The 108885-nt window shown below is 36.2% G+C and overlaps 15 protein-coding genes across 19 annotated transcripts in view; 1 reads left to right on the top strand and 14 right to left on the bottom strand.

Moving 5' to 3' along the window:
- Positions 1–14146: 14146 nt before the first annotated feature.
- On the bottom strand, positions 14147–15622 carry LOC113776974 (protein ALP1-like). The gene is made up of 3 exons (XM_027322026.1): positions 15086–15622; positions 14763–14994; positions 14147–14595 (listed from the first exon to the last, which is right to left on the bottom strand). The coding sequence occupies exons 1-3, from the start codon at positions 15620–15622 to the stop codon at positions 14147–14149; spliced, it is 1218 nt and encodes a 405-aa protein (XP_027177827.1).
- Positions 15623–17170: 1548 nt separating this feature from the next.
- LOC113776973 lies at positions 17171–18386 on the bottom strand. The gene is made up of 2 exons (XM_027322025.1): positions 18108–18386; positions 17171–17872 (listed from the first exon to the last, which is right to left on the bottom strand). Exons 1-2 carry the CDS (start codon positions 18384–18386, stop codon positions 17171–17173), a joined length of 981 nt encoding a protein of 326 aa, XP_027177826.1.
- Positions 18387–21002: 2616 nt separating this feature from the next.
- LOC113776972 (protein ALP1-like) lies at positions 21003–22478 on the bottom strand. The gene is made up of 3 exons (XM_027322024.1): positions 21942–22478; positions 21619–21850; positions 21003–21451 (listed from the first exon to the last, which is right to left on the bottom strand). Exons 1-3 carry the CDS (start codon positions 22476–22478, stop codon positions 21003–21005), a joined length of 1218 nt encoding a protein of 405 aa, XP_027177825.1.
- Positions 22479–24026: 1548 nt separating this feature from the next.
- Positions 24027–25242, bottom strand: LOC113776971. Its single transcript, XM_027322023.1, has 2 exons — positions 24964–25242; positions 24027–24728 (listed from the first exon to the last, which is right to left on the bottom strand). The coding sequence occupies exons 1-2, from the start codon at positions 25240–25242 to the stop codon at positions 24027–24029; spliced, it is 981 nt and encodes a 326-aa protein (XP_027177824.1).
- Positions 25243–27858: 2616 nt separating this feature from the next.
- Positions 27859–29334, bottom strand: LOC113776970 (protein ALP1-like). The gene is made up of 3 exons (XM_027322022.1): positions 28798–29334; positions 28475–28706; positions 27859–28307 (listed from the first exon to the last, which is right to left on the bottom strand). Exons 1-3 carry the CDS (start codon positions 29332–29334, stop codon positions 27859–27861), a joined length of 1218 nt encoding a protein of 405 aa, XP_027177823.1.
- Positions 29335–30881: 1547 nt separating this feature from the next.
- LOC113776969 lies at positions 30882–32097 on the bottom strand. The gene is made up of 2 exons (XM_027322020.1): positions 31819–32097; positions 30882–31583 (listed from the first exon to the last, which is right to left on the bottom strand). Exons 1-2 carry the CDS (start codon positions 32095–32097, stop codon positions 30882–30884), a joined length of 981 nt encoding a protein of 326 aa, XP_027177821.1.
- Positions 32098–34713: 2616 nt separating this feature from the next.
- On the bottom strand, positions 34714–36189 carry LOC113776968 (protein ALP1-like). Its single transcript, XM_027322019.1, has 3 exons — positions 35653–36189; positions 35330–35561; positions 34714–35162 (listed from the first exon to the last, which is right to left on the bottom strand). The coding sequence occupies exons 1-3, from the start codon at positions 36187–36189 to the stop codon at positions 34714–34716; spliced, it is 1218 nt and encodes a 405-aa protein (XP_027177820.1).
- Positions 36190–37734: 1545 nt separating this feature from the next.
- On the bottom strand, positions 37735–38947 carry LOC113776967. Its single transcript, XM_027322018.1, has 2 exons — positions 38669–38947; positions 37735–38433 (listed from the first exon to the last, which is right to left on the bottom strand). The coding sequence occupies exons 1-2, from the start codon at positions 38945–38947 to the stop codon at positions 37735–37737; spliced, it is 978 nt and encodes a 325-aa protein (XP_027177819.1).
- Positions 38948–41563: 2616 nt separating this feature from the next.
- Positions 41564–43039, bottom strand: LOC113776966 (protein ALP1-like). The gene is made up of 3 exons (XM_027322017.1): positions 42503–43039; positions 42180–42411; positions 41564–42012 (listed from the first exon to the last, which is right to left on the bottom strand). The coding sequence occupies exons 1-3, from the start codon at positions 43037–43039 to the stop codon at positions 41564–41566; spliced, it is 1218 nt and encodes a 405-aa protein (XP_027177818.1).
- A 5365-nt stretch (positions 43040–48404) lies between these two features.
- Positions 48405–49880, bottom strand: LOC113776965 (protein ALP1-like). The gene is made up of 3 exons (XM_027322016.1): positions 49344–49880; positions 49021–49252; positions 48405–48853 (listed from the first exon to the last, which is right to left on the bottom strand). The coding sequence occupies exons 1-3, from the start codon at positions 49878–49880 to the stop codon at positions 48405–48407; spliced, it is 1218 nt and encodes a 405-aa protein (XP_027177817.1).
- A 1547-nt stretch (positions 49881–51427) lies between these two features.
- Positions 51428–52643, bottom strand: LOC113776964. Its single transcript, XM_027322015.1, has 2 exons — positions 52365–52643; positions 51428–52129 (listed from the first exon to the last, which is right to left on the bottom strand). Exons 1-2 carry the CDS (start codon positions 52641–52643, stop codon positions 51428–51430), a joined length of 981 nt encoding a protein of 326 aa, XP_027177816.1.
- Positions 52644–55820: 3177 nt separating this feature from the next.
- Positions 55821–64662, top strand: LOC113778865 (2-oxoisovalerate dehydrogenase subunit alpha 2, mitochondrial-like). The gene is made up of 9 exons (XM_027324387.1): positions 55821–56127; positions 57864–57998; positions 58134–58316; positions 61556–61713; positions 61811–61910; positions 62708–62819; positions 62898–63037; positions 63113–63298; positions 64298–64662. The coding sequence occupies exons 1-9, from the start codon at positions 55876–55878 to the stop codon at positions 64463–64465; spliced, it is 1434 nt and encodes a 477-aa protein (XP_027180188.1). The 5' UTR covers positions 55821–55875; the 3' UTR covers positions 64466–64662.
- A 1947-nt stretch (positions 64663–66609) lies between these two features.
- LOC113777683 (SAL1 phosphatase-like) lies at positions 66610–75205 on the bottom strand. Its single transcript, XM_027322845.1, has 8 exons — positions 74911–75205; positions 73043–73118; positions 72052–72125; positions 71045–71244; positions 69293–69503; positions 69088–69186; positions 68827–68980; positions 66610–66939 (listed from the first exon to the last, which is right to left on the bottom strand). Exons 1-8 carry the CDS (start codon positions 75145–75147, stop codon positions 66776–66778), a joined length of 1215 nt encoding a protein of 404 aa, XP_027178646.1. The 5' UTR covers positions 75148–75205; the 3' UTR covers positions 66610–66775.
- A 3801-nt stretch (positions 75206–79006) lies between these two features.
- Positions 79007–84479, bottom strand: LOC113777735 (WAT1-related protein At5g40240-like). 5 transcript variants are annotated; one of them, XM_027322919.1, is made up of 9 exons: positions 84145–84479; positions 83710–83753; positions 81820–82063; positions 81645–81710; positions 81368–81481; positions 80832–81087; positions 80113–80274; positions 79795–79946; positions 79007–79450 (listed from the first exon to the last, which is right to left on the bottom strand). In XM_027322919.1, the coding sequence occupies exons 3-9, from the start codon at positions 82017–82019 to the stop codon at positions 79267–79269; spliced, it is 1134 nt and encodes a 377-aa protein (XP_027178720.1). In that variant the 5' UTR covers positions 82020–82063; positions 83710–83753; positions 84145–84479; the 3' UTR covers positions 79007–79266. The 5 variants fall into 5 exon arrangements, with proteins under 5 accessions (XP_027178720.1, XP_027178721.1, XP_027178719.1 ...); XM_027322920.1 differs by having other exon boundaries at positions 81820–82035; XM_027322918.1 differs by lacking the exon at positions 83710–83753.
- A 19867-nt stretch (positions 84480–104346) lies between these two features.
- The window catches only part of LOC113777727 (WAT1-related protein At5g40240-like), a 5881-nt gene continuing 1342 nt past the window's right edge, over positions 104347–108885 (bottom strand). Inside the window, exons 2-8 of the mRNA XM_027322909.1 lie at positions 107909–108126; positions 107729–107794; positions 107502–107615; positions 106431–106689; positions 105348–105509; positions 105077–105228; positions 104347–104752 (exon numbers count right to left, since the gene is read on the bottom strand). Coding sequence (XP_027178710.1) covers positions 104581–104752; positions 105077–105228; positions 105348–105509; positions 106431–106689; positions 107502–107615; positions 107729–107794; positions 107909–108108 — 1125 coding nt within the window. The 5' untranslated portion in view covers positions 108109–108126 and the 3' untranslated portion in view covers positions 104347–104580. The remainder of the gene's footprint in view (positions 104753–105076; positions 105229–105347; positions 105510–106430; positions 106690–107501; positions 107616–107728; positions 107795–107908; positions 108127–108885) is intronic.

Below are 108885 nucleotides of genomic sequence, written 5' to 3'. Positions count from 1 at the left end.
CTATACGGTGTCATCACCCGAACTTTGTGCTTTTGTACCCAGACCACCGGCAAGGTAGGGCATTTTTAAAAGTAGAAAATACGAATTTTTACGAAAAATAAGATATCAACCATTTTGAGACCAATTTGAGAGCAAAAAGAGCTACGAGAGAATAGAGTAGAGGTGGTAATTTGTCCCAAGTCCCAATGGGTTACCCATGCCCATGGGGACTTTGGACGGGATGGGTATTGAAATTTGATATTGGGTTTAAAAGGGGACAAATCCCAATTGTACCCATTAATTGATGGGAAATCTTGGGAAATACTTGGGTACCCATTGGGCTCAAATAGCAAGGCTCCGTTTGGATTAGTTATTTTTGGGGGGTGTTTTTGAAATATTTTATTGTAGTAGTGTATATGAAAAATTTTTACTATAAATTTTTTTTTTGAAATATTTGATATACTAATATGGATGGGATATTTTTTGAGTTATTGTATATTACTGTAATATTGTATTTGAAAAACTTATTTTTTGAAAAAATAGCCAATCCAAACTGAGTCTTAGATTCAAAAATTATCTTTAACAATTTTTATAGTCATACCAACGAATATAATCTAGTAGTCTTCCTAGTCATTATCCACAAGAATTTCCAGCATTTCAGTCAGTTTAGACCTGTCATCCTTGAACAATGATGAGGATAAATATTCAACACCCTAAGTACCTTGACCATCTTGATATATGTTGGAATATGATTGTATATCTATTTTTTCCTTTATTTGTTAATCCAATTTTTGGTGGGAATTCTGATTATAAAGCACTTGCATGTTTATTTAATAAAACTAAAAGAAATTTAATAAATCAAAAATATTAAATTTATATAAAAAATAAAAAATGAATTAAAGGAAAAAAAATATGTAGAAAATAGATTTGGGTATTGGGCGGAATCAATCTAAACCCATCCCAAAGTGATCCTGCCCAAGTTAGTCCCAAAACACATATGGGTAAGATTGGGCCCAAACCCATATGACTCGGTTCCATCTCAAACCCAATCAAATCCCGCCCATCCCGCCCATTTTGCCATCTCTAGAATAGAGGAAGAAATTAAGGTTCTTCCATCTATTCCCAATTTTAGGTTTCAACTAAAATATCTTCAAGTTCATCCTTTGAAATGCATAACAAATGGAGAATTTTGGGTTCATGTTCATCAAGCTCAACTACAAATCGATCTTCAAGGAAGGAGACATATGGAAGTTCATATGTTGAAGGATTTAGCAGAGGAAAAGCTGAATACTACAATGGAGAAGAAATTGTGAAATGCCATTGCCAAGAATCCTGCAAAATAGTGTATTCTTGGACTGCAGCAAATCCATCAAGAAGGTTCCATGGGTGTAGAAATTATGGTGTAATAGGACTAGCCAAATGCTTAAATTTTAATAATTTTTGTAATGGTTGGGCTGTATTTATTTATTTATAATTACTAATGGTGGATTAATTTTGAATGCAAGCATCTCATTCTTGTAACTTTTTTTATGGTATGATCGGCCCTTACTGGAGTATATGAAGAACACGATTGCTAAATTGTTAAGAGAACTAAGGAAAGCTGAGGGAGACAATAGGAAAATGAGATAGAAATTCAAAAATTGAACAAAAAAACCAAGATGTTGATATTGGCACTGGTAAGAGGCTACATCTTATTAATGGCATTGTCGTTTCACAATGCAAGAAGAAGGCCTGTGGAAGTAGGACTCAAAATGCTGCATTAAAATAGTCAAGTTGTTGGAAAAAATAGCGTTTAGTAGATTTAAGCTGATTAGGCTGTTTGTTGGAAAGTTGTGTACGTGCAAACATGTGTAAAGGCAGGTTAGTGTGCAATGGAATGTTCTTGTTTGTATAGATGCATCTATTTATTATTGGTCTTGGACATGATAATTTATATGCTATTTCATGTAACTTTATATTGTGTTAAAATTTGGAAAATTTCGATAGAGTTTCGACAAAGCATATGTATATCCTCTAAAATCTTTCTTTACCACTTATATCATCAACCATTGTCTCCATATGCACAGTTGAGCCAGGATTGCAAGCCAGCAGCTCTTCACAGTAGTCCCACATCTTTGTGTATCGATGTTTGTAGTTGCTTAGGAAACCTGAATTGGCTTGCTTGTGGTAAAAAGTCCTACCACAATTGCAAGGTCGTCCCATGGTTCTAATAACAAAGGCATCACTGTCAACTTCCTTTGAAGCATAAATGAACCAACTACAATTTGTACTATTTTATTTAAGCCTGTATTCTACCAATATCATTCTTACCCTATCTAAAACCTTCACCCCCATTTGACTCTATAATAATCAACAGCTCATTTAAATATCTGTTTATCATCAAACAATAGTCCAACAAAGAATTTTGGATTCACCATATCATGCTCAGGTCTAAACTTCACGTATCTTGGCTTCCTCCTCTTTGAACTATCATCATCCGAGGCTTTACTGTTGCTATTTAGACCTTCGGAATTGATTGACTCTGATTCTTCATGCATTGGAATATTTTTTCCATCGTATAATTTGAAGTCGCCAGTTTTATCATCCCTATTTTGTTGCCCAAATGCTTTTCCAGCAGCTAGCTTTTTTTTGTTCATTTTTCTGCATTCATTCTGGCTTTCAGCAGCAATTGTTTCTGCCATTTTCTTCCCTGTTTCAAGCTCTTTATTAGCACCAACAATAGATTTCTTGAGAATGACATCATCACTGAATACATAATCAGTATCAGCCAAACTTTCATCTTCTGTAGAATCTGATTGTGCATCTTCTTCAATCCCACAACTATCTTCTTTCTCAACTAATTCAACTAACACACTTGGTTTCTTTGAATGTGGTGGAGTCATCAAACATGATATCAACATAAAAAGCATCTTCATTTGATACATCAACTCTCCAACATCCACATTAAAGTTGCCCAATTTACTATCAATAAATCTAACGTGAAATTTCTACACCAAGTACACCTCAACCTCACTAGTTTATTTCCCAATAGGGGCCATGTCTATAGCATCATCTTCACCTTCTATATTACAAAGTTTGAAGACACAATCTCCACATGGAACTCTATAAAGCAATTTCACATTTTCTTGGTATTTGACTAAAGTACAGAAGCAATGAATATGTGACATGTTATCCATATTCGCAATAACACCTTCAAAGGATTCCATATTAACCCCCACATACTTTTCATGTGGTGATCCAAAATATACCCCATCATAATATATTTTTAGTATAAAATAGTCCAGCTCATGTCCTATGTTTTCTTTTTCACAAAAGACAAAAAAAAAAATTAATTAGGCATTCACATGCTCAGTCACTATCCTATAACCCAACTAAGCAGCATGAAAACAACAATATAGTGTATTTTTTACAGCAAAGGGACCACCGAAACTAAAGTAAGAAGGAAGGCTACAATACATACCATGGCATACCCAATATCTCATATGTACTAAAACCCTATCATTCAAATTATAAAATTCAAATCCGACAACTGTAATTCAACAACCAACAACTTGTTTCAGACATAAACATCAACTTATTCAAAAAAAAAAATCAATTTCAAACACTTACGAGCAAGCTAAGACTCATCGAAAATATTCACTGCCATTCTACCAGAGTTTAGGACTAAATACAAGTCTCAATGAGTCAAACAGAGGTATGTTTAGGATTGATTTGAAAATTCAAAGGAATGTTTGAACTTGGCTTGTGTTTGATAATTTTTTGAAAGACATAGATCAAGTTTGGTTTGAAATTTTAGATGTAAGTTCACGAAAAGTTTGGCTTGGCTTGTCAAAGTATTAAGTTCAAACACAGACAATCAAAGTTTGGTTTGACTTGAAATTTCATGTTGTATTATATAGAGATTTTCACCCTAATTTGTTGCTTTTTCCCATAATATTTACTTTATGATATTCAAGAAATTTATTATGATGAATTAGGGATGTGATTAAAGTCAATTATGCCTATTCAAGAAATTTATTATAATGAATTAGGGATGTAATTAAAATCAATTATGCCTATTTAAGAGATAAGAGTATTATATGCTTACTATTTTATAAGATAAGTAATATATGAGAAGGAAAGAAGTGGAGTTTAGAAGGAAAACTATAGATATATTTTTATAAAATTTACTTATTTTATATGTTCCTAAACATATCGAGTCGGATAATGTGAAAATCGTGATTGATTCGTTAATATTTATGATCTTGAAATCATGTTCGGGTTTGGATTGATACCTAAACAAACAAGTTTGAACAAGTCTAGTTTAAGTCGAGTTCAAGTCGTATACCACACTGTTTGGTTTGATTTATAGCCCCTACCAGAGTTGTCATCCTCGAGCTTTTCCTTGCTTAGTTGTGCCATCTGTAAACCAGCTTCTCTATTCGGCTTTGGTTCTTTCATCCAATCCCTCTCAATTGGTGGCGATTTTAGTCAAAAAAAAAAAGCCCTAATTTTGCTTGCCTATTTCGCTTAAGGTTTCCTCCAATTTGGCCCCAAATGCTTGATGTTTGGTTTCCTATAGAAAATCGTATTTTCTGCTTTAAAAGATGCCCCTAACTCGCTGCTAGTTTGAGTATAGAAACACATGTTTGGGTGGTGACACAGTATAGGTCCTCAATTGGCACAAGAATTTTAGTTAAAGGACTTAATTGATGTGATAAAACTTTTAGAGACCAAATTGGCTTTAGTGAAAAAGTTTGGAGACTAAATTGACAATTTTCCCCGAAAAGTTCCAAAAACCTGAACTTTTTTAGTACAATAGGATAAAAAAAAATAAAATGATTACAAAGTACTGGACAAACTAAAGAGAAAATACCAGTTATGGTATTTTACTATTCCTAAGAATATTCCTCCCAATTATGGCAATACTAAACCAATCTTAGATCCCACAAGAAAGCAGACTTATTTCTTCAATATTGTCATATTCTATCAATGTTTTTCCTTTTTTTTTCATGGGGTGGGGATATAGTCAAGTATAGCAGAAACTGCATTTGCTATTTTCTTACAACTAATAAATTTTGTAAACTTCGTCGCGTTTAGCTCTCCTGCATCAGTCTTGCAAACCCTTTAAGCCAACACAATTCAGAATAACGTTACAAATGAAAAATCTAAAAGAATTCAATTGATTGAGGATCAAAATGATTTTTCAACTGTATTGAAACAACGGAAAAAGCTTACATATTTCTTTACATTTTTTCTTTTGACCCTAGAGTTTGAAGACTAAGAAGAGCCACTGTTATTAAGCTACCCACTCATTAAAATTTGCCGGCAAGGATTCATGCTTGTCTGGCTAACCATTGGTAGCAGGCGTTCCCATCTACCACACATGATTCAAAGCTTTATCCAACTAGTCGTTCCACTCAACTCGTTGTCGCCTATGTTAGTGGTGGACCACGGTGGTAATGGTAGCACGGTTTAGAAAATTAAAGAATTGAAGGAAATGGAAGAAAAATACTGGTTGGTTCCTTACATTTTGGTAAACACTAGAGTGATATGGCATTTTTACCTTTTAAAACTCGGTCACATGATATGCACATGACTAATTCCAGCAAAAATTTCAATGGAGAAGTGATTAGGGACCAAAATTGATCTTTTTTTATTTATTAGGGACTCAAATTACTCATTTTCGTTCTGAGGGACTAAATTTTCACATTAATAATATGTGAGGGATAACTGGTGCAATTTTCTCCTAAATTTTCAGTCACTTTTTAGTTTGAAATCATCATGTAACTCACATATAATAAATTTTTAGGTACAAAAGGATCAAATCCCAGTTATTTAAAGGCAAAAATGAATATAAATCTGGTCAGATCTTACTTTTTAAGAGAAAAATGAATACATAGTTAGGGTCAGATTCTACATTTTTCAGATGTAAAAATGAATATGGATTAAATCATTTGTTTAACTACAAATGGTATCTAATCTTTTTGCTCCTAAAAAATAACTATATGTGAGTCACATGATGGATTCAGGGTAAAAAGTGATGAAAAATCTAGGTTGGACTAAAATTTGCTAACTTGAATTTGTGAGAGACGTAAAATTAATAATTTAAAAGTGAAGGATGAAAAAAATTATTTGATGGAATGTAAGGAATATTTTAAATGACTTTATCTTATTTAGAACTTGTTTTTAAAGTTTGTTTTTATTATTCTATCACAGTGTGAAGCCGACAAGATCTTATTAATTGAGAGCGATGATGACAACAGTAAAGCAAATGCAGCCAAACAAATGATTAATACCACTAAAGAAAATATATGACATAAACTATTCTCTCTCTTTCGTTAGTAGCGATGTTTTATTTAAGTAATTTTTTTATTTCACATTAAAAAAATAAAGCATAGGTAGAGAAGGCCTTGGACAAATAATTAAGATTGACATCTCAAGAATTAAAAGTCCTGATTCTACTTTATGTAATCAACTTCTTTATCACATTATCGAAAAAAAAAGAAAATTCATCAGACATCAGTTAACTTCTCCACAAGGTTTGTCATCACATGACAACTAGAAAATTTCCAAAGAAAAGAATATAAGCAGGACAATAAATGAATTTAGCACAGAAAGTAAAATTGTATATAACTTTGCCGCAACAATGAAGCCATTTAACCCATGAGTTTGGGAAAGTTGGTAAGTGGGTTGTTAATGCCAACAAGAGATCGCAAGTTTGACTCCTACATGTGGCATTTTGAAAAGTTTTAAACCAGGCTTTCACCCCAAAGTAAAAGTCAGACTTTGTGGGCGTTTCTCGGGTCTCAAAGAAAAAAAAATGAAGCCATTTTGATCCTTGTCAAAAAATATCTTTGGAGCTTCTTTGATTTGCTCCTAAAATTCTGTTTTCTTCATACACATAAAATGGTAGACTTACAAATTGCTGCATGTCCATCATACCAGGAGAGATAAATAAGATTAAATGAAAGAATGTGGTTCAGGTATCTAGCTATGGACACAAGAATGTTTTATCACCAAGAAAATAAGTGTTTAGAATCGTAAAAAGATGCTTAATGAACAAGGATAAGCAACCTAATCAACCTAGCATATGATTGAAACATTCCACCACAAATATTTTAGAGTTTATTTCCAAAGTAACCCTCTTTAGAAAAAATATTCCCAATGTGATGCTCTTTCACAAATTATTACCTTTTTAATATCTTTTAAACTTCTATCTTAAATGTTGTGAGATCTGTAGCAACAAAACTTCTCCTTGTTTTGAGGGATAATTTCACAAACCTCCCCTAAAATTTATGACAATTACATTTAGCTCCCTTCATCTCTAGGAAATTATGCATACCTTTCCTAAATAGTAGTTGTGGGTTTTATTTGACTGATGTAAGGGAAAAAATCATACTAATAACTCAAATTTTGTTTAAGGACTTTTTATAGTATTTAAATCAAATTATTCAATGAATACATTCTTGTTTTTCTCCTAGTCTTAAATAGTCTCACCTCAGGCATAAATCAATTTCTCCATTTTCCTTTGGCCAAATTTACAACTTTATATTTGTGTTTGCAACTGTTTATTAAACTTTGGTCAGAGAAAAAATGAGGACAAATGAAAAGAATGAGAGATGAGTCAATTAAAAAGCATGATTAACACTGGAATTTTGAGGCATGGAGATTTGGATTATGGAAAGGACAAGAAAACTTGAATAGGGGAAACAAGGTGGATTGAAGCTATAGGAAGGAAGTAGCATGGGGGTGATACAGTATTTGGTGATAGGCAAAATTCTTGGTGATACGTTTTGCAAGTTTGACAAGCATTTCATTACTTTTTTCCCTTTTTCAAAAAATTGTCACTGGAATTTTTTGTAAAGTTTGGGAAGATTATTATATCTTAAAAAAGCATGGCAAGTACAATAATATTTGAATGTAGAGGTGTGCAACATGAAACTATCAGAAATCTTGGAAGAGGTTTTCGTAATTATCCTTTGTTGTAATACTAATAACTTTTTTCTACCTTGTTATTATTGGTTTCCACATTCGCACTCGAAATGCAAATGCAAAAAGCAAAATTAAAGGATGAAAAATAAAAAAAACCAAGGGAATAAACATAGGAAAAGACTCTATATTTGAATAACACTAAAATATTATAAAATGATTATAGTATTTCTTTTTCATTTTTTATTAGTAACACTTTTTTAAAAAAAAATAGTGGGGAAATGGTAGGATTTAATAAGCGAAAAGGGGACGGAGATCAAAATTCAGGATCTCTAATTCTTGGGAGTAACATGACAATATTATTTCTAAAAACCCAATATCGAATCCTATTGGTTTTGATATAAAGGAACTTGGATGATTGAAGAGTTTAAAATATAAAATACTTCTTAACTATAATATCTTATCATTAATCAAATGTCGAATCTTATATTTGTTACCTATTTTTGCTTTGGATTTGGTTTTTTGGTGTTTGAACTTTGAGTATGAATTGAGTAAGATTACTACAATGACAAGATTCATTTTAGTGAGGTCTTCCTCCATTTAAAATGGAAGCTTACATGGCATAAAAAAAAGATTAAAATGATAATAATTTATAAAAGAGCATCGTATTGGAAAAATTTTTTCCAAAAAAGGTTACTTCAGAAATAAACTCAAGTATTTTACTCATAAATGTAGTTATTAGTTAAGTAGCAAAATTGTTTAAACAGTTGTAACAGAGCCAACATAGATAGTCATCAAAGAAGAACAGGGAATAGAGAAAAATAATCAACCCAGATGGTCAATCAAATAAGACTAAGGTTCCGTTTGATAAAACTGAATTTGAATTCTGAAATCTGAATACTGAAACAATTAATTTGCTGAATTTTAAGCACTGAAAAGAAATATATGAATGTCTGAATTTTAATGCTAAATCTATTTATACTGTTTGATAAACATTTATAACCGAATGCTTAATAAGTTAAATTTGACAATTTTGCCATTATATATTTTCATCCAAAAAAGAAATAGAACCAATGATTTAATTAGCTAAAAATGTTAGGTATGAAAATGACAATATTTATTTTTAAATCAAATTAATATAAAAGATGAATTATATTATATGAGGAGTATGGAGAAGAAATGAAAGTCATTCAAAAGGGACAAATGAGAAATAGAAAATCATTAGATAGAGAATATTAGGTTGTTTAATTATATAAGAATTTTGAACATAATTAATAAACAATGGTAGATTTGGTAGATAAGATAAGGTAGTTGAAGTAATTCTATTGATTCTTATCAGAATTAAGCATTCACTTAGGATTCTTGTGCTAAAAAAAATACACACAAATTCAGCACTACTTAACAAGTTCAGAAAATGGATTTTCATTTATCAAACACTCAAAACATCTGAATGTCTAAAAAAATTCAGATTCAACACTTTTTTATAGGGGTGAGCAATTACGGTAATTACCGAATTACCGATTGAAATCGATTTGAATTTGGTAATTCGAAGTCCGTAATTCGGTAATTTGATCGGTAAATCGGTGATATCAAATTAATAAGAATCGAATTAGGGTCGAAAATGGTTTTGGAGTTTTTGAATTCAGATTTACCGAATTCGAATTTATTTCGGTAAAACGGTAAAATATTATCGTTTTCAAATTCGAAATTCCGAATAAAGTTTAATATAAAATAAATATATTCAGAACTTCGGATGCTTAAAGAAATGGTTTTTACTTCTATACAAACAAGCAAAATGATTGCTTGTCATGATTGTGTCCAAGTGCTAGGGCCAGGAAATAATTGCTTGTCATTATTATGCTTTTGACTAAGTTGATTACTTGAATGAGGAGTGTGAGCAAGATGATGAGAGATTTGATATCTTGTTATGGTGGAAGTTCAATAGCCTTAGATTTCCAATTCTTTCCAAAGTTGCTCGTGATGTGTTATCAGTCTCAATTTCTACCATGGCCTCCGAATTTGCTTTTAGCATCGAAGGTCGTGTTCTTTGACTCCTAGAATTGTGCAAGGTTTAATATGTGCTCAAGATTGGTTTCGGTCCTCCAAGACAGAATTAAACGTAGAAGAAAATCTGGAAGAGCTTGAAGCCTTCGAATCTGGTAAGCTATCAAAATTTTTATTGCAAATTTTGAAGTATTTCTTTGTTTCTAATAATTGCCTTTATGATACTTGATAAATTTTGTTTGTTCTTGTAGAGTTGCTGAAGACCGGAGTTGAACCAACTATAATTGACCTTTGAGAGGTCACAAATGCTGAAGTTTGCATTTTGAGAGTTGAATCAACTCTTCTTGCAAGTTGCAATTTCTGGACAATTAGCTTTCTGGATTGTGGATTGTAGTTTATCATTTCTGGACAAGTTAATTAGACTTTTATCTTTGTTGAGTTATGATTTCTAGATTGATTTATAATTTTTTAGTGTTGTTTCCTGAATTTTATTTGTGGACAAGTTAATTTCGACGAGTTAATACTTTTATGGATTATGGAGTGTAAATTTTAGTTTCATCAATTTGTAATTTGTGGATCGGTGATCCAACTATTATGTGTGTTATAAATTGTGGAATATCAGTACTCATCATTAGTTCATGTTTGTTTCATTGTTTGTGGCTCAGTTAGTGTAATAGTATTGCTATTTGCTGATAAAAAATGGTCCAAAGAATTTGTTTTCTGAAATTCGGTTAAATCGGTAAATGTCCGTTTTCCGAATTGAAATCGGATTGAATTTGAATTCGGTAATTTCTATTTCGAATGCGAATTAGGTCGAATTTTCGTAGAACCATTTATCGAAAATTACCGATTTCAAGCTACCGAATTACCGATTTCGAATTCGATGCTTACCCCTACTTTTTTATGTTATCAAACAGACCCTAAGAAACAAATCACCCATTAAAAATAGTAGAAATAAACGTGTTAATTGACCAAACATGAAATTCACTTGGCCTTTACAAGCTTTTTTATTTATGAGAAATAAAATAAAATTAATAGCACATGATAAAACATAGATTAGGCAGCCAGAAAAACATGCATTGATGCAACCAAAACATTCAAGAAGAATAGATTAATTAAGTCAAATGATAAGATACCTTAGTTAAATAAAGCTAAGACCCCATTTGATAACCCAATTTACTATTTAAATTTAATAGATCTAGATTTTAATATATTCAGACGTGTTTGATAACAAAAAATAGAACATATTAATTAATTAAGTGAGTTTGAATTGAATTGTGTAAGCAAAACCTACTTCAAAAAAAGGGGCTGCTTGGTTAGAGGGTTTTGGTATGGGGAATGACGATGATTCCAATACTTGGTGCCTGGTGTACTGTAATGGGAATTAAAATATTGGAATCATACCTAAAATTTTGGGGATTCATGATTCCTGAGTAAATTGGGAGGAATCACTCAAATCCTCCGTTTCATTTCTAACAGTATAAATAAAAGATAAAACATCTCCTCTCTTCTCTAGTAGACCCTTTCCTCTCCTCTCTCGCCATCAAATCGTCCTCCCCATCACAATCGATCTCTTATGTTCTCTTCTCTCTGTGAAGAGAAAAATTTAAAAAAATTAAGAACCAATCTGTTCCCTCGATTTTGCTCAAATTATTCACCAATAAAGTTTATCTTTTGGCCCAAAAATCAGCCTGAAAGTTGATAAAAATGGCGTCTTCATCAACAGCAGCAGCAACCCAATTTCAGATGCCATTTTTGCATTATAAAACTCCATTTTTATAAACCTCAATTCTACAGGTCTTTGAGTGTAGTGAATGAAAAGGTTGTTGGGATTGATTTGGGGACAACGAATTCAACAGTGGCTGCCATGGAAGGAGGGAAGCCTACTATAGTTACTAATGCTGAAGGGCAAAGAACGATGCCTTCTGTGGTGGCCTATACGAAAAACGGGGATAGATTGGTTGGGCAGATTGCAAAAAGGCAGGCTGTGGTGAATCTTGAAAACAAGTTTTTCTCTGTGAAAAGGTTTGTTGGGAGGAAGATGTCTGAGGTGGATGAGGAATCTAAGCAGGTTTCGTATGAAGCTGTGAGAGATGAGAACAATAATTTTTTTAAAAAAAGAAAAATTAATTTTGATGTCATTCCAACTATGCTTGTACCAAGCATCGGTCTGTGGAATGATACCAGGGTTCAAAACCCATACTGATTTTTTGTATATTATTTCATCTCCAATTCCAATTCCAGAGCATGAAACAAACACCGTGATAAGTTATTTACTTATCATTTAATGTAGAATGTGTTCAAATGTTAGTATTTTCAATATTTGCAAGTCAACGACTTAATGAATACAAATTTCAAATTTCAGATTTATCACACTCACTCTAGTTAACCTTGATTACTTAAATTCTGCACCAACGTGTGTTGAGTGTCAACACAGTAACCTTGATTACTTAGATTTTGCACTACTTAAAGTTACAAAATCTTAGCACTCATCACCGAAGAGAAAATGCGTAATCAGCCACTATTTCCTTTTCTTTTATTCCTACAAAACTTATATATATATATATATATATATAAATGATAGGGTTGTAGGCATTTGCTTGTATAATTTTAAAATCACATCACATGACAAAACACATATACCAAATGGTTAGAGGGCTAAAATTGTACAAACAGAAAAGTTCTTTGCCCTTTAATGAATCACTCTTAATTAAATGAATCAAGTTTTTATGCACTATCACTATAATTTTTTTTTTGCTAACAAATGTAGATAGTATTATATAACTTATATTTAAAAAAAATTTAAACATACATCACATGACATGTATCCAAAACCCGAAACGGTTTGAAATAACGTGGCATGTACCTTTCCAACACACAAATGAACCCTGAATCAAGTCATGGTCACCTTGTGTTGACTCATTAGTGTTTTCCTCGTCTCTTCAACCTTTAAAAGAAGGGATAATTGCAAAAACCTTCCCTGAGATTTTTGACATTTGCACTAACCTCCCCTGTGGTTTGAAAAATTACACTGACCTCCCTTGAGGTTACTAATCCTTTGCAAATTCAGTCCAAACGATTAAAATATTGTTTTAGGGAGTGAAATTAGAATTTTTTACCAAATTTGTCCTTTGTACTACATATTCAATGAATGACAAAATACTACAAATCAATTAACAATTAATAAACTTTAAGGAGTATAGTTTATAGGCAAATATGCATCACCTATTTAAAGTACCGGCTCTTTATGGGTATTTTACTTTCAAACATTTAATTTAATACAAATATTTAAGCTCAAATACATATTTGTATTTACTTTCAAATATTTAATTTTTGTTAAATACAAAACTATCAATCTCTGTTCCGTAAAAATATTAATATAACACTTTTTCAATTTTAGTTACAAACATTTGTAGGCTGCGTTTGGATTCCCTGTTTTTGGGGCTGTTTTTGAAAAACAATACTGTAGCAGTTTTTTAAAAATACGCATTGTCGTTTGGATTGTTGTTTTTGAAAAACTCTTACTTTTTGAAAAACACATGCGTTTGGATTGAGCTGTTTTTGAAAAACAGCTTCGTTTGGATTAGGTGTTTTTTTGGGATTTTTTTAAAATAAAACTTTACTGTAGCAGAGTTTTTAGAGCATATTTTGGATTGGGTGGTGGAAAATATTTTGAAATATTTAAGAATAGAAAAGTTTTTAGAAAATATTTTGAGATACATTCTTGAAAATTTTTTTAAAAAAACGGAACTAATTTTTTGATTACCTTTTATAGTACTTTTTAAAAAATTTTAATGTATTTCAAAAACTAGTTTATGTGTAACACCCCCAAAACAGGGGATCTAAGGGTCCAAATGTGTAATTGGCCAATACGTTCGCTATGTTTGCAAAATAATGGCCATTAAATTATGTCCCCTCCCGCAATTTCCTAAAGTAGTTGGCAAAGTTTAAACCAAATTTTGCACTGTAAAAAATGTGCCTAGAACTTAACTCGGTCATGACTTATTCGTACGTCACCATTCACAAACTCACGTGAACTAAACCGGCAAACTCAATACTTACTGAGGTTGTAGAGCAAAGTATGAGTCCCCAAATATAATACAAAGGTGCAAATCCCTGGACAAGCAATAACACAATTAACTGGAGCCAAATTAAAAGTAATCCCTCATTCACCAGGAACGTGAATTAAACATTTAAGTACAAATCGGAAGCTGATTTAACACACTTTTGGTCCTAGGCCAAGCACTAGAGTCTAGTTATTAGCATTCACATACATGTGCGCCGCCATTGCCCGCCGATCTTCATTCCAGTTATCTATGCCCTGCTGCGACATATCGATAGGTTGACCCATCTGCACTTGTTCCCCTGCTATGTGTGCATCTGCAAAGGCACCATTGATCGCTTCTTCATTGAAGTACTCATCATTCGGCACATAATCGCGCATAAAATTGTGAAGAGCACAACATGGAAGCACAATATTATTTTGCGTTGCTATCAGGTAGTTCTGCATTGGACCTTTGAGTATTGGAAATCGCTTCTTAAGAACTCCAAATGTACGCTCAATAATATTCCTAACTGATGCATGTCGCCTATTGAACAGCGCTTTAGTTGCTCGCTCATGAGGTGTGCCCCGTGCACCCCTAAACGGAGCCATAAACCCCGGCATATTTCTGTAGGCAGCATCTACTGCATAATATTTTCCTGTTGATTTAATGATAGGTTTCATGTTATAGCCCCTACTCATTTATTACGGAAACAAATGCTGTAAATAATCTGTCAAATACATAAGAGACTATTTCCTACTGCCTTGTATTATAAAAGTAATTCGTTACCAGACATATTCTAAAAAGGCATTTCAATTAAATTACCTTGCGGTGGCATTGGAAATCCTGAGGCCGGATCAAGCAAGGTCTCTTGGAGAATTCTGGCATCATGAGCACTACCCTCCCAGCCGACCCGAACAAAGACAAACCGCATATCATGATCGCAGGCAGCAAGTATATTCTGGGATAAGTCGCCATGCCGATTTCTGAACCTCTCTCTTACCTCTGCTCTGCACCAAGCGGATACGTGGGTCCCATCTAAAGCTCCCACACAATCCTATATAAGTGAAATAAGTTTGGCTATAAGTTTCACATGCTCGCAGAAACCTACATGAAAGTGCATGTCCAACTAAAAATGAGATACATACTCGGAACCACGGCATGAGCAAACCATTGTTCAAGATCCGAGGATGCGTGTCATCGACGTTTCTTGGCCTAACGAGATCACGACCTAGCCGAACCAAAGCTCGTAAGACACGACGAACGTGTCGATCAATCGTCTCCGTTGAGTGCTGGAACCGCTCGGCTAACACCCGGTGCCGCTCATCATGGCTCAGGCACATTAGGGTTAAAGCAACGGATTCATGTACCCCCACTCTTTGAGAAGGATATGCATGCCAGTAACCCCGATTAAGCAATAAATCGCACAACAAAAGGAATTGAGGAACATCCAAGCGCATATTCTGAATAATTCGGTCTTCATGTCCGTTAATAATCTCAAGCACATAATCTCTCCCTGACAGCGCGCTATCTCGTACTCTTCGTCTTCTTGGGACCTGCTGATGTGTATCCTGGAAAAAGAACATGAAACCCAATAATACGACGTACATAAGGATGTTGTCGAGCTCCTCATCATCTAGCTCGTCATCCAGTTGACCTCCTTGAATGTGCCCATCGTTGTCCATCTTCGCACAGCAACAACTTTGAACTCTGAAATTGGCCAAGTGATTGAAGAACATGAAACCCTATTCTAGTAGTACAAGTGAAATATTATCAACCAAGAAATAATAACCTCAATTGATGACGAGATTCCAAGAAATAATTTTAAAGAAACAAACATCCAAGCATTATATATGACTAATAACACGAAAACATTAGGTTGATATCCTCAATATAATGCAAAAACGGTGTAACTATGAATACTAAAAGAGGAAATAAGCACTTAATTCCTCGTATGTTAACTCACAACCTCATTTAAAGGTTGATATCCATGTAAACCAATTGAGTCAATTGGTGAAATCCCCAACAAATTCTACTAAATAAGTTCAACCCATTATTATAAACACTCACAAATAAATTAATAGCAATATCCTCAATATGAAGAAAAAAATAGACAAAACCCTATGCCTAAAATAACCTGAAATATTCTTAATCATAGATTAAACAAGTGAAATAATTAAACAAGTTCAACCATTTATTACAAAGTGTCAAAAGTGCAATAAGTAAATCTCCTAACAAGTTTATTTTATATATAAGTTCACTTAATAATTATAAACACTCACAGGCACATTTGGGGAACGCCAATAATATAATGGATCCAAAAAATGTCAACTATCCTTGTACACAGGTGAAATAATTAAACAAGTTCAACCATTTCATATAAAGACTCACAAGTTGAATAAGTAAATATCGTACAGTGTGTAGCAAACAAGTTCAAATATTATTTTGAAAATAACTGAATAAGGAGTTTATTTTAGCAGACATTAACCTAGCTATCTGAGAAAATAACTGTGAGTAATTAATACTAGAAAACACGAAAACCTGCCAATTTATATGCCAACTATGAGTACACAAACTATTAGCCATTGCACTTTTACGGGGCCACAATTGATATTTAGTGAACATCAGCCAATATTGCTATCCCCAGCACAAGTAAATTATGTAAACATTCCCTGAATGGCACAAGGATAAAATGATAACAGGCCCCGGTGTGAATGTGATAACAGAAAAACCCAAAGAATAGATATTAAATGATGCCAATAAAATTAATTTAGGAACATGGCTCCCTAATATATACGGCATTGCACTATTTCCTAACAACCAATACTGAGAAGCACTACTGCAACCAATATTGAGAAGCACACTCAAATTATTTAACACACGATGGTCCCTGAACATGCAGATGGTATTCAGAAATAACCGGAACCAGCTCCAAATGTTAAAAAATATACTAACAAAGATGACCATCGGCTCACAAGAAAATGTAGCGGCAACTCCTGTCACACAAAATGAAAATCCTTGCACCATTCCCAACAAATAATAGTTTGTAAACAATTCAACCAACATTTATAAACGCAACCAAATAAATTATCCGAAATTTTTGTAACCTCAACTTCATCTCACAAGAAAAAAAAAAAAAAACTAAATTGGGTCCACGGTACAGTAAAGAAATGAATAACACAGGCCAATGTCAACTCCAACTACATAAATCCGCACGAATAGATCAAATCCATTTATGGCATGGGGAAAACTAAGACGAAGGCTGCCGCAATAGTTTTGGGCTGGATTGAACGAGATGCTAAGGGGGGGGGGAGGAAGCCTCGATGTCTGACAAAGGCAAGGCGGTCCTCGTCGTCCGCGCATAAGAACCAAATGAGACGCTCATGCCGATTCCTTAGCAGATCAGCCATCTGGAAGCGCACACTTCGGTCCAAATTCAGACTGCTCAAAGTGGCCAAAGCAGCCACCAGCTCCTCGTCTTCATCAACTGGAGCCTTATTGCTCTTAGCAGGAGAAGAGACCGAACCGGAGATCCCAGAGCTCCCTTTACCGCTCAATCGTGTCTCGATGCTGTCTAAAACCCGGACGTATTTCTGGAATTGGGGGGAGGACGGCGCAAAGAATGACTCAGTTGACATGTCCCCCGATTTGCGCTTCTTAACCTTCTCTTTCCCTTTGCCCTTCGTAACCTTCTCTTTCCCTTTCCGGGTCACAGGAACGGCATCTCCTCCATCTGATGAATCGACATCCACAACCCCATTGCCCCTACCTCTGCTCGCAGCGTGTTCCATTTCCAATTCATCGCCCGAATTGAGGGGCGATACTCCAAAGCCGGCGCTAAAATCCCCAGTAGCCCCCTGATTCATGAAGACTTCTTCAAGCAAATGGAAGACCAGACAGCACCGGTTCCTAAATCTATTGTATCCCTGGTTGACCTACAAAAGAACAAAACAGGTTTTAAAAATAAGCAAAAGCCCAATTAACAATTTAACACAACAGCTGTTAGGAAGAAACAACTTTTACAAATAACTAAGGCAAATTCCACAGCTGAACAATACATACAACTAATAATGGTCAAAAAACCTACCAAAATTCTATAAACCAAGCTTATAAAAGAAAATATATAACGATAACAGCGTATAAGCTAAAGGATAGGACTAAGTATTATACCTGAAGTAGATGACTCCATCGCTCATCATCCATCATGAAGGTGAAGTTGGTTGAGTCCCAGCCCATACCAGTGCCACGCTTCTTGAACGAAATGTAAAGCCTAGTTAAGTTCTGAAGCGCATAGTACTTCGACCGAATAGTATCGCGGGAGAATGAAACCCCGAAAGTCTCAGTGAGCATCCTAGTAATCTGAGGGACAACGTGGCTCCCGATGGTCTGTGATGATATTTCCCCATTCCTATGCATGTTCAGAAGCTGTTCAGCAATGGCAGTTTCCATCTTCGGCGTGAAATTGATACGTTCCTTAGGACCTTTTGGTTTGGGCATCTTTGTTTTCTTTAGGAAAGTCAAAACCAGAAAACAGGCTTAGGGTCGCCTTAATTGAGGGGAAATTAGATACAATCTAAGCCAATATTGGGACAGCATCTACAGAAATTTTTCACCTAGTCAGTTATAACTCACCTTGAAGTAGTTTTGTTATACAATGACGCAAATCGTTTTCTCCCGTAGCCGAATATAAAGAACAACGGTTAGCACCCCTAGTCGTTTGCAAAGCTGTAAATAAGGCAAGTTAAAAAGCCGAGCACTACAGCTGTTTGTGATCAGAATTTTTAATAATTAATTGTCACAATAGTTGGGCCTTACCCTTCGAAGCACTCCGAGTCACAGGGGGCATCACAATCCTAAAAATTTGTACAAGGTACTTTTTAAAATGCTATTACCAGGCTTTACGCATAAAATGTTCACAAAATATCATCCATTTTAATGTACCAAGCAAATAAAACAGTTCCAAAATAGAAAGTGAAATTCAGGTCAGGTTATCATATTATGGGACAAAACTCTCACAGGTCCAAAACAGCTTCACATAAGAACTAGAGACTAATTTCGAATAAGGCCAGCTTATGTTGCATTCAAAACCAAATGAGTCACAGCTAAAAGGTCCTCAATTTGCAACCGCTGCGTAGGACTAATTAAAATTTCGCGAGCCCACCCAATAAAACTTCACTAATTAAGAAAGGCAGCTCAAGTACAACAACAACAGCCGCTGTAAATAATCGATATTCCACCAGCTTGGCCCAGCATATCACAGGGGCCATATAATTTCAGTAATCCAATTGCAATAACTAGTTAGAAAAATAGCAGTGGTGCTTCATATGTAAATCTCCCAACTGATCAAATTTCTTACACAAAATTAAAGTGTAGGAACAAATACCCTATTCACAGATAACAGGCATTAATATACGGATCAATTTAAGCTAACAGCTCACAAACTTATCAACTATCTAATACTTGGAAGGCAATTAGGTTGATATTCATTTAGTTAACACGATGCATATATAGCATGAGTTGCTACTAAAATATCTCCTATGCACACTAGAAATGGGCAAGTGCAGACAAGCTAAATATTTTTTTCTGGGATACGTTGGTATACGCCCCCTGTGTCCTGACTAATCTCAAGCACAAAAAGTATATGCGGGGAAGAGAATTGAAAGCAAATAAATGGTGAAGATGCCAGTGTGAATTGCAAAAATCAGTTCCAAACCGGAACTGAAGAAAATTACTCCCAAAATTACCGTAGATTTGGGGAGATTAAACGAAGCCGGTTTCAAAATAGGTATTCCATTCTGTCTACCATATACTATCAGCACAATGGTAGTTCAGAGCCCCCAAAACATGCCGGTTTCAAAATTGATTTAAGTACTGTAGCCCTATTAAGTGAACAGTTCAAAATTAATTAGGGCCCAATCAAGTGAACAGGTCAACCAACCTCAACGGCGCAACGTTCTGAGCAGCGGCGGAAACTTCACTCTCCTTCGCTGAGCAAGTAGAATCGCGATCGAAACGCCAAATCCAAGCTGATTACCAAGCTGATTACGCTAGTTCGGTACTTCTGATAGAAGTTCCTGTCGCTTCTCGTTCCTTTTTGCGTTGCGGATACTCAGCTCCTTGGTCACTGGTTTGCAAAAACAGCCTTCGATAAGCTGCTGATGTGCTCTTGGACAAGCTAGGTTCTTGCCTTTTCTAGCTGCGCGCCACCAAACATCCACGGATTAGAAGCATATGAGCTCTTAACTGGAGGTGATTTGTGTCCGAATGCGGTCCTCGGTTGTTGCTGTAGTGAAGAGGAAAGTGAAGAAGGGAATGTTGTAGGTGAGGTGATTGGAGGAACGGGACTTGTTTTAACATTTTGGGCTGCTAAACGGTACCGTATGGATTCAGCGGGACTGTAGCATTTTAAATACAACCTGTTGACCATCGTTTGTATATTGACTACAAAAACTGTTTTTGGTAAAAACAGTGGAACCAAACGCAGCCGAAATATTTAAGAATAGAAAAGTTTTTAGAAAATATTTTGAGATACATTCTTGAAAATTTTTTAAAAAAAACGGAACTAATTTTTGCTTTTACCTTTTATAGTACTTTTTAAAAATTTTTAATGTATTTCAAAAACTAGTTTATGTGTAACACCCCCAAAACAGGGGATCTAAGGGTCCAAATGTGTAATTGGCCAATACGTTCGCTATGTTTGCAAAATAATGGCCATTAAATTATGTCCCCTCCCGCAATTTCCTAAAGTAGTTGGCAAAGTTTAAACCAAATTTTGCACTGTAAAAAATGTGCCTAGAACTTAACTCGGTCATGACTTATTCGTACGTCACCATTCACAAACTCACGTGAACTAAACCGGCAAACTCAATACTTACTGAGGTTGTAGAGCAAAGTATGAGTCCCCAAATATAATACAAAGGTGCAAATCCCTGGACAAGCAATAACACAATTAACTGGAGCCAAATTAAAAGTAATCCCTCATTCACCAGGAACGTGAATTAAACATTTAAGTACAAATCGGAAGCTGATTTAACACACTTTTGGTCCTAGGCCAAGCACTAGAGTCTAGTTATTAGCATTCACATACATGTGCGCCGCCATTGCCCGCCGATCTTCATTCCAGTTATCTATGCCCTGCTGCGACATATCGATAGGTTGACCCATCTGCACTTGTTCCCCTGCTATGTGTGCATCTGCAAAGGCACCATTGATCGCTTCTTCATTGAAGTACTCATCATTCGGCACATAATCGCGCATAAAATTGTGAAGAGCACAACATGGAAGCACAATATTATTTTGCGTTGCTATCAGGTAGTTCTGCATTGGACCTTTGAGTATTGGAAATCGCTTCTTAAGAACTCCAAATGTACGCTCAATAATATTCCTAACTGATGCATGTCGCCTATTGAACAGCGCTTTAGCTGCTCGCTCATGAGGTGTGCCACGTGCACCCCTAAACGGAGCCATAAACCCCGGCATATTTCTGTAGGCAGCATCTACTGCATAATATTTTCCTGTTGATTTAATGATAGGTTTCATGTTATAGCCCCTACTCATTTATTACGGAAACAAATGCTGTAAATAATCTGTCAAATACATAAGAGACTATTTCCTACTGCCTTGTATTATAAAAGTAATTCGTTACCAGACATATTCTAAAAAGGCATTTCAATTAAATTACCTTGCGGTGGCATTGGAAATCCTGAGGCCGGATCAAGCAAGGTCTCTTGGAGAATTCTGGCATCATGAGCACTACCCTCCCAGCCGACCCGAACAAAGACAAACCGCATATCATGATCGCAGGCAGCAAGTATATTCTGGGATAAGTCGCCATGCCGATTTCTGAACCTCTCTCTTACCTCTGCTCTGCACCAAGCGGATACGTGGGTCCCATCTAAAGCTCCCACACAATCCTATATAAGTGAAATAAGTTTGGCTATAAGTTTCACATGCTCGCAGAAACCTACATGAAAGTGCATGTCCAACTAAAAATGAGATACATACTCGGAACCACGGCATGAGCAAACCATTGTTCAAGATCCGAGGATGCGTGTCATCGACGTTTCTTGGCCTAACGAGATCACGACCTAGCCGAACCAAAGCTCGTAAGACACGACGAACGTGTCGATCAATCGTCTCCGTTGAGTGCTGGAACCGCTCGGCTAACACCCGGTGCCGCTCATCATGGCTCAGGCACATTAGGGTTAAAGCAACGGATTCATGTACCCCCACTCTTTGAGAAGGATATGCATGCCAGTAACCCCGATTAAGCAATAAATCGCACAACAAAAGGAATTGAGGAACATCCAAGCGCATATTCTGAATAATTCGGTCTTCATGTCCGTTAATAATCTCAAGCACATAATCTCTCCCTGACAGCGCGCTATCTCGTACTCTTCGTCTTCTTGGGACCTGCTGATGTGTATCCTGGAAAAAGAACATGAAACCCAATAATACGACGTACATAAGGATGTTGTCGAGCTCCTCATCATCTAGCTCGTCATCCAGTTGACCTCCTTGAATGTGCCCATCGTTGTCCATCTTCGCACAGCAACAACTTTGAACTCTGAAATTGGCCAAGTGATTGAAGAACATGAAACCCTATTCTAGTAGTACAAGTGAAATATTATCAACCAAGAAATAATAACCTCAATTGATGACGAGATTCCAAGAAATAATTTTAAAGAAACAAACATCCAAGCATTATATATGACTAATAACACGAAAACATTAGGTTGATATCCTCAATATAATGCAAAAACGGTGTAACTATGAATACTAAAAGAGGAAATAAGCACTTAATTCCTCGTATGTTAACTCACAACCTCATTTAAAGGTTGATATCCATGTAAACCAATTGAGTCAATTGGTGAAATCCCCAACAAATTCTACTAAATAAGTTCAACCCATTATTATAAACACTCACAAATAAATTAATAGCAATATCCTCAATATGAAGAAAAAAATAGACAAAACCCTATGCCTAAAATAACCTGAAATATTCTTAATCATAGATTAAACAAGTGAAATAATTAAACAAGTTCAACCATTTATTACAAAGTGTCAAAAGTGCAATAAGTAAATCTCCTAACAAGTTTATTTTATATATAAGTTCACTTAATAATTATAAACACTCACAGGCACATTTGGGGAACGCCAATAATATAATGGATCCAAAAAATGTCAACTATCCTTGTACACAGGTGAAATAATTAAACAAGTTCAACCATTTCATATAAAGACTCACAAGTTGAATAAGTAAATATCGTACAGTGTGTAGCAAACAAGTTCAAATATTATTTTGAAAATAACTGAATAAGGAGTTTATTTTAGCAGACATTAACCTAGCTATCTGAGAAAATAACTGTGAGTAATTAATACTAGAAAACACGAAAACCTGCCAATTTATATGCCAACTATGAGTACACAAACTATTAGCCATTGCACTTTTACGGGGCCACAATTGATATTTAGTGAACATCAGCCAATATTGCTATCCCCAGCACAAGTAAATTATGTAAACATTCCCTGAATGGCACAAGGATAAAATGATAACAGGCCCCGGTGTGAATGTGATAACAGAAAAACCCAAAGAATAGATATTAAATGATGCCAATAAAATTAATTTAGGAACATGGCTCCCTAATATATACGGCATTGCACTATTTCCTAACAACCAATACTGAGAAGCACTACTGCAACCAATATTGAGAAGCACACTCAAATTATTTAACACACGATGGTCCCTGAACATGCAGATGGTATTCAGAAATAACCGGAACCAGCTCCAAATGTTAAAAAATATACTAACAAAGATGACCATCGGCTCACAAGAAAATGTAGCGGCAACTCCTGTCACACAAAATGAAAATCCTTGCACCATTCCCAACAAATAATAGTTTGTAAACAATTCAACCAACATTTATAAACGCAACCAAATAAATTATCCGAAATTTTTGTAACCTCAACTTCATCTCACAAGAAAAAAAAAAAAAAACTAAATTGGGTCCACGGTACAGTAAAGAAATGAATAACACAGGCCAATGTCAACTCCAACTACATAAATCCGCACGAATAGATCAAATCCATTTATGGCATGGGGAAAACTAAGACGAAGGCTGCCGCAATAGTTTTGGGCTGGATTGAACGAGATGCTAAGGGGGGGGGGAGGAAGCCTCGATGTCTGACAAAGGCAAGGCGGTCCTCGTCGTCCGCGCATAAGAACCAAATGAGACGCTCATGCCGATTCCTTAGCAGATCAGCCATCTGGAAGCGCACACTTCGGTCCAAATTCAGACTGCTCAAAGTGGCCAAAGCAGCCACCAGCTCCTCGTCTTCATCAACTGGAGCCTTATTGCTCTTAGCAGGAGAAGAGACCGAACCGGAGATCCCAGAGCTCCCTTTACCGCTCAATCGTGTCTCGATGCTGTCTAAAACCCGGACGTATTTCTGGAATTGGGGGGAGGACGGCGCAAAGAATGACTCAGTTGACATGTCCCCCGATTTGCGCTTCTTAACCTTCTCTTTCCCTTTGCCCTTCGTAACCTTCTCTTTCCCTTTCCGGGTCACAGGAACGGCATCTCCTCCATCTGATGAATCGACATCCACAACCCCATTGCCCCTACCTCTGCTCGCAGCGTGTTCCATTTCCAATTCATCGCCCGAATTGAGGGGCGATACTCCAAAGCCGGCGCTAAAATCCCCAGTAGCCCCCTGATTCATGAAGACTTCTTCAAGCAAATGGAAGACCAGACAGCACCGATTCCTAAATCTATTGTATCCCTGGTTGACCTACAAAAGAACAAAACAGGTTTTAAAAATAAGCAAAAGCCCAATTAACAATTTAACACAACAGCTGTTAGGAAGAAACAACTTTTACAAATAACTAAGGCAAATTCCACAGCTGAACAATACATACAACTAATAATGGTCAAAAAACCTACCAAAATTCTATAAACCAAGCTTATAAAAGAAAATATATAACGATAACAGCGTATAAGCTAAAGGATAGGACTAAGTATTATACCTGAAGTAGATGACTCCATCGCTCATCATCCATCATGAAGGTGAAGTTGGTTGAGTCCCAGCCCATACCAGTGCCACGCTTCTTGAACGAAATGTAAAGCCTAGTTAAGTTCTGAAGCGCATAGTACTTCGACCGAATAGTATCGCGGGAGAATGAAACCCCGAAAGTCTCAGTGAGCATCCTAGTAATCTGAGGGACAACGTGGCTCCCGATGGTCTGTGATGATATTTCCCCATTCCTATGCATGTTCAGAAGCTGTTCAGCAATGGCAGTTTCCATCTTCGGCGTGAAATTGATACGTTCCTTAGGACCTTTTGGTTTGGGCATCTTTGTTTTCTTTAGGAAAGTCAAAACCAGAAAACAGGCTTAGGGTCGCCTTAATTGAGGGGAAATTAGATACAATCTAAGCCAATATTGGGACAGCATCTACAGAAATTTTTCACCTAGTCAGTTATAACTCACCTTGAAGTAGTTTTGTTATACAATGACGCAAATCGTTTTCTCCCGTAGCCGAATATAAAGAACAACGGTTAGCACCCCTAGTCGTTTGCAAAGCTGTAAATAAGGCAAGTTAAAAAGCCGAGCACTACAGCTGTTTGTGATCAGAATTTTTAATAATTAATTGTCACAATAGTTGGGCCTTACCCTTCGAAGCACTCCGAGTCACAGGGGGCATCACAATCCTAAAAATTTGTACAAGGTACTTTTTAAAATGCTATTACCAGGCTTTACGCATAAAATGTTCACAAAATATCATCCATTTTAATGTACCAAGCAAATAAAACAGTTCCAAAATAGAAAGTGAAATTCAGGTCAGGTTATCATATTATGGGACAAAACTCTCACAGGTCCAAAACAGCTTCACATAAGAACTAGAGACTAATTTCGAATAAGGCCAGCTTATGTTGCATTCAAAACCAAATGAGTCACAGCTAAAAGGTCCTCAATTTGCAACCGCTGCGTAGGACTAATTAAAATTTCGCGAGCCCACCCAATAAAACTTCACTAATTAAGAAAGGCAGCTCAAGTACAACAACAACAGCCGCTGTAAATAATCGATATTCCACCAGCTTGGCCCAGCATATCACAGGGGCCATATAATTTCAGTAATCCAATTGCAATAACTAGTTAGAAAAATAGCAGTGGTGCTTCATATGTAAATCTCCCAACTGATCAAATTTCTTACACAAAATTAAAGTGTAGGAACAAATACCCTATTCACAGATAACAGGCATTAATATACGGATCAATTTAAGCTAACAGCTCACAAACTTATCAACTATCTAATACTTGGAAGGCAATTAGGTTGATATTCATTTAGTTAACACGATGCATATATAGCATGAGTTGCTACTAAAATATCTCCTATGCACACTAGAAATGGGCAAGTGCAGACAAGCTAAATATTTTTTTCTGGGATACGTTGGTATACGTCCCCTGTGTCCTGACTAATCTCAAGCACAAAAAGTATATGCGGGGAAGAGAATTGAAAGCAAATAAATGGTGAAGATGCCAGTGTGAATTGCAAAAATCAGTTCCAAACCGGAACTGAAGAAAATTACTCCCAAAATTACCGTAGATTTGGGGAGATTAAACGAAGCCGGTTTCAAAATAGGTATTCCATTCTGTCTACCATATACTATCAGCACAATGGTAGTTCAGAGCCCCCAAAACATGCCGGTTTCAAAATTGATTTAAGTACTGTAGCCCTATTAAGTGAACATTTCAAAATTAATTAGGGCCCAATCAAGTGAACAGGTCAACCAACCTCAACGGCGCAACGTTCTGAGCAGCGGCGGAAACTTCACTCTCCTTCGCTGAGCAAGTAGAATCGCGATCGAAACGCCAAATCCAAGCTGATTACCAAGCTGATTACGCTAGTTCGGTACTTCTGATAGAAGTTCCTGTCGCTTCTCGTTCCTTTTTGCGTTGCGGATACTCAGCTCCTTGGTCACTGGTTTGCAAAAACAGCCTTCGATAAGCTGCTGATGTGCTCTTGGACAAGCTAGGTTCTTGCCTTTTCTAGCTGCGCGCCACCAAACATCCACGGATTAGAAGCATATGAGCTCTTAACTGGAGGTGATTTGTGTCCGAATGCGGTCCTCGGTTGTTGCTGTAGTGAAGAGGAAAGTGAAGAAGGGAATGTTGTAGGTGAGGTGATTGGAGGAACGGGACTTGTTTTAACATTTTGGGCTGCTAAACGGTACCGTATGGATTCAGCGGGACTGTAGCATTTTAAATACAACCTGTTGACCATCGTTTGTATATTGACTACAAAAACTGTTTTTGGTAAAAACAGTGGAACCAAACGCAGCCGAAATATTTAAGAATAGAAAAGTTTTTAGAAAATATTTTGAGATACATTCTTGAAAATTTTTTAAAAAAAACGGAACTAATTTTTGCTTTTACCTTTTATAGTACTTTTTAAAAATTTTTAATGTATTTCAAAAACTAGTTTATGTGTAACACCCCCAAAACAGGGGATCTAAGGGTCCAAATGTGTAATTGGCCAATACGTTCGCTATGTTTGCAAAATAATGGCCATTAAATTATGTCCCCTCCCGCAATTTCCTAAAGTAGTTGGCAAAGTTTAAACCAAATTTTGCACTGTAAAAAATGTGCCTAGAACTTAACTCGGTCATGACTTATTCGTACGTCACCATTCACAAACTCACGTGAACTAAACCGGCAAACTCAATACTTACTGAGGTTGTAGAGCAAAGTATGAGTCCCCAAATATAATACAAAGGTGCAAATCCCTGGACAAGCAATAACACAATTAACTGGAGCCAAATTAAAAGTAATCCCTCATTCACCAGGAACGTGAATTAAACATTTAAGTACAAATCGGAAGCTGATTTAACACACTTTTGGTCCTAGGCCAAGCACTAGAGTCTAGTTATTAGCATTCACATACATGTGCGCCGCCATTGCCCGCCGATCTTCATTCCAGTTATCTATGCCCTGCTGCGACATATCGATAGGTTGACCCATCTGCACTTGTTCCCCTGCTATGTGTGCATCTGCAAAGGCACCATTGATCGCTTCTTCATTGAAGTACTCATCATTCGGCACATAATCGCGCATAAAATTGTGAAGAGCACAACATGGAAGCACAATATTATTTTGCGTTGCTATCAGGTAGTTCTGCATTGGACCTTTGAGTATTGGAAATCGCTTCTTAAGAACTCCAAATGTACGCTCAATAATATTCCTAACTGATGCATGTCGCCTATTGAACAGCGCTTTAGCTGCTCGCTCATGAGGTGTGCCACGTGCACCCCTAAACGGAGCCATAAACCCCGGCATATTTCTGTAGGCAGCATCTACTGCATAATATTTTCCTGTTGATTTAATGATAGGTTTCATGTTATAGCCCCTACTCATTTATTACGGAAACAAATGCTGTAAATAATCTGTCAAATACATAAGAGACTATTTCCTACTGCCTTGTATTATAAAAGTAATTCGTTACCAGACATATTCTAAAAAGGCATTTCAATTAAATTACCTTGCGGTGGCATTGGAAATCCTGAGGCCGGATCAAGCAAGGTCTCTTGGAGAATTCTGGCATCATGAGCACTACCCTCCCAGCCGACCCGAACAAAGACAAACCGCATATCATGATCGCAGGCAGCAAGTATATTCTGGGATAAGTCGCCATGCCGATTTCTGAACCTCTCTCTTACCTCTGCTCTGCACCAAGCGGATACGTGGGTCCCATCTAAAGCTCCCACACAATCCTATATAAGTGAAATAAGTTTGGCTATAAGTTTCACATGCTCGCAGAAACCTACATGAAAGTGCATGTCCAACTAAAAATGAGATACATACTCGGAACCACGGCATGAGCAAACCATTGTTCAAGATCCGAGGATGCGTGTCATCGACGTTTCTTGGCCTAACGAGATCACGACCTAGCCGAACCAAAGCTCGTAAGACACGACGAACGTGTCGATCAATCGTCTCCGTTGAGTGCTGGAACCGCTCGGCTAACACCCGGTGCCGCTCATCATGGCTCAGGCACATTAGGGTTAAAGCAACGGATTCATGTACCCCCACTCTTTGAGAAGGATATGCATGCCAGTAACCCCGATTAAGCAATAAATCGCACAACAAAAGGAATTGAGGAACATCCAAGCGCATATTCTGAATAATTCGGTCTTCATGTCCGTTAATAATCTCAAGCACATAATCTCTCCCTGACAGCGCGCTATCTCGTACTCTTCGTCTTCTTGGGACCTGCTGATGTGTATCCTGGAAAAAGAACATGAAACCCAATAATACGACGTACATAAGGATGTTGTCGAGCTCCTCATCATCTAGCTCGTCATCCAGTTGACCTCCTTGAATGTGCCCATCGTTGTCCATCTTCGCACAGCAACAACTTTGAACTCTGAAATTGGCCAAGTGATTGAAGAACATGAAACCCTATTCTAGTAGTACAAGTGAAATATTATCAACCAAGAAATAATAACCTCAATTGATGACGAGATTCCAAGAAATAATTTTAAAGAAACAAACATCCAAGCATTATATATGACTAATAACACGAAAACATTAGGTTGATATCCTCAATATAATGCAAAAACGGTGTAACTATGAATACTAAAAGAGGAAATAAGCACTTAATTCCTCGTATGTTAACTCACAACCTCATTTAAAGGTTGATATCCATGTAAACCAATTGAGTCAATTGGTGAAATCCCCAACAAATTCTACTAAATAAGTTCAACCCATTATTATAAACACTCACAAATAAATTAATAGCAATATCCTCAATATGAAGAAAAAAATAGACAAAACCCTATGCCTAAAATAACCTGAAATATTCTTAATCATAGATTAAACAAGTGAAATAATTAAACAAGTTCAACCATTTATTACAAAGTGTCAAAAGTGCAATAAGTAAATCTCCTAACAAGTTTATTTTATATATAAGTTCACTTAATAATTATAAACACTCACAGGCACATTTGGGGAACGCCAATAATATAATGGATCCAAAAAATGTCAACTATCCTTGTACACAGGTGAAATAATTAAACAAGTTCAACCATTTCATATAAAGACTCACAAGTTGAATAAGTAAATATCGTACAGTGTGTAGCAAACAAGTTCAAATATTATTTTGAAAATAACTGAATAAGGAGTTTATTTTAGCAGACATTAACCTAGCTATCTGAGAAAATAACTGTGAGTAATTAATACTAGAAAACACGAAAACCTGCCAATTTATATGCCAACTATGAGTACACAAACTATTAGCCATTGCACTTTTACGGGGCCACAATTGATATTTAGTGAACATCAGCCAATATTGCTATCCCCAGCACAAGTAAATTATGTAAACATTCCCTGAATGGCACAAGGATAAAATGATAACAGGCCCCGGTGTGAATGTGATAACAGAAAAACCCAAAGAATAGATATTAAATGATGCCAATAAAATTAATTTAGGAACATGGCTCCCTAATATATACGGCATTGCACTATTTCCTAACAACCAATACTGAGAAGCACTACTGCAACCAATATTGAGAAGCACACTCAAATTATTTAACACACGATGGTCCCTGAACATGCAGATGGTATTCAGAAATAACCGGAACCAGCTCCAAATGTTAAAAAATATACTAACAAAGATGACCATCGGCTCACAAGAAAATGTAGCGGCAACTCCTGTCACACAAAATGAAAATCCTTGCACCATTCCCAACAAATAATAGTTTGTAAACAATTCAACCAACATTTATAAACGCAACCAAATAAATTATCCGAAATTTTTGTAACCTCAACTTCATCTCACAAGAAAAAAAAAAAAAACTAAATTGGGTCCACGGTACAGTAAAGAAATGAATAACACAGGCCAATGTCAACTCCAACTACATAAATCCGCACGAATAGATCAAATCCATTTATGGCATGGGGAAAACTAAGACGAAGGCTGCCGCAATAGTTTTGGGCTGGATTGAACGAGATGCTAAGGGGGGGGGGAGGAAGCCTCGATGTCTGACAAAGGCAAGGCGGTCCTCGTCGTCCGCGCATAAGAACCAAATGAGACGCTCATGCCGATTCCTTAGCAGATCAGCCATCTGGAAGCGCACACTTCGGTCCAAATTCAGACTGCTCAAAGTGGCCAAAGCAGCCACCAGCTCCTCGTCTTCATCAACTGGAGCCTTATTGCTCTTAGCAGGAGAAGAGACCGAACCGGAGATCCCAGAGCTCCCTTTACCGCTCAATCGTGTCTCGATGCTGTCTAAAACCCGGACGTATTTCTGGAATTGGGGGGAGGACGGCGCAAAGAATGACTCAGTTGACATGTCCCCCGATTTGCGCTTCTTAACCTTCTCTTTCCCTTTGCCCTTCGTAACCTTCTCTTTCCCTTTCCGGGTCACAGGAACGGCATCTCCTCCATCTGATGAATCGACATCCACAACCCCATTGCCCCTACCTCTGCTCGCAGCGTGTTCCATTTCCAATTCATCGCCCGAATTGAGGGGCGATACTCCAAAGCCGGCGCTAAAATCCCCAGTAGCCCCCTGATTCATGAAGACTTCTTCAAGCAAATGGAAGACCAGACAGCACCGATTCCTAAATCTATTGTATCCCTGGTTGACCTACAAAAGAACAAAACAGGTTTTAAAAATAAGCAAAAGCCCAATTAACAATTTAACACAACAGCTGTTAGGAAGAAACAACTTTTACAAATAACTAAGGCAAATTCCACAGCTGAACAATACATACAACTAATAATGGTCAAAAAACCTACCAAAATTCTATAAACCAAGCTTATAAAAGAAAATATATAACGATAACAGCGTATAAGCTAAAGGATAGGACTAAGTATTATACCTGAAGTAGATGACTCCATCGCTCATCATCCATCATGAAGGTGAAGTTGGTTGAGTCCCAGCCCATACCAGTGCCACGCTTCTTGAACGAAATGTAAAGCCTAGTTAAGTTCTGAAGCGCATAGTACTTCGACCGAATAGTATCGCGGGAGAATGAAACCCCGAAAGTCTCAGTGAGCATCCTAGTAATCTGAGGGACAACGTGGCTCCCGATGGTCTGTGATGATATTTCCCCATTCCTATGCATGTTCAGAAGCTGTTCAGCAATGGCAGTTTCCATCTTCGGCGTGAAATTGATACGTTCCTTAGGACCTTTTGGTTTGGGCATCTTTGTTTTCTTTAGGAAAGTCAAAACCAGAAAACAGGCTTAGGGTCGCCTTAATTGAGGGGAAATTAGATACAATCTAAGCCAATATTGGGACAGCATCTACAGAAATTTTTCACCTAGTCAGTTATAACTCACCTTGAAGTAGTTTTGTTATACAATGACGCAAATCGTTTTCTCCCGTAGCCGAATATAAAGAACAACGGTTAGCACCCCTAGTCGTTTGCAAAGCTGTAAATAAGGCAAGTTAAAAAGCCGAGCACTACAGCTGTTTGTGATCAGAATTTTTAATAATTAATTGTCACAATAGTTGGGCCTTACCCTTCGAAGCACTCCGAGTCACAGGGGGCATCACAATCCTAAAAATTTGTACAAGGTACTTTTTAAAATGCTATTACCAGGCTTTACGCATAAAATGTTCACAAAATATCATCCATTTTAATGTACCAAGCAAATAAAACAGTTCCAAAATAGAAAGTGAAATTCAGGTCAGGTTATCATATTATGGGACAAAACTCTCACAGGTCCAAAACAGCTTCACATAAGAACTAGAGACTAATTTCGAATAAGGCCAGCTTATGTTGCATTCAAAACCAAATGAGTCACAGCTAAAAGGTCCTCAATTTGCAACCGCTGCGTAGGACTAATTAAAATTTCGCGAGCCCACCCAATAAAACTTCACTAATTAAGAAAGGCAGCTCAAGTACAACAACAACAGCCGCTGTAAATAATCGATATTCCACCAGCTTGGCCCAGCATATCACAGGGGCCATATAATTTCAGTAATCCAATTGCAATAACTAGTTAGAAAAATAGCAGTGGTGCTTCATATGTAAATCTCCCAACTGATCAAATTTCTTACACAAAATTAAAGTGTAGGAACAAATACCCTATTCACAGATAACAGGCATTAATATACGGATCAATTTAAGCTAACAGCTCACAAACTTATCAACTATCTAATACTTGGAAGGCAATTAGGTTGATATTCATTTAGTTAACACGATGCATATATAGCATGAGTTGCTACTAAAATATCTCCTATGCACACTAGAAATGGGCAAGTGCAGACAAGCTAAATATTTTTTTCTGGGATACGTTGGTATACGCCCCCTGTGTCCTGACTAATCTCAAGCACAAAAAGTATATGCGGGGAAGAGAATTGAAAGCAAATAAATGGTGAAGATGCCAGTGTGAATTGCAAAAATCAGTTCCAAACCGGAACTGAAGAAAATTACTCCCAAAATTACCGTAGATTTGGGGAGATTAAACGAAGCCGGTTTCAAAATAGGTATTCCATTCTGTCTACCATATACTATCAGCACAATGGTAGTTCAGAGCCCCCAAAACATGCCGGTTTCAAAATTGATTTAAGTACTGTAGCCCTATTAAGTGAACAGTTCAAAATTAATTAGGGCCCAATCAAGTGAACAGGTCAACCAACCTCAACGGCGCAACGTTCTGAGCAGCGGCGGAAACTTCACTCTCCTTCGCTGAGCAAGTAGAATCGCGATCGAAACGCCAAATCCAAGCTGATTACCAAGCTGATTACGCTAGTTCGGTACTTCTGATAGAAGTTCCTGTCGCTTCTCGTTCCTTTTTGCGTTGCGGATACTCAGCTCCTTGGTCACTGGTTTGCAAAAACAGCCTTCGATAAGCTGCTGATGTGCTCTTGGACAAGCTAGGTTCTTGCCTTTTCTAGCTGCGCGCCACCAAACATCCACGGATTAGAAGCATATGAGCTCTTAACTGGAGGTGATTTGTGTCCGAATGCGGTCCTCGGTTGTTGCTGTAGTGAAGAGGAAAGTGAAGAAGGGAATGTTGTAGGTGAGGTGATTGGAGGAACGGGACTTGTTTTAACATTTTGGGCTGCTAAACGGTACCGTATGGATTCAGCGGGACTGTAGCATTTTAAATACAACCTGTTGACCATCGTTTGTATATTGACTACAAAAACTGTTTTTGGTAAAAACAGTGGAACCAAACGCAGCCGAAATATTTAAGAATAGAAAAGTTTTTAGAAAATATTTTGAGATACATTCTTGAAAATTTTTTAAAAAAAACGGAACTAATTTTTGCTTTTACCTTTTATAGTACTTTTTAAAAATTTTTAATGTATTTCAAAAACTAGTTTATGTGTAACACCCCCAAAACAGGGGATCTAAGGGTCCAAATGTGTAATTGGCCAATACGTTCGCTATGTTTGCAAAATAATGGCCATTAAATTATGTCCCCTCCCGCAATTTCCTAAAGTAGTTGGCAAAGTTTAAACCAAATTTTGCACTGTAAAAAATGTGCCTAGAACTTAACTCGGTCATGACTTATTCGTACGTCACCATTCACAAACTCACGTGAACTAAACCGGCAAACTCAATACTTACTGAGGTTGTAGAGCAAAGTATGAGTCCCCAAATATAATACAAAGGTGCAAATCCCTGGACAAGCAATAACACAATTAACTGGAGCCAAATTAAAAGTAATCCCTCATTCACCAGGAACGTGAATTAAACATTTAAGTACAAATCGGAAGCTGATTTAACACACTTTTGGTCCTAGGCCAAGCACTAGAGTCTAGTTATTAGCATTCACATACATGTGCGCCGCCATTGCCCGCCGATCTTCATTCCAGTTATCTATGCCCTGCTGCGACATATCGATAGGTTGACCCATCTGCACTTGTTCCCCTGCTATGTGTGCATCTGCAAAGGCACCATTGATCGCTTCTTCATTGAAGTACTCATCATTCGGCACATAATCGCGCATAAAATTGTGAAGAGCACAACATGGAAGCACAATATTATTTTGCGTTGCTATCAGGTAGTTCTGCATTGGACCTTTGAGTATTGGAAATCGCTTCTTAAGAACTCCAAATGTACGCTCAATAATATTCCTAACTGATGCATGTCGCCTATTGAACAGCGCTTTAGCTGCTCGCTCATGAGGTGTGCCACGTGCACCCCTAAACGGAGCCATAAACCCCGGCATATTTCTGTAGGCAGCATCTACTGCATAATATTTTCCTGTTGATTTAATGATAGGTTTCATGTTATAGCCCCTACTCATTTATTACGGAAACAAATGCTGTAAATAATCTGTCAAATACATAAGAGACTATTTCCTACTGCCTTGTATTATAAAAGTAATTCGTTACCAGACATATTCTAAAAAGGCATTTCAATTAAATTACCTTGCGGTGGCATTGGAAATCCTGAGGCCGGATCAAGCAAGGTCTCTTGGAGAATTCTGGCATCATGAGCACTACCCTCCCAGCCGACCCGAACAAAGACAAACCGCATATCATGATCGCAGGCAGCAAGTATATTCTGGGATAAGTCGCCATGCCGATTTCTGAACCTCTCTCTTACCTCTGCTCTGCACCAAGCGGATACGTGGGTCCCATCTAAAGCTCCCACACAATCCTATATAAGTGAAATAAGTTTGGCTATAAGTTTCACATGCTCGCAGAAACCTACATGAAAGTGCATGTCCAACTAAAAATGAGATACATACTCGGAACCACGGCATGAGCAAACCATTGTTCAAGATCCGAGGATGCGTGTCATCGACGTTTCTTGGCCTAACGAGATCACGACCTAGCCGAACCAAAGCTCGTAAGACACGACGAACGTGTCGATCAATCGTCTCCGTTGAGTGCTGGAACCGCTCGGCTAACACCCGGTGCCGCTCATCATGGCTCAGGCACATTAGGGTTAAAGCAACGGATTCATGTACCCCCACTCTTTGAGAAGGATATGCATGCCAGTAACCCCGATTAAGCAATAAATCGCACAACAAAAGGAATTGAGGAACATCCAAGCGCATATTCTGAATAATTCGGTCTTCATGTCCGTTAATAATCTCAAGCACATAATCTCTCCCTGACAGCGCGCTATCTCGTACTCTTCGTCTTCTTGGGACCTGCTGATGTGTATCCTGGAAAAAGAACATGAAACCCAATAATACGACGTACATAAGGATGTTGTCGAGCTCCTCATCATCTAGCTCGTCATCCAGTTGACCTCCTTGAATGTGCCCATCGTTGTCCATCTTCGCACAGCAACAACTTTGAACTCTGAAATTGGCCAAGTGATTGAAGAACATGAAACCCTATTCTAGTAGTACAAGTGAAATATTATCAACCAAGAAATAATAACCTCAATTGATGACGAGATTCCAAGAAATAATTTTAAAGAAACAAACATACAAGCATTATATATGACTAATAACACGAAAACATTAGGTTGATATCCTCAATATAATGCAAAAACGGTGTAACTATGAATACTAAAAGAGGAAATAAGCACTTAATTCCTCGTATGTTAACTCACAACCTCATTTAAAGGTTGATATCCATGTAAACCAATTGAGTCAATTGGTGAAATCCCCAACAAATTCTACTAAATAAGTTCAACCCATTATTATAAACACTCACAAATAAATTAATAGCAATATCCTCAATATGAAGAAAAAAATAGACAAAACCCTATGCCTAAAATAACCTGAAATATTCTTAATCATAGATTAAACAAGTGAAATAATTAAACAAGTTCAACCATTTATTACAAAGTGTCAAAAGTGCAATAAGTAAATCTCCTAACAAGTTTATTTTATATATAAGTTCACTTAATAATTATAAACACTCACAGGCACATTTGGGGAACGCCAATAATATAATGGATCCAAAAAATGTCAACTATCCTTGTACACAGGTGAAATAATTAAACAAGTTCAACCATTTCATATAAAGACTCACAAGTTGAATAAGTAAATATCGTACAGTGTGTAGCAAACAAGTTCAAATATTATTTTGAAAATAACTGAATAAGGAGTTTATTTTAGCAGACATTAACCTAGCTATCTGAGAAAATAACTGTGAGTAATTAATACTAGAAAACACGAAAACCTGCCAATTTATATGCCAACTATGAGTACACAAACTATTAGCCATTGCACTTTTACGGGGCCACAATTGATATTTAGTGAACATCAGCCAATATTGCTATCCCCAGCACAAGTAAATTATGTAAACATTCCCTGAATGGCACAAGGATAAAATGATAACAGGCCCCGGTGTGAATGTGATAACAGAAAAACCCAAAGAATAGATATTAAATGATGCCAATAAAATTAATTTAGGAACATGGCTCCCTAATATATACGGCATTGCACTATTTCCTAACAACCAATACTGAGAAGCACTACTGCAACCAATATTGAGAAGCACACTCAAATTATTTAACACACGATGGTCCCTGAACATGCAGATGGTATTCAGAAATAACCGGAACCAGCTCCAAATGTTAAAAAATATACTAACAAAGATGACCATCGGCTCACAAGAAAATGTAGCGGCAACTCCTGTCACACAAAATGAAAATCCTTGCACCATTCCCAACAAATAATAGTTTGTAAACAATTCAACCAACATTTATAAACGCAACCAAATAAATTATCCGAAATTTTTGTAACCTCAACTTCATCTCACAAGAAAAAAAAAATCCTAAATTGGGTCCACGGTACAGTAAAGAAATGAATAACACAGGCCAATGTCAACTCCAACTACATAAATCCGCACGAATAGATCAAATCCATTTAAGGCATGGGGAAAACTAAGACGAAGGCTGCCGCAATAGTTTTGGGCTGGATTGAACGAGATGCTAAGGGGGGGAGGAAGCCTCGATGTCTGACAAAGGCAAGGCGGTCCTCGTCGTCCGCGCATAAGAACCAAATGAGACGCTCATGCCGATTCCTTAGCAGATCAGCCATCTGGAAGCGCACACTTCGGTCCAAATTCAGACTGCTCAAAGTGGCCAAAGCAGCCACCAGCTCCTCGTCTTCATCAACTGGAGCCTTATTGCTCTTAGCAGGAGAAGAGACCGAACCGGAGATCCCAGAGCTCCCTTTACCGCTCAATCGTGTCTCGATGCTGTCTAAAACCCGGACGTATTTCTGGAATTGGGGGGAGGACGGCGCAAAGAATGACTCAGTTGACATGTCCCCCGATTTGCGCTTCTTAACCTTCTCTTTCCCTTTGCCCTTCGTAACCTTCTCTTTCCCTTTCCGGGTCACAGGAACGGCATCTCCTCCATCTGATGAATCGACATCCACAACCCCATTGCCCCTACCTCTGCTCGCAGCGTGTTCCATTTCCAATTCATCGCCCGAATTGAGGGGCGATACTCCAAAGCCGGCGCTAAAATCCCCAGTAGCCCCCTGATTCATGAAGACTTCTTCAAGCAAATGGAAGACCAGACAGCACCGATTCCTAAATCTATTGTATCCCTGGTTGACCTACAAAAGAACAAAACAGGTTTTAAAAATAAGCAAAAGCCCAATTAACAATTTAACACAACAGCTGTTAGGAAGAAACAACTTTTACAAATAACTAAGGCAAATTCCACAGCTGAACAATACATACAACTAATAATGGTCAAAAAACCTACCAAAATTCTATAAACCAAGCTTATAAAAGAAAATATATAACGATAACAGCGTATAAGCTAAAGGATAGGACTAAGTATTATACCTGAAGTAGATGACTCCATCGCTCATCATCCATCATGAAGGTGAAGTTGGTTGAGTCCCAGCCCATACCAGTGCCACGCTTCTTGAACGAAATGTAAAGCCTAGTTAAGTTCTGAAGCGCATAGTACTTCGACCGAATAGTATCGCGGGAGAATGAAACCCCGAAAGTCTCAGTGAGCATCCTAGTAATCTGAGGGACAACGTGGCTCCCGATGGTCTGTGATGATATTTCCCCATTCCTATGCATGTTCAGAAGCTGTTCAGCAATGGCAGTTTCCATCTTCGGCGTGAAATTGATACGTTCCTTAGGACCTTTTGGTTTGGGCATCTTTGTTTTCTTTAGGAAAGTCAAAACCAGAAAACAGGCTTAGGGTCGCCTTAATTGAGGGGAAATTAGATACAATCTAAGCCAATATTGGGACAGCATCTACAGAAATTTTTCACCTAGTCAGTTATAACTCACCTTGAAGTAGTTTTGTTATACAATGACGCAAATCGTTTTCTCCCGTAGCCGAATATAAAGAACAACGGTTAGCACCCCTAGTCGTTTGCAAAGCTGTAAATAAGGCAAGTTAAAAAGCCGAGCACTACAGCTGTTTGTGATCAGAATTTTTAATAATTAATTGTCACAATAGTTGGGCCTTACCCTTCGAAGCACTCCGAGTCACAGGGGGCATCACAATCCTAAAAATTTGTACAAGGTACTTTTTAAAATGCTATTACCAGGCTTTACGCATAAAATGTTCACAAAATATCATCCATTTTAATGTACCAAGCAAATAAAACAGTTCCAAAATAGAAAGTGAAATTCAGGTCAGGTTATCATATTATGGGACAAAACTCTCACAGGTCCAAAACAGCTTCACATAAGAACTAGAGACTAATTTCGAATAAGGCCAGCTTATGTTGCATTCAAAACCAAATGAGTCACAGCTAAAAGGTCCTCAATTTGCAACCGCTGCGTAGGACTAATTAAAATTTCGCGAGCCCACCCAATAAAACTTCACTAATTAAGAAAGGCAGCTCAAGTACAACAACAACAGCCGCTGTAAATAATCGATATTCCACCAGCTTGGCCCAGCATATCACAGGGGCCATATAATTTCAGTAATCCAATTGCAATAACTAGTTAGAAAAATAGCAGTGGTGCTTCATATGTAAATCTCCCAACTGATCAAATTTCTTACACAAAATTAAAGTGTAGGAACAAATACCCTATTCACAGATAACAGGCATTAATATACGGATCAATTTAAGCTAACAGCTCACAAACTTATCAACTATCTAATACTTGGAAGGCAATTAGGTTGATATTCATTTAGTTAACACGATGCATATATAGCATGAGTTGCTACTAAAATATCTCCTATGCACACTAGAAATGGGCAAGTGCAGACAAGCTAAATATTTTTTTCTGGGATACGTTGGTATACGCCCCCTGTGTCCTGACTAATCTCAAGCACAAAAAGTATATGCGGGGAAGAGAATTGAAAGCAAATAAATGGTGAAGATGCCAGTGTGAATTGCAAAAATCAGTTCCAAACCGGAACTGAAGAAAATTACTCCCAAAATTACCGTAGATTTGGGGAGATTAAACGAAGCCGGTTTCAAAATAGGTATTCCATTCTGTCTACCATATACTATCAGCACAATGGTAGTTCAGAGCCCCCAAAACATGCCGGTTTCAAAATTGATTTAAGTACTGTAGCCCTATTAAGTGAACAGTTCAAAATTAATTAGGGCCCAATCAAGTGAACAGGTCAACCAACCTCAACGGCGCAACGTTCTGAGCAGCGGCGGAAACTTCACTCTCCTTCGCTGAGCAAGTAGAATCGCGATCGAAACGCCAAATCCAAGCTGATTACCAAGCTGATTACGCTAGTTCGGTACTTCTGATAGAAGTTCCTGTCGCTTCTCGTTCCTTTTTGCGTTGCGGATACTCAGCTCCTTGGTCACTGGTTTGCAAAAACAGCCTTCGATAAGCTGCTGATGTGCTCTTGGACAAGCTAGGTTCTTGCCTTTTCTAGCTGCGCGCCACCAAACATCCACGGATTAGAAGCATATGAGCTCTTAACTGGAGGTGATTTGTGTCCGAATGCGGTCCTCGGTTGTTGCTGTAGTGAAGAGGAAAGTGAAGAAGGGAATGTTGTAGGTGAGGTGATTGGAGGAACGGGACTTGTTTTAACATTTTGGGCTGCTAAACGGTACCGTATGGATTCAGCGGGACTGTAGCATTTTAAATACAACCTGTTGACCATCGTTTGTATATTGACTACAAAAACTGTTTTTGGTAAAAACAGTGGAACCAAACGCAGCCGAAATATTTAAGAATAGAAAAGTTTTTAGAAAATATTTTGAGATACATTCTTGAAAATTTTTTAAAAAAAACGGAACTAATTTTTGCTTTTACCTTTTATAGTACTTTTTAAAAATTTTTAATGTATTTCAAAAACTAGTTTATGTGTAACACCCCCAAAACAGGGGATCTAAGGGTCCAAATGTGTAATTGGCCAATACGTTCGCTATGTTTGCAAAATAATGGCCATTAAATTATGTCCCCTCCCGCAATTTCCTAAAGTAGTTGGCAAAGTTTAAACCAAATTTTGCACTGTAAAAAATGTGCCTAGAACTTAACTCGGTCATGACTTATTCGTACGTCACCATTCACAAACTCACGTGAACTAAACCGGCAAACTCAATACTTACTGAGGTTGTAGAGCAAAGTATGAGTCCCCAAATATAATACAAAGGTGCAAATCCCTGGACAAGCAATAACACAATTAACTGGAGCCAAATTAAAAGTAATCCCTCATTCACCAGGAACGTGAATTAAACATTTAAGTACAAATCGGAAGCTGATTTAACACACTTTTGGTCCTAGGCCAAGCACTAGAGTCTAGTTATTAGCATTCACATACATGTGCGCCGCCATTGCCCGCCGATCTTCATTCCAGTTATCTATGCCCTGCTGCGACATATCGATAGGTTGACCCATCTGCACTTGTTCCCCTGCTATGTGTGCATCTGCAAAGGCACCATTGATCGCTTCTTCATTGAAGTACTCATCATTCGGCACATAATCGCGCATAAAATTGTGAAGAGCACAACATGGAAGCACAATATTATTTTGCGTTGCTATCAGGTAGTTCTGCATTGGACCTTTGAGTATTGGAAATCGCTTCTTAAGAACTCCAAATGTACGCTCAATAATATTCCTAACTGATGCATGTCGCCTATTGAACAGCGCTTTAGCTGCTCGCTCATGAGGTGTGCCCCGTGCACCCCTAAACGGAGCCATAAACCCCGGCATATTTCTGTAGGCAGCATCTACTGCATAATATTTTCCTGTTGATTTAATGATAGGTTTCATGTTATAGCCCCTACTCATTTATTACGGAAACAAATGCTGTAAATAATCTGTCAAATACATAAGAGACTATTTCCTACTGCCTTGTATTATAAAAGTAATTCGTTACCAGACATATTCTAAAAAGGCATTTCAATTAAATTACCTTGCGGTGGCATTGGAAATCCTGAGGCCGGATCAAGCAAGGTCTCTTGGAGAATTCTGGCATCATGAGCACTACCCTCCCAGCCGACCCGAACAAAGACAAACCGCATATCATGATCGCAGGCAGCAAGTATATTCTGGGATAAGTCGCCATGCCGATTTCTGAACCTCTCTCTTACCTCTGCTCTGCACCAAGCGGATACGTGGGTCCCATCTAAAGCTCCCACACAATCCTATATAAGTGAAATAAGTTTGGCTATAAGTTTCACATGCTCGCAGAAACCTACATGAAAGTGCATGTCCAACTAAAAATGAGATACATACTCGGAACCACGGCATGAGCAAACCATTGTTCAAGATCCGAGGATGCGTGTCATCGACGTTTCTTGGCCTAACGAGATCACGACCTAGCCGAACCAAAGCTCGTAAGACACGACGAACGTGTCGATCAATCGTCTCCGTTGAGTGCTGGAACCGCTCGGCTAACACCCGGTGCCGCTCATCATGGCTCAGGCACATTAGGGTTAAAGCAACGGATTCATGTACCCCCACTCTTTGAGAAGGATATGCATGCCAGTAACCCCGATTAAGCAATAAATCGCACAACAAAAGGAATTGAGGAACATCCAAGCGCATATTCTGAATAATTCGGTCTTCATGTCCGTTAATAATCTCAAGCACATAATCTCTCCCTGACAGCGCGCTATCTCGTACTCTTCGTCTTCTTGGGACCTGCTGATGTGTATCCTGGAAAAAGAACATGAAACCCAATAATACGACGTACATAAGGATGTTGTCGAGCTCCTCATCATCTAGCTCGTCATCCAGTTGACCTCCTTGAATGTGCCCATCGTTGTCCATCTTCGCACAGCAACAACTTTGAACTCTGAAATTGGCCAAGTGATTGAAGAACATGAAACCCTATTCTAGTAGTACAAGTGAAATATTATCAACCAAGAAATAATAACCTCAATTGATGACGAGATTCCAAGAAATAATTTTAAAGAAACAAACATCCAAGCATTATATATGACTAATAACACGAAAACATTAGGTTGATATCCTCAATATAATGCAAAAACGGTGTAACTATGAATACTAAAAGAGGAAATAAGCACTTAATTCCTCGTATGTTAACTCACAACCTCATTTAAAGGTTGATATCCATGTAAACCAATTGAGTCAATTGGTGAAATCCCCAACAAATTCTACTAAATAAGTTCAACCCATTATTATAAACACTCACAAATAAATTAATAGCAATATCCTCAATATGAAGAAAAAAATAGACAAAACCCTATGCCTAAAATAACCTGAAATATTCTTAATCATAGATTAAACAAGTGAAATAATTAAACAAGTTCAACCATTTATTACAAAGTGTCAAAAGTGCAATAAGTAAATCTCCTAACAAGTTTATTTTATATATAAGTTCACTTAATAATTATAAACACTCACAGGCACATTTGGGGAACGCCAATAATATAATGGATCCAAAAAATGTCAACTATCCTTGTACACAGGTGAAATAATTAAACAAGTTCAACCATTTCATATAAAGACTCACAAGTTGAATAAGTAAATATCGTACAGTGTGTAGCAAACAAGTTCAAATATTATTTTGAAAATAACTGAATAAGGAGTTTATTTTAGCAGACATTAACCTAGCTATCTGAGAAAATAACTGTGAGTAATTAATACTAGAAAACACGAAAACCTGCCAATTTATATGCCAACTATGAGTACACAAACTATTAGCCATTGCACTTTTACGGGGCCACAATTGATATTTAGTGAACATCAGCCAATATTGCTATCCCCAGCACAAGTAAATTATGTAAACATTCCCTGAATGGCACAAGGATAAAATGATAACAGGCCCCGGTGTGAATGTGATAACAGAAAAACCCAAAGAATAGATATTAAATGATGCCAATAAAATTAATTTAGGAACATGGCTCCCTAATATATACGGCATTGCACTATTTCCTAACAACCAATACTGAGAAGCACTACTGCAACCAATATTGAGAAGCACACTCAAATTATTTAACACACGATGGTCCCTGAACATGCAGATGGTATTCAGAAATAACCGGAACCAGCTCCAAATGTTAAAAAATATACTAACAAAGATGACCATCGGCTCACAAGAAAATGTAGCGGCAACTCCTGTCACACAAAATGAAAATCCTTGCACCATTCCCAACAAATAATAGTTTGTAAACAATTCAACCAACATTTATAAACGCAACCAAATAAATTATCCGAAATTTTTGTAACCTCAACTTCATCTCACAAGAAAAAAAAAAAAAACTAAATTGGGTCCACGGTACAGTAAAGAAATGAATAACACAGGCCAATGTCAACTCCAACTACATAAATCCGCACGAATAGATCAAATCCATTTATGGCATGGGGAAAACTAAGACGAAGGCTGCCGCAATAGTTTTGGGCTGGATTGAACGAGATGCTAAGGGGGGGGGGAGGAAGCCTCGATGTCTGACAAAGGCAAGGCGGTCCTCGTCGTCCGCGCATAAGAACCAAATGAGACGCTCATGCCGATTCCTTAGCAGATCAGCCATCTGGAAGCGCACACTTCGGTCCAAATTCAGACTGCTCAAAGTGGCCAAAGCAGCCACCAGCTCCTCGTCTTCATCAACTGGAGCCTTATTGCTCTTAGCAGGAGAAGAGACCGAACCGGAGATCCCAGAGCTCCCTTTACCGCTCAATCGTGTCTCGATGCTGTCTAAAACCCGGACGTATTTCTGGAATTGGGGGGAGGACGGCGCAAAGAATGACTCAGTTGACATGTCCCCCGATTTGCGCTTCTTAACCTTCTCTTTCCCTTTGCCCCCTTTCTTTCCGGGTCACAGGAACGGCATCTCCTCCATCTGATGAATCGACATCCACAACCCCATTGCCCCTACCTCTGCTCGCAGCGTGTTCCATTTCCAATTCATCGCCCGAATTGAGGGGCGATACTCCAAAGCCGGCGCTAAAATCCCCAGTAGCCCCCTGATTCATGAAGACTTCTTCAAGCAAATGGAAGACCAGACAGCACCGATTCCTAAATCTATTGTATCCCTGGTTGACCTACAAAAGAACAAAACAGGTTTTAAAAATAAGCAAAAGCCCAATTAACAATTTAACACAACAGCTGTTAGGAAGAAACAACTTTTACAAATAACTAAGGCAAATTCCACAGCTGAACAATACATACAACTAATAATGGTCAAAAAACCTACCAAAATTCTATAAACCAAGCTTATAAAAGAAAATATATAACGATAACAGCGTATAAGCTAAAGGATAGGACTAAGTATTATACCTGAAGTAGATGACTCCATCGCTCATCATCCATCATGAAGGTGAAGTTGGTTGAGTCCCAGCCCATACCAGTGCCACGCTTCTTGAACGAAATGTAAAGCCTAGTTAAGTTCTGAAGCGCATAGTACTTCGACCGAATAGTATCGCGGGAGAATGAAACCCCGAAAGTCTCAGTGAGCATCCTAGTAATCTGAGGGACAACGTGGCTCCCGATGGTCTGTGATGATATTTCCCCATTCCTATGCATGTTCAGAAGCTGTTCAGCAATGGCAGTTTCCATCTTCGGCGTGAAATTGATACGTTCCTTAGGACCTTTTGGTTTGGGCATCTTTGTTTTCTTTAGGAAAGTCAAAACCAGAAAACAGGCTTAGGGTCGCCTTAATTGAGGGGAAATTAGATACAATCTAAGCCAATATTGGGACAGCATCTACAGAAATTTTTCACCTAGTCAGTTATAACTCACCTTGAAGTAGTTTTGTTATACAATGACGCAAATCGTTTTCTCCCGTAGCCGAATATAAAGAACAACGGTTAGCACCCCTAGTCGTTTGCAAAGCTGTAAATAAGGCAAGTTAAAAAGCCGAGCACTACAGCTGTTTGTGATCAGAATTTTTAATAATTAATTGTCACAATAGTTGGGCCTTACCCTTCGAAGCACTCCGAGTCACAGGGGGCATCACAATCCTAAAAATTTGTACAAGGTACTTTTTAAAATGCTATTACCAGGCTTTACGCATAAAATGTTCACAAAATATCATCCATTTTAATGTACCAAGCAAATAAAACAGTTCCAAAATAGAAAGTGAAATTCAGGTCAGGTTATCATATTATGGGACAAAACTCTCACAGGTCCAAAACAGCTTCACATAAGAACTAGAGACTAATTTCGAATAAGGCCAGCTTATGTTGCATTCAAAACCAAATGAGTCACAGCTAAAAGGTCCTCAATTTGCAACCGCTGCGTAGGACTAATTAAAATTTCGCGAGCCCACCCAATAAAACTTCACTAATTAAGAAAGGCAGCTCAAGTACAACAACAACAGCCGCTGTAAATAATCGATATTCCACCAGCTTGGCCCAGCATATCACAGGGGCCATATAATTTCAGTAATCCAATTGCAATAACTAGTTAGAAAAATAGCAGTGGTGCTTCATATGTAAATCTCCCAACTGATCAAATTTCTTACACAAAATTAAAGTGTAGGAACAAATACCCTATTCACAGATAACAGGCATTAATATACGGATCAATTTAAGCTAACAGCTCACAAACTTATCAACTATCTAATACTTGGAAGGCAATTAGGTTGATATTCATTTAGTTAACACGATGCATATATAGCATGAGTTGCTACTAAAATATCTCCTATGCACACTAGAAATGGGCAAGTGCAGACAAGCTAAATATTTTTTTCTGGGATACGTTGGTATACGTCCCCTGTGTCCTGACTAATCTCAAGCACAAAAAGTATATGCGGGGAAGAGAATTGAAAGCAAATAAATGGTGAAGATGCCAGTGTGAATTGCAAAAATCAGTTCCAAACCGGAACTGAAGAAAATTACTCCCAAAATTACCGTAGATTTGGGGAGATTAAACGAAGCCGGTTTCAAAATAGGTATTCCATTCTGTCTACCATATACTATCAGCACAATGGTAGTTCAGAGCCCCCAAAACATGCCGGTTTCAAAATTGATTTAAGTACTGTAGCCCTATTAAGTGAACATTTCAAAATTAATTAGGGCCCAATCAAGTGAACAGGTCAACCAACCTCAACGGCGCAACGTTCTGAGCAGCGGCGGAAACTTCACTCTCCTTCGCTGAGCAAGTAGAATCGCGATCGAAACGCCAAATCCAAGCTGATTACCAAGCTGATTACGCTAGTTCGGTACTTCTGATAGAAGTTCCTGTCGCTTCTCGTTCCTTTTTGCGTTGCGGATACTCAGCTCCTTGGTCACTGGTTTGCAAAAACAGCCTTCGATAAGCTGCTGATGTGCTCTTGGACAAGCTAGGTTCTTGCCTTTTCTAGCTGCGCGCCACCAAACATCCACGGATTAGAAGCATATGAGCTCTTAACTGGAGGTGATTTGTGTCCGAATGCGGTCCTCGGTTGTTGCTGTAGTGAAGAGGAAAGTGAAGAAGGGAATGTTGTAGGTGAGGTGATTGGAGGAACGGGACTTGTTTTAACATTTTGGGCTGCTAAACGGTACCGTATGGATTCAGCGGGACTGTAGCATTTTAAATACAACCTGTTGACCATCGTTTGTATATTGACTACAAAAACTGTTTTTGGTAAAAACAGTGGAACCAAACGCAGCCGAAATATTTAAGAATAGAAAAGTTTTTAGAAAATATTTTGAGATACATTCTTGAAAATTTTTTAAAAAAAACGGAACTAATTTTTGCTTTTACCTTTTATAGTACTTTTTAAAAATTTTTAATGTATTTCAAAAACTAGTTTATGTGTAACACCCCCAAAACAGGGGATCTAAGGGTCCAAATGTGTAATTGGCCAATACGTTCGCTATGTTTGCAAAATAATGGCCATTAAATTATGTCCCCTCCCGCAATTTCCTAAAGTAGTTGGCAAAGTTTAAACCAAATTTTGCACTGTAAAAAATGTGCCTAGAACTTAACTCGGTCATGACTTATTCGTACGTCACCATTCACAAACTCACGTGAACTAAACCGGCAAACTCAATACTTACTGAGGTTGTAGAGCAAAGTATGAGTCCCCAAATATAATACAAAGGTGCAAATCCCTGGACAAGCAATAACACAATTAACTGGAGCCAAATTAAAAGTAATCCCTCATTCACCAGGAACGTGAATTAAACATTTAAGTACAAATCGGAAGCTGATTTAACACACTTTTGGTCCTAGGCCAAGCACTAGAGTCTAGTTATTAGCATTCACATACATGTGCGCCGCCATTGCCCGCCGATCTTCATTCCAGTTATCTATGCCCTGCTGCGACATATCGATAGGTTGACCCATCTGCACTTGTTCCCCTGCTATGTGTGCATCTGCAAAGGCACCATTGATCGCTTCTTCATTGAAGTACTCATCATTCGGCACATAATCGCGCATAAAATTGTGAAGAGCACAACATGGAAGCACAATATTATTTTGCGTTGCTATCAGGTAGTTCTGCATTGGACCTTTGAGTATTGGAAATCGCTTCTTAAGAACTCCAAATGTACGCTCAATAATATTCCTAACTGATGCATGTCGCCTATTGAACAGCGCTTTAGCTGCTCGCTCATGAGGTGTGCCACGTGCACCCCTAAACGGAGCCATAAACCCCGGCATATTTCTGTAGGCAGCATCTACTGCATAATATTTTCCTGTTGATTTAATGATAGGTTTCATGTTATAGCCCCTACTCATTTATTACGGAAACAAATGCTGTAAATAATCTGTCAAATACATAAGAGACTATTTCCTACTGCCTTGTATTATAAAAGTAATTCGTTACCAGACATATTCTAAAAAGGCATTTCAATTAAATTACCTTGCGGTGGCATTGGAAATCCTGAGGCCGGATCAAGCAAGGTCTCTTGGAGAATTCTGGCATCATGAGCACTACCCTCCCAGCCGACCCGAACAAAGACAAACCGCATATCATGATCGCAGGCAGCAAGTATATTCTGGGATAAGTCGCCATGCCGATTTCTGAACCTCTCTCTTACCTCTGCTCTGCACCAAGCGGATACGTGGGTCCCATCTAAAGCTCCCACACAATCCTATATAAGTGAAATAAGTTTGGCTATAAGTTTCACATGCTCGCAGAAACCTACATGAAAGTGCATGTCCAACTAAAAATGAGATACATACTCGGAACCACGGCATGAGCAAACCATTGTTCAAGATCCGAGGATGCGTGTCATCGACGTTTCTTGGCCTAACGAGATCACGACCTAGCCGAACCAAAGCTCGTAAGACACGACGAACGTGTCGATCAATCGTCTCCGTTGAGTGCTGGAACCGCTCGGCTAACACCCGGTGCCGCTCATCATGGCTCAGGCACATTAGGGTTAAAGCAACGGATTCATGTACCCCCACTCTTTGAGAAGGATATGCATGCCAGTAACCCCGATTAAGCAATAAATCGCACAACAAAAGGAATTGAGGAACATCCAAGCGCATATTCTGAATAATTCGGTCTTCATGTCCGTTAATAATCTCAAGCACATAATCTCTCCCTGACAGCGCGCTATCTCGTACTCTTCGTCTTCTTGGGACCTGCTGATGTGTATCCTGGAAAAAGAACATGAAACCCAATAATACGACGTACATAAGGATGTTGTCGAGCTCCTCATCATCTAGCTCGTCATCCAGTTGACCTCCTTGAATGTGCCCATCGTTGTCCATCTTCGCACAGCAACAACTTTGAACTCTGAAATTGGCCAAGTGATTGAAGAACATGAAACCCTATTCTAGTAGTACAAGTGAAATATTATCAACCAAGAAATAATAACCTCAATTGATGACGAGATTCCAAGAAATAATTTTAAAGAAACAAACATCCAAGCATTATATATGACTAATAACACGAAAACATTAGGTTGATATCCTCAATATAATGCAAAAACGGTGTAACTATGAATACTAAAAGAGGAAATAAGCACTTAATTCCTCGTATGTTAACTCACAACCTCATTTAAAGGTTGATATCCATGTAAACCAATTGAGTCAATTGGTGAAATCCCCAACAAATTCTACTAAATAAGTTCAACCCATTATTATAAACACTCACAAATAAATTAATAGCAATATCCTCAATATGAAGAAAAAAATAGACAAAACCCTATGCCTAAAATAACCTGAAATATTCTTAATCATAGATTAAACAAGTGAAATAATTAAACAAGTTCAACCATTTATTACAAAGTGTCAAAAGTGCAATAAGTAAATCTCCTAACAAGTTTATTTTATATATAAGTTCACTTAATAATTATAAACACTCACAGGCACATTTGGGGAACGCCAATAATATAATGGATCCAAAAAATGTCAACTATCCTTGTACACAGGTGAAATAATTAAACAAGTTCAACCATTTCATATAAAGACTCACAAGTTGAATAAGTAAATATCGTACAGTGTGTAGCAAACAAGTTCAAATATTATTTTGAAAATAACTGAATAAGGAGTTTATTTTAGCAGACATTAACCTAGCTATCTGAGAAAATAACTGTGAGTAATTAATACTAGAAAACACGAAAACCTGCCAATTTATATGCCAACTATGAGTACACAAACTATTAGCCATTGCACTTTTACGGGGCCACAATTGATATTTAGTGAACATCAGCCAATATTGCTATCCCCAGCACAAGTAAATTATGTAAACATTCCCTGAATGGCACAAGGATAAAATGATAACAGGCCCCGGTGTGAATGTGATAACAGAAAAACCCAAAGAATAGATATTAAATGATGCCAATAAAATTAATTTAGGAACATGGCTCCCTAATATATACGGCATTGCACTATTTCCTAACAACCAATACTGAGAAGCACTACTGCAACCAATATTGAGAAGCACACTCAAATTATTTAACACACGATGGTCCCTGAACATGCAGATGGTATTCAGAAATAACCGGAACCAGCTCCAAATGTTAAAAAATATACTAACAAAGATGACCATCGGCTCACAAGAAAATGTAGCGGCAACTCCTGTCACACAAAATGAAAATCCTTGCACCATTCCCAACAAATAATAGTTTGTAAACAATTCAACCAACATTTATAAACGCAACCAAATAAATTATCCGAAATTTTTGTAACCTCAACTTCATCTCACAAGAAAAAAAAAAAAAACTAAATTGGGTCCACGGTACAGTAAAGAAATGAATAACACAGGCCAATGTCAACTCCAACTACATAAATCCGCACGAATAGATCAAATCCATTTATGGCATGGGGAAAACTAAGACGAAGGCTGCCGCAATAGTTTTGGGCTGGATTGAACGAGATGCTAAGGGGGGGGGGAGGAAGCCTCGATGTCTGACAAAGGCAAGGCGGTCCTCGTCGTCCGCGCATAAGAACCAAATGAGACGCTCATGCCGATTCCTTAGCAGATCAGCCATCTGGAAGCGCACACTTCGGTCCAAATTCAGACTGCTCAAAGTGGCCAAAGCAGCCACCAGCTCCTCGTCTTCATCAACTGGAGCCTTATTGCTCTTAGCAGGAGAAGAGACCGAACCGGAGATCCCAGAGCTCCCTTTACCGCTCAATCGTGTCTCGATGCTGTCTAAAACCCGGACGTATTTCTGGAATTGGGGGGAGGACGGCGCAAAGAATGACTCAGTTGACATGTCCCCCGATTTGCGCTTCTTAACCTTCTCTTTCCCTTTGCCCTTCGTAACCTTCTCTTTCCCTTTCCGGGTCACAGGAACGGCATCTCCTCCATCTGATGAATCGACATCCACAACCCCATTGCCCCTACCTCTGCTCGCAGCGTGTTCCATTTCCAATTCATCGCCCGAATTGAGGGGCGATACTCCAAAGCCGGCGCTAAAATCCCCAGTAGCCCCCTGATTCATGAAGACTTCTTCAAGCAAATGGAAGACCAGACAGCACCGATTCCTAAATCTATTGTATCCCTGGTTGACCTACAAAAGAACAAAACAGGTTTTAAAAATAAGCAAAAGCCCAATTAACAATTTAACACAACAGCTGTTAGGAAGAAACAACTTTTACAAATAACTAAGGCAAATTCCACAGCTGAACAATACATACAACTAATAATGGTCAAAAAACCTACCAAAATTCTATAAACCAAGCTTATAAAAGAAAATATATAACGATAACAGCGTATAAGCTAAAGGATAGGACTAAGTATTATACCTGAAGTAGATGACTCCATCGCTCATCATCCATCATGAAGGTGAAGTTGGTTGAGTCCCAGCCCATACCAGTGCCACGCTTCTTGAACGAAATGTAAAGCCTAGTTAAGTTCTGAAGCGCATAGTACTTCGACCGAATAGTATCGCGGGAGAATGAAACCCCGAAAGTCTCAGTGAGCATCCTAGTAATCTGAGGGACAACGTGGCTCCCGATGGTCTGTGATGATATTTCCCCATTCCTATGCATGTTCAGAAGCTGTTCAGCAATGGCAGTTTCCATCTTCGGCGTGAAATTGATACGTTCCTTAGGACCTTTTGGTTTGGGCATCTTTGTTTTCTTTAGGAAAGTCAAAACCAGAAAACAGGCTTAGGGTCGCCTTAATTGAGGGGAAATTAGATACAATCTAAGCCAATATTGGGACAGCATCTACAGAAATTTTTCACCTAGTCAGTTATAACTCACCTTGAAGTAGTTTTGTTATACAATGACGCAAATCGTTTTCTCCCGTAGCCGAATATAAAGAACAACGGTTAGCACCCCTAGTCGTTTGCAAAGCTGTAAATAAGGCAAGTTAAAAAGCCGAGCACTACAGCTGTTTGTGATCAGAATTTTTAATAATTAATTGTCACAATAGTTGGGCCTTACCCTTCGAAGCACTCCGAGTCACAGGGGGCATCACAATCCTAAAAATTTGTACAAGGTACTTTTTAAAATGCTATTACCAGGCTTTACGCATAAAATGTTCACAAAATATCATCCATTTTAATGTACCAAGCAAATAAAACAGTTCCAAAATAGAAAGTGAAATTCAGGTCAGGTTATCATATTATGGGACAAAACTCTCACAGGTCCAAAACAGCTTCACATAAGAACTAGAGACTAATTTCGAATAAGGCCAGCTTATGTTGCATTCAAAACCAAATGAGTCACAGCTAAAAGGTCCTCAATTTGCAACCGCTGCGTAGGACTAATTAAAATTTCGCGAGCCCACCCAATAAAACTTCACTAATTAAGAAAGGCAGCTCAAGTACAACAACAACAGCCGCTGTAAATAATCGATATTCCACCAGCTTGGCCCAGCATATCACAGGGGCCATATAATTTCAGTAATCCAATTGCAATAACTAGTTAGAAAAATAGCAGTGGTGCTTCATATGTAAATCTCCCAACTGATCAAATTTCTTACACAAAATTAAAGTGTAGGAACAAATACCCTATTCACAGATAACAGGCATTAATATACGGATCAATTTAAGCTAACAGCTCACAAACTTATCAACTATCTAATACTTGGAAGGCAATTAGGTTGATATTCATTTAGTTAACACGATGCATATATAGCATGAGTTGCTACTAAAATATCTCCTATGCACACTAGAAATGGGCAAGTGCAGACAAGCTAAATATTTTTTTCTGGGATACGTTGGTATACGTCCCCTGTGTCCTGACTAATCTCAAGCACAAAAAGTATATGCGGGGAAGAGAATTGAAAGCAAATAAATGGTGAAGATGCCAGTGTGAATTGCAAAAATCAGTTCCAAACCGGAACTGAAGAAAATTACTCCCAAAATTACCGTAGATTTGGGGAGATTAAACGAAGCCGGTTTCAAAATAGGTATTCCATTCTGTCTACCATATACTATCAGCACAATGGTAGTTCAGAGCCCCCAAAACATGCCGGTTTCAAAATTGATTTAAGTACTGTAGCCCTATTAAGTGAACATTTCAAAATTAATTAGGGCCCAATCAAGTGAACAGGTCAACCAACCTCAACGGCGCAACGTTCTGAGCAGCGGCGGAAACTTCACTCTCCTTCGCTGAGCAAGTAGAATCGCGATCGAAACGCCAAATCCAAGCTGATTACCAAGCTGATTACGCTAGTTCGGTACTTCTGATAGAAGTTCCTGTCGCTTCTCGTTCCTTTTTGCGTTGCGGATACTCAGCTCCTTGGTCACTGGTTTGCAAAAACAGCCTTCGATAAGCTGCTGATGTGCTCTTGGACAAGCTAGGTTCTTGCCTTTTCTAGCTGCGCGCCACCAAACATCCACGGATTAGAAGCATATGAGCTCTTAACTGGAGGTGATTTGTGTCCGAATGCGGTCCTCGGTTGTTGCTGTAGTGAAGAGGAAAGTGAAGAAGGGAATGTTGTAGGTGAGGTGATTGGAGGAACGGGACTTGTTTTAACATTTTGGGCTGCTAAACGGTACCGTATGGATTCAGCGGGACTGTAGCATTTTAAATACAACCTGTTGACCATCGTTTGTATATTGACTACAAAAACTGTTTTTGGTAAAAACAGTGGAACCAAACGCAGCCTATGTATTTAACATAAATTAAATGATTCAAAATAAAATACCCATAAAAAGCCAATACTTTACTCATGTAATGGATGAAAGCCATAAAGAATTAATACTTTATGGGTCATTTTTTTTAACAAAATATTTAATTTATATTAAATAAATAACCTACCGATTTCCTTTTTACAAGAATATTACTGTAACACTCTTTGAATTTTACTAACAAACATTGATATATTTATCATAAGTTAAATGTTTGAAAGTAAAATATTCGTAAAAAGTCGGTATTTTAAATGAGTAATGCTTGTTTGCCTATAAAGAGCGGGTAACTATTTAAAGTACCGGTTCTTTAAGGGTATTTTACTTTCAAACATTTAATTTAATACAAATATTTACGCTCAAATACAGATTTGTATTTACTTTCAAATATTTAATTTTTGTTAAATACAAAACCTACTAATCTCTCTTCCGTAAAAATATTAGTATAACACTTTTTCAATTTTAGTTACAAACATTTATGTATTTAACATAAATTAAATGATTCAAAATAAAATGCACATAAAGAGCGAATACTTTACTCGTGTAATGGATGAAAGACATAAAAAATTAATATTTTATGGGCCATTTATTTTTTTAAAAAAATATTTAATTTATATTAAATAAATAACCTATCGATTTCCTTTTTGCAAGAATATTACTATAACAATTTTTGAATTTTACTTACAAATATTGATATATTTATCATAATTAAATATTTGAAAGTAAAATACTCGTAAAGAGTTGGTACTTTAAATGAGTAATGCATGTTTGCCCATAAATTATACTCCTTAAAATTTATTAATTGTTAATTGATTTATAGTACTTTGTCATTCATTGGATATGTAGCACAAAGGGAAAATCTGGTACAAAATTCTAATTTCACTCCCTAAAATAATATTTTAATCGTTTGGACTAAATTTGCAAAGGATTAGTAACCTCAGGGGAGGTTATTGTAATTTTTCAAATCACAAGGGAGGTCAGTGTAAATGTCAGAAACCTCAGGGGAGGTTTCTGCAATTATCCCTTAAAAGAAAGTACTGCTATCTTTCGTAATCTAGTACTGTTATATATTCGGTGCCAAAAAGGCTACTACATTTTTGTCAGACCATAACAATCTTATCATATTTTCTGCTAAGGCAATACTATCTACCTTGATTCTTTCTTGACTTCCAATTATGGGCTTTTACTTGTCCAAATCAAGAACTGTAATGCATAATCTCAAACCAAAATTGGGTTCTCTTGGTGTTATGTTTCATCAGAGTTCTGGGATTGCTTCTTTCTCTCATCATCAGGAATCTCAATCTGGATTAATCAAAAACCTGGGTGCGGGTTCATGTAATAGACCGACCCTTTTCACCATTTGGCGCTCTGAACATTTCAAAGCTGAAAAACAGTTGGATTGCAAGCAAAACTCTGGTGGACCTCAGGTATTTACTGCAGTTTTGTACACTACTTTTGAGTTAATTACAAATCATTATCTGCGGTATAGTTTAACTTAGCGACATTTGTTTGTTCCTTGGCAATCAGTTGCTAATTACTGTTCTTTGGTTTTGATTGATGTTAAAAATTTACCTAACTCCTGAAAATAGATTGAGCTGTGAGCTCAAATTTGTCAACCTTAGCAGTAACTTCCCCTTTTTATGTCCTTATTTCCGCAAACGGGAATGTACATTGAGTAATGCTTTGACTTTGTTCTACCTTTGTGCTACTTATTAATGCGAAATTTGCTAACACCTTTGAGTATCTGGTTCATTTTTATCCTTTTATAGACTGATAGCACTACTATTCACTTAATCGAATGCGCAAATAGACTTATTGTACTGTGTTTCTATTGATTGAATGGAAATTCTGAAAAATTATTTGCGTATTCTGTGTTGTTTAGCTTCCATATGTTGAATGTCGTCCCAGATGTCATTAGCTTTTTCAATGGGTATGAATTACTTATTTTAATTCTGTTCTTACTTCGATTTGTCAAATACAGAATTCGATGTAAGCCAAGGGGTTGAATACCAAGTAAAAGGGGAACTTAAAAACAATAGGAGCAACATCAAAAGATGCTAGAGACAGTTTCTAATAATCCTACTGTTAAAGTCATATTCAGCTAACAGCAATATGTTTCTAGGTGACAGTTCTGACACGATACAAACAAATCACTATAATCTCCAGACATTTTTATTTCTTGGTAGCATAACTGTCTCCATGAGCCCAAAGGCTGCAGCATTCCTACTAGATCCATATAATCCTGTTCTTTGCTTCTGCCAGAAACAAATATGTGCAGAGCATTCATCTTAGAGTTCTGATATTTTTTTGGCCACTTCAAGCAATGAAATTCCAGATAATTAATTGGGTTGACTGTCTTGGTGATATATTAATTAGATTTTATTCGTCTAGAAATGTTTTGGTTCTTCAAAGTTGGAAGAGGGAAAACAGAAAAGGGTAAAATGTATAGCAGCTTTACTATCAAGTGGTTAAAGATGCTTTATGCCCATTGTTCTGTTCTTTTTTCCTTTTTCTGGGGCCTTGACTACCAAAACCTTCGAAAGAAATTCTTTTGTGCCTGAAATAGTCTTTTTTAAAGAAACAATGGAAAAACTTACCCACCTAACACAAGACTCATACTATATCATGCTACTATGAATTATGCTTGCAGATGCAAAATTGCAGACAGAAACAAAGGAAAAATTGTAATCTTACAAGTTCAGTCCTTTAACACATTACTACAGGTTTAAGTTGTGTTTGATGCTTAATCATTTTTTCCATATAATCTTAATTTTGACCCCTGAGGTAACATTAGACTAATTTAATATAATTTCATGAGCAAGTTTTCGATGAATATTTCTGGTTCATGCTCTTTATTCACATGGGCTTTGAATTAAAAAGGCTTTGAATTAAAAAGAGGACTTCTAGGAATATATCTGCACATGCATATCTGTGTACCATATATAGTTTGAAAATTAGGATCCTTAATAGTTTATTCTGATTGAAGTTTAAAATTCTTTCTGACTGAGAATTAAAAGGGCAATTTAGATTAGCAGTTCGTTTTAGCCAATCATGTTCTTCAAGCTAATATGTGAAACATTCAGCTTTTATTTTTCCCAGGTTTTATGTTTAAATATCTTTTGCTAGACTTGAAAAATCATGTAGATCTGTGTATAATTGTTAGGTTCTGAATTTTCCTGGGGGAAACGTTAAGTTCACCTCGGAATTAGATTTCTTACCAGAAGGTCTTGAGGAGAGAGTTCACTGCTATCGGATCCTTGATGAGAATGGTGAATTAACCTCTAGCAATTTTGTACAGGTATTTAATGGTACATTTATAGAAATCATATGAATGGATGCCTGTGTGGTTGTTAAAGGAATGTATTTATATCAAATGACTTATCCTTTCTGCAATGTCGACAGACGCACTCTTATGGATTCTAAGTGTTTTCAGATATCAGATGAACTTGCCGTTAGGATGTATACTTACATGGCCATGCTTCAGACTATGGATACCATTTTCTATGAGGCTCAAAGACAAGGAAGAATATCCTTCTATGTCACCGCAATAGGAGAAGAGGCAATAAATATAGCATCTGCAGCTGCATTGCAATTGGACGATCCTGTCTTTCCTCAGGTTATTGAGCATAAAGCCATTCTGCAAGCATTTTATGTATTCGTAATGCTTATGCTTGAATTTACTTTGGAAGCTGGTTTGTTCTCAAGTATGTGTTCTCATTCATGTGGAGAATTTTCATATTCACCATGATTTGATTTGTCGCTATTTTCCCAAACAGCAAGGAAGATTGAGCTGAAAACTAATGAAGGCTGCAGAGGATTAGACAGATTTTTCTTTTACCATCCTAAAAGCATGACCTTATGTCGGGATGATTTTGCTCCCTCTGATCTATGCTTTCTTTTGAACCTTTCCTCAAGGAGATTGACAACCTTACTGAATTCCTACTCTTCAAGAAATCCATACTTGCAGATCCCTTGCATCATTTGTGTGCCTAAATTTTAATTTCATGAAGTAAACACTTGCAGTTCCTTTGCTTCATTAGTCTTACAAGTCTTGTAGTACCTTTTGAAGAACTGACTAGAATCTAAATTTATATGGCACTGCAGTTTGTGCTCATGTCTTGTTAAGGATGACATGTTTAGGATATCCTCATATTAGCAAATATCGATACTAGTAATTTGAAGCTGCGTCTGAATTACAAGCTATATTGGAACACTGACATCTTCTGTGAGAAGCATTGGCATAAATCTGAGTAGGTTGTTTATAGCTTGAGGCTTTTAATCTCCCTTCTATTTATATAACAATGTGATTAGAGGGTATGCAGCAAAGCAAAAGGAAAAGACACTTTCACAAGCATTGTTTATTATCCTTGTAGCATCCTTATCCAAAATGCTGTATCAGCACTGTTCATGAAACTCTAACAGTACCATAGGCTAGTGATTTTCAGAATTCTTAGTATTTCCTTTAATTAGTTGATTTAGGATCTTAGTGAAGTTTATTTCACCTATTTGGTTTAGATTCTTGTAAGAAAAGAATGTTTACCTTGGTTCGGACTCTAGTTTGGCGTTTAGAACCTATAAATTTATCTGTTGTCAAATCGTATCATGCATTCTTAATTGATAATTACTCGAATCACCTCTTCTTTTCTTCTGCTTGCTCTGCTACCCTCTGTAACCTCCATTCTCCTATTTTCTCATTTAGTTTATCTTTCTGTCTTCTCTCTCCTTTTGTCCCACTATTCCGTAGTATCACAATGATCTATACATGATGATTTATATTTAGATAACATGATTAAGCTTGAGCTTAGATTCCCTCCCCCAGGAATTTTTTAATTTTATCGCTAATTTTTGTTTTACTTAACGAATTGGGCGTACTGTCTCTAGTTTGCCAGTGAAGTTAGATTTTTAAGTTAAGGGTTATTGATCAAATTCTGTGAAATAAAATTGTAGGACCGTTTTGGAGTTGGGTGTCTTGTTCTGAGTTTGGCCTGTAATTGGAGGTGCGATGGAGTTGCAAAAAAATACCCAAAATTGGGTTTTAATTTTGAGATTATTGTAGATATTTTTCTGCAATGTGACTTTAGATTCATAATCTACTCAGAACTATGAGTTTGGTGGTGGTTTGGATTTGCCAAGTTGTGATTGGATATTGCCAGCAAGAGTCACCGATGGCATTGCATATATGGAAAGACGGTGTATAGAACAAAGCAAAGAAAAGGAGAGGTAAAGAAATAAAAGAAAGGGAAAAGATCAGAATAAACAAAAGGAAAATGAACAGAAAGTGAAAGAGAAGACGTACTGCAATAACATTAAAATTCTCGGTCAGCCATTTAACAACATCCTAGTAAATTAAAACAAAAAATAAAAGAAAAGGAAAAATAAATAAAACAGAGGAAGCTAGATTTATTTGACTGTAAAATAATGAGTACTTTGTATATTACCTTATTTCAACAAAATATTACAGTATTAATAATGATGGGATGTTATATGGCAGTGCAAAAGAGCCGTCAAGATGGAAGTCAATGGATATCTTGAGCCTAAAGGGGAGTTATCTGGAATATTGCAACCCCTAGGGGAACTCCTGGTACTAGCTAGTAGTTCACCACTCAAAGCTTTGATGTCACAGTTACACTCTCTTGATTAGCAATGTGAAGGATGAACATTTGTCATGGGAACGAGCTGTAAATAAGTTGGATCAATAAGTATATACTGATTTTCGTGTTAAAAGTTTTTAAGGATAAATTTGAAGTGAAAATATGTTTAATGTAGATCTGAGTTGCTGAAGTTTGAAGCACTGCAGCCCTAAGTTCTTCTAGTTAGCTTAAATTTAACTACCTTATGGCTGACCTTTTCCAGAAGCTGCATTAGTGTCGACCTGGCTTTCTGATGTACCATTTTGCAATTGAAGAAGTAATGTTTTGGACTAATATAACTTCAAATTATCACATGCTAAATTTTTCCTTAAAGGGAACTTAATTCTTTAAGCTGTGAGGTGTGAAAGTAGTCTTACACGTCCAAAGTAAAAGAGATAATACGGTACAATTTATTCCCATAGCTAAACTTTTCTTTTCTTTTTTCTTTTAATGTGAGTAATAATAACTTGGAAGAGGAAAGAAGCTGAGCTCGTGTAATATTTGCATGGACATGTCACAAGAATTAATAGTAGTTGGCAATTCCTAAAATGAGGTTTTGACTGGAGGGTTAGATGGATAAGGATAAGAGGCCAAGTGTGGAACAGTGAAGGACATAGTGTAACCATACTGCAATGACAGAAAGGTGCAAATATTTTGGTTCTGGAAGAAGCATTCCTGGCATTAGTTGGGGGAATATGATAAAGTTGAATCTTGGGAGTGGCTTAGAACTTGTCACGAACCCAGATATGGAACTTTGTTAGTGCTAATACCTCAAAATTCATTGCCAACAAGTGGAAAGACCTCAATCAGGTTCCACACTACTTATCTTTGAGCACAATCCTTGAGGTGCATTTGTAGGAAAGAAGTAACTTTTATCCTTGTCATTTTCCTCACAATATTTGAAAGGATGGGTCTTTTTTTGCTATACTAGTTAGTGGTTCTTATGTTTGCTACTCTGAAGTTCATTCTTGGTAATTTTAGTATCAGATGGGTTTCCTTCATTTATTTCATTCACTTCTGGATGTAAGGATCTTATTTATAAACTTATTATTTTAACTTACCAGAATTTGCATGATACATTTCAATACCTGTTTTTAATTAGTTAGCGTCTTCCCAATTGACACGTCCACCTGTGATATGATGATTTTATTATATCTTATGATGGTCAATAAAATAAATGCGTCTAAAAGGCAACTGCTATTTGAACTGGTTACATCCTTTGCAGTATAGGGAGTCTGGAGTTCTGTTGTGGAGGGGATTTACTCTGCAAGAATTCGCAAACCAGTGTTTTGGAAACAAGAATGATAATTGTAAAGGAAGGCAGATGCCAGCGCATTATGGCTCTGTCAAGCATAATTATTTCACCGTGGCATCAACAGTTGCGTAAGATATTCGTCTTTCTCATGCCTGTATTTACATGTATATAGAATTATATTGAGTATCGTAATCATAGTTCCTAGTAATTGTGTCTGTATTCCAGTACTCAGGTTCCACATGCTGTTGGTGCTGCTTATTCTCTAAAGATGGATCGCATAAATGCGTGCAGTATAACTTATTTTGGAGATGGAGGCACTAGTACGGTAGTAAAAGCCTTACTGCTTTCAAAGATTATTTTCCTTTCTTTGACATCAATGTCATCATGTCATTATACATTAAATTGATCTATCTCATCATATGATATATTTTGATCTTAGTTCTTTGCATCTTTATTACTAGTGCTCATTGTGTAATATAATTCGAATCTGATTCCCTGCCTTTCGGAAATAATACTCCTTACTGTCTATTCAGTATTTTCCTTGATGTCGATATTATATTCTATGGCTTGTTTTTCTGCACCACTTAGCAGTTATGATGGCAATAGGAGAGTATGGCATCCTTCTATGCTTATGTGTGATTCTATTGTTTATTTAAAGATGGAACATCTCTTCTAAAGTTTATGGTAGTGAATGGAATTTACAAGTAGTTGTACAGGGCATACATTATTACATCCTAATGAGAGCATTCCTGTTTCTTTATTCAGTCTTTGGTAGTTTTAATACAACCATAATACAGAACAGAAGCATCGAATAAAAGCCTCATCCTAATGTATAGTGTTTTTTTGTTTGTTTGTTTGTTCTCATATAAACAGCCATAACCTCAACGCTTCTGGAGCGCCTCATTAAGCTTAGAATTGAACTCAGTATGAGACAGTTTCAGTTATACCTGTAGTATTCTTGGAGGTTTCCATTTCTTCTTTCCAAATCTACCTGGAGTGTGAGACAATTTCACTTTTACCTGGATGTTGGAAATGCAAACATATTGAGCATGTTTGTTTTGTTTTCATGCCTATTGCAATGACTGCTGTTTTATAGCTCTCTGACTCAATCATCAATTTTAGGGAGATTTCCATGCTGCTTTGAACTTTGCAGCAGTTATGGAGGCACCTGTGATCTTTTTCTGCCGGAACAATGGATGGGCCATCAGTACCCCTGTTGAAGATCAGTTTCGGAGTAGGTTTTCTCCTCTTAGTCTAATCATAGGCAATTTACAATTTCTGGATCTAAAAGGCACTTTTGTGAATATACAAGGTGATGGTATTGTTGTTAGAGGGCAAGCATATGGAGTTCATAGCATCCGTGTAGATGGTAATGACGCTCTTGCTATTTATAGTGCCGTTCGTGCTGCGCGCCAAATGGCCATTACTGAGCAGAGACCTGTTCTGATTGAGGTGATTCTGTGATCTGGAGTTGTTTCCCCCTTATCGTGTCCAGAATGGTATATTATCAGCTTTTTATATCAACAGGCGCTGACATACAGAGGAGGCCACCATACCACATCAGATGACTCAACCAGATATCGTTCCGCTGAAGAAATTGAATGGTGGAGAGTTGCACAGTGTCCATTAAGCAGATTTAGGAAATGGCTTGAAAAGGAAGGTTGGTGGGATTCTGATGCTGAAACTGAACTAAGAGCCAGCCTCAGAAAGCAGGTAAAATCCTTAACCCTTTACAATTTTAATATTTTTGTTCCGGAATTGTCACTTTTACTTTTCTTTTAGTTGTTAAGTCCTAATCGAGAAAAATGTGATAGTTATCCTTACACCTTTCTCCTGTTATTATCTAAGTGCACCTGCATCATTCTGTGGTCTTCCAAGATTCTGGTTGATGTATCTACCAATCTATCTTCTTCTTCTCATGTTCCTCTTTGTTCAGCTGATGGGATAGATGGGTGCCTTAGATGGAGAATAAATTGGGGCTTTTACTGACAATATGCCATGGGAAATTTGCTTAGGACTTTTACTGACAATATGCTATGGGAAAGGCTTAGAAGTCTATGCGGCAACACTTGCTGCAGCATGACTGAATTTTGCCTTAAACAATGGAGAGAAGAACCATGCCTTTTTTTTTTTTCTATTTCTGTTTCCTCGTTACATTGTTAAGCACAGCTTGCCCTGCTTGATTAATCTCTTCAACAAGTTTAGTATTAAGTATGGCGGCCCTTTTAGTTTGATGGAGAGAAGAACCTGTCATTAGCAATAATTTCGACGAAATCTTTTGGTTTCTTGTTTTTACCATGTTCAACTCCATACATTCCTCTATGAATAAAGTCACATTGAATGCATAGACATGCTTGGTCTTAAACTTTTTTGTTTGCACAATAATGATATGATTGCTTCTCGCATCATCTTTGACTGATCGCGGACATAATCCTGGGTGTGAAGGATAATAAAGGGTTTTCCTTTTACCTTATGTTCTTTTGGTCTAATGTGACTTAGAATAAAGGATATGTAAAACGGATATGAAGCATTCGTTTTCAAACGATACTACTTCATTTAGCTGCAATTGTGTTGGCGACAAAATAATCCTAAGAACCCGAGGGTCTTAGCTAAATTTTTCCTCTTCATCTTGTGTTTTCAAGATGGTTTCAGCATCCATGTTTAAGCCTTTTTCATGGCTCCTAGATTTTAATCAGTTGTACATTATTTCAGGTACTGCATGCAATTCAAGTTGCAGAACAGGTTGAAAAGCCTCCTGTTGCAGATATTTTTACAGATGTATATGATGCTCCCCCGTCCAATCTCCATGAGCAAGAGACAACACTCCTAGAGACGATCGAAAAACACCCTAAGGAATATCCTCCAAACTTTTCATGTTAGGTCAACTTTAGTGATTCATTCAACAGGGCACTAATCTTTCAATTTCAAATTCATCTCATGATGATTTCAAACTGCTTTTGGCAAGTAAATCTTCTTGTTTGTTATGATAGGTTCTTGGTTATGTGTTAGTCACTGTGATTTACTTGACCAATTCATCTTAACTACTGTATCAATCATCCCCCATGCTTTTCAAGTTTCGTCAACATGATAAAACCAACCAACAAATCCAAATTGAATATGATTTCTGGTACTTTTCCCTGTCAGATTGAATGAACATGCTATATATGGTTCCAATGAGCAATATTTGAATTTCGGGCGAGGCTTGAGGCTTGCTAGAGGTGGCAAAATGGGCGGGATGGGCGGGATTTGCTTGCGTTTGAGATGGAACCGAGTCATATGGGTTTGGGCCCAACGTTACCCATATGTGTTTTGGGACTAACTTGGGCGGGATCATTTTGGGATGGGTTTAGATTGATCCCGCCCAATACCCAAATCCATTTTCTACATATTTTTTTTTCCTTTAATTCATTTTTTATTTTTATATAATTTTAATATTTTTGATTTATTAAATTTCTTTTAGTTTTATTAAATAAACATGCAAGTGCTTTATACTCAAGATTCCCACCAAAAATTGGATTAACAAATAAAGGAAAAGATAGATATACAGCCATATTCCAACATATATCAAGATGGCCAAGGTCCTTAGGATGTTGAATATTTATCCTTATCATTGTCCAAGGATGACAGGTCTAAACTAACTGAAATGCTGGAAATTCTTGTGGATAATGACTAGGAAGACTACTAGATTATATTCGCTGGTATGACTATAAAAATTGTTAAAGATAATTTTTGAATCTAAGATTCCGTTTGGATTGACTTTTTTTTTCAAAAAATAAGTTTTTCAAATACAATGTTACAGTAATATACAATAACTCAAGAAACATCCCATCCATATTAATATATCAAATATTTCAAAAAAATTTTATAGTAAAAATTTTTCATATACACTGCTACAATAAAATATTTCAAAAACACCTACCAAAAACAGCTAATCCAAACGGAGCCCTTGCCATTTGAGTCCAATGGGTACCCAAGTATTTCCCATCCTTTCCCATTCATTAATGGGTATAGTTGGGATGTGTCCCAACTTAAACCCAATACCAATTATAATACCCATCCCGCCCAAAGTTCCTTTGGGCATGGGTAGCCCATTGGGACTTGGGACAAATTGCCAGCTCTAAGGCTTGCTCTATCCCAACTCTCTTCTCTCATTAGGACTGCAAATAAATCGAGTCGCTCTTATCAAAGCTTGACTCGAGTTCAATTAATACAGAGCTCGAACTGGTCAAATCGAACTCGAGCTCGAGTTTTAGTTCAAAATTATTAAACTCGTTCGCTTGCGAGTTCAAGTGTATGTATATATATATATATATATTTTTTAATAATAAAATTATATATATATTTCTAATATTTTATTATTTTATATATTTTTTAAAATATATAGCCTAAAATTCGACTCGATTCTAATTGTTTGCAGCCCTTATCCCTCACCACCCCCACCCCCCCTCCCCCCGGCCTCATCTCAAACTCCCCTCTGGTACTGGTAAAGTCCTACTAGCTAGATAAATATGGAATGCACAAAAAAGTAGACAAAGGAAGGATTGGGATCGAAATCTCTGAGTCACTCCAATAGTTAAGGTAGAAATTGTTTTACATATAAAAAGAGAGTAGGTAGTAGTAAATGAAAAGGGTCGGTGAGTAAAGATTTCTTCTTACCACTTATGGTATACCAAGATGGGGTATTTACAAATGCAATGAGGTGACAGATGCCTGAATTATTTGGATTTGCCATTAATGAACGGCTCCAATTCTGCTATCTTCAAAATTCTCATGCCATTTTTTTCAAAGCAGGGTGGCTATATATAGTCATCGTGGTTCAGTGGTAAGAAAGACAACAAATCTGGAGATTAGGATGGCACCAAACTCTCATTGACTTGTGAGTTCGACTGTTGGCAAGGCCTAATGCTGCTAAGGGAGATGTAACTTAGCAGCTTTCCTTTTGACTTTACCATTGCAAGAAAAATCTCACCAAATAATAATCTACATCTTGTAAGACATCTTATGCTACATGCACAGCCAGGAAATAGTGAATACTGTAAAGTTTAAAAAACAGTTCCTTGTAATGTCTTGTGGGCATGAGAAGATAAAGATGCACCAGTTTCAACTTATAACAGCCTCTAAGTTGGTGATTCATGATACATTCAGTTACAAGGAAGATTTTATGGAAGATAAATGCATAAAAAAAAAAAATCACAAGGAAGAAGCTTTCTCCTTTAGAGATTCTTGGACAGCATTCAACAAAGTTGGCATTAACTTCTGATTTGTAACAATTATTCCAGTGTCTAGATCTAGATATCTTCCCCTAGAAAAGTCCAGAGGCTTTCCTGCAGCATCTGTGACAACACCTCCAGCTTCTGCAAAGCATATTTGACAAAAATGGTCAGTGATGCAATAAAGCTCAAATTTTTTTCAATCATTTGTTCCCAAATTACAATTACTAGATTTCTCAAGCATGAGAAATACAATGCAATAGGGTGATCTACCAAGTGAACCATGCAAGCGTAATGATTGCCTGATGTACAGCCTCATATAGAACAGTGATGTTATCCACAAAACCAGCAAGAGGATAATACAAAAGAACTCTAAGCACATCCTCAAGAAGGTCAACAATGTAAGCTACTTGGAATATTTCCAGCTGGTTTTACATATGTTTATGTTTGGATTTCACACCTTAATCATTCAAGGTCCTTATAGGATGTACTCATGCTATCAGTATGCATTGATGTGCAATCAGATTATCTGTTAAAATCAAACTATTTCTATGTTTTCACTAGAACAACTTTGTAGTGTAGATATCCAACAGGTTAATTCAGCTAATGGACTTGATCAAAAAGTAAAGGAATCTACAAATGATCAATTCAAAAGTTCAATACTGTTTCTGACCGATCAATTTTTAATTTATTTTTACATGGTAGGAGAGAGGACAATACCAGTAGTCTATATTTTCTTGATTTTCTTTTTGATGGTGCTTATCATTGCATAAGAATATACCTACTTGCCTATTTTGAGACACCCTCTTGGTAATCTTATTGAGATTATTACCTTCTTAAGGGGAAAAAACATAGTTTACACATCAACCACGAAGTCACTTTAATTGGGAAGGAGGGAAAAAATTATTTTTTATTCTATTCCCACCTTTCCAGGTGGATGATCAGATCCCTAAGATGTAGCATGATGACTCCTTCCAAGACAAACAAAAACTAAGCCTGGGATTACGACAGACTACAATCTGAAATAATGCATAGGTGAAACATATGCATAGATGAAACATGGGCAAAGATCTGACAAAAAATAGGACTTAATTGAAATGCCTCAGCGCTGTGAGGTGAAGCAACTATGAAAGGTGCATGCTTTGTATACTAAGATTCAAGGTGCATGGGGTTTGAGGCATATGACTCTTAAATTTCCAAGTTGATTTTATTACTATTTATCTTCTTGATAACAATTGGCTTACCTTAAAGTAGTTAAATGCAAAATTTTCTAGATCAACTAAAATTGAATTCTCTCTCAAATGTAAAATCTTCTCTCTTCTCTCTCCATCTCTCCCATATTTTCCTCATTCTTATCCACCCTAGACATGTCAAGTATCCCATTCGCTCCCATTTCATTCTTTTTATGCAAATGACAAAAAATTGCTAGCTTATGCAGATATTTCAAGAGCTGTGACTCTAGGAAATTGGATCACGAATGGTCTAGACATTGACATCTTTTGTAACAAGTGCCTTTGATAACTGTCATCCGGTTTCTTCTTCTCAATAAATTTATCTTTGGTTCATGGTATGTCCTTGCTTCAACTAATTGTCTTCATTTCCAATATCTAAAAGCATATTCATTGGATTCAAATTAAAGTTTGAAATTTGCAAAAGGATAGTGTTCACAGGGGACAATATTCAATCAAATTTCTTTTTTGCAAGACAAGTGCTAAAATTGTAGAATGAGCATAGCAGGGCTGCAATGAGGTGAAATTGAATTAAGCCATCAAAAAAGAATCTAAACAAAAGAAACAAAACACTTACAGAATCTTTATAGGTAAATCCATATTATATGCTTTGCAGAACTGTTTTCACAAAATCCCAATGTTCTTCAACATCAATGATTATTTTGAACTAAAAGACAACTCACTTTATGTCATACAAGTTTCCGTAGGTGGTGGTAGTGAATAATGACATTGAATCATGATATAATGCTCCACCCTAGTTGATAGTAAATAAATGAAAAATAAAATAAAACAGATTCCAGACCTGTAACAACTACACTTCCAGCGGCATGGTCCCAGATCTTTTCACGGTATCCCCTGTGGGGGAAACGCATATAAATTGCCCCATCTCCTCTGGACAAAGCTCCATACTTTGCCTGGCTATCTATTCGCACTGGTGGGGCTTTAACACCCAATTTCTGTATATAACAGTGATTAAAAGTTTTACTACATCAAAATAGATGTCAAAGAAACAGATGGTATAAAAACAGATAGTGGTAGGAGAATAAAGAAAGTCATTTTGTACCTTTGCTATCAAGCTTGTTAAGTCATGCATTGAATGAGCTGCTTCATAAGATTCAAAGAATGATGCTTCTTCAGGATTTTCAGTAGAACTGACATTCACCTGAAAGAAAAAACAAATCTGAATCAAATTTGATATAAACATGAAGAAAGCAAAGTCAAGAACAATCACACAGTGTTTCTCTATATTTGTGTGAAAAGGAGTATACCTTTCTAGGTTCTGAGCCATCAAGAGACTGCATGTAGGTTCCTGTACCAACTTGGGCAAAGAAAAGACAACCAGCTTTGCCTTGGATGGTGTGCTGATCATGGCAGGCAAGAGATTGTAAAGGAAGATTTGGACAAGCTAGAACACCCAATACAACTTTCCCTTCATCTAGCAATCCTAATGCAATAGCATACTGGTCTCCCCTTAGGAACCTTCAGCAAGGAAAGGCAGACATTAGAAGTATCTAGAGAAAGGAACCCACATGCAGTTCTTAGGATTCATGTAACACTAGAATAATTAGAATTGACGTGATGGTGTTAATCCCAGTTTCTTTAGTCATTGAACTTTACCTCTCAACAGAAAAATAAGAACAGTAGAGGGTGTACGCTTAATGAGTCTTAAAGCATATAGTCAGGCACATAATTATTTTGGAAAATTTCTCAAGTAACATAAACATAACTGTGCACATATGCCAGAGGGTGGGTGGGGTGGCGTTGGGGGAGGGGGGGGAAGAGAGAGAGAGAGAGAGAGAGAATCTGTAAGCAAGCATCTAAATTGAGTTGCAATAGAACTTCACTAGTCTTCTGTTTGTTTCAGAGGTTATCAGCAATAATCCATTGACCCCTCCAGGTTTATCAATTATCATCCCATGGGATTTGTTAGCTCTGAAAATAACAGGAGATATGGTAGTAGCTTCTCATACTGTATTCCCAATCTATTCTACACTCAAAACCAACCATGAGAAGCCTCTGAATCCTATTCTGGACATAACACCAGCTGATCTAAGTATTTCTAACAACCCATCAACATGACATCAGAAAAAATGAGTTCCTTGACTATCAAACAAAAGCATATTTGCATTTCTAAAAGGCATATAATGAAAATTTGCTGAAAAAAAAAAGGTTTCCAGATGACTTTTAAGGCCAGGTATCATTGTCTTAGAAATCAGATAGAAAACCTTTCATGCAATCATCAAGCACATTTCTGACATTTCAACGTGTCAGGATTTGTGCCACTCAACACTTCTTCAGACATCAGAATAGGTATGACAGCATAATGATGGACCAAAATTACCTCAATCAGACAACTTTCTTTTATAAAAGCTAAACCCCCTTGTATAAAAGAGTTACCAGATTATCGTAATCAACAAAATTAGCAGATAATACACTAGGGCCCGGAACACAAGTAACGTACAGCCCTACAAAGCATTTATTTGCATCTTGTTGCAAGAGATTACGGGATGACAAGATTTGTTATCTGGTTAGCTGGTAGCACTATATCAAAGGTTGCTAGTGCAGACTTTTCGAGAAGTAGGTGAGTTTAACATAAGCGGATCATATTATTTGGTGCCATTAAGTTGCCTAAGATATGCCACTCAATCAGATTAGAATAGGCATCCAAACACATAAAACTCACTCTCTGCGAATGAGCATGAGAAATACATGTTATGAATTGACAAACATATAAAGCCTCCAAACAGGACCATTCAACCAATTATAAAATAAAACAAACTCCTATCGTTGTGGACAAAGGATGTGCAAACAATTAGACAATTAAATAATCTCATACTCATGTAGGGCCACCTTCAAAGAACTTGAGTAAAAAGTCAAGTCTCTAATCTTATTGCATGCATTTTAACTAAATAAATGCATACACACAGCACATAAGATATACAAAGACACGAATAAACCCCCATGCAATTACAAGCATGCCATATTTTGATATTTAACTTTCCATTCAACTGAAAGCTCACCCCTTAGTACCGTCTATAGGATCCAAAACCCAGTGTTGACCAAGAGAACCTCCTTCAGATTTTCCTGAGTCTATGGCAGCAAGTACATCTTGATCAGATAAAGGAGATGCTGTTCCCCCATTAGCAAGAGTTTCATTGACAAGTTTTGTTATTCGTTGCAGTGTTTCTTGGCCATCTTCTTTACGAAGATCTCCTGAATCCTAGAGATACAAGAACAACAACAATTATATTAAAAAATAGAAAAGGAAAAGATTTCCACATGAATGCTGGACTCCACGAGCTTGAAAAGCCTGTAAATATAAAAGTTTGACAGAAAGAAACATGTAATCAAAGATCATATTGTTGTGAGTAGGATGACTTTGAGCTAGAGCATTTATAGACATAGCAATGGTAATGAGCTATGAATTGAATTCTTTCACTAATCATCTTGACCACCAAAGTTTGAAGTCCATAGCCTGAATAATGAGAGATGACAAAGCCATATATGAGTCAGTGGATTATCACATTCTCCTGGTATCTAACTGCTGGTGGTGGTCATAGAAACAAAGCAAGAGGTGATGGTTCTTGTGGCAGGTTTGAAGATGTTAAGTGCCAACTGGCTAGCCAGGTTGTAACAATTTGCAGTGAAAACATTGAGCCAGAGCAGTAATTTTCCAACTGACAACGAGTTGTTGATTCTGGACTAAGTATTGGGCACGGTAACAGTCAGTGGTGGTTACCTAGCTGGCTATGGATGGTAGGTCATTGGAGGAAACTTCTGGTAATTGAACCTGGCTAATATGGTTAGCTGATGGTTTTAACATGTTCAAAAGTTAAAGGAATGAAGTCTTCACAACCCGAGATGATAAACAGCATGGGGAAACTTCTTCATTCCAAACGCCCTTAAGCAGGGTCAATTCACAAATCTATTTCCGCTGAACCACTGAAGGTCCAGAACTGTATGATTACTTCAGATTCCATATGTTCACAAATTTCTTTGCAAAAACCAAGTATAAGTTGAAAACTACCTCCTCAGCTACTAATGAGAATGGACTCGAAGACAGCTCTTTCTGCAAAACAAAGCTTACCACAGCCTGTGAGCCTGACAATACAAAAGAAACAGCGGAAGGAAATCTTAATCCTTTTACACAAATGCAAATCCTAAAAACTTTCGATACTGGCAATGTGACATGAGAATGCAGCAACGCTTTGCCTCAGCAGTTGAGGGGAACAGAAACACTATAGGGAACTGCTGAAGGCAAGTCTGTGCAAGGGCATGTGCCAAAGCTCGCTAGGCAGTATTTATGATGAAAAACCAAGCAAAATGACGCAGGAATAACAAAATGAATGGTGCTAGAAATTTTAAGAATAGATTACACGTCAGCCAAACTTGGAAAGGTTATAAAAGAGACACAGAAAATTCGACCAAACTTGAGAAAATATTCTAAACGATTTTCTTCCAAAATCAGTTCAAAGGTCACCATCCTTTTGAGCTTGTCCTCCGATACAAGGAATCACAGGTCAAGTAATATGCTCAAAGAAGTTAGTGAGTCACACCTAGACCTAGTAAATTTAAGTTTCTCCTCAAAAGGAACAAAGAAATGAGAAAAGGACACATGTTAAGTTATCCCCAAAATCTGCAGCAAGCTAGCAAGTAATGACCAGTCAACAAGGACACAAGAAAGCTGCCATAAAACCATTGGCCAGACTGATATTCTTCAACTTCCAATAACCAAAAGAAAAGGACAAATATTTAAGCACAGAGTTGGTCATGGGAATTCTTAAACTAATTCATTTTTTGCTTAATAAGTATCCAATAGATGAATCCACAGGTAACAGAGCAATCACAAATGTTTGTCAATGAACTGTGGATGGAGTAACAATGATTAGTGTCTTCTTAGTAAGTTCACACCAAAAATAGAAAAAATAAAAAATAAAAAACAGAAATGTTTGGATTAATTGCAGTCTCATAAAAGAATACAACTCCAAGGACTTAATATTAAAGTAAATATTACGTACCATAATCAGCTACTGTTACAGGACTTTTATCAGATTTTGCATGGACATCCGACTGCAATAATGCTTTCTGCACTTTCTGCACACAGGAGTTCCAAGTGCTACACAGGTCTCAGACAAAACTTAGCAGAGAAGTGTACAAACACATAAAACTTTGACTGATGAAGATGCGTATAACACTTATTCGTGGTAACTGAAAATTTGATAATGCAAAACTCAGGGATTTTTGCTCATGTAAGTTTCTGATGTTGCCGTATTGAAAACAGAAGAGGAAATCAAACTCATAGCCTACTTTCATATGTCTTACAATGGAATGAGTTACTTTTAGACAGTGAAAAGAACTATTTTCCTGGTGCAAGTCAGTCTAAGAAATTAGAAAGGAGAAGTAGAGTTCTCCAACATACCAGAAATTAATTTGCAGAAAATGCAATACAGAATATATTAAATGAGCTATCTGTGCTATTTCATCCCTAAAAATTGATAGGCTATTACAAAATTGCAGCTCTATGGAGAATGTATCTACATAACCAATGGTCTACACACAGATAGCTAGAAGCAATAAAAAGATAAAACTTTGCAGTGTTTTTAAAAGGCTATGTTTTTCCCTATGCCAGTGGAAGTGTTACTACAATAAGTATTCTGCCAGAAGTACTTAAAAATGTTTAAGAAGAACAAGGACATTCACCCTCATTTCCTGGGTTTCAGCTCAGTGAAGCTCTAGCAAAAACTTGCTCCTAGAATACCCATATCACTAAGCTTGGATAAAGAGTGAAAATGTCCAATACAAAAGTTCACGCACCATGCTCAAGTATAGTTTTATTGTTAATGCAGGGTGCATATAAGTCATTATATCCTTTAGAATCTTACTTTTAGAGACTTAAAGCATCTAATGAAACATAATTATTTAAATCTCAGAACAAAATTGTCAAGAGCGAAGATTACGTTAAATAAGCTCTCATGAAAAGGCTCATTCCATTAAATAGAGATGAGCAGAGAAGTTATGTTAATTAAACACAAGCTCATAATAGATGGAGTCAAGCTGAACATGACTTCTATCAATAGCTTGACTAAACCATAGTCTTTCAAACGACTGAGTACCAAATGACTTACTATTTCTCAACTCGAGTTGTAAAATCCTGTCTGAATTGTAAAAGGTAACAATCAACTGCTTTATGGAGTTTTATCCTAAGGTGCAATATCCAAATGCTGAAGATGATAAAGAACAAGGCTGTCAACAGGAGAGAAATACTGCTACAGCTGTTTCAGGACCAGCTTCAGTCTAGTGGCAACTAGTTTGCCTTTCAAATTTTTGCTGTTAAAGGCACTTTAATTCTCTACTGACAATACTAGATTACCAAACTCTCCATCATTTCCCTCACAAACCAAAAAAATCTTCTTCTAAATCAACAGGCTCATTTTTTACAGCACATCCTACTAACATTAGATGATAAGATTCTCAAAGTTTTTTCCTATATCACTCCAAAACAGAGATTTAGCAACTGAGACGCAGAAGTCAACGTTGAAATGTAATAATCCTCAAACCTCAAAACAAACTTAGTAATAATTGCAAAGCCGTGGTGTCAAAATGCAGCATCCACATTAAGCCATTGAAGCCAATGCTAAGACAATCCCTAACACGGTAAAACATTCCGCCTCAATACACTCGACCAGAAAAAGGGTTTCAGGTGAAGTAATTAAAACCAACACTCATATCAAATTAGCCAAATTGGTTATGCTAAAGAAGCAATTTTGGCATCTGGGTTCTGCTTAAATTCTCAATTCAAACACAAAAAAATGAGCAAATTCAGATAAATTCATGTAAGATTAAGCAAGAATTTCAACTAAAGTAAGAGGGCTTTACGAAATAATACTTGGCAGAGGCGAGCAGCAAGAGAACAAGCTTTCTTGGCAGCAGCAAGTTCTTTATCATAAGACATTGTTGCAGCAGCTCTAGATGAAAATCTTGGCCTTTTTAGGGAAAGGGAGAAAATGGGTTTTAATTTGGGTGTTGAGGAATAGTAGCAGTTATGGTCGAAATGCAGAACTCTAGTCAATGGGTTTATAGTCCCTTTCCCTGATAATGCTGCTGATGATAGTGCAATGGCCATGGCTCTTCCAAACAACAAATTTGTTAAGAAAATGTAGCCAGGTACACCACGCAAGAATCCGATGAAATTAACGGTAGTTTTTTTTCCCTTTTTTCCCCTCCTCTTTTGTTCAACTAAAACTGTAAAAAAGAAATTATACAAAAGAGGTGTAATTTTACAAGTTACAGACGTATTTGCAAAAAAAAAAGTCGTAATTTCTAGAATCTCAATTTTAGCCATTACACCAAAATCCGGTGGGTTTGTTGAGGTTTGTTGTAGATTTTGTAAATGTTTATTATAAAAGGTAATTATAGAGAAGAATAATAATCAACTAGAGCTACTGTTGGGTAAATTTTATATTTTAATTTAATTTTTTTGCTTATTAAAAAAGTCTAGGATCTAAATATGAAGGCGGTTCAAAATGTTAAAAAAATTGATTATCGAAAATCAGAATTTAAAAATTAGAAAACATAATTAACAGAGAACAAAATCTATATATTTAAAGATTAATTTTTTATGCACTTTTGGATAGAGTAGTGTTATTTGAAATATTATTTGGAATAACTACTGTAGCACTTTTTGTGATGTGATGTATGTGAGATATAAAAAAGTAGTTGAGAATATAAAAAAGTGAGTTGAAAAATGTGTTCATGATGCAAACCAAATATTATTTGAAATAATATTGGTATCCAAACAAACCAAATGTATAATACTATCAAGTTAGATGCGTGATAACCAATTTCACGCATCCAATTAGTCTACAGAAATTTAATCCTATGGCATGCATCTAAACTAGTTAGGGTACTAAAAAATATAGAATTAACTTATTATTATACACTATTATACACTATTAATGTAAGAATTAACTTGTTATACACTATTAATGTAAGAATTTTAGTACCCTAACTAGTTTAGATGTATGCCAAATAATAAAATTATAAATTTAAAAGTCACTTTATGCACACATAGCATGCTGCTAAATTTACTATTAGTGGCAAAAACTCTCTAACGGTAACGGTGTAAAGAAATTTTATCCTTAAATAACTATTATGCAAAAACTATTATGCACGGTTAGCACACTAACGGTGTAAAGAAATTTTATCCTTAAATAAAACATTCCATAGTAATACAAATTTAAAAGTCACTTTTTGCACACATAACATGCATCTAACCTATTATCGGTGTCAAAATCTCTCTAAGTTAATGGTGTAAAGAAATTTTATCCTTAAATAAAACATTATATAACTTATCTCAAGTTTTCATCTAAATTTGGTAAAAAAAAAAAACTAAAATCTCATTTGTATAAGCGTTTGTAAATTGAAAATCTTTGTACAAGTGTAAGGTTTATTATAAGGAAAATAAAAATGCTGGTTCAATTACAGCGCAATACATCTTCTGCCCCACATTTTGTCTAGGAATGGCCATGGGTTGAGGGTACGGGGGACCCCTCCCTTTTTCCCTGCCGTGCTGTCCACTAGTCCCCCCGTCCCACAACCACCCCACCCTATCTCGCGGGAACTAATAAAAATTTGTCCAATAATTATATTATAGCTAAATTTTAGTTAAGAATTAAGTACTTAAATACTAACTCATCACCAAGTCATTATTTACTTAAATTTCACAATTGAAACTCATAAAAATAATTGAAAAGTTATTTGAATACAATTCAACATGAATGGACAAATATAACTACAACAGTCAAGTTTTCACTTTTGAGATAAATAAAGTCACCCGCCCATTATTGTGTTCTTTTTTTTAGATAAAAAAGTGTTATTGTGTTAAGTGTAATTAAGAATTTAGTATAAATGTATTAGTAAATTTAGCATAACTAATTAATAATTTCTATTAGTAGACATGTATAATTATTAGTATAATTAATAATATTAATTATATTATATATAATAATATACATTATATAATACTTGTAATTAATAATATCATTATTATAAATTTGTAACTAATTAAATTATATATATATTCACACTTTAACGGGGGCGGGACGGGGGATGGGGGAGTCTATTTTTTAACAGTAATAATATTAATTATATTATATATATAATAATATACATTATATAATACTTGTAATTAATAATATCATTATTATAAATTTGTAACTAATTAAATTATATATATATTCACACTTTAACGGTGGCGGGACGGGAGATGGGGCGAGGGTATATTCCGGTACCCCCTGTCCTATTTTTTAACAGGGAGATAATTTACCCGCCCCCGCCCCATTAACCTCCCGCGGGCACTCGTCCCAATTGCCATCTCTAATTTTGTCTCACTTCCTATTCCATTTCTAATATTGTCATATGTCCCTTAATAAAACAAATCCCAAAGCAGTTCAGACCATGCTAAGTTAACGGATTAATTGGGTACTTGTAAGAGATTGAGCCTCATTTATATAAAAGTCATGAATTGTATGAGAGTTATTTGTCTTACTCGTTACAGAGGCACTTAATGGAAGAGATCAAGATAATATATTTTTTCTTGAAAAATGTTATTTGTACTTCATTTTTTTATTATTTACATTTCCACTATTTGTTTTATTATATACTCTAATAAATGAAAACTATATGATTAAACTTATCGTTGGAGTGTGATTAATAAAAATAAGAGTGTAAACAACATTTTGCTTTTTTTGGGTCAAAACAACAGCATTTCATTTACTTTTAGAAATAGTTACAAGGCTGATAGAGCAACTGGTCTTCTAGATTTGAGTAATCTCAAGCATCCAAACTGGAAAGTTTCCACTCCACTTTTTTACACTAGCATTTTGACCCGTGCATGGACAGGTTTATATTTCAATTCAAAACTATGATATATATTTATATATTGTAGTACAAGATAAAGTGTATGAAAAAGGTTTAAAAATTATACTAAATTTATAATATAGATTAAAATTTATAGCCATATATTATATATTTTCAATTCATTTTCCTCCTCAATGGTATAATTTATGTCTTTTATATTATAAATTTTGATATATGGGTATAAATTTTAATCTATATTATTGACGAGTTTCAAATATGCACTCAAATTTAATTTCAAATACTCCCATTTATTTGCAAGTGTACAGGCCGTGATAATAGTTTAGGGAGTACAAGGGTCGATCCCACAAAGAGCTTAAATTTCAATTACGAGGACCTTACTTATTCTAATATTTAGACAATAATCAAATTTAGCAATAAAAAGCAATTATATCAAACAAACTAAAATTGTAAACTAAACTTGAAGATGAAAATCCTAGAGGAAAGATTACTAAATACAAAGTTCTAGGGTATAGATTCCACTAATGATCAAGAATATAAGTAAAATGATCATTCTCTTATTATTAACTCGTCTTGTTAGCAATGCATTTCCAAGGTTAATCAAGACTCACTCTCATGATGAATTGATCAATACTAACATTACACTTCCCTTTAAGTATATCACTACTCTCATGTGTCTATTTTTGTGACCTTCAAGCACTTTGAAAACATCAGAGTTAGTATTTGTTTGTATTTTAAAAGCATTGCAGCTGTTATATTTTGTCCCATCAGAGTTAAATATGTTTTTTGACTTTGTTTTCCACCTTTGATTAATGTAGTTATAATATTGTAAAATGGTAGGGAGACAAAAAGGCAATGTTGAAAAGAAATTATTTTCTCTCTCCTTAAATGAGTACTTTAATAATACATTTTAAATTGGGTTACAATGTTACAAAAAATTTGAAAATAAGGGGAACAAGTGATTTTTTTTTTTTTAAAAAAAAAAAACTTCAGGAATGCTGAATGACACCATCACAAACCTTCCTGACATTTCATTTCTCAAGTTATTCCTACTTAGAAATACCCAGACTAGGGAATCTTAACCATATATCATGCCCGTGAAAGGAGTCACCAAACAAAAAATGATCCAACTAGAAGTGTGAGACCATACAAAGCCAAAAGATTATTTTGCCATGGAATACTTTTGTGGAGAACATACAACTTGTATCCATAGAACAGCTTCAATATGTCGTGGAAGATGCACAAATGCTATCTAAACAAGTATCCAACATCTCAAGAAAAAAAAAAATTTTATCCCAAGAAATCGCTGAACAAGGTAAAAGGTGGGAGTATATCACTAGTTCAAAAAATAAATGTGTTTGATTATTCAAGCAGTGGTAGTCGCATGTCCTTCATCTGTTGAATCATCATATTCGTCTAGCAATGGAGCATTTCTGCTGGAAGATTCCCTAAAAATAGTACCACTTTGTGATTTGTCTCCACTAGCTTCTTGTGCTTTTGCCCATATTAGAACATAAAACCCAAACGATATGATCAATGATCCGATCACGCTGCAAATTAGCAAAACATCTGATATAAATGCTCTTCTATATATAAGAAGGAAGTGTACATATATATATGAGTAAATCTTATATACACTGAAAGTGTATAGACTATCACCGTTAAATTCATGATATTTGTGTAAAAGTTGAATTTCAAAGGGATTGAGGAAGGTGGGTTGGGGTTCTGTATATTTCTAAATGGTTGATGCATATTTCTATACATTTGCCGTTCTCACAATTGAAAATTAGACAAATATTGATAGGAGTGTATATCTAAACGTGTTTGAAAAAAACAAAGTACAAAAGTTGCACGACAGCACCAAAATCTAAAATCATGATCATGTGAGATGTACCTTCCGAGGTAGAGATTATCGCCAAGAAAAATGAAGCCCAGAATTGCAGCAATGGCAATTGATAATGGCCTAAATGAAGCTACATATACAGGTCCTTTTACATGTAAGCACCAAGTATGAACAAGAATAACGAAGCCTGTCCCCAATACTCCCTAAGCCAAAAAGAAAAAAGAAAAAATTTCAGTGCATCGATTCGATATGATTTCCATTCCAACTAGCTGTATGAGCAGTAAGTAGCAGATATAAGTAGCCTGGGAGATAGATTTCTATTTTGAAATTCTAGCAGTAACTCAAAAAAAATTAGGTTTATGTGCTCACCGCATACAAAACCGCGTACAACTGCACATCCAGTTTGAATATATTCCAAGCACTTGAAATTGGTACCTCGATTAAACAAATGGGTGCTGCTATGATCATACATGATAAGTTGTAGAAGAAGACCACAACCAGTTCTGCTGGGTACTCCCCAATAGCCTTGGCCTGAAAGTGGTGGACTCAAGACCCCAAGATTAGTAGGTGAATGCTCTAATTGCACTACACAAAGGCTATAATTTTTTTAATAAAACAAGTTGCTCTATGAAAAAACAATAGCCAGCCAGCATGATAATTGCATCAATTTTACAAAATTGTAAAGAGTTTTAAGACAATTAACAATATCAGAAACAACTGCACCATAAGTCTTTTCTTTACGATAGAGCAATCTGGTACAAAAAAATGAGAGTTCCAAATGAATATTATGCTTTCATTCTCATGTAATTCTTATTTCGTGTCGAAATTCTTATTTTTTCGAAAAGTGGGAGATAATAGCAAAGGCTTCAAGAATATAACAGGGCAATGTGAAGAGAAAAAAAAAATTCTATCGAAATTCAAGGGGGTGCAAATAGTGGGAGGACATAATAGCAAAGGCTTCAAGAATATAACGGGGCAATGTGAAGAGAAAAAAAAAGATTCTATCGAAATTCAAGGGGGTGCAATAGTAGGACAAATTTAATAAATTTTAAAATTGAAAAGGACAATTTTGGCTTTTAACATGTTACCTGATAAATATACCAAAGGGAGGCTACTACATATTCAGCAGCGAGGATGGCACCCCCTTTGACCCAATTTGACTGTTTGGTGCCAGTGGTGAGTGTAACTAGTGCTGCCTGTGCAAAAACAGAAGCTGAAGATGCAGGGCTCCTTAGTAGCACTGGGCCTTTGTACAGAACCACCACAAGGGCTCCTGCAATCGTTATTGCACACCCTATTATCTTAACTTGGCTACTCAAGCTCTTCATTTCTAGCTTTTCCATCCTGATCATGACAAGAAATATCAATTGGCCCAAGTATTCCCTCATTATTTTGAAAAAACAAAGGCAACCATTGAAAGCAAATAAAAGTGGGGAAATAATTTTTAGTATTTACATTTAGATAGCAAATTAGTTGAATTAACAATGATTAGAAAAACTCATGATGGAACAATCATTTATGACTTTAGTGTCGAAAATCCATTATTACATCTCGCTTGCTCCAAAACAAGCATGAAGAGTAGCGAAAATGGCTAATCACTTTAGAAAGAAAAGCAAAATAGGACCTGAAGAGGACGGCCAGGACAAATGTGGAAGCCGGTGCAATATTGCTCATGGCAGAAGCCAATGTTGGTGTACTATACTCGATTCCTGTATTTCCAAGATATTGAGCTACAAAGCTAAAATTACATTTCAAAACAAAAGTCTGATAAGCTCCTTTAGAACAAACATTTAAACAAATTACTAGGGTTCATATCAGAAAGCATTACACACACACAATGCTTTATGTGTGTGTAATGCTTTCTGATATGAACCCTGATATATAGACACAAACACACAGACCCAAGAAGCCCGAGGGAGAAAAATCTAGCAAGGAGGCCAAAGGTAAATGGAGGAAGCCGAGAATTCCTGTTAACATTAAGAAATAAGAAAAGAATGGATAAGTTACTACTTGCTAGTTTGATTATTACAGGGAGAGGAGAATTATGAAGGCTTGTGATTTAGGATTGTAGATTACCTGTGGAAGAAGTAGCAAAGAGGGAGGAGAAGAAGAGCTGCTATCCCATAGGAATAAAGCATGAAAACGTGATAGTTCAGACCCTTCACTGTGGCCGCTTTGAAGATGGTGTTCATACCAACATTGATGCACTCCATTGTAACCATGGCTGTGAAAGGAAAAACCTCTCCATACCAACAAGTTCGTTTCCAGCTCCCCATCTTCCGTTCTTTCCTTCTTTGGATGCAAATGTATATTACCACTCCTATTTATGCTTTTAAGTTTTAGTGGTTCATGCACTAGAGGCCATTATTCTAATTGGTTATATATGAATTTTTGTTTTTAGAAGAAGAGATGCATGCATCCAATTCCATCAAGCCTTTGTCACACCCAAAACCAATCAAAATTAGTGTTGAACAGATTAGCTGGGGAAAAAAGCTCATAGATCCCCAAAAAAAAAAACAGCCTACAAGATTCGATTAGATCAGAACTAATTCACACTACTTTAATGCTGAAAATAATGTCATAGGATCATCTTGCAATCTTGTAGAATAGGGTACATTTGAATATGGTACATTTAGTAAATATGGTACATGAATCAAGTGCAATTTTTATTTTGGTTCAAATGAACATATAGTATATACAAGGACGGAATTAAGAATAGGTTAATGTTGCACCCCATTTTTTAACTAAACATGAAAATAAAAATAAATCTAATAACCTAATTTGAAAATGATTTTTTTGTGGACTTTTTCAAAAATAAAAGTATAGAAAAAGAAAAGGTAGGTAAAGAAAAGGAACTAATATCCGACTCGGTAAAGGTCCGGCCGAGTAAAAGTCTAGAAAAAGGGTTTTTTAAAAGAAATTTGAAATTTCCACTTAGTATTGAATTTAAGTGTACTGAGTCACCTATGAAAAAAGTAATTTTCGTTTTTAGAATGGGATAATTTCACAAACCTCCTCTGAGGTTCACCTAAATGTCACTTAACATCTCTGTAGTTTTAAAAATCTCTCTTACCTCCCCTATCAGATTGACTAGACAAGATGTCTCCATCATGGGTGGTAAACTGACCACATTACTCTATTAGAAACCCCTAATTGATTAATTAAAATTTGCACAGAAGAAAACGAATTTGGAGAGTAAAAAAATCAAGACACAATTAACAAAACTAATTATAATAACAACTTTTTTTTCCTTGTAGCAATAAAAGACAGAGAATTTCTGACATTACTATTACCTAACACATCAAACAGACATTAGAGGCAAATATAGCTCATTTGGATTTCTTTCATTCTCTGAAATCTTGGTTGTCGCTTTCCTGTTGTAACCATAATATAAATTCTTTATATTAAATGATGTTGGTGAATTATAAGAGCCCCTTTGAATGTTAGAACTTGTTACGATTTGTTACAATATCTTCTACTAATTTCCTCTATTTGGAATTGCTCATTGTGCGTTAACTTGTATTTCTTATTTTGTTGTCTTGCTGCCTTTATAATCTTAGAGTTGGAGTACTAGTCATTGCAAACTTGTAAAACTACTTATATGCTGCAACTTCTCTTTATTGCACTTACTTCACTCGCAATTTGTGTTTTCCCCATTAGGTTTATTTTGGTCTTAAATGCTGCTCTAATATATATAAAAAGGACAACAAATGGGTACAAATGGAAGAAAATCGTTATCTCTCATCTTTTATGAATATTTAAACGCACAAGAGTTGATAATGCTACAAAATATGTCAATCAAGGGGAGGTATAGGAGAGATTTTTGAAACCACGAGAGAGCTAAGTGATATTAAGGCAAACCTCAGGGGAGGTTTGTCCAATTATCTCTTTTTGAAATGCAAATTAAACCTTTTGACTAGACAATTGCAGGTCTTTCGAAGTCTAAGAAATGAATTCGAGAATTACATTTGTGATGGAGGAAGATCAGGATTTTTCCCTCAAACACCTCCCTACATCCAGTAAAATCAGTAGTGAGATTAGTTTCACTCTTCTAATCTCAATGTCAAAATGAGCTAATTTTAGCTGCACAACTAACATGCATTTAATTAACATAAAAAAAATCTACACACATAAAAGTCAAATAAAATAAGGAGATGTTTAATTCCAAAGCTTCTTTTAGAAAAATCATAGATAATGCGCTCTTGACTTACTCAATCACATTCCATAACAATAAAAAAAAATAGTACATAACAAAGAAAGGAGAAAAATAAATTACAAAATAAAAAAAAATAGAAGAATTCTATGTCCCATGAGGTTACTTCAAGTCAGAAAGAAAATTCAAGTACCTAATTCAATTTAAAGCTGTAAAAAGCAAAACGAAAAGGAAATAAGGGATTTCACCGTGCTTCTCAGGTATATTGTGGTGGTGGTGGTGGCATTCCAGCGGCTTCCACGGCAGCAACTCCGGTGGTCTCAACTCCTCCTGTGTTCCCCGTTTCTTTTGTTCTGCTTTGTCCCTTTTCTATATACATATATTTCTCTTGACTGAAGTCTTAATGGGCACTTTTCGAAAGAAAACTTTTAAGAGGAAGGAAAAAAAATGGTTTTTGGAAAGGATGACTGGTAGAGTTGAATGCTGAGTTGAATGCTTCTGATGATGATGAATGAGTGGAGACGTTCAATGATACGTTGATTAGAGCAAAGGGAAAGAAGGACTGCTTGATGAAGATGAATGATGGATGGTTCCCTCATGGAGGGTCGATGATCAATTTCCATTGGGATAATATCAGTCAAAGCCTCCTTTGAGGTTTCTCCTAATATCAGCTGACACCCAAAAGTTTTAAAAATATCACTTACTTCCCTTAGTAATTGCAAAAAAATTATATTAATTTTCACTTGATACATAATTAATATATCAAATAAATGAAACTTAAGAATTTAAAAAAAAAAGAAACAGAAGTCTTTTTTTTTCTCTTTTCCTTTTCTCCAACATTCTCTCTTACTCATTTTTTGGATGATTATGCAATTTTTTATTTGTAAGTTATAATAAATTGAATTTTGTTTATCTTTAACAAATAATCCAAAAATTATGTATTCAAAATATTACAAAAAATGAACTTTAATACCATAAAATTCTCAACAACTAACCTAAATATATTGACAAGAATATTTATGATGTTAATGTTTGTTTCTCTTTAATATTTTGGTGTAAATTTTTTTATTATTTATTGTTAATCATATTTGACAATGGATATGTAACTGAAAAGAGTAATTTGAATCTTGTATTAAGTGAAAAATATAATATAATATACTATTTTTGATATTATATATGATTTGATCTTTAATGATAAATAACAAATTTTAGTATTTTTCTTTAATATGTAGATTGATATTAAATTAATTAAATAATGTCATAGATGAGGGGCAATGATAGAATCATATTATTTTTTCTCTTCTAATATTACTTTTTCATTAGCAATTGGGTCTGAATGTTATAAAATAATTAACCTCAAAGGAGGTTAGTGTAATTTTTAAAATTTAAAGGGAGGCTAGTGAATAGTCAAAACTTCATGAGAGGTTTCTCAAATTATCCCTTAATAAAAAGTGCTTATCAAATGTTTGAGTGATTTTAAGTATATTGTTTAAATACATAGTTCAATAAATATTTATTACATTAAATAATGTATAATTTAAAATTTTTTAAATATATTTATCTCTTTATTTAGTTCATAATATAGGATAAAATAATTAAATTTAATATTTTATTTTTAAAATACAAAAGATATTTTAAAAGTATCAAATTTGAATTTTTTACTAAAGGTGCTTTTAGCATCAAAAGTTTTGCTTCTAATTTTATAAGATGATATTCATCAAAAGTTTTAAAAGTACTTTTAATACTCAAAAGTTTTTTTTTTTAATAAAAAACACCGCACCCTTAAACGAATCTAAAAATACTTTAGCACTTGAACGCTCTTTTTTTGGTAAATGCATCCCAATTTTGAATTTTTTTATCATAATAATAATATTTATATAATTTATTTTAACATAATCTAAAAAAAGAAGAGCCAGGAATTTCGTTGGAAATCATAATTAAGTGACAATAATAATTAAGTGTTAAGACATCCTAGACTTAAATGTTTTGATGGTAATTAAGTGACAATAATAATTAAGTGTTGAGACATCTAGACTTAAATGTTTTGATGGTACCAACGATCAAGAGGTTGATGCCGTCGCAATTCTGAACATCGACCTCAATTTTCTACAGAATATATGATACGTGTCTTTTGTGTGATGGCGCACACTTGGGGTAGGTGGATGGGAGTGGCCTGACTCCTGCGCTCTGAGCACGTGCCTTTTTGTGGTCCTCAAAGGCACGGACGGACGTGACTCGTCAGTAATTACCGGCAGCGCTATTAAGTTACAACTCGCACCTCAAGGTCCACGGTCCATATTTTTCTAACAAGGTAAATCATAAATGTTCAAATTCTTAAGTCAATCCAGGTGGGTGCAAACTGCAAACATGTGGGGGCTAACCGGTCCTTGTCAAGTTGGGACAAGCGGATCCCACACTTAAAAGAGAAAGAGGTTAAATAAGTGGGTCTGTTTGGATTAAGAGGTTTTCAAAAAAAAAAATTTAATTTTGTTTTGCTTGCATCATACACATAATTTTCAACCATATTTTTATCTCATATATATCATACCACAAAAATTTTTACAGTAATTATCGCAAATAAATATTTCAAATTATCTTCAATCCAAACAAACCCAAGAGGTATATTTACCAAAATGCTATCATTTTGATATATTTAAAGTTTTGATTTATGAAGACAACTGAATATTTCTGGAATATGGAATTATTTTGCAACCCTTTTTGCATTGAATACAACTCATATAAACTTATATGTTGGTATAATTATTGAAATGATGTTATAGGCATATTTAATTGAAGTGTGGCTTTTGTTGTGCAATTAACATAAAGACATATTAACATGTTGTGTAATTAACACGTTGTGCAATTAATACGTTGCTATAACTAGTCGTTGGAAGGTATTCCTTTTGTCTGAAATCATTTATATATCATTTTGGATGATTTTCAACTGACATCTATAGGGGTCTTTTGGAAATAGTAAAATTGTATAAGTATTGATAAAACAAAATATACAAGTGTGTGTTACAATTAGAATGTACTATTATTAAATTTGTTATATTTGATGACTGTTTCTTTTTAGAATGTATTATTATTTGTTCAATGAAAAATTTTCTTTAATCACAAGCACCAAAAACCCGCTCGATGCACGGTACTCCCCACCTAGTTTTTATTCAAATATTGAATGTTGCATACACGTGACATTGCTACATTGAATTTTTATATACGTATAAATACATTACATATACCTCCTAAACTATAGCCCTATAGTATATAACACTTGGTAGGGCTCACTAAGCTACGTTTTGGAGAAATATAAGTGTGCGATGTTGAGTCAAGTGTACCATCAAAAAATGGCAAACATGAGATATATGGCAGGATTTTTCAGAATCATAAGGGACTGTGGCATGAAGCAAATCGTACTTTTGGGGATTTATGCAGCTCTGAATATGGATATGTGTGAATTCATTGCAGAACTCGGTTTGCTGTTTAGAGCGAAAATTCTAAGGATTGGTATAGTGGTTTGTACCAATGCAATGGAAAAATGGTGTAAAGAGGTACGGATGAGAGGAGGACAAGACACGTTAGCACAAGCAAAATTGAAGGTTGTTTTTGGTCTGGCAAAGGCAACCGAAATTGAAAGTGATAGTGGGTTCCACACTGAAAAGACAAGATAGTTTGTCAGTGGAATGAACCATGTGAAGGACCGGAAGAAGAAGACTTGTTTCGTTGGTTATTTCACTAGTCCGAGGAACAATAATGTGACGTGAAAATTGGCTAGCATCATACGAGGTATAAAGCATTTATTTGCCGAGAGAAAGAATGAGGAACATTAATCTGTACAATTACTTTTACCAACCAATGTAGGTGGAAATTAATGGCTAAGGTAATAAATCAAGCCGGATGGATCCGTATGAAATAATTGTAAAGAGAGCAAACAACTGAGCAAAAGTCTTGTGAATAGTGGAGAGGCCAGGAGGAAAAAAACGCAAGTAGATAGAGGTGAAGAAGCAGCTGGTACGTGGATAAGGTAATATGTTTTGTAACAATGATTAATTAGTGGATATAGTTTTGAAATATTCTTTTTGTAATTGAGGGAAAAAATTGAAATGTGGAATAAATTTGCTTATGCAGTATTGTTGTTTGAATATATGTTGTACTTTTGTATATGAATAGGAACTCTCTTCATGAACCAATAATCATAAAATATGATGTAATTAGTTTAGTATATGACATAAAATGGGTAAGAGCAATTTAAAATATTTGTTAATATTGTTTTCTAAATTATGAACAATAGAGTGGTAGAATTGTGAGCATAGAAAAAATAAGAAATATTATTTTTAGATTCATTGTGTAGTTGTAGAAAGTAGAAAGAAAGAAACTGATTTGTAGTGGCAAAATATTGTATAAGGTAAATATTCGATGAATTGAACACGATTATTTAATGAATACTTGTATGGGTTGGATAAGAAAATGCTAAATGCAATTAAAATATTTAATAAAATTAGGCACAAATGTACTGGTTTATGTGGAAAACCTCATGGAATATTGTAGTTGGATTGCTCGAATTGATTATTGACCCACTAAGGATTAAGTGAAATGTTGGGATCATTAGTGAATTTTGCTAGAATACAAATTTTGAAGATTAAATATAATTCTGTACATGTTGTAATTGAAGAATTAGAATAGAATTGTAAGTAAAGTTTGTCGTTATATTGGTCCATACCGAAAGTTATTGACTGATATTGCTTGGTTCAATTGAAAATTGAGAACCGGCCTGATTTGTAGGCAAAAATAATATGACATTGTGAAAAATATTGTCATCATAGAAAAGGTAATTAGTGCACATTAATTGAGTGAACAATAAACATAATGAAGAAAATGTAAAGTTAGATACATAACTGAAAAGAAGTTAGAAAAAATAAATAAATTGACATAAGAGTAGATAATTTAAATATTTTAGAAGAAATTTCAAACTAGATAATAGAAAATTATGTACTAGTAGTACAATTATATGGATTATAAAAAATAAATTATATATGTATATGCAAAATTAGATTAATTTAGATTAATTTAATTTTGTAAAATGACATAAGAGCATAAAATTTCAGCAAAGATAATATAAAATTAGATATTCGTAGTAAATTTTGGATAAATTAATTGTAGATAATTATATTGTGTTGATTGATAGTCGCAGATAGATCGGGAGAAAGGAAAAAATGCAATAATAAATTTGAATGAAGAGGACGAGAATTGTGAGTCATTTAGCTCAAGTGAAGAAGAATTCATTTCCTTGGAAAAAATAGAAAAAGATTTTCCTGTTGATGATATGGATGAAGAAGTGATGAATATGGTATTTGACAGTGAGGAAGATGCATATGAGTTCTACAATTTGTATGGCAAGCTCACTGGTTTTGGCATTAAGAAGGCAGATGTTAAAATTAGCCAAGATGGAACTATACGGTATAGAAAATTCGCATGTTCTAGGGAAGGAAAAAGGCACGAGAGATATTACAATCTAGCATAGAGGATTAGGCAGCCCAAGCCAGAGACAAGGACAGGATGTCTTGCATGTCTACGCATCAAATATGATAAAGCATTTGAAAAATATGTGGTGACGAATTTCGTGAAAGAACACAATCACAAAATGGCTTCCAAGTCAAGCATTCCATATCTATGGTCTCATCGACACATAACAGATGCCGATTATGCTCAAGTATGAACAATGAAAATGGCAGGGGTGAAAACAAGTCAAGTTATGAAATTTTTTGCAATGCAGTGTGGTGGATATGGTAATGTTGGATTTGTGCTAAAAGACCTATATAACCGTGTCGATGAAGAAAGGAGAGTCTTGATTGAGGCTGGGGATGCAAAAATGCAATTGCATATTTCAATGGGAGGAAGGCCAGTGACAAATCATTCATCTTTGAATATGATGTGGACGAAGAATCAAGGTTGAAGACCCTTTTTTGGGCAGATTATGAGTCCCAATTGGATTATAAATGTTTTGGTGATGTTCTAATATTTGATTCGACTTATAATGTCAACGAGTACCATAAGCCACTTGTTGTATTTTCTGGAGTGAACAATCATTATAATACTGTTGTGTTCGGTACAGCCTTGGTATCGGGTGAGAGTGTTGAAGAATATGAGTGGCTCCTTCACACATTAACCAAAGCTATGGGAGGACGAAAGCCAAAGGCCGTGATAACAAATGAGGACAAAGCAATGAGGAAGGCAATAAATCATGTGTTCCCAGATGCTCGACATAGATTATGCACTTGGCATTTGATGAAAAATGCAGACGCTAAAGCCAAATCAAATGTATTCAAGTCAATGTTCGGTAGGATGATGAAAAAGGCGTACCCCATTTGTGACTTGGAGAAGAGTGGTTTGCTGTTGTGGGTAAATGTGGACTCCGCCAAAATAAATGGGTGGAAAAGATTTTCGAAATGAGGTTGCTGTGGACTGAATCGTTGCTTCGTGATACTTTTTTTGCTGGAATGCGAAGCACTCAAAGGTGCAAACAAATGAATGCTTTTTTTAAACAATATTTGAAGAAGAACATGCGATTTTATGAGTCAGTCATAATCCATGATTTGGCTCTTACTCACTTGAGACACACTGGGGCCAAGACAGTTCATGAGACAGAAGATACACTAGTGGTTTTGGCAACTGAATTACAAAAGTTGGAGAAGCATGCATCCGAAGTGTATACTCGAAATGTTTTCTTTCGGGTAAAGAAGCACCTTAACAGACAAGGTCTATATGATTGTTATGAACGGAAAGAAACTTGGAATGGCTGCATATTTTTTCTCAAAAAGTATGCCGATGACAGAACATGGACCGTAGAGCTCAATCGAAGGACCCTATCATTAAAGTGCTCGTGCAAGAAAATGGAATGGAAAGGGTTACCATGCGCACACATGTTCCGTGTAATGCTGATGGAAAACATGCAATCAATACCAAAATCCTGCATTTTAAAAAGATGGACATGCGAGGCCAGGGAGGAGGCAGATAATGAAGTTCTTGAAGGGAGGCAGGAGATATATGCTGAGTTGGTTCAAACTGCAAGATTTGGAACTTTGACATCAATTTGCAAGGAAATGTGTTTCTTTGCATCCCATATGGATGATGGATTTGCTCGTGTACGAGATATTATTATAAAGGAGACTAATAATTGGAGAAGAGCTTGGGTGGAGCGTGGATTTGATTGTGGCACTAATGGAAGGTTAGCTGTGGATCCAAAAGAATCACGCTTAAGCCAATATTGTGTGAAGGACCCCGAGAGGACAAGAGCTAAAGGTGACCGGGTTCATACCAATAAAAACAAAGCTGCTAAGTGTGGAAACTGTGGGTTAGTTATCGTAAATAATAAATTAGATTATACATTTGCAGTAACTGAAAATCATAAAATGGATTATCATTGCATTTGTTGTACTTTCATTAATTTTATTGGTATGATCACAGGTTGCGTGATGGCCACAACAAAAGGACATGTCCTCGTAACTTGCTTAGTTACGATGCATGTGGTATTTCTGGAAGCCAAGCAATTCATTATAGCAATCCAGGATCAAGGACTATGGGTGACTCAAGATTCCAGTTCGGTGCATTCTCATCTGGTGATTTTCAAGGAGTTCAGCATCCATTCCTAAGTCACTCAAGAATGTTAAATAGAGTTGACAGAGATGGAAGCAGTAGCCAAAAAATTGATCATAGTCAATCTCACACGATGCAGAGTCCTTGGAGTGAATGGAATGGAACAGGATCATACACAATTGCAGGCGTTAATGAAACATGTTTAGCAGACCGAAATAGCTATTCAGCTTCTTTCTGGAAAAGTTAATCGCTAGGCTATACTGTGATAGGAAACATTGGATTTTTCTTGGTGGGCCCACTGACTAACCGACGTGATTTTATTTTCTACTCCCGCTTGTTTTATTTTCTACACGTCACTTTATGTTTACAATTTTGAACACCAAATTCAAAATTTCACTGTGATAGGAAGCATTGGGTCTTTCTTGGTGGGCCCACTGACTAACCAACATGATTTTATTTTCTACTCCTCCTGTTTTATTTTTAACTCCCGCGTGTTTTATTTTCTACGCGCCACTAACTGATTACAATTTTGAATACCAAATTCAAAATTTTCATGAAATGAAATTGACGCGCGTGGTAGAAAAATCAAAAGACACGAATTCAAGTTTTTGTAGCCAAATAAAAGGCCATCTAAAGTATTTCAAGTAGCCATTTCGATAGCTGACATAGTAAACAGCATGTCTTCAGCTTCTTCTCACCTTCGCCATGGCTATGCAGTTGAATGGCCCCAACGATTGTGTTCATGTGGAAGGGTTTGTGACATCAAGATTGTTGAGAAGTCGGAAAAAAATCTAGGGAGATATTACTATGCTTGCCCAAAGGAATCGGTAAACTATTTATTCAACTTCAGTTCCTGGTTTGTAGTATATGATTAACTCCGATCCCCACATATCATTAACTTGTTCTTTAATTTTTGCCAGCAAAAATGTCTCGGATTTAGAGGGTGGTGCGATGTCTATGCAACAGCTATTAAAAACTCAAACAAGCAATCTATCTTAGGAAATGAAGGCGAGAGTTCGACGGCTAACCTCATGTCCCCTAAGAGCACCAACGGCTACCGAGGTGCAGAGACAGACATCGAGCGTGTGAGTATGGATGTTGCCCGGTTGAAGGTCACAGACATGGCGCACATATCGAATGCTATGTGGAAGGTCAAAGCAGGAGTTGTTTTGTCGTTGACCATTGCATTCATTCTTCTATTGAAGCTGTAGGTCAGTTCTATTTGTTTATATATAAAAGCAGTAGAACTATCCAATATATTTTTCTTGTGTTCTATTTATTTAGTGTGTCAGAATGCCGGTGGATGGAAAGTTATTCCGGGATAACCACAAAATTTTTTTTTTGTTGCCTTCATCTCAATTTGCATCTTCCTAGTGTTTTGGTGGGGGGTTGAAGACAATGTTGCAGCTTTAATTCTAAGCTTATCACGTTCTCTTGTGCAAGAGTTATCCACGTGATATTGTGTTCATGAGATTGCTTTCTGGCCACAAATTCTAAACAAAGGGGACCACCACTTTGAGGAGGCCAAGAAATAATAAATGGCTTTGGTGGGTATTCTTCAACCACCAGAAACAACTTCAGGAGATGAAGAATACTCTTCGCCGAGAGTTTTCGCCAGGAATATGTTTTGGTTGAACATGCTGCAGACCGAGGAGTAAGAAGGTTCATAAAAATTCTGGAATGGAAAGTTTTTGTTTAATTTCAAATATTTTTTTAAAATTCTTAAGCTAATGGAAAGTTTTTTTTTTAAAAGATCCCAACTCTCCTTCATTTCTCAACTCTCCTTTAAATTCTTGAGATATGAATTATCTCAACTCCTTCATTTCTGTGTAATCTGTTTTGGGAGGTTTGGTACTGGAAATCATTATCCTTGTTTCTATGAGATTTTATATAATCTATTACATTTGAAGAAAAAAAAAAGAACATAATTTTATAGTTAAACATATTTTTTTTAATTCTTGAAGTTGTTAAATGAACTTATATTTCTTTAAGTTGTTGAAGTTATTGTTTAATGAACATAATTTTTTAGTTAAACTTTCAAGGTTGTTGTTTAATAAACTGATTTCTTTAAATTGTCAAAGTTGTTCTTTAGTAAATCTTGAATTTTTTTTTGAGCAATCTGATGTGATGAGATTTCTGCTGAGGATTCGTTGCTGGGAGCATCGTCAGCTTCCTTCCATTGTCCGGGTCACCAGGCCTACCCGACCCATAAATTGCTATATCTCACATACAACGGAGAAATAGCAATGATTTCACCTACAATGGAGGTTACGGAGGAGGTGGGTGTTTCAAGTGTGGTGGGTTCTTTGATTTCACTGTCTATGTTTTCTATTTTACCTTTTGTTTTATTTGGGGTTGGCTTAAGGTTTTTAAAGGCTTTGATCTGGTGAACCACACGGTACTAAATGCGAATGTTATTTTGTGGTGGGTTATTTTTGTGATTAAGTGGTCACCTGCATATAAAATAATCTCATCTAGAATGCACGAGTCCCTCTTGGTAGGTGCCTTTTCTCTCTTATAGGCACCATCTCACCAGGCTAGGTGTTCTTCTCGAAGAACCCAAATTTCACAAACTCAAAGATCTTAATTTTGCTCCTTCCCTTTTCTCCTAGATTCCTTTCATTAACCGTTTGGATCCACCGTTAAGAAGATCTAACAACCACACATAAGGTGTTTGGGGGACTATGAGAGATCAGGTACAAGAAGATCCCATAAGGTGTTTTTTGTTGTAATCAAGATGATTATTTAAATACATGCACTTCTTTATTCCATTTCCACCAGCACATATCAAGAAAATTCTGATATAGAAAGTGAAAAGGCTTTATTTTTGTTGAATATTAGGAAGTGATCGGTTCTTTTGTATGCTGAAATTTTTTATCTGCCAGTTTATTGGCTCCTCAGCCTTGGGTAGTCCTTTTTTCTGTTCTGCTTCAATGTGTGAATGAGGGGAAATTTATGTATAAACAAAGACTAACAGTACCCACGATTATATCGTGGAATTTGGGCAGACACTTTTCAAGGGTCAAAGATGCATGTATATGTTTTGTTCAGATTCCTGGTTTTCATTTGAAAAAGATGCTCTCCTGCTGCTCCATTCTTCCATCACTAAGCTGAGAAATAACAAGTGAAACGCTTCATGGAGAAGGAGCTGGGTTTTGGTTTCAAAGCTGTTACACAGGTATTTTTTCTATGACTGTTTCGGAGGAGGTTGTCAACATGCACTTCAGGTGTGTGGTTGAGAAGATCAAATTGGAAAGGGTGGAGGATCCTCGGGACTTTAGCTGTGTTATTTGACATCCTGCAACTGAGGAAAGAGTTTCGGAATTGCTCTTTCTCTTTTGTTAGAAAGTGAAAATGGCAATGTAGTGGCCCATTCTTTGGCAAGATTTGCCTTAAACTTAGTTGTTGATATAGATTGGAGATTTTCCTTTCCTAGCTGGCTGCTTCAGTTAGCCAACATTGATGTAGGAGCAGTTGCTCCAAGTGATGTAAGCATTTTATGATTTTTTTGGAAATCTGTTATCGTTTGGAAAATGCATATGATATATGCTACTGGCTCTGTTTTGCAATCTGTTATCGTTTGGAAATCAGTTGCTCCGGATAGTTTAGTCTTCAACTCTTGATGAATGAATATGATATATGCTACTGGCTCTGTTTTGCAATTTGGTTGTTTTGCCACTTACGCCTGATGTTTGTTTCGTTTCGGCTTTAGCTCAGTGCTGTAAGTTTTCTTACCTCTGAAAACGATTCATAGATTGACTATTTGCCTACATTATTCGAAATTAGTGTACTATTGATCCTCTGTGATTTGTATGGATAACACACGGATCTCTACTAATGGAGGTTGAAATGACGAAATCTCTTCAACAGGGCCCCATCTCTGCTTGCTCTTTAATCAAATTAGTACTACTGTTGGGTTTCAATGCTCTTTAATCAAATTTTTTCCAATGAACAGATGCCATGAGTTGTTCAAAGTTGATCGTCAGCTTCAATGGCCTCTGCAAATTTTCTAATTCAATGGCCTCTGCAAATTTTTAATAGAAGAATACATCGCATATCATAGAGCCTGGAGTGGTTAACTCCAATTAACCAATCTCCTTCAAAAAAATTAATAAGTCCAATTTTGACTTGTCAAAGCAGCTCCTAAACAAGAATATATCGCTGTCATGGAAGAATTTATAATCACTACTATTGACTACCCGAGAAGCAATGAACCAATTCATGGCATTAAGGCCTTGGATATATAAACACTTGGGACGGTCTTCAGCTATTTCTGCCAGGCTGAGATGACCAAAAAAATTTCCAACAAAAAAGCTACAAAAGAATGTGAAGACCTTCAGCTCTGTCGAACTATCACAAAACAATGGGAAGGTCTTCAGCTAATTCTGCCAGGCTGAGATACCAAAAAATATTTTCAACAAAAAACCTACAAAGTAATGGGAAGACCTTCAACTCCTTGTTCAAGCACACTTGTTCATTGTTCATAGGTTTATGCCGCATGTTTCAATTCCCAACATGCCTATTACTCTTAGGCCACGTCCTTTAAACTGGTTTCCATCATCCAAGAACAATCTAACAGCTACCTTCTTACGCTCTACAACAGAATCAAACTGCAATAGCAATAGCAAATAATGAAACTGGTGAGTATGAATGCATTCTTTGGTCTAAGAATGTTAGTGCATAATTTGCTAAAATCGAGATTTTAATACCTGTAATTGCAAATTCGGACCTAAGAATTGACACTTTTCCATGAACTTGAGTACGTATATCCCACAATCACATCTAAAAATGAATTAAGCATGAAATTTTTGTGTACAATCAATCATTGAATTGCCTTAATTTTTTTTACAAACTGCAACAATATTATCACGGGCTCCCAAGGGATATTACTCATAAGTTGGGCTGACGCGGGCACCAATCGGGTGCATCAATAATGAAATCTGTGAAAATTCTATGAGTTTTCCTCCCATCCATCCTAACAAACAAAGCCATTTGAAGTCACCCCACTGTGGCCAATTATCGATTTATCAAATGATAGTACACAGAATTGAAATTTTGACAACAAACGGTCTATTGATCATCCTCAAAATACTTACTAGTTTTTTCGCCATTGCCAACCGTAGGTTGTTCTCCAACTCATTTTTAGCTGGCAACGAGTCGAGAAAAAGCACAGTTCCAGACGTCAAATCAGCTACGATTAATAGCCAATGGACCCTTTCCCAATTGAAGGGGATGCATATCCTCTCACACTCGTCAATAGGCCCCCCAAATCGATCTCCCGTAAAAAATGCTCTATACAGCATATCATCACACTTGTTGAAATCTAGAGCTACAACCTGCCATTAGAGGATGTTCCAATTCATAAGTACGAGTTTAGCCTATCATTTCATTTCCCATTTCAAAGTACATTCAGAGACTAACTGCAAAATCAACTGGCAGATACCACACAGGATAGCTTGTCTCGACTATATCTTTCCTTGCTCTTCGTGTTGGCATTGACACGTAACAAGAGATCACCTGACATGAATCAACTGCGACTTAGGCCAACCATTTCCATTCACATAAATGTGGATTTGAAATTACATAAATTAAAAAATCAGCATATTAAGTTCATAATTGGTTGACTTCACCTCGGAACTTAACCATCCTTCAGGAAGCAATGTTTGCATGGCTTCTCTAAATGCCGTGTGAGACAAAATATGAACGATTATGGAGCTGCAATTCAAAGGGAGTAGCATTCTTACCATCCATTATTTCACCAAAAATCTTCAAATATGTATACATGATAATTTGTATAGCAATAGCGAGAGCTTCTCACCTACGGGGCATCGAGTCGTCAACAATGTAATCAAATATCCTATTTATTCTTTCAGAATTTTCCTGTGACGACTCCGACGTCTATTTTATCTACCAATCACCAGTGTGTTTTATATCTAAGGTCACATCATTGGAAACCAAGGTAAAAAAATAAAAGTGCAAAAATCATGAATGGAATATGTATTACCATATTTACCTGGTTATGTGCTTTCTTCCCATGCTTCCTCCTCTTCCCAACCATGATCCCGATTTCAAAGGGACTTAGTCTTTGCTCCTTTAGTTCATTCTTACCTCTCTTTCCTTTACATTTTTCTGTCATGACTACATTATTACAGCTTGACATAGATGCAGCTATTGCAACTGCTGTGTTGGCGCGAATGTCATCCCTCCTTTTAGTAGACTTTGGTTCCCATTTTGCTGGCTTCACCTCCGGGATCCTCCGAGGTAGTGATAACATATCATCTACATCATAAATTTTCTCACCTACTGTATCACAACCTTTCCCTAACTTTGGTGGTGTTATTGGGTTATGATAATTAGTTTCTTGGTATCCACTCTTATTCTCAATCTCCTTGGCTGCCATATTTCCTTCCTGCCTTCTGTCATTGGATTCCCCAACTTTTTTTGGCGTTACTGGATTCCTGATACAAGTCATTTTTTAAGGCATCATCTTGCCAATCCCACTTTCCATTTCATCTACTACATCTCTATCAATCGAACACCCTTTACCTTCATTTATTGCAGCAACAATGCTCAATAGGATCCTGTGATTCGCGTTTATCTTCGTCTCTAGCCTAAACATCCTCGCTTCCAATTCCTCTTGCTGGCCTCTTAATTTCATCATAGCCATCTGCACACCTCGCAATGCGTCAGCTGTTAATTGGTCTTCACTATCTTTTTCAGCTTTTTCTTCATCATATAACTTTCGGTCAACTACTCTCTCAGCCACTATAACATCAACCTACAATAACAAGCAAATTTTAGGAAACTTAATCGAAATAAGTATATGATCATTGCATTTATTTTTTACGAAATCCTACCTCATTGCCATCAAATAATCCAGCACCTTGGAGCTCTATTATTCTGAATTTCAAATCAGTTTCAGCCCAATACCAGATTCGTGGCGTTGGCCTCATGCTCGTTAGAATAGGCTTACATCTCCTCAAATTCACATGCTCTAAGTAGAATATCTAGCATCACAAATCGTTACCAAGTTAGTTGCTAAAATGTAAATACAACTCTGACTTTTAAACAGCAAATTGAGCTCACCATCAAGAAAACCATGCAGCCCCCCACTTCTGGAAATGGTTTCTCTACTCTGTTTGCTATGCCGTTGGCCAATTCATCTAAAACGTACTTTGACCAGTTTATCATTTCCAGTAGGTCCACCTTTGCCACCGCAGGAATTAGAGTTCTACTGATGCCATAGCCTATGGGTGGTGCCAGTAATCTACCTATCAAATATAGAACAAATTTCACTTTAAACTCTACCCCACTGCTATCCAATTGTTGTATGTTCCTCCCCAAATTTACCAAACCGACCTGGTTTCCAATAACATATATATTCAGCTCCCTCTCAATTTTCTGGTCAACGCCATGTGTACTTACCATCAGTTGCATTCCATGATTTTTAAGTCCTAGAATGTACTCCACATCCCGTGGAGTAATCTCTAGGTTATATCCATGCACATTTAGTGTTTTTTTGCTTGCATCAAACCTCTCAATAAGCCATGACAAGAGCTCCATATTTATGTCAAATTGATTAAAATGCAAGATAGATCCGAATCCTATGCTTTCCACTGCCTTGACCTGGTCATCATTCAGTCCCTTCACTATCTCCCTCACCATATACATCGAAGAACTGGTGCTGTATATTACCTGTTTAGATATATAAGTAATCTCATCACTATGTCTTTTTTTCGATACTGATAAGCATATTATTGTAATACTTGTAATTTTGCACTATTGTCTCACCCCTTTGCCTCCACTTTCCATTCCATCGGAACCTCCTCGCACCTCCCTGCTAGCCATAGACAAGCAAACAAAAAAAATTTTTATCCCAGGTCCATGTCCATTTCCAAGTCCAAAATCAAATGGGCTCAGTTTCCATACTAACAAGTCTCGGTTCTTAGCTAAAAAATGCACCCAATATAACATAGAATGCTGTTTCGTGCATTTACCATAACACAATCAGATAAAATTTTCCATTTTCCCCTTTTTCTTAGCCTATGTGAACATAAATAAGTTTCATGGATTTTCTCTGATTTCTTTCCCTTTTCTTAGCCTATGCGAACATAATTATGTTTCATGGATTTTCTACGGTTTCTGCCTTCAAATTTTTTCACACATACCTGTACGTTGGCCAAATCGATCCTTCACCTGGCCAATCTGCTTCTATTTCGGAAAATGCCATTGTTGATCCACTCGTTCTCGTACTTGATCCACTCATTCTTCCATTCAATCCATCTATCAATTGTTCCTACCCATCTACTGCCATTGCTCTCTCGGCTAATCTTTTGTCAGGTTTACCTCTTGTGGAGGATGATTCATTACTCCATTTTGGATGTCAATATGGTAATTAAAATTTGCAGCCAGCCCATCTCACCTTGGGTCTCTTACTACGGTGGGGGTTTTCTTCGGCCTTGGGTCTTTTAGTGAGGAGGGAGTGCGAAGCGTAATTTCTCCAGAGGACTTGCCTATTCTTCCTACCGAAGCCTCCTCAACTTTACTAAAGTGAAAAGTGATAAGGTTCAACTTTACTAAAGTGAAAAGTAAAAAGTGATCAGGTTCAACTTTTCCTTCAATTTCCTTTTACCGGTTTTATTATTACTTTATGCTTACTTGTCCCCACAATTCATACTTGTCCCCACAATTCAGACTTGTCAGCTGGTATAACTTCAACTCAATACTTGTGTCGGTCTAATACCAATTGAGTGGTATAAACCACTGTACCATTTTGAAGAGGCTTCGCTGTTTAGAGTAGTTGAGAATTTGAAGGAGACCCTGATGGCGGCTAGGGAGACTGAAGATGGACCTAACCCAGTGAAAAGCAATTAAGTTTGATGTTGACACACGTACGTGCATTCGGTGAAAAAAGTGAACACCACAAGTGTTATATATGGTGGGGCCGTAGTTTAGGAGGTATGTGTAACCCAATGGGATTTCAGAATACTCCAACTTGGAGTACCTAGGACTGCAAACGAGCCGAACCGAGTCGAGTCGAGTTTTGGCCTAATTGAGTTGAGTCTCGACATAATTTCGTTGAACTTGAACTCAAGCTCGAGCTCGAAAAAAATAAAAAATAATTATTTTATTTTTTAAAAAATAAATAAAATAATATTTTTTTAATAAATAATAAAATATTAAGGATATATATATGTAATTTTACTATTAAATTATAAAAATATAAAAATATATATATACTTAAAATAAAAAAATAAAAATAAAAATATATATACTTAAAATTAAAAAAATAATAAAAAAAAAAATATATATATATATATACTCGAGCTCGCGAGCCACGAGCTTGATATTTTGAACTCGAGTTCGATCTCGATTTCGACTCGAGCCGCTCGCGAGCGATTCGATTCGTTTGCAGCCCTAGGAGTGTCTTTCATAATAAAATTTCGAGTGCGTTTGGATTGAGATAATTTGAAACAAAATAATTCACTTCACAGATTCCAATCACTTTTCTATCTTCTCAATTATTTTTTTATCTCACATACATCACATCACAAAAAGTGTTACAATAATTATCTCAAATAAATCATCCAAATAAACTATTTGAAAATTATCCAACTACAGTAATTATTTGAAAATTATTTGAAATAATTAGTGTAATACTTTTTACGATATGATATATATAAGATAAAAAGATTATTGAAAAGATAAAAAATTATAATAAAAATTATATTTGTTATGTAATCAAATAATTTAGAGCGAAACCTTTATAATGTCAACTTCAGCATAGCAACTCCACAACTTTTCAAGCGAGGTTGAACTTGCTTGCGCTGCTTTCCCATCATCAAGCCTTACACATCTGACACATAAATATGAACCTTAACCAAAAGGCCCATTCCAACCCTTGGATCACGTACCCTATCCAGCAGGTTTACCATAAGGTTGGACTTGGTATATTAAGGGAACCCATGAAGATTTATATGATGATTAAAACGACTCTAATCAGTCTGTGTATACCGCCCAAAAGCTCATGTTCCAAATGCACCATACTTTCTTTAAGCGTCTTTAGCTTAATCTTTGTTTAATTACTCTCCAACTCTCTTATTTGACATCAGTTTGAATGCAGTTGTACTTGGGGCTGATCGGAAATGTACAAGGAAAAATTAGCAATGGAAGCTGTAAAAGCTGGCTTTATGTCCATCCTGCATACAACCATAGATAGAATTAGAAAATTTAATTTAAGGAAACGAGGTTCAGCATATCTAAAGTTATGCATACCTCAGATAGCAATTTCAAATTTTTACAGGGACGAAAATTTGAATTTATAAAGAACGTATTTGTAAATTCTCAAATTTTCAAGTACAAAAAAAAACTTGGGGAAGGAGGGGTCGGTGACCTTTCCCCGCCCCCTCTCAAATTCTGTCCCTGCATACAACACACACTCTCTTTGTCAATAAATTAGTTGATGAAGTCGTTATCTACTTTGGAGGAAAATAGCAACAACAATTTCTAGGAAAAAAAAATAATTTTTGAACATTTAGGGCAACTGAAACTGCAAGAAAATATTTTGTATATATCAAAACCAAGCTTTACTAGTTGAGGTTGATTTCCACATCAAATATTTTGACCATGAACCAAAAACTTGACCACAAGCACAATATAAAATGTTAATAAATAGGTTATAACATGAACACGATATAAACTTTATGTGTAGTGTACAGATTAGTACTCATTTTGATAGGAACACAAAAATGACATGACAAAATACAAGTAGTTTATAGTCCTAGTAAAATTTCTTTGAAGGGCTATCTTTTAGAATTTTCTATCTATGAAAAGGTCTAAAGATGTATAGTTATCAAATTCTACCTAATCTTGTAGTTATATTCTCTGGCTTGATCTTTAAAAAAGAAAATTTTTTTGAAGGGCCATCTTTCAGAATTCTCTTCTCTATGAAAAGGTCTAAAGACGTGTAATTATCAAATTCTACCTAATCTTGTAGTTATATTATTTAGCTTGAATCTTGATCTTTTAAAAATTCTTTTTTAAGCAAGAGAATGGTTGAATTTAAGAAGTAGGGAGAAAAAAAGAGAAAATGGAACTGATCACCTCTAATTCCTGAGACTCTAATCTTATCCCCTGATTTTGACTTTGTTGACTCAGGTCCTCTTGCTGCGTCAGTACTTATCACCACACCCTATCACCACTCTCTCTTTCTTCTGTCTCGATATTTTCCTTCCGAATAGTCTCTGTCTGCACAATCATGACTTGTCCAACACCTTTAGTAATTGAACTACCAAAAAACTTTTATGAAATACAAATCTCCTACTACAAATCTCTTTACCATCTAGTCCTTTTACGAACTACAATACACCACGATTATCACGAAAAGACGTGACAAAACCAACAAAATTATGTGGCTTTCAACAACCATCAGCTTTTATTATCAATTTTGTAACCTTATGTCTTTGAATAATGCAACCTTACTCGCACATTAAAAAAAGGGATAATTTTAGAAACCTCCCTTGAGGTTTCTAACAATTTCACTCGGCTTCCCTCATGTTTAAGAAATTATACTTACCTCTTTTAACACAGTAAAATACTTATAATGCCCTCCACTTAGTAGACAATTTTAAATTTAAGGCAATAAATTTACAGAACCTAAAAAAAATTCTATTTTTTTTTGTCTCTCGTCTATTTTCTAGTTAATATTTAATCTCTTTTTATTATCTTCAGTTTTGTTGATATTAGTAAATTGAAATTACAAAATCTACAAAGGGAGTAGATTATATGTCAAATTAAAAGGAGATGAAGAGACTTGCAGTGATAGAAAAAAAATAATGAAATTGATGATTGAAATAGTAAATTGATGATTGCAGTAGATTATATGTCAATTTGTCATTGTTTGTTGTTAATAAAAACTTTTATAAAATGTCAATAATTACATAATGATTTCTTTCATTGGATTTGAAATTTTTTATTATGATTTTATTGTGGAAATAGAATTTATTCTCTACTTTTGAGATATTAATATTTTTAAGACTATAGGAGAGTTGTAATGGTGATTTTAGATCAAATTAGCTTATATTGAAAAGATATTTGAGCATTAATATTTAATTTGGGAGTATAAAATTGGTTGTCAATGGGGTTTTGTGTATGTGTTTTTTTATTGTGGCAAGTATTGATATTATATATGTAATTTGGAATCTTTTAGATGGCTACTTGATTTTCGAACTTATACTTGGACGGTTGTTAGGTATTTGGCTTGTTGATTTATGCAAAGTGTGGAAGAAAATGATTGGGTGTATATATTTTTCTTTCCTAGTTTTGTACAAAGGGGCAATTTAGCAATTTTGAAAGAAAATCTAAATTCTTAGATCTACAATGTTACTAAACAGTAAAAATATGGGAGATATATCTAATTTTTAAAACTTGAGTGGAGCTTTTTGTAATTGTGAGAAATCTCAGGTGAGGTTTGTGAAATTATCCCTAAAAAAAACTTTTGTACACAGCTTTCAAGAATTAGAAAATTAACTTTTGTAAAGGAAACTGAAGGTGGAGCCACCACCAGCTCTTAACTGGAAACCACTGGAAACCACCAGCTCTTGGGCTGGTGGCCACCACCAAGCCCTCAAGGCTTTGGTGGGGTGGAACCCTTGCCTCCCCACCAAAATGCCACTCTTGTGGCTCTTTTTCGAATCCAGACGAGTGCATAGTGCATCCATCTGGTCCGATGGTGGTTCTGTCCCCATCAGTCCCCTATAGGTTCAGTTGAGCCTTCCCCTAATTAGAGTAGGAGTAGGAGTAGAAGTAGAGATGATAATTGACAAAAAAAAAAAAAAAAGAAACTGAAGAGCAAATCATAAAGGGAGACAAGGTGCCGTTCCTAGCGTGGGTCATGCCCCTAGCATTGAAAAGGGATAATTTCAAAAGCCTCCCTTGAGAATCTTTACATTATTACTCATAGCACCACTGAAATTTAAAAAATATTATTTGCCTCCCATATTTTTAAATTTTTGAAACATTATCGACACAATACAAATTTCTGAACAAGGTAAAAATTATGAGTGGTTGAGAAAGTAATCGTTTTCTATTATTCAAGCAATGGCAGATGCACGTCCTTCATTTGTTGATTCATCGTATTGGCCTAGTAATGGAGCATTTTGGCTGGAAGATGCCCCAAACTCATTACCTTTTTCACAGTCTTCTTTTGCTTTTGCCCATATTAGAGCATAAAACCCTAAAGATATGATCAAGGATCCGATCACACTGCAATCAGAAAAACATTTGGTAAGCAACCTTATATATGTATATATCATATGTGTGTGTGTATAAAACAAGGAAGTATTATGTATATGAATAGTTTGGGGAGGGGGGGGGGGATGGGTCAAGTGAGGTTAGGGGGTCAAGTATTATATGGTTGATGTATATCTTTTAAAATATGATGTATCTATTGTTGTTCTCATAATTTAATTGAATTAGTGTAAACAAACGACTTTCATGCGAGTGTACACCAAAATATGTTTCAAAAAAAGAAATACAACAATTGCACAATAGCACCAAAATCTAAGATCATGATCAATTGATACCTACCTTCCAAGGTAGAGGTCATCCCCAAGAAAAATGAAGCCCATAATTGCAGCAATGGCAATTGATAATGGCATAAATGAAGCTATATATACAGGTCCTTTTATATGTACGCCCCATGTTTGAATAAGAATACCAAAGCCTGATCCCATTACTCCCTAGAAAAAAAGAAAAATTATTCAGTGCATAGATTACTCCCTAGCTATATGAGCAGTGGGTAATAGATATAGTTTGAAATTCTAGAAGTACTGAGTATAAATTAGGTCTACATGCTTACCGAATACACTACTGAGTACAGCCGGACATCAGGTTTTAGTATATTCCAAGCACTTGAATTTGTTACCCCCATTAAACAAGCAGGAGCTGCTAGAATCACACATGATAAGTTGTAGAAGAAGACCACAGCTAGCTCTGCTGGGTAATCTGCAATAACCTTGGCCTAGAAACAGTGGCAGAGTCAGGACCCTAAAGTTAATAGGGGAATGTTTTTATTGCAATACACAATAACCAAATGCGATAATTCTTTTATGTAATTAAAAGCTCCATCGAAAAGTATAACAAACTAGAGTGACGGTTGCATTAATTTTACAAAATTATAAGGAGTTTATAGAAATAACTGCTTAAGAACTCTTTTCTTTGCAATAGACTAATGTAGTAATAAAAAGATGAGTTTGAATTGAATATTATACGTTCATTCTCATGTAGGAAAAGTAGTCAAAAATCTTATTTTGTTTTGAAATTTTTATCTTTTTCAAAAAGTGGTAAAATAAAAGCAAATGGTTCAAGAATATAAAGGGGCGATGTTAGGGCTATTGATGAGGTTGGGCTAGCTTGAGCCCAACTCATTCGGCCAAATACAGCTTGTAGAGCCTAAGTTTTAATTAGGTCAAATAGAGTTTGTATCTAAGTCTTAGGGTGAAGCTAAATGTGAGTCAAGTTTGAGTCATGTTAGACTAAGGCTCGATTAAGGCCCTATATATATATATATACATATATATATAATAACATGTATAATTTATAATTAAACATATTATGACATAAAATTATAATAAAATTTATATAAATTTATAGTAATTTATAAAATATAAAATATATATAATTATGCATATAATTATGTACTCGGGCCAAGCTCAATTAGTTCGGCTTGAGCTTTTTTGTTGGAACCTGAAACTTAAAAGGCCAAAAATCCAAAAATCGGGTATAATTTATGAGGTTTAGTTCAAAAAGTTCAATTGACACCCCTAGGCAATATGAAGGAAACCGAGAGAGAGAGAGAGAGAGATTCAAGGGGGTGCAATTGTTGACAAAACTAATGAATTTTCAAAATGTACAAGCCAATTTTGTGTTTTCAATATGTTACCTGAGAAATACACCATAAGCCGACAATTACATATTCAACAGCGAGAAGGGCACCACCTTTGACCCAATCCGAGTGTTTGGTTCCGCCGGTGATGGTAACAAGTGCTGGGTGTTGTGCAAGAACAGAAGCTGAAGATGTAGAGCTCCTTATCAGCACTGGGCCATTGTACAGAACCACCAGCAGGGCACCTGCAATCGTTATTACACTCCCAATTATCTTAACCTGGGTGGTCCAGCTCTTCATTTCTAGCTTTTCCATCCTGATCATGACAATGAATATTGGTCAAGTTCCTCATCTATAATTTGGAAAACAAAAAAGAGAGTTTCAAGTGTTATTATACTTTTAAATCATGGGTTAGAAAAAGTACAGTTACATCAGAAAAGTGTCTAAAAGTAGGTGTCATGAAGCTGAGTTTTTTCAGGAACTGTAGCAGAAATTAGGTTGGGTCATGTAGGCAGAAGCACGCTTTCAAGTACTGGAGTCACGCTTTCCTCTTGGCAACCACGCTTTCAATCTATTTGTTGGTTTTGCAGTTTGTTAGCTGAAGAATCTATTTGGGAACTCATTTGTTAGGCCTGAATTGTTTAACCAAATTTGCAGAGATTGATTTGCTCTCCGAGCTCATTATTTCTTTCCCCTCAAGTTTTCCTTCTTCTTCTTCCTTTGTCACCTTCTTTTTTCCCATTTAATCATCACTAATCTCTTGTAATTTTGATCTATTAATGGAGTTGATTTGAGTTTCCCCAATTTAGTTCACTAAATCCACTCTACTTCTTTTTTTTTTTAGTTTTTTTCAAACAGATTTTTTTTTTAGTGTAAACGGGAGGATTCGAACTTGAGACCTCTGGTTCTAGTTACTACTACAACAGTAGAGGAAATAAACTTTGAGTATTTACATTTAAATAGAAAATTAGGTGCATTAATCCCAATTAGAAAAAACTCTTGATGGAATAATCATTGGTGACTTTAGCATAGAAAATTGATCATCATGTCTCGTTTGCTTTACAGGTGATCATGATGTTTTGCTAAAATCAATGGCTAAATATATGAAAAAGAAAAATAAGAGAGGACCTGAAGAGGACGGCCAAGATAAATGTGGAAGCCGGGGTAAGGTTGGTCATGGCGGAAGCCAGTGTTGGATTACTATACTCGATTCCGATGTATCCAAGATATTGACCGGAAAAGCTGAAATTACAATTCCAAAACAAAATTTTGGTAAGCTCCTTTAAAACAAAGAAGTAAATAAATTATCATGGTTGACATTACTAAGCTTGATAAATGTGTGTATCCACGTATACCCAAGAAACCCGAGGAAGAGAAATCTACCAAGGAGACCAATAGTTAATGGAGGAAGCCGAGATTTCCTGTTAATTAAAGGCAAAAAAAAAAAGAAAAGAGGAATGAACAAAGGTGCTAGTTTGATTACATAGGAAGAGGGAAATTAAGAAGAAGGCCTGTTATTTAGAATCTTAAATTACCTGTGGGAGTAGCAGCAAAGAGGGAGGAAAAGAAGAGCTGAAATGCAATAGGAATATAGCATGAAAACATGAAAGTCCAAACCCTTCAATGTGGCTGCTTTGAAGATGATGCTCACACCGACATTGATGCATTGTGTTGCAACCATGGCTGTGAACGGAAATAGCTCTTTATACCAAAATCCTCCTTTCCGGTCGCCCATCTTCCTTTCTTTCCTTCTCTGGATGCAAATGTATATAAATATAACAAGGTGTTATTTATACTTTTTGAGTTTTAGTGGTTCATGCACTAGAGGCCATTATTCTGTTTAATTGTGTATATAGTTTTGTTTTTAGAATAAGAGATGCATCCATCCAATTCCATCAAGTCTTTGTCACACCCAAAATTAGTGTTGGACAGATTAACTGGGAAAAAAAAACCCGTCGATCCGAAAAAAGAAATAAAAAACCTACAAGATTCCATTAGATCTGAACTAATTCAAACTACTTTAATGCTGAAAATAATGTCATAGGATCATCTTGCAATCATGTTGAACATGGTACATTTAGTAAATGACAATGAGTCACGAGCAATTTTTATTTTGGTTCAAAATAATATATGGTGTATACAAGGACGGAATAAAGAATTGGTTAATGTCGCGCTCCATTTAAATTAGAGTTTCCTCTTAATATTGAATTTAGAGGTACCAAATCACCTATGAAAAAAAAATAATTTTCAATTTTTGGAATGTAATTTGACCACCTGTTTGGCTCAAGCACAGGAATGGCAATAACTATAACCCCGCAATGACAATGGATTTTTGAGGGATTTCCTTTGGTTTTGGTGTAAACACGTGTTTGGTAGTGATTGCATTGTTATAGGAATCAACTTATTTTAAAATTTTCCTGCATTATCTTTGTGTCCTGCTGCTTCAAGAGAATTTCTAGGTCTCTTTCTCAATCAAGTCCTTCACCGATTGGTGATGATGGACCAATCTCAA

Source organism: Coffea eugenioides, chromosome 7, assembly GCF_003713205.1.
Source record: "Coffea eugenioides isolate CCC68of chromosome 7, Ceug_1.0, whole genome shotgun sequence".
NCBI classification, from domain to species: domain Eukaryota; kingdom Viridiplantae; phylum Streptophyta; class Magnoliopsida; order Gentianales; family Rubiaceae; genus Coffea; species Coffea eugenioides.
Note: the sequence above shows the minus strand (reverse complement) of the source record. Positions and strands in the feature narration are given on the sequence as shown.

Bases quoted from the DNA above. Each gene is read 5' to 3' on its own strand.
- LOC113776972 (XM_027322024.1), bottom strand. From the start codon at position 22,478: ATGGACAACGATGGGCACATTCAAGGAGGTCAACTGGATGACGAGCTA. The intron at 21,851-21,941 runs GTATGTATCTCA...TCACTTATATAG, and splicing joins TGCTCATGCCGTGGTTCCGA to GATTGTGTGGGAGCTTTAGA. The intron at 21,452-21,618 runs GTAATTTAATTG...TTAAATCAACAG, and splicing joins ATTTCCAATGCCACCGCAAG to GAAAATATTATGCAGTAGAT.
- LOC113776964 (XM_027322015.1), bottom strand. From the start codon at position 52,643: ATGGAAACTGCCATTGCTGAACAGCTTCTGAACATGCATAGGAATGGG. The intron at 52,130-52,364 runs GTATAATACTTA...GTTCTTTTGTAG, and splicing joins GATGGAGTCATCTACTTCAG to GTCAACCAGGGATACAATAG.
- LOC113776973 (XM_027322025.1), bottom strand. From the start codon at position 18,386: ATGGAAACTGCCATTGCTGAACAGCTTCTGAACATGCATAGGAATGGG. The intron at 17,873-18,107 runs GTATAATACTTA...GTTCTTTTGTAG, and splicing joins GATGGAGTCATCTACTTCAG to GTCAACCAGGGATACAATAG.
- LOC113777735 (XM_027322919.1), bottom strand. From the start codon at position 82,019: ATGGGGAGCTGGAAACGAACTTGTTGGTATGGAGAGGTTTTTCCTTTC. The intron at 81,088-81,367 runs GTCCTATTTTGC...TGTCATGATCAG, and splicing joins GTCCTGGCCGTCCTCTTCAG to GATGGAAAAGCTAGAAATGA. The intron at 79,947-80,112 runs GTGAGCACATAA...TTTTTGGCTTAG, and splicing joins TGTACGCGGTTTTGTATGCG to GGAGTATTGGGGACAGGCTT.
- LOC113776969 (XM_027322020.1), bottom strand. From the start codon at position 32,097: ATGGAAACTGCCATTGCTGAACAGCTTCTGAACATGCATAGGAATGGG. The intron at 31,584-31,818 runs GTATAATACTTA...GTTCTTTTGTAG, and splicing joins GATGGAGTCATCTACTTCAG to GTCAACCAGGGATACAATAG.
- LOC113776965 (XM_027322016.1), bottom strand. From the start codon at position 49,880: ATGGACAACGATGGGCACATTCAAGGAGGTCAACTGGATGACGAGCTA. The intron at 49,253-49,343 runs GTATGTATCTCA...TCACTTATATAG, and splicing joins TGCTCATGCCGTGGTTCCGA to GATTGTGTGGGAGCTTTAGA. The intron at 48,854-49,020 runs GTAATTTAATTG...TTAAATCAACAG, and splicing joins ATTTCCAATGCCACCGCAAG to GAAAATATTATGCAGTAGAT.
- LOC113778865 (XM_027324387.1), top strand. From the start codon at position 55,876: ATGGGCTTTTACTTGTCCAAATCAAGAACTGTAATGCATAATCTCAAA. The intron at 62,820-62,897 runs GTAGGTTTTCTC...TGAATATACAAG, and splicing joins TGTTGAAGATCAGTTTCGGA to GTGATGGTATTGTTGTTAGA. The intron at 63,299-64,297 runs GTAAAATCCTTA...ACATTATTTCAG, and splicing joins GAGCCAGCCTCAGAAAGCAG to GTACTGCATGCAATTCAAGT.
- LOC113776974 (XM_027322026.1), bottom strand. From the start codon at position 15,622: ATGGACAACGATGGGCACATTCAAGGAGGTCAACTGGATGACGAGCTA. The intron at 14,995-15,085 runs GTATGTATCTCA...TCACTTATATAG, and splicing joins TGCTCATGCCGTGGTTCCGA to GATTGTGTGGGAGCTTTAGA. The intron at 14,596-14,762 runs GTAATTTAATTG...TTAAATCAACAG, and splicing joins ATTTCCAATGCCACCGCAAG to GAAAATATTATGCAGTAGAT.
- LOC113776971 (XM_027322023.1), bottom strand. From the start codon at position 25,242: ATGGAAACTGCCATTGCTGAACAGCTTCTGAACATGCATAGGAATGGG. The intron at 24,729-24,963 runs GTATAATACTTA...GTTCTTTTGTAG, and splicing joins GATGGAGTCATCTACTTCAG to GTCAACCAGGGATACAATAG.
- LOC113776968 (XM_027322019.1), bottom strand. From the start codon at position 36,189: ATGGACAACGATGGGCACATTCAAGGAGGTCAACTGGATGACGAGCTA. The intron at 35,562-35,652 runs GTATGTATCTCA...TCACTTATATAG, and splicing joins TGCTCATGCCGTGGTTCCGA to GATTGTGTGGGAGCTTTAGA. The intron at 35,163-35,329 runs GTAATTTAATTG...TTAAATCAACAG, and splicing joins ATTTCCAATGCCACCGCAAG to GAAAATATTATGCAGTAGAT.
- LOC113776970 (XM_027322022.1), bottom strand. From the start codon at position 29,334: ATGGACAACGATGGGCACATTCAAGGAGGTCAACTGGATGACGAGCTA. The intron at 28,707-28,797 runs GTATGTATCTCA...TCACTTATATAG, and splicing joins TGCTCATGCCGTGGTTCCGA to GATTGTGTGGGAGCTTTAGA. The intron at 28,308-28,474 runs GTAATTTAATTG...TTAAATCAACAG, and splicing joins ATTTCCAATGCCACCGCAAG to GAAAATATTATGCAGTAGAT.
- LOC113776967 (XM_027322018.1), bottom strand. From the start codon at position 38,947: ATGGAAACTGCCATTGCTGAACAGCTTCTGAACATGCATAGGAATGGG. The intron at 38,434-38,668 runs GTATAATACTTA...GTTCTTTTGTAG, and splicing joins GATGGAGTCATCTACTTCAG to GTCAACCAGGGATACAATAG.
- LOC113776966 (XM_027322017.1), bottom strand. From the start codon at position 43,039: ATGGACAACGATGGGCACATTCAAGGAGGTCAACTGGATGACGAGCTA. The intron at 42,412-42,502 runs GTATGTATCTCA...TCACTTATATAG, and splicing joins TGCTCATGCCGTGGTTCCGA to GATTGTGTGGGAGCTTTAGA. The intron at 42,013-42,179 runs GTAATTTAATTG...TTAAATCAACAG, and splicing joins ATTTCCAATGCCACCGCAAG to GAAAATATTATGCAGTAGAT.
- LOC113777683 (XM_027322845.1), bottom strand. From the start codon at position 75,147: ATGGCCATTGCACTATCATCAGCAGCATTATCAGGGAAAGGGACTATA. The intron at 72,126-73,042 runs GTACGTAATATT...TTGTATTGTCAG, and splicing joins TGTAACAGTAGCTGATTATG to GCTCACAGGCTGTGGTAAGC. The intron at 69,187-69,292 runs GTATACTCCTTT...TTTTTCTTTCAG, and splicing joins ATGGCTCAGAACCTAGAAAG to GTGAATGTCAGTTCTACTGA.